This window comes from Hibiscus syriacus, unplaced genomic scaffold (assembly GCF_006381635.1).
Source record: "Hibiscus syriacus cultivar Baekdansim isolate YM2019G1 unplaced genomic scaffold, ASM638163v2 tig00117047_pilon, whole genome shotgun sequence".
Classification (NCBI taxonomy): Eukaryota; Viridiplantae; Streptophyta; class Magnoliopsida; order Malvales; family Malvaceae; genus Hibiscus; species Hibiscus syriacus.
Window position 1 is genome coordinate 43938 of NW_024063537.1, and position 126235 is coordinate 170172.

At 34.1% G+C, this 126235-nt stretch overlaps 10 protein-coding genes, 1 non-coding gene and 9 pseudogenes across 14 annotated transcripts; 13 read left to right on the forward strand and 7 right to left on the reverse strand.

Moving 5' to 3' along the window:
• Positions 1–4514: 4514 nt before the first annotated feature.
• On the forward strand, positions 4515–5634 carry LOC120197228 (F-box/kelch-repeat protein At2g44130-like). The gene has a single exon (XM_039198828.1). It carries the CDS (start codon positions 4575–4577, stop codon positions 5616–5618), a length of 1044 nt encoding a protein of 347 aa, XP_039054759.1. The 5' UTR covers positions 4515–4574; the 3' UTR covers positions 5619–5634.
• Positions 5635–7628: 1994 nt separating this feature from the next.
• Positions 7629–8365, forward strand: LOC120197140 (annotated as a pseudogene).
• Positions 8366–9598: 1233 nt separating this feature from the next.
• LOC120197227 lies at positions 9599–11878 on the forward strand (annotated as a pseudogene).
• A 1016-nt stretch (positions 11879–12894) lies between these two features.
• On the reverse strand, positions 12895–14702 carry LOC120197231 (ninja-family protein AFP3-like). Its single transcript, XM_039198830.1, has 2 exons — positions 14158–14702; positions 12895–13508 (listed from the first exon to the last, which is right to left on the reverse strand). Exons 1-2 carry the CDS (start codon positions 14624–14626, stop codon positions 13135–13137), a joined length of 843 nt encoding a protein of 280 aa, XP_039054761.1. The 5' UTR covers positions 14627–14702; the 3' UTR covers positions 12895–13134.
• Positions 14703–20346: 5644 nt separating this feature from the next.
• On the reverse strand, positions 20347–20418 carry TRNAT-CGU. Its single transcript has one exon. It is a non-coding gene; the product is annotated as a tRNA-Thr (tRNA).
• A 163-nt stretch (positions 20419–20581) lies between these two features.
• LOC120197237 (cell division control protein 48 homolog B-like) lies at positions 20582–24704 on the forward strand. Its single transcript, XM_039198834.1, has 12 exons — positions 20582–20782; positions 20875–20919; positions 21056–21111; positions 21243–21392; positions 21710–21817; positions 22290–22389; positions 22577–22861; positions 22927–23096; positions 23332–23460; positions 23798–23885; positions 23965–24042; positions 24210–24704. Exons 1-12 carry the CDS (start codon positions 20597–20599, stop codon positions 24660–24662), a joined length of 1848 nt encoding a protein of 615 aa, XP_039054765.1. The 5' UTR covers positions 20582–20596; the 3' UTR covers positions 24663–24704.
• Positions 24705–25747: 1043 nt separating this feature from the next.
• Positions 25748–27384, forward strand: LOC120197236 (annotated as a pseudogene).
• Positions 27385–29120: 1736 nt separating this feature from the next.
• On the forward strand, positions 29121–31117 carry LOC120197229. Its single transcript, XM_039198829.1, has 5 exons — positions 29121–29454; positions 29555–29625; positions 29814–29989; positions 30314–30422; positions 30551–31117. Exons 1-5 carry the CDS (start codon positions 29169–29171, stop codon positions 30845–30847), a joined length of 939 nt encoding a protein of 312 aa, XP_039054760.1. The 5' UTR covers positions 29121–29168; the 3' UTR covers positions 30848–31117.
• A 3379-nt stretch (positions 31118–34496) lies between these two features.
• Positions 34497–35773, reverse strand: LOC120197233 (annotated as a pseudogene).
• A 989-nt stretch (positions 35774–36762) lies between these two features.
• On the forward strand, positions 36763–39094 carry LOC120197232 (probable 6-phosphogluconolactonase 1). The gene is given in 5 exon segments (XM_039198831.1): positions 36763–36837; positions 37299–37465; positions 37468–37492; positions 37580–37715; positions 38420–39094. Coding segments are annotated over 4 exon segments (798 nt in total). The 5' UTR covers positions 36763–36837; positions 37299–37320; the 3' UTR covers positions 38912–39094.
• Positions 39095–39508: 414 nt separating this feature from the next.
• LOC120197234 (cytochrome b5-like) lies at positions 39509–41000 on the reverse strand. Its single transcript, XM_039198833.1, has 3 exons — positions 40809–41000; positions 39960–40026; positions 39509–39845 (listed from the first exon to the last, which is right to left on the reverse strand). The coding sequence occupies exons 1-3, from the start codon at positions 40893–40895 to the stop codon at positions 39592–39594; spliced, it is 408 nt and encodes a 135-aa protein (XP_039054764.1). The 5' UTR covers positions 40896–41000; the 3' UTR covers positions 39509–39591.
• LOC120197141 lies at positions 40964–63402 on the forward strand (annotated as a pseudogene).
• Positions 63403–64915: 1513 nt separating this feature from the next.
• LOC120197142 lies at positions 64916–75729 on the forward strand (annotated as a pseudogene).
• Positions 75730–77662: 1933 nt separating this feature from the next.
• On the forward strand, positions 77663–80537 carry LOC120197144 (annotated as a pseudogene).
• A 255-nt stretch (positions 80538–80792) lies between these two features.
• On the reverse strand, positions 80793–84376 carry LOC120197184 (squamosa promoter-binding-like protein 6). Of its 2 annotated transcripts, XM_039198784.1 has the most exons (6): positions 84313–84363; positions 83621–83631; positions 82955–83586; positions 82424–82560; positions 81212–81938; positions 80793–81126 (listed from the first exon to the last, which is right to left on the reverse strand). In XM_039198784.1, the coding sequence occupies exons 3-5, from the start codon at positions 83545–83547 to the stop codon at positions 81232–81234; spliced, it is 1437 nt and encodes a 478-aa protein (XP_039054715.1). In that variant the 5' UTR covers positions 83548–83586; positions 83621–83631; positions 84313–84363; the 3' UTR covers positions 80793–81126; positions 81212–81231. The 2 variants fall into 2 exon arrangements, with proteins under 2 accessions (XP_039054715.1, XP_039054716.1); XM_039198785.1 differs by lacking the exon at positions 83621–83631 and having other exon boundaries at positions 82955–83568; positions 84309–84376.
• A 14082-nt stretch (positions 84377–98458) lies between these two features.
• LOC120197185 (MADS-box protein 04g005320-like) lies at positions 98459–101486 on the forward strand. 2 transcript variants are annotated; one of them, XM_039198787.1, is made up of 9 exons: positions 98459–98504; positions 98650–98836; positions 100296–100374; positions 100559–100620; positions 100711–100810; positions 100894–100935; positions 101001–101042; positions 101123–101247; positions 101317–101486. In XM_039198787.1, the coding sequence occupies exons 2-9, from the start codon at positions 98652–98654 to the stop codon at positions 101402–101404; spliced, it is 723 nt and encodes a 240-aa protein (XP_039054718.1). In that variant the 5' UTR covers positions 98459–98504; positions 98650–98651; the 3' UTR covers positions 101405–101486. The 2 variants fall into 2 exon arrangements, with proteins under 2 accessions (XP_039054718.1, XP_039054717.1); XM_039198786.1 differs by lacking the exon at positions 98459–98504 and having other exon boundaries at positions 98540–98836.
• An 11132-nt stretch (positions 101487–112618) lies between these two features.
• LOC120197177 (agamous-like MADS-box protein AP1) lies at positions 112619–115408 on the forward strand. 2 transcript variants are annotated; one of them, XM_039198778.1, is made up of 8 exons: positions 112619–112926; positions 113780–113858; positions 114120–114184; positions 114330–114429; positions 114523–114564; positions 114735–114776; positions 114894–115010; positions 115093–115408. In XM_039198778.1, the coding sequence occupies exons 1-8, from the start codon at positions 112742–112744 to the stop codon at positions 115132–115134; spliced, it is 672 nt and encodes a 223-aa protein (XP_039054709.1). In that variant the 5' UTR covers positions 112619–112741; the 3' UTR covers positions 115135–115408. The 2 variants fall into 2 exon arrangements, with proteins under 2 accessions (XP_039054709.1, XP_039054708.1); XM_039198777.1 differs by having other exon boundaries at positions 112620–112926; positions 114894–115015.
• Positions 115409–115418: 10 nt separating this feature from the next.
• On the reverse strand, positions 115419–116604 carry LOC120197145 (E3 ubiquitin-protein ligase At3g02290-like). The gene is made up of 4 exons (XM_039198752.1): positions 116509–116604; positions 116048–116381; positions 115841–115950; positions 115419–115590 (listed from the first exon to the last, which is right to left on the reverse strand). The coding sequence occupies exons 1-4, from the start codon at positions 116602–116604 to the stop codon at positions 115564–115566; spliced, it is 567 nt and encodes a 188-aa protein (XP_039054683.1). The 3' UTR covers positions 115419–115563.
• Positions 116605–117240: 636 nt separating this feature from the next.
• LOC120197146 lies at positions 117241–120368 on the forward strand (annotated as a pseudogene).
• Positions 120369–120493: 125 nt separating this feature from the next.
• Positions 120494–123198, reverse strand: LOC120197176 (annotated as a pseudogene).
• Between the last annotated feature and the right edge of the window lie 3037 nt (positions 123199–126235).

Here is a 126235-nt window from a genome sequence, read left to right on the forward strand (position 1 = left end):
TGACTTCATTTTGGTGAAAATTTCATTTTTCTAAAACAACATTATTTTAACACCGTTAACCATTTAACGACAGAGTGACAAAAAATCAAATGTATTAAGTTCAGTGAAAAAATTGAACGGATTTAAAGTACACTAAGTGAAATATAAGAGAAAATAAAGTTAAGTGATAATTGTTGTAATTGACCCTACAATTTAAACCTTTTGAATACTAAAATAGAACAAGATTTAACGATTGAGGTACTAAAATCGAATGGATCAATGATGTTATGGACTAAAATCAAACGGATCGATAATGTTACGGACCATTCCTCATTCATTTTTAAATTGGTGACCAAAATCGGTCAGACCGAAAATAGAAGGGACTATATGCATAATTTACACTTAATTTAAAGGTAGAGATATCTAAAGTAATTTTACAAGTAAAATGAATCATTAGTATATTATAATAAAGGGTAAATTGTGCGTTTATTACATAAACTAACAATTTTAATCTGTTTTAGTACCTAAACTTTCAATTTTTTTTAAAATCATATCTAAAGTTTAGCTTTTGTTTCATTTTAATATCATTGTTCAGAATTTAACATTAAATTTTGAAAAAAATTAAAATTTTAGGTACTAAAACGAACCAAAATTAATAGTTTAAGTACTAAACATGTAAAAATTTTAACTATAGAGTACTAAAATGAAACAAACTAAATGCTATATATGATTTTGAAAAATATTTCTAGAAGATCATTATTGGTCCCTAGGTTTGAAAAGTAAACGGTCCAAAGCAAATTGGAGCTTTAGGGACCACTTTTTGCTTTTTCACCAAAGGACAAACTTGCAAACCTTACAAAATAAATATTAAAAAAATATTGACTAGATTGGGTCAAACATGAACTAAATGCAAACTATAGGTTATTATTATTATTATTTAAAAGATTAAAAATTGTATATTATTTATTATTATCGTTACAAAATAAAAATATACCATTTTATTTCAATTTAGATTTAAGGGTCACTTTTGTTATTGTAATAGTATATTCAATTTATCATTTTCGTCCTTATCATATTTTCATATCAATTTAATCCTCGAAGTTGCTCAATTGTATCATTCTATATCATACCTCTAACTAAAAACCCTAAATTATAAACTTTAAGTTAGGGTTTAGGATTTATGATTTAAAGGTTATGGGGTTATGGTTTGAGGTTTATAATTTGAGGTTTTAAGTTAGGGGTAGAGTATAGAATGATATAATTGAGCAACTTCGAATGTTAAATTAATGTGAAAATATAATAAAGACGAAAGTGATAAATTAAATCCACTACACGAGTAAAAATTACCCTTTTACCTTTGATTTATGATTCAAAATAATAATATAATTTTAATGCCCTAAATATGATTTTACCTCCACCCCTTATGATATTTACTAGTCATCCATCAAATAAGACTATCGATGTTTGTTAATATTTGTTATACACCAGCGGTGAAAAATAAAACATATTTAATCTCATAGACTGAGCGCATGCCATTGATTTATAAAATAATTCTCTTTGACCATTGGGTTTTTCTATTTATAAAAATAAATTTTAAAAGAATTTTGTTTATAAATAATTGTACAAGCTATCTGACCCGTTAACTCATTTCAATTTTTTTTTATAGGATAAACTACATGTCTAATATCTAAATTATCAGTTTTAGTATTTAAATTTTTAATTATTTTTAAAAGCATACCTATCGTTTAGTTTTTGTTTCATTTTAATATCTCGTCGATAAAAACTTAATGCGTTCAGTACCTCAGTGATCAGTTTTGGTCCGTTTTAATATCAAAACTTTCGATTTTTTTCAAAATTTAACGTTAAGTTTTGAACGAATACTAAAATGAAACAAAAACTAAATGTCGCACATAATTTTGAAAATTTTGAAAGTTTGGATACTAAAACAAATCGAAACTGATAAATTAGATATTAAACTTGTAGTAACTGATAAATTAGATATTAAACTTGTAGTTTATCCTATTTTATATTATCCACATATTTGATTTACTCGTAAATATATATTTTATATAATTTATTGGATTTCAAATTGGTACTTAAATTTGATATTTAGTTTAAATTGATACTTCCAGTTCAAAATCGAAGGGAAAAAAAGTTTATCATTTGAACTAACGAATTAAATTAAAATATTAATTTAAACTTTAACTCTTAAAATGTTCAACCATGTTAAACTTCGTGGTAAATTGTATAACATAATTAGGGATGACAACGGGCCGGGTTCGGGCCGGGTATTGGTCTCCCCGTCCCCGTTCCTATTTAAAAAATCCGTATCCGTCCCTGCTTAAAAAATCGCGGGGATTTAAACGGGGATCCCCATCTGGTAATCGGAGAAAATCGTAGGGAAATGGATATCCCCGTTTAGCATAAACGGTTATTTAAACGGATATCGGGTCGGATATATATTTAAATTAAATATATAAATATTATATATATATTTTTTAATTTAATTTAAATTAAATTTATTAATATTATATATATATAATAATTATTTTTAATATTTATCGGGTCGGGTATCGGGCCAAGTAATCGGGGCGGGGATTACCAAACTCGTCTCTGTCCCCGTTTAGCATAAACGGTTTTTCCGTCCCCGTTTATCATCCCCAAACCCGACCCGTTTAATTCGATTTTCGGTTTTCCTCGTCAGATTCGGGTTTTTTGTCATCCCTAAACATAATCAAAGTTCATACACTTGATTTGATAAAAAAGGGTAAATTATGTATTTTGTACCTAAACTATCGGTTTTGATCCGTTTTAGTACCTAAACTTTCATTTTTTTCAAAACCACACCTAAAGTTTGAATTTTATTTCATTTTAGTACACTTGCTCAAAATTTAATGTTAAGGTTTGAAAAGAATTTGAAAGTTTTGGTACTAAAACATACTAAAACTGATATTTTATGTATTAAATGCGTTAAGTTTTTAACAGTATGTTACTAAAATGAAACAAAAACAACATTAGGTATGGTTTTAAAAATTTTGAAAGTTAAGACACTAAAATTGATCATAATTGATAATTTAAGTACTAAATGCGTAGTTTACCCAAAAAATATTATATTGAATGGTGAAATTAAAATCAAGTACCCAAATGTATATTTTCCCAAATAATTTTCTTCTAGGATTCTAGAGAAGGGGGAAATAGTTGAAGATGTATTTGTCATAAGGTACTAACTATTTGACTTGAATACAGTTCCTATCTTCAATTTAGGAATTTAACTATAATATTTTTGTATGACAACGGTGAAATTTAATAATTAATGCTCAAATATTTATACAAATGTCGTGTTAAAATATAAAACTTTTAAATATAATTATTATCTTTTTTAACTATTAAATTTATTTGATCCGTGTTAAATCGTTATTAAATTATATTTAAATATTTTTTAAAAAAATTTAAACTTGATTCTATTAATTTTAGTCAATGTCATTTTATAATTATTGAACACATCATTACCTTATTCATATTTTCCACGTTAAAAATGTCAAAGAGAAGCAAATTGTCTATCGGGCATGTATTTGCCAATCCTATATATTCTAGAAAATTTCCATGTCGCGGCTAGCCCACCATATATTAATTTGGCTTAAATGCGTTATTGCCCCGTGCACTATATTATTTGTATCAAATTATTTTCTAAAGTATTTTTCGAGATGTTCTGATTTTTGAAATTTAAATCTTTGTTCCGTTTATCCTAAATCTTTAACTCCACTAAAAACAGAATTCGGTGATCAATCAGACCATGTCAAGTCATCCTTTAATTCTTATTTTCTTTATTGAAATTCGATAGTTTATTTTATTTTATTTTATTTTATTATTAAGGTGACGTGGTTTGTTTTGATTGACTTATGAATTTTTTTACGGTGTTAATGATTTGATACAAACGCGATAACAATTTAAAGTTAAGGGGTAAAACAAATCGAAAAATACTTTAGAGAATAATTCAATATAAATAGTATAGTTCAGGGGCAATGATGCATTTAATCCTATTAATTTTGTTATTTATAACATTTGTCTAAGGTAATTTTAAAAAAAAAAGAATAAAAATATAAGATTCAATGTTTGTCTAAAAATATTTCGTTGAAAAAGTGTTAAACGTTCTTAGCAATTGCAATGAATGACTAATGACTTTGTCTAAGACGATTCCATTTATATTATATTTATTAATAAATTCGTTTTGAATAAGGTCGGAGACACGTAAGCACGTAAGAGAGACGTTATCCAATTTACCGCCACGGTCTAAATCACGTTGACCAGATCATTCGGAAGCGGAAGCAGGTGATGGATATGACGAGCCTGAGCGATAATCAGCTGGCGCCACGTGTATGTTCTTGTGGATACTTATCCGCTCTATCGTAACCAGCAATCAAAAGACCAGATCAAGTTGTACAAAAATCCCATGCAACGTACACGTGTCATCAAGCAAGCGCAGTGGTGTTTGTCCGTTTTCCGACCGTCTGTTATAAATAAGATGTGGATGACAGTTTGGTTTCCAATGCTTCCATGGCCTTTGGGAGAGAACAAAGCTTCTAGAAACTTGAGAAATGCAAAGTTCAGATTTTTCAACCGAGTTGATTCCGGGTTTACCCGATGAACTCGGTGTTGAGTGCTTAACTCGGCTACCTCACACAGCTCATAGACTCGCCTCCCGAGTCTGTCACCGATGGAGGGATTTGCTCCAAAGCCAAGATTTTTACTATCACCGCAAAAAACTGGGGTACACCCAGAAAGTCGCTTGCTTGGTTCAAGCCATTAGCGGTGGAATCGTGAATGGACCTAAAATACCCGGTGAGTTACCGAGTTATGGGGTTGCCGTGTTTGAATCGATGAATAGGTGTTGGTACAAACTCCCCCCTGTTTCCAAATACCCGAACGGGTTGCCTCTGTTTTGTCAATTAGCAAGCTGTGAGGGGAAGCTCGTGGTGATGGGCGGATGGAACCCGGTGAGATACGACCCGGTTACTGACGTTTTTGTATACGATTTCACGGCTCAGAAATGGAGACAAGGGAAAGATATGCCGTCGAAAAGGTCGTTCTTTGCAATCGGAGCATGTTCCGGTCGAGTCTATATTGCGGGCGGGCACGACGAGAACAAGAACGCGTTGAGAACGGCGTGTGTTTACGATTTGAGAAACGACGAGTGGACTCAGCTGGGCGAGCTGAGTAGAGAGCGAGATGAGTGTGAAGGCGTAGTGATCGGGGAAGACGAGTTCTGGGTTGTGAGCGGGTACGGCACGGAGAGTCAGGGCCAGTTCTGCGGGAGTGCTGACGTTTACGGGTTCAAGTCGGGTCGATGGAGGGTGGCCGAAGGGGTTTGGGAACCGGGTCGGTGTCCGAGATCGAGTGTTGGGATTGGAGAAGACGGGAAATTGATAGACTGCTCGGGGCTGGACCCTGTAGTCCGGGTCGGAGCCCGCGGGATCACGCTTGGGGATGGGGTCTTGGTCACCGGGTCTGAGTATCAAGGTGGACCGCACGGGTTTTACATGGTGGAAATCAAAGGAGGGCAAACTGGTAAATTGGAGAAAATCAATGTGCCTGATGAGTTATCTGGGTTTGTCCAGTCAGGCTGTTGTGTGGAGATCTGATTGCACAAAAAAGAAAACCGTGGGACTAAATTTCATTTTTGTGTGCTTTCAATTTTGATGTAGATAAAGCACTCTTTTTCTCTCAGATAGTGTAAAATTTTGAATATGATGCATTAATATTATGATTATTACATATCTACGACATATTTAATTTGGTACCCTAAAAGTTGGGATAGTCATGTTGGGTCAGGAATATGATGCATTAAAATTTTAAGCTCCACAAATTTTTGAATTTGAATCAGAGGTGAATTCAATATTTTTTTAAGCTTATGAGATTTAGATCGTGTTCGAGTCAAATTTAATATTTTTAAGCTCACAAAATATCAGTTAAATCAAGCTTAGTTTTAAAGCTTTTAACTGAATTAAGTTTAATAATATTCGAATTTGACTCAACTTATTTAAAGTCTTATTTTATATACTTATACATAGTCTAATAAATGGAATGATAGATTACTAAATTATCATTTTTGATATATTTTAATATTTAATTTTTTTTTTCATTTTAGTAATTTATTGTTAAAAAATTAACGCATTTAATATTTAAATTATCGATTTTGATCTGTTTTAATATTTAAACTTTTAATATTTTTTTAAAAATTTAAGGTTAAATTTTAAATATAGGTATTAAAATAAAATAAAAATTAAATTTTAGGTATGATTTTAAAATAATTAAAAGTTTAAGTATTAAATTAGATTAAAATTGATAATTTAGGTATTAAATATGTTATTTTCCCTAAAAGAAATTATGAGTCCGCCATGTACTCAAGCGGGGAAATTTAAATTAAATAATTTGATTCCAATTGTATTTTTTTAATTAAAATATTGTAATTATTTATTCAACCAACAGATCAGGTATTTATTTAAGGCCGTCAAAAAATATTCTAGTTTCATAGAGTAAAATAAAAGCATATGTTTCCTGCAATTTTTAATTCAACTAACAATAACTTTAATGAAAGAGAAGGGTAAAATATACGTATAGTATTCTGATTATAAGATATTGTTTTATTAAGTCATTTAATTTTTAATATAAAATAGTTCTTTAACTATAGAGTGTTATTTTTTTTTAGTTTATCGACTATAAAAAGTTATAAAATGGTTACCGATTTTTCATTATGTTTCAAACTCGTCCTTTTATATTAAAAAATTGACGGTATTCTAAACTAAACATTAAGTTACTGATTGTGATATGATAAAATATGATCCTATAACTTCAAACGACTATCGCATCTCGGTCATCATGTTAACGTACAACTTAGACAATCACTAATTTTTTAATAAAAAATGACGGATTTGGAACATAATAAATAGCCGGGTGACCATTTTATAATTTTTGATGTTAAAAAAACTCGACAAAGCAATGCTCTATAATTGAAGAACTATTTTGTAACTTTTAATAGTAGAATGTTTCGAAAAAAAAGGGTATACTATGACCGGGACTATTCATGTACTTTATACCCTGCAGAGAATTACGTAGTGTGTCACACATCTTCCTCTGATTGTTGGTTAATGGCATCCTTAAAAATTGAATAAACCAGCTTTACCTGTCTGGTCTGTCATGTTTGAATTTGGAGTTGTACATAATTCAGACCGCCATCATCTATGGAAACGCTTCTTCATTTAAGGAATAACACATGGCCAAGCTGGATCCACCAATTTTTTATTCACATTCCATTACAATTTGCGTATGAACATGTTCTTTCCAATTATGGAACATGATATCGCCACAAACCAAAAGAATATCGGTTCATCAATGCATGTCCATATATATATATATATTTTGGTCAATACAATTTTAGGTTCGGAAAAGCTTCTCTATTCCGCTAAAGTTATAAAATAGTCTTTTGATTATGAGAAGTTATTTTAGTGAAACCATTAACTATTAAAAGTTATAGAATGATCATTCGACTATTTATTAGGTTTTAAACTCGTCATTTTTCCATTGAAAATTTGACCACAGACTGAACTATACTTTTTTTCTGATTCGATTTGGTTCTACTAACAGGAACAACCATGAATTACTTCTTAGATGATAAAATAAACAAAGCTGAGATCATTTTCCCTGGTGTTCGGAAAGAGCATGTTCATTGGATCTTTGCCGGGGTTTGCTTCTCCCTCTTCTCACCGGCATTCAACTTGGCGACAAACGATCAATGGCGCACTTTGAAAGATGGGGTTCCCAAGTTGGTTGTCTATACGGCATTCTTCTACTTCTCGGTCTCATGTTTCGTAATTGCTCTCATCCTAAACATCAGCTTTCTTTACCATCCAGCTCTTGGAGTCCCCAAATCGTCGTGTAAAGCCTATCTAAATGACTGGAATGGCCGATGGTGGGCTTTCTTGGCCGGGTTTCTGTGTGGGTTGGGGAATGGTCTCCAGTTCATGTGAGGACAAGCTGCAGGCTATGCAGCAGCAGATGCTGTTCAGGCACTTCCTCTTGTGAGCACATTTTTGGGAGTGGTTTTATTCGGAGAGTACCGAAGATCGTCACGAAGAACGTATACATTGCTGTTCTGGATGTTGTTCATGTTCGTTGCAGCTGTTGGAGTACTTATGGCATCATCTGGTCATAGGAAATGAAAATGCGGCTTTAGAAAACTACACACTTAGATTGAAGTAAAAAACATACTCCAGGGGGCTGCATTCATCGTCGACAACTTGATTTCCTAAACATGATGACTTGAACTCATATTTGTCTGTAATTTTACTCTTAACATTCCATCAATGGCCTGTGTTTTAACAATTCTAGTAAGATATGGACCGAATAGCTTTTTCATCCAATGATTCACTGTGCCAGTGTGCCTTCCACATGAATAAGTGTATTTACTGAAGAGGTGAAAAGTTTCTTTCGGACCCGAATAAGCTGTAATAATTTATTGTTGAAGATGTTAGTCGCCATGTCGACCAAACTAGCCGGTTTCTGTACGCTGTCTGGTCATTGTTGCCATTGTCTCTTATGTTCCTTCCTGCAAATATGTTTGAAACTGATACATACTCTGTACTCAAAGCTACCCTTTACATGATGTCTCTTGGCAATGTCGTCAGTCAAACATTCCCGAATCAGTTTCGAGGGAGCGTTGGGAGAGAGATCGATTCAGAAACCATGAACACAGACGCTAGGCTCTATGCACGATTCGGGAGAAGTCGAATATCGAGCAGAACTTGACCATTACTTGGGTAGAAAGTATTGTTCTAATGCATGTTGAAAACCCCTACACTGTAGTGTAAAGTGTAAACCAAAACAAAATGAAACTATAGATTAGCAAGGAGCACCGATACTGATGTCTTCGGATACAGGCACAGTCCTAACAGCCACACGCTCTAACCGACTGAACTATTCCAGCAAGCCGCATATAGTAACATATACAGAATTAACAATAGTTTTAGAATTTGCAGCTTTAAATTGAAATGTGGAGAAAAACAGTGTCTTCAATCCCCTATAGACGTATACGTTTCGGAAAGAACACTTTCATCGGACAGACCTTTAACTTTCTTCACCGGAGTTTTCTTCTCCCTCTCCTCACCAGCTTTCAACTTGGCAACGAACGATCAATGGTACTCTTTTAACCTCACAGTGTCGGTAGATGCATCGAAATAGAAACCAATATGCAGAACTTGGTGTACTGCATTGTCCCAACTACAGTATATGCTAGGATGCCATACTTTATGTGCAAAAATTTCATAATGCTTATCCATCCATGATCGACATTCCGAATGAAGATCGTTTTTCTACGTAAAATCGGCCATATACGACCTCAAGAAGTCCTGCGGTATGCAAAAAGGTTTCTGCCTGAAATGTTTCCACGGCAACGGTTGCTGAGCATCTCAAAAAGAAACGCTAGAAAGGAAGGCTTGAACCTCCGACCTTGTGGTTAACAGCCACACGCTCTAACCAAGCTATTCCAGCTTCGATGAACATGGTTGATTTAAAATTATAGTATTCGCATTGTTCTTAAATGTCAGTGTCATTACAATTCGCAGTTCATGTATCATCAACAAATGAACGAGAGCGACACACTCTTTGCAGTTTGTACGCTGAGATGTGGAGAAAAGCAATGTATTCAACCCCTTTCAGATCTTTCTCTTCGTCCTCCTCAGCTGAAACCCCCACCCTTTACTCTTTCCTTCAACCTTCAATTTTCGCCTTAAGACCAAACGAGCAATCAAAACGACCCCAGGACTCTACAAATTCTCTAACCAAAACCCTAATTCAAGACCAAAAAACCTCTCTAGAAACCACCCTTGAGAAATCCATCCTCACCCAAAACACCGAGGAAGCCTGGAAATCGTTTAAGACCCTCACTGCTTGCTGCAATTTTCCCAGTAAGCCCCTCACGAACTCCCTCATTACCCACTTATCTTCACTGAAAGACACCCAGAATCTGGAAAGGGCATTTGCCTCTGTGGTTTCGTGATCGAAACCGTGACTACCCTTTTGAGTTCCATGAGTGTTGCCAACACCCCCGCCCCTGCTTTTGCTCTTGTGAAATGCATTATCGAAGAACAGGTATTTTGTTCCTTTTGGCTTGTGGGGCTTATTGATGTTAGTAGGAAAAGTGGTAGTATTGTTGCTTTTTTAGGGTTTTTGAGGAATTTTGAAGGATTGCAATTGATGAAAGGTTGAATTGTTTGAAACCTGATTTGGCTGCTTGTAATGCTGCTCTAGAATGTTGCTGCTATGAACTCGAATAGGTTTCGGATGCTGAAAAAGTAGTGGCAACTATGTCTTTCTTAGGTGTTCGGCCAGATGAAACTAGTTTTGGTATCCTTATTTGTTTGCATTGAAAGAGCTTGAAATGAAGATAGATGAGCTAGAAAATCTGATGTCCGAAATCGGTTTTTCAGATAAACAAGTGCTTTACAATAGCTTGATTGGTGGGTATGTTAAGTCGGGCAGCATAGACTTAGTTTCAGCTACGATTTTGCGTTGTTTGAGGGAAGGTAATGGGAAAGATTTGAATTTCAACGATGAAACTTTTTGTCAAGTGGTTAAAGGGTATATTCAGACTGGAGTTATGAAGAGTTTAGCTAGTTTGATCATTGAAGCTCAAAAGTTGGAGTCTCCTCTGTTTGAGGTTGACAAGTCTATTGGATATGGCATCATTAGCGCTTGTATTAATCTCGGTTTATCTGACAAGGCACATAGCTTTGTCGGTGAAATGAATGCTCAGGGTGGTTCCGTGGGGCTTGGAGTGTTTGTGCCTATCTTAAAGGCTTATGGCAAGGATATTAGAACTGCCGAAGCAACTCAATTAGTTATGGATATTAGTACTTCAGGGCTTCAGTTGGACACGGGAATGTATGACATGCTAATAGAAGCATCGATGACGAGTCAGGATTTTCCATCTGCTTTTACATTGTTTAGGGATATGAGAGGCGCAAGAATAGACGACTTGAAAGGGAGTTATCTTACTATAATGACGGGTCTGATGGAGAATCAAAGACCCGAGTTGATGGCCGCTTTCCTAGATGTTGTTGAAGACCCTCGCATTGAAATAAAAACTCATGACTGGAACTCAATTATTCATGCTTTCTGTAAAGCCGGGGCGGTTGGAAGATGCTAGGAGGACTTTCAGAAGGATGACTTTCCTGCAGTTTGAGCCAAATGATCAAACATATTTGTCCCTGATTAATGGTTATGTGACCACGGAGAAATATTTCAGTGTTTTGATGCTATGGAACGAGATTAAATGGAAAATTTCGGGTGACAAAGGGAAAGGCATCAAGTTCGATCACAACTTGGTTAATGCGTTCTTATATGCTCTCGTTAAAGGAGGTTTCTCCTTATGCAGTGATGCAAGTCGTGGAGAGGTCTCAAGAGATGAAAATTTTCGTGGATAAATGGAGGTATAAGCAAGCATTCATGGAGAAGCATAAGAAGCTTAAAGTCTCACAGTTGAGGAGGAGCTTCAGGAAGATGAAGGCACTTATTGCTTTCAAGAACTGGGCTGGTTTGAATGCATGAATATCTGCAGTGCTTCTGAAACCGAGAGGAACAGCAAAGCTGACGGAATTCTACTTGTCTCAAGGCATCAATACCATGAACTTTGTGCTACCAAGTTCACTTGAAATACATAGATGTCCTGGAAACTTGACACTCACTTGAAATACGGAGATGTCGAGAAACTGGAAGCCTCATTTGAGAGGATACATTTCATGGTCTTCGATACATTTATTCTATACCATTAGTCATTAGGTGAATCAGTGAATTACATTTCCATCTTTTAGGATATGACAAACTGATTCTTTGCTCTATACTGCCAGAGAATGTAATCAGTTTCAAAATGCAATGAAAAAGTAAAATTTATTTCCCCCGTATTTTGCTAGATAGATAAAACGTAATTCTCAACCGGCAACAGCATTTGCACTGTTTCTTCCATTGAATACCAGTCCAATTGCAGACCCTCTCATGTCAACTTGTTCTTCAATGTAGAATTCCAGAAGCTTTAGCTTGGATTGAACAAGCCCGTTCACTCTAACAGGTTCCAATGTCCTGCTCAGTTTCTCTTCGACATATTCCGTGTTTGATCAAAGTGAGGATTTGTGTGATACCGGATCCGGTTATCGTGTTTGTATTCTTGCAAAGGGGTGAATGGAATAGGGTTGCCTCAAAATGCACCCACATCCACCTGCTGTGTTCATGAGTCATTGATGGGAATAGACTCGGGTTATTCTTTGGATCTTCCGAAACTCCAGTGCTCATCGTCCACAAAATGGAACTATGGAAGGACTAACTTTTCAATTTTTTTGAAGTGGAAGGATGAACTTGAGAACTAGACAAGTAATGAATAAATTGATAAAAGATGGAGGGAAACTCATATATAGCGAAATTAGTTACAATCTACACGATGAATGCACGAATGCACCTCGAAGGTGCTACACCGGGATGTCAAACCGAGCAACATATAGTTGGGCAATGACTAATGCTTACCTGTCCGACTTTGGATTATCAAGGCTTTTGGGCACCTCCGAAACCCATGCAATGACCGGAGTAGCTGGCATGATCGGATATGTTGCATCCAAGTAAGCTATGGCCTGCCGTGCATCCAGCTCATCAGAGAAGGCTGATGCATACAGCTATGGCATTGTGTTTCGATCCTTTATTCTCCTCGCATGCAAAGGGTTTCGATATCGTCTCATAGGCCTGCATGCTCTGCAATGGGGTCATCATGATCATTTTGTAGAACAGCTGCCCTTGGTCGTCATATGTACAGTCAATAGTCTCACATACAAACCAACTATGAGTCGAGTTGGCCAAAGGGTGAAACGAATCCAACCCGGCAAGATAATATAGTTTCTAGGTGCATGACTTGATCCGGAAGGAACAGCTCAAGTGTACAAATCATAGCAAACGTGGCATTTGTAATGTTTACTGAGGCAGGTTTACTACTGCAATATCTTTTCCTTATTTGCAATAAATATATTTTTTTTTCTAGGAAGCCAGAGAATCCGAAGAGGGGTAGTAAAAAATCGATCCTACGAAACATCGGCAAGAATAAATCAACTATTGCAGACATTACTAAAGGGGAGCAAAGGAAGGGTTTATAACTATATGCCTAAGAGGGTGATCCACATCGCCACCACCCGCATGCTTGACAAACTCTGCCGGAGACAGAAAACTGCCGTGGCATACACACATTATCCTCACTTCCTCTCCCTTTCCATACTTGTATAAAATACCATCTACTCTTTTCCCATTAGGACCTTCTCCCTTTGTGAAAACACAAGGCATATCTTCCGTCGTGTTCCCTCGTTCTTTACCCTTATTTTCAATCGTCTTGTGTAGAGTTTCGCCCGTCTCTGTCCCTGTAGAACCGGTAGCCTCTCGATTGTCAGGATCTTGCGAGGATAAGAAACTGCCGGAGCTTCTTGCTTCACCACTACTTCTAGCTCCTGCAATGAATGTGATCACAGAAAACAATAAAACCAGCTAAGTAATCAGTATATTGATCATAGAATCTCAAACACCAATGTCCAATGTACCGAAAGGTTAGGCGGCTAGCTACGAGAAATCGGAGCAGTCGAAACAAGTTCAGCATGTTAAAAACCTTCCACATTTTATCACCAAACGTCAACTAAAACAGCTCAAGTGACATTCATGGTATTCAAAACCATGCAATCACTCTCAATGAATTCACCAGCAAATCAAAAGAGCATCGAAAGCAACACCGAGCAAGGACGCTTACAACCGTAAACACACTCCTATTGAATAATCAAGGATGATTGTTCTCCTCATAACATCGATTAAACCTTAATCTAGTACACTAATCAGTAATCTCTCTTCTAATGATGATTCACAGTGTGTTTAACCAGCAACCGGTAATTTGTGCCGTGCACCAAGAATGCATACAATACAATAGCTTAAAATAAAGTTGAATCTTAAGCAACATTCCTCATAACAATGATATGGATTAGCTACAAGTTTAGCAGATATTTAGGAACATCAAACAAGTTCAGTGACAATTAGAAACAACATAAAATCAAAAGAAAATCAAAACAAAGAAACTTGCAATCCCCCCATAGACAACACTGCAGAAAGTACCTTGAAGTGCTTTACTTTCCTCTCTTGAACTCATTTGCTTCTCACATCTTCTCCTCTTAGCTGCCATCCTTCTAAGGGTCTGCAACTCTTTCCTCTTTCTCCACTCTTCTTCTGTCTCCGTCGGCAAAGAAGAGGCTCTGGCGAGAGTTGGGCGAGGAACAGACGGCGGCGTTGTATTGGCACCATCGATTTCTCTGAAAATGGGTATCGAACCAGCAATGGAAGATGACCTTTTCAACTTGTTTGCATGCTTATCGACCCCAAATCTACCTCCCAATGATAACCCGAGATTCAGCTCCACTTGCTCTTCTGCTTCGTCTTCACTTCTCGTTGTAGCTTGGGTTTCCCTTGGGATGAATCTTTGTAATAGATTTCTGGGGTAATTCTCCGTTTGCAAAGAAAGATTACCCATTGCTTTGCTGCTGCTGCTGATACTACCACTTGTGTTTTCACTCGCTTGTGACCCCATTTTTTGACGGAAACATTAAATAGAAAATAGAAAACCCAACGGAAAAAAGACTTTTCCCCCTTCTCTTCCTTGTTGAAAATAAAGCTATTGTCTTTGGCTATGAAACATAAGCAAAAAACCAGTTCTTGATCTGAGTTAGCCTTAACCATGTATATGAACAAAGGTCAAATTCTGGTTTTGGTCCCTATACTATATTCAAAAGTTTGAATTGAATCTATTTAACTCATGTTAAAAACGATAATTATACTAAACCTTAATTACTTTACTAGAGTTAAATTATGTTAAATACTATACTAACTCATAATCAATTTTTTTTATTAATATGGGTAAATACAAGATGTATTTAGGGATGGTAATTTTACTCACATCCAATAGGTTCCGACTAATCGGGTCGAATTTTTTTATAAAAAAATCCTGTTCGAGTTGGTCGGGTCAGATATTTTAAGGGGTGAAGTCGGTTTGGGTCAAGTTCGGGTGGAGGGTTAAAAAACTTCGACACGTGGATAATAATGTAATTTCTTAAAAATTATTATTATTTTAATTATATCCTTAATTTATATCGGATCGGGTAGGATCGAATTCATGTAGAGTAGATATATTTTTTTGGATCAAGTCAAGTCAGATGTAGGGTATAAATGTTTTTGGTCAGGTTCAGATGGAGGGTGCATATTTTCGGACCTGGTCGACCAAAAACCTGACGGTAAATCGATCCGTTGTCATCCCTAGTAACATATGTTCAAAAATAACCTTTCAACATTTAACGTCTCACACCCTTGGCTTCTATGATGCTCGAACCCGTGTCCTCAAGAAATACAACACTTCCTTTACCACAGAGGCCACTTAGTCCGTGTCTAACTCATAATCAATTGGTCTAGTGAGATGAGACATTAATTTCATTATATAATATTAGGAGTTTGAATTTTTACATTTGCAAATGGAGTAAATTGAATTAAGATGACTGGGCAGATATAAGTGATTAATTAAAATATATATATATATATATATATATATATATATATATATAATGACTATAACCCCTAATTTGACCAAATTCAAAAATGTAATAATAAAAGGACAAAACCCCTAATTTGACCAAATTCAAAAATGTAATAATAAAAGGACAAAACCCCTAATTTGACCTACAAAGAGAGCATAAACTTAGTTATCATTCACATCAAATAGTTTGATTTATTAAATGGGGGAAAAGGGAAATAAGTATTTTATTAAAGAAAATACCCCTTGGGAAATGACAAGCGAAATAGAAAAGCTTTTCTGTGAAGGGACAGTTGGCGCTAACACGTGGTGCACTATATTGGGAGAATTGCCTTTTTAATCCCTTTTTTATTATTTTATTTTGGGTAAAGCCGGCACGGGCTGGTTTAGGTGTTTGACAAATTGCCACGTGGGTTCTCGTTTGTATTAAGTAAACGAGGCAAATAAATAACCAAAAGGACGTGGTCCCCGCCAATGGTATTGTTGCTGTTATGGCTCTTAAGAAATTTTCACATTTATAATCAAGTCCCCAGTTGGGGTTGCCCCACTACCATTATCCTAAGGATAATTTTTGGCACATAAAGCCACGTGTAAGAGCTTTAATATGCATTTGTTATTTTGTTTTATAAAAATAATTTGGGTAAACTATGAACTATCATTTTTTTATCTATTTTAGTACATAAGCTTTCAATTTTTTCAAAATCATACCTAAATTTTAGTTTTTGATTCCTTTTAGTACCTATTCGTTAAAAAATTAATGCATTTAGTACCTAAACTATTAGTCTTGGTCTATTTTAGTACCTAAATTTTTAATTTTTTTCAAAACTAAATGTTAAATTTTGAACGGATTACAAAAATAAAACAAAAACTAAAGTTAGGTATGTTTTTGAACAAAAATGATAATTTACGTGTTAAAAATTTATGTATTAAAACGGATCAAAATTGATAGTTTAAGTGCTAAACGAATAATTTACCCAAATTGAGGATAATTTTTATAGTTTTAAAAAATATTAAATAATAATTTAAATCTTTATTAGCATAAATATTAATCAAATAAAAATTTTATTTATCTTAATAGATATTTAAACAATTAATGAATTATTATATTCTTTAATGTTTAATCATAATTCCATCATTGAACAAATGGATGCAAATGAATGTTATGGGAATCATGCGTTACGTAGAGACCTCTTTAAATAATGGATAAATTACATGTTTAGTATTTAAAGTATCAGTTTTGGCTCATTTTAGTAACTAAACTTTCAACTTTTTTGAAAACCTAACGGATGGGCCCGTTGGCCATCGCAGTCGTCGACCGATGAAGCTCAAACTTTCCATCTCATACTTTTTCGACCATTTGAACATGATTATAGCCTCTGTTTCATCGGAAACCCTCAATCTCCCAAAATCAACGACGGACTATTCGATTTCTTCATCCTTCAATCTCCATCGTCAACCTTTCGACGAGCCTGAAACTGGACTATGTTGGTCGAATCGTCATTCTCTTACGGTTCACCATTCGGATTAGTCGTCCGTCCACCGGAGCTATGCCCTATCATCATGTCCTTTCAGTTTTAAACTGTAAAGTAGTAATATTTAGTTTGTTTTAATACTTAGACTTTTATTTTTTTTTTCAAAATCATACATAATATTTAGTTTTTTGTTTCATTTTAGTACTCCGTCGTTGAAAACTTAACGGATGGGCCCGATGGCCATCGTATCCGTCGGCCGATGAAGCTCAAACTTTTCATCCCGTACCTTTTTGACTCCCTAAACGTGATTTCAGCCTCCATTTCACCATAAAATACCTTAATCTCCCCAATCAACGATGGACTATTTGACTTCTTCATCCTCCGATCTCTATCGTCAACCGTCTGATAAACTTGAAACCATACTATGTTGGTCGACTCGTCATTCTCTTGTGGTCCACCATTCAGATTGATCGTCTGTCCATCGGAGTTATGCTCTGTTAGCCTGTCCTTTAAGTTTTTAACAACGGAATACTATAATGGAATAAAAACTAAACATTAAGCATGATTTTGAGGAAAAAATAAAAGTTTAAATATTAAAAATAGACCGAAATAGATATTTTATGTACTAAACACGTTATTTACCCTTAAATAAAACAATGAACATTCGAGAACAATGTGCTATTTTCCTTACTCGAAACGTGGCAAGCCAAATACATATATCCCGATCTCCTATAGGCAAATGCTTCATATATTCGTGCAACAGGGCAAATACTTAAATAGGGTTAAAATTAAAAAAAAAATACATCGATGAGCCGTTGTTAAATTAAAAAACTCAATTTATTTTCTAATTTAAGCTTGAAAATCAATGGATTTTAGGAATTTAGGAACAACTTTTAAGGGCAAGAAGTATAGATCTAGAATAATATATAAATATGTTAAAAATTGGTAGGAGGACACGTCAGTCAGTAGACAAAGTGTTGGAAAGATTCTCCGACATAAAGAATAATAAGAATTCCCTTTTAGATTTTAAGGTCTCATCCGGAATGTAAGATTACCAGTGGGAATAAAAGATTACCAGGGAATAGGATTACTGAGAATGTTGTATTTTGTGTTTGGTTGGTTTAACATGAATGTAAGATTACGGTGTTTGGTTAAAGGAATAAAATATTATTGGAATGTATATTTGATCAAATTGTCCTTATTATATATTTGTATAATATTACAAATTGTAAAATATTTATATATTTTCTTTAAAAAATTAAATTCATAATATTTATATAATTTTTTTTTACAAAATTAAAAATATAAAAAAGTTTAATGAAAGGGTAAAAAAATTTTAATCCCTGAACTTCATATAAAATTTTAATTATAGATTTTTTTTGTAAATATGAAATAATTTAAGGATAAATTTGTAATTTAACCTTCGTAAAATTTTTATTATTCAATTACATGGATATTTTTGAAAAAAAATAAATATTTAAGGGCGTTTTAGTCTAAAACGCCGGTAATGTTACAATACCTAAGGGAAGGGAGGTAATGATATTCCCGATAATATACCCCAAAAATCTACTATTAGTAATAAAATATTACCGGTAATGAGATTCCCGACCAACCAAACATGAAAATGTGAGATTCCAATCCCATGAAAATCCTACAATACTTGAACCAAACACCCCCTTAAATAAACCTATTTATACTCCACATTTTCACGTGGAATGTTTATGTGGGTTATAAAAAGTAAAAACATGCATGGGAGATCCAAAATGGGATAACGAATTCACGTCACCTCGTCTGTCATGTTTTTAACGATCGATACTAAAATGAGATAAAAATTAAATTTTAGATATGAATTTTAAAAAAAATTAAAAGTTCAAGAATTAAAACATACCAAATTTCAAAGTTTAGGTACTAAATGCATAGTTTACCTTCTATTATATTGTTTTGGCGATGTCAGGTCCAAAGTTTTTAATTATGCATTAATAAATTATGACAAAACCCGAGTTCGAGTCTTTGTATATACAGAAAATTTTTGTTGAGAGACTCATTCATTAAAGTTAGATGTGTAACTCTGGTTGATTCTAATTAGTCAAGATAAAACATTAAGAACCGATAAGCCAAAAAAAATGTATATGTAGTACTTCAATATATTATTGTCAAACTTGATACAAGTTTGGTCGTTCGTTTTGTCAACAACCCTTATGCAAGTGAACATTCAATTAATACATGTTCAATTAAGAGTGGCCACCCAAAAGAATTTAAAAATTTATAGTTTAGACCTTTAAAGTTTTAAAACTTTTAATTTGGCCCCTCTAAAATTTTTAAAAATTCAAATTAAACTTTAAAATTTGTTAATATTCTTAAATAAAATCCTCTCCCATAATTTAAAATTTTTCTTATTAAGCCTTTCAAAATTTCTTCAAAAATTTTAGTTAGACCCTAATATTTTGGAAAAATGTAAACTAAACCCTTCAAAAAATTTAAAAATTTTAATTTAAACTTCTAATTTTTTTAAAGTTTTAAGTTGGCTCCCCTAAACTTTATCACCTAGTTTCGCCACCGATTAAGAATAATATATGTTAAAAGAATAATGTGTTATAGACATCAAAAGCTAGAGGTTAGAATTTTAAAAATGAATGTATATTTTTTTTCTTTCAAAAATGTGTTAGATACTTAATTATACAAAATATAAATTTAAATATCTGATTGGATAAACAAACTAAACTAGGTATTAATTTCACCAATAAACAAATTAAATATCTAATTGTAAAAGGAAAAAGTACCACATTGCATATAAATACAAAAGTTAAGTAAAAAAATTATAGGCACAATGCTAAAAATAGCCCCACCATGGTCATTTTGGCCTCTATTCTTTTTTTGAGCATTTTGACCCCTATAAATGAAAAATATTAGTTAACGCATGATTAACACTCAATAGGAACATTTTTTAACCTAAAATGAAAAGTTGAGGGCTAAAATGCCTTAAAAAAAGAATAAGGGACAAAGTAATTATTATGTCAAATATTAAGGGTATTTTTTCCTTAAAATGAAATGTTGGGGCCAAAATGCTCCAAAAAAATAGAATAGGAGGCAAAATAACGATTTTGGTAAACACCGGGGTTATTTTTGGCAGTATGCCAAAATCATATTTAACAACTTGTTATGTTTTGTCCAAACAATAAAAATAAAGGCCCAAACATTTAGTAAAGGGGCCGGTAAGAGAATGGCAGTAAAAAGAAAGATAAGTTATATGGGCCTAGCCCCCGGCGAGGATCGAACTCGCGACCTTTCGCTTACGAAGCGAACGCACTACCACTATGCTACGGAGGCAGTTGCTGATCATATTCGTTAAGAACAAAGTTTTATAAAAAACTATGAATCCAATCAAATTAATACTAATACTCCAAACCTAACAGTTATTTATTTCCCAAGGAAACCTCAAAACTCCCCCCGCCAACTTTGTCTTCTCCTCCTTTCGTTCTTCAAAGTTGTTGCCTACAGCGCTTCAATGGCTACTATTAGTAGCAGCAATAGCAACGGCAGTGTATGTAACGGTGAGACCAGTAGCGTAAGCAAGGAGCGGTGGAAAGCTGAAGAAGCTATTGGCGGGAACGCCAAGGCTATTCGAGCCTTGAGAGAACTTATTGTTTACCCTCTTCTTTACTCTCGTGAAGCGAAGAAACTTGGCCTCAAAGTATCAAGCTTTTATCTTTGTTAAACTTTTTTTTTTTAAATCGTGAGATTTAGGTTTGGTTTTGAGTTATTGGTTTCTGGGTTTTCTTTCAGTGGCCTCGTGGTTTGCTCCTGTATGGTCCCCCAGGCACGGGGAAGGTAACTAAGTGCCTTATCATATATATTTCTTTCTCTATTCTTCATATTTGTAATCATTTTTTTTTAAATTTGAATACTCATACATTGATGCTTGTGTTTATCTTTGGAAGTAATTTGGATTTATTTGCAATGGTAGACAAGCCTGGTACGTGCAATTGCTCGAGAATCCGGTGCCCATTTAATTGTTCTCAGGTACTGCAGTATCTGCATTTACTATCTTTTTATGATATAGAATTGCATACTTGTGTATGTGTTTGAATAGAATTTTTTTGGTTGCCAGTTTTGAGTTTCGGTTTGTTCTATGATTTTTTTTTGTCTTGCAGTCCACATTCTGTTCACAGAGCACATGCCGGAGAAAGTGAGAAAATTTTGCGGGAAACATTTTCAGATGCTTCTTCGCATGCAAGTTCAGGCAAACCATCAGTTATTTTCATTGACGAAATAGATGCTCTCTGCCCTCGACGTGATTCAAGGTATCGTAAAAAATCAGAGCTAGAATGAATGATTTCTTTTGGTAATCGTATTCAAATGTATGATAGACGGTCGCTTGTACTTGGATATTGTGTGAAGCAGAATAGTTCGATTTCCTTTATCTACATCGTCTTATACGTTGCACCGATGGTTCTCTTGGAAAAAAAATTGTATTCTGATAATAATTGTAAAAATTGATGCATAATTGTGTTTGTCAGGATATATAGTTTATCTATGCATTGCATTTTGCATGTAACCAAATGAAACTTTTCTGAAGGACTCTTCAAGTATCATGGAACTAACTACGCCTCGAATGCAGACGTGAGCAGGATGTTCGTGTAGTTTCTCAGCTCTTTACACTGATGGACTCCAATACGCCCTCACCAAGTTCTGTACCACAAGTTGTGGTGGTTGCATCAACTAATAGGCTGGTTCTCTAACTAAGTTACAAGGCTCCGTTCTATTTGTATGTGTTATGGTCAACCTTGTTTATGATTCACGTGTCATTCACGTGTAAAGCTTATGGGGATTTTTTTATAATGATTCACGTGTCATTCAGATTTCTTGTCTTCTTTTGCTTATATCAATGTATTATGCTTGCCGCTCTCCATTTTCCACTTCTTTGGGTAAGCATTTCTCCAAGTGGCTTATTAAGTATTCTCATCCTTCATTTGTTGTGAACTTTAATGCTATATTTATAAATTTAATGCATCAGGTTTATAAATTTTGTAGTCAGTTATTTCCTTTTCTTAATTCCTGATTTTGCTAAAAGAACCAGTCTATAATGTCTTAACTGATGGTCTGGTGATTAAGTCACAGAAAGCTAGCTGCAGTTGGTCTTAACTTTTTAGGTTGAACTCTCTAAGAGTTATTGCTGATCGGTATTTTTGTGCATCAAGAGTGGATGCAATCGACCCAGCTCTAAGAAGGTCAGGGCGTTTTGATGATGAAGTTGAAGTTACCACACCTAATGAAGAAGAAAGGTTTCAAATTCTCAAGGTAAGGCTGGTTCCCTCGCATTTATTGTGTTCCATGTAAGTGTTGCTTTGCTTACTTTAATCAGTCAGACGCTTTAAATGTATGAAAATTTGTAAGCATGAGTTGTCACCGTACTAATTGCTTGATTAGGAATGGCATCCCGTTTCAGAACACTTACAGTCTTAAACCTTTGTACTCATTTTTTCAGCTTTATACGAAGAAGGTTCCTTTGGATCCCAGTGTTGGCTTACAAGCTGTAGCTGCATCCTGCAATGGTTATGTTGGAGCTGATTTGGAACTTTTATGTCGTGAGGCAATCATGTCCGCAGTTAAAAGGTCTACAGATGCAGGTGAAAATCTAGGTACAGGTAGCTTAACAGTGGAAGACTGGAAGCATGCTAAGTCTGTCGTTGGTCCAAGCATAACAAGAGGTGTAACAGTGGATATTCCGTCCGTGTCTTGGGATGATATTGGAGGACTCAGAGATTTGAAGGTGAGCATTTCATGTTTGTTTTATCTTGGGAATCTTGGATTTCATTTTACTTAATTCGTGAACAGAAAAAGCTCCAGCAAGCTGTCGAGTGGCCAATAAAACATTCAGCTGCATTTTCAAGGCTTGGGATATCACCTATGCGTGGAGTTCTTCTGCATGGACCTCCTGGATGCTCAAAAACGACTCTTGCTAAAGCTGCCGCTCATGCTGCCCAAGCTTCTTTTTTCTCTTTGAGGTTAGATTATCTTTGTCATATGACATTCTGTAATCCATAAAACATGCATGGAAGGCCTTGAGATTTTGTCAGTGGTTAATTAAGCTTCTTCAAATAGTCTTGTTCTAGTCTGTAGTGTTAGGTTTTAATATGTTAGATATGTTTGCATTTTGCATTTTAGCCTTTCTGCTTCAATCTTGTGCCTGTTTATAGACTTTACAGTTTGCTACTGGTCTATTCATAATTTATGAATCAGTGGTGCAGAGCTATACTCGATGTATGTTGGAGAGGGTGAATCTTTGTTGCGAAATACATTTCTTAGAGCGCGTCTGGCAGCCCCAAGCATAATTTTCTTTGATGAAGCTGATGTTGTTGCTGCTAAACGGTTAGTATGTTGGATTTTACTCAATGGAGTTTTGTACCGACTTGGAAAGACAAAGGCTCTTGCTGTAAAATCTAGATTTTATCGTATTCGTATTCTAGTTTTTTGTGTGCGGAAACTTCCGCAAAAGTGTCAAATTATGTTTTTCATGTGCTACTTTGGTTATGACGGCTACTGACGTGATTCTTTTATTCAGTAATGTACTTTGTATGCTACTGAACGTATCAAGTGAACTTGAGATTACATTCAAGCATGGTGTCTAGAATTCTTCTTATCATTTTGCTTTAAAAGGTTCTTGTACTTCAAACCAATTTCTTATGTCTTCTCCCTTAAACGGCAGCAGTGGGAGTTCGAAGAACAGTAGCGTTGTCGGAGAGAGGTTTCTATCCACTTTACTGACTGAAATGGATGGTTTAGAAGAGGCAAACGTAAGTGGCAGTCCAGTAAACTTTATTTTCTGTTTGTTGGATGTGTTCTTTGTGCGGTTTTGAGTCGAATCTTTTTCAGGGTATTCTCGTTTTAGCTGCTACAAATCGACCTCATGCAATTGATCCTGCGCTCATGCGACCTGGAAGATTTGATTTGGTAAAGAACCCTATTATATCAATTGTCTTACTTTTTACGCCACTGTTTTTCGATCCTCGCTAACCATTGGAATATCGGGCTAGATATTCCGAAGGTTCTAGTTATGTGTCAGGCATTAGAAAACACCTAAGCTCACTTTCTAATATCTATAATCACGAACAATGTAGGTGCTCTATGTACCACCACCCGATTTGGAAGCTCGGTACGAGATCCTCAGCGTACATACACGCAACATGAAAATCGGGGATGACGTTGATCTGAGAATAATAGCAGAAGATACAGAGCTGTTCACTGGAGCCGAATTGGAGTGTTTGTGTCGGGAAGCCGCAATAGTAGCTCTGAGGGAAAACATATCTGCTACCACAGTCGGCAATCAGCATTTCGAAGCAGCGAAGTCCCTAAGACCAGCATTAACAAGAGATGAAATTGAATCTTATTCATCATTTCTGAAGAACCAAGGCTTAATGTCATCCCCTGCCGCTGTCGGACGAAAAAGTAGAAGTTCACCGAGCCGGACATTTCCGATTAAAATCGGTGTTCTGGGTGTCATGTTACTAGTTACTGGCAGATATCTATTCGTGCAAAATGAGCAAACTCCATATGAAGCAGTGGTTACATAAAATCAATGCTGATGACATATATTTATATAACTAGTTTGTACTGTTTTAGTAACATATTTTTATTCATGAAAACTTTTTATTAAAATGTTTTGAACTTAAAAAGATCAATTTAAAATATAAAGTAAAGTTCTGGGGTGCATAGCGCAATTAACCTTAAAGAAAGTAGTGGAAACGAATTAGCCAAACTTGCAGTGAACTGATAACATTTCATTTAAAAATTTAAAATTAGGGTAAAATTACTTGAACAACAATCTAACCATGGGGTTGGTATCAGTATGACCACCATTTTTAAAATTTCATTAATACGACCACTTAATTATTTAATTAACTTCAATATAATCACTTGTTGTTAATATTTAACAAAAGTATTGACATGCCAATAAATAAAATTGATATAATTATACATTTGATTCTCAACAATTACATATTCTATCAATTTAGTCTTTGTTTTAATTTAATTCAAAAAATCAATAATCCAAAGTTTCATGTGTCAATCTATTGAAATGCGTCATCATCAATTTAAAGAAAAAATCAAATAAGAAGAGACATTTGCTATCCAGGGCATTAAACCAAGGACTTCAAGCGTGGGTGGGCATGCCTCTGCCAGACTAACCCAACATTTGACTTTATATTGTATAATATTTTATTTATTTGTTTTAATCATGACATAAAAATCATTAAAACAAATCTAATAATAAATTAGATTTCATATATACATACATATATATATATATAATCAGTTAACACATGACATATCTTGGTTGGATGGATAATTTTTTGAATTAAATTAAAATTAAGACTAAATTGATAGAATTTGTAATTATTGATGATCAAATATATAATTAAATCAATTTTATTAATTGTCACATCAACACTTGATTCAAATATTAACGGCAAGTGGTTATATTGAAGTCAATTAAATAGTTAAGTGGTCATATTGGTGAAATTTTAAAAATAGTGGTTATATTGACAGTAATCCCGTAGTTAGATGATCATTCAAGTAGTTTACCCTTAATATTATTAGTTTATTAGTATTATTTTTTTGGAAAAACTATATTTTCAGTCCTTAGATATAAAAACGCTCGCATCTCGTTGTCCTTCTTCAGTAAGCTGTTGCTGTCACTCTCGGCTGTTGTTTCCACTCTCTTTTCTCCAGATCTGATCTCCAAAGGCATTTTCAGGTAATTTCAAAACCCTAGCCCAAGATCTCTTCTTATTCTCCTTCGCGTTTGTAAGGTTTAGTTTTGTACTCAGTGAGTTCAACCATCAATTTCTTGATATGATTTGATGTTTTTCGCTTTTGCTGTTCAGTTTTACGTCTCGTTGATTTGTTTGAATTTTGTTGTTTTGGCTGTGCAATAGAAAGTTAAGAGGTTCTGGATTGTGACGTTTGCTTTCTTCTGATTTGTTTAACTGCGTCGATGCTGCTGCAAGCATATTACTGGATCTTTTTTTAGGAGCTGAAGTACTGGAAATTCTGTGAAAATATAAGTTACTTGCCTTTACTTTATCTTTAGAGAGTAATTATATGATAAATTTCATACGATAATGAAATGTGGAATAAAAAGAGGTGTCTTGTTTTGATTTGAGTAAGGAATTTATGATAATCTTTTTGTTTGTTCGATGCACAATCGGAACACGCCTAGATGTTTAGGATTTTTAACTTTCGTGCTGTGATTTGTTGAAGGACTTTTCAAATTAGCTGCGACATATGATTCAATTGTGCTTCGTGCATCGAATTGGCTCGGTTTCGAGTGTAGTGTGTTAAACTCGAAATCGAAGTTGTAATGGAACAAATGTTTACAGGATCTCACAATGTGTAGTGGTGTTATCCTTAATGGCTGAGCATTGGGGAATTTCTTTGAGTGTAGCTGTATAATATCAATTGATTTATATTCATACCATCTTCATCTGCTCCAATGGCTTATGTCTCCCTACCTTTTGTCTAACTTAGTGGTCTTTAGACTCTTTACTTTGTGCTGTTTGTCTCCTCCCTGTATGTCCTAGTAAGTTAGAAAAGATGGGTCGTGGAGTTAGCAGTGGTGGTGGGCAGAGTTCATTGGGCTATCTGTTTGGGAGTGGAGAAGCTCCGAAACCAGCTACAAACAACTCCCGAGCCGCTCCGGCCGAAGCACCGGCCGTCCCCAAACCTGCCTCTGCTCCTGAATCAGTAGATGTCACCAAGCAGGTTCCTGCTGGTATTAATAACAGTTCGTCCACAAACAATTACATGCGTTCTGACGGTCAGAACACTGGCAATTTCGTTACGGTATATATCCCCTAGGCCCTAATTATGATTGCTTTACAAGTCCTTTAAGATTTTAAGCATACGGAACGGTTATTTGTCATCGAGATCCTATGCTAATACGTGTTTTTCATGGATGCAGGATCGACCTTCCACCAAGGTTCATTCTGCCCCGGAGGTGGATCTTCTCTGGACTACCTTTTCGGTGGGGTCCAAGGAGGTAGTAAATGAGATTGTGCATTGATAATGATTAATATCTTTGATAATGTGAGTACTGTTTGTTGATTTTTGGGGTGAAGCAGTAAATTGTTGTGGATGATGATGGTGCAGTTTTCGTATAATGTTCCAACATAAATGCGATGAAAACATGCCTTTGTTGTTTTGTTGATTCAATCAATGAGTTCCTCTAGTTTAGATGCACAAAACATCTCATTTGCAGAGCACCCTTAGTTTATGAAAAAACATTGCTATATTTCCTATATTATTATGCGTAGTTATGTCGATTTTCCTTCCTATATAAAAATGAATTTGACACTAGAGTAGGGTTATGAGTTATGTAGAAGTCGATTTGAATCATTGTGTATGCAGAAAATATATGTTGAAAGACTCATCCATCAAAATTAAATGTGCGACGTGGGTCGGTCTAAATTAGTTAAAGTAAAACATTAGAAACGAGAACGTAACAAAAACAATTACTTCGTACAACCTCTTTTTTATCACTAAATAAAAGTACATATTTAGAGAAAATTTTAAATTGACAAAAATACTTTTCATGATTTATTATAAATTAATCTGTTTAAACATTAATATTTTAATATATTATTAATTATTATATAATAAAAAATTAAGGGTAAAGTACACAAATGGTCTCTAATTATAGAATGTTATTTAATTAAGTCTCTTGATTATTAAAAGTTATAAAATGGTCTTCTGACTATTGGACGTTACTTTTTCAAGTCCCTTGAGTTTGTTTTTTGATTTAGATGGTCACATTGAGAGAAAAAATAATACGAAACCACATTTTTTTCTTCAAAAGTACATAGACCTCTTTGTCATTTTTAAATTAAGATTTTATCAATTTTAAAAAAAAAAATTAAGTCTTTTATTTCTTTATTTCATCTTTCGTTTTAAATGTATTTTTGTCAAATTTGAACAACGTGCTCTTAAATCAGTATTTAATATAAATACTGATGTAGCTTCAGTTCTTTTTGAAAAAAAAATCCTGATTGAAACAACAAATTAGCTGTAAGATTCGATTGAAATGCTTCAAACTAATGGATTGATTTATAATTTTATACCATATTTCAGACCTGTATAGTGAAATTAACCCTTTTTGTTCTCCATAAATTAATATACAGATGTATACGTTTTAGGGCCTATCATGTGCAGTTAATAGCGTGTTGGACACCGAGTCTGCTTATAAAACAATTGGGCTTTAACGTGTAAAAGCCCAAAATCAACAGTTCAGTACATACCCCAATTTTGTATTGGATAAACTACACATTTAGTTTTCGTTTCATTTTAGTATCTCTGTTTAGTACCTAAACTATTAGTTTTGGTCCACTTTAGTACTTAAACTTTCATTTTTTTTTTCAAAACTGAATATTAAATTTTGAACGGGTACTAAAATAAAACAAAAACTAATCTTTAGGTGTGATTTTGAAAAATTTAAAGTTTAGGTATTAAAATAAACCAAAACTAATAGTTTAGATATTAAACATATAATTTACCCTTTAATATTTTACACATAGTTTAGTACACACAACTATTCAAATTGGAAACCTCTAGGTAGAGTTATACTATTTTTATTATTGAAGTTACTTAAGGTGTTTTACTATATTAAATTAAAGGGTAAGTACATAGATGATCATTCGATTATAGGACACTGTTTTGTTAAGTCATTCGACCATTAAAAGTTACAAAATGATCTCCAAACTATTGGATGTTGCTTTGTCGAGTCTCTTAATTATTAAATGTTACAAAATAGTCATTTGACTATTAATTATGTTTTAAATTCGTCTTTTTCTGTTAAAAAATAACTACAACCTAATCTAAATGTTGATATATTTTCTAAAATATGATAATCGTTAATTTTATATTTTATATTTCAAATAACAAATTTACATTCAGTTCAGACTTCAGACCGTTAATTTTTTTTATTAGAGAGTCGAGTTATTAGTGGAGCCAATAATAGCTGGTGAAGGTCGGTTTATGCAGTAAGAAGCAGCCGAAGAGGGAGACGGCAAAAGTAAATCAGAACAATGACCAATGGCGGAATTATATTCCGGTCTCTGTTACGAAGCTCTCGAAGGCCTCCTTTGGTCTTCGTTGCTTCATCTTCCTCTACTGCCAGACTCTCTCCTTTACCTCTCCCCACTTCCCTTAATCCTTCTTCTCGTTTTGCTGTTGCTTCTTCTCTTGGACTGAACCCCATTTTCTCTTTCGCTTCTTCTTTCACTCGCCGTCTGTTACACGGCACGACCTCCGTCCATAATAAAAACGATCACCGGGAAGAAGAAGAAGAAGAAGAAGAGGACCCGGATTTTTGTATGTTTATTTAGTGTTGTTTCTTCTGTGCATTCCAAGTGTTCGATAAAAGTCCCGTGTCAGTAACAGGTTATTTTTTTCAATTTCTTGGAGTTTGCAGATGAAACAGATAAAGATGATGGAGAAAACACAGATGGGTGGGAAGAAGAGGATGATGACGTCGAGCCCAAGGTATACATCATTTCTAGTTTCTTAGTTTCATGAGCAGAAATCACATTGCTGTGAGAATCACGGGACCATTGCAATGCTTTGTTTTTAATTAACTACTCGAATTCCTCTAGTAGTTTCTTAGTTTTTTTGTTTGAAGCTATACAGGGTACCTTGCTTTTGGTAACGAGTTGTTTTTCTTATTAATGTAGCTTGGTGATGGAGGGGATGGTGGTGGAGTTGTATTGCAAGGTGTTCCTTGGGGTGAATCTGTTTTGTCTATTGCCCATGATGTACTAAAGCTGTTTAGCGATGACTTCAAACTTTATGCTTTCAAGACTTCACCTCGTGGATACATTTATGTCAGGCTTGACAAATTGTCACATGAGTGAGTATTCTTCCTTAGCATCTTTAGTGAATGATTTTAAGAATTTAAAATTATATATATATATATATATATATATATATATATGTATGTATGTATATATATGTATGTATGTATACATTTGAGTTGTTTTTAGTTGGAACAGTTCTGTGAGAATTGGTGTCCCATGTTAACCATTTGCTGGATTTCAGTAATTATGATTTATTTTTTTGTGCTTGATGGATAATATTTCGATGTGTATGTGTGACCATAATATATGTAACTTGGCACATGGAAGTTGAATCACTAGGGTTTATGATGTTAAAAGACAAATATTTCTTTCATCAGATATGGTTGTCCCAGCATGGAGGAACTGCAGAGCTATAGTCAAGAATATAAGAAAAGATTAGATGAAGCTGGAGAGCGAAGAGAAATACCAGATGATTTGGGTCTTGAGGTAATAAGTGGCTAGTTCTTACGTGCCGAGTCTCGGATACGGCTTCTACTATCTGTGCATGAATTCGCCTTGGTTAAGTAGGATTATATTTATCATCTAAAATGGATGTTTGGACTTTGGTCTTGCAGGTATCATCTCCTGGTGCAGAGAGACTACTTAAGGTACCGGATGATTTAGACCGGTTCAAACACATGACAATGAGAGTTTGTTATATCGAAGACGCGGAGTTTAATCATACAGAAAAGAGCGGGGTCTTCTTACTAGATTCGATCGAGCAAGAGGTCTGTGTATGGAAGCTGGCAGATGTGAAGGAGAACCGGGACCCCGACAGCAAGGGTAGACCATTAAGCCGGAAACAGAGGGATTGGAGATTAAGACTGCCTTTCGACAAGCATAAGATGACAATGATGTACCTCAAACAGTGAACAAAAAAGGGACTGAAACTCAGAAGGTATGAACACTTTCTTTGTACTATGGGCATGAACTAATGTTGTTTCGGTTTTCGGTTTTCTTCGGGTTCAACATAGGTTTAGAGATATGGATCCTATAAGAATCTTTCAGCAATCGAAAAACTTAGGGGGAAACCGAACACATTCATGTCCGACTTATTTTTGTATCGTGTTCGAGTAAACCGTCTAGATATGAATATTGAAAAGGATTACATATCTAATTAAAATAGTTGTAAAAAGTAGTAGGGAAAGGATTACATGTCCAACTTAGAACCCTGCACGCCATGAATTCTTTGCATTTTCCAGCCGTAATTTTTCTTAGACTTCTATTTTGTTGGTTTCTAATTCATTTTTTTAAAACTATTATATATATTGGATTATTATTTGATAATCCACGACGTATATGAAGTCTCAAAGTCAAAGTTAATTTGCACAAGAAAATCGCCAAAACTAACCATGAATTGAACTTAGACAACTTAAATATTTATTTTTATTTTTTATTATTTTTTGAAGCATAAATTATGCAAATATTCCCCTATGTTTTTGGTATGAGTGACTTTGGTCATCAATTTTAAAATTAAGGGTTAGTCCATAACATTATCGATTTTAGTACCTTAGTCGTTAACTCCTGTTTGATTTTAGTCCTTCAACCATGTTAGGGACTTAAACAAAAGGGGTTAACGAAAATTAATGGTTGAGGAACTAAAATCGAACGGATCGATAACGTTAGAAACTATTTCCCTTTAATTTTTAAATTGGTGACCAAAGTCGGTCAGACCCTAAATATAAAGACTATCCACATAATTTACCTTTTTTTTGAAATGTTTACGGACTAAAATAATACAATTATCTCTTTTCGGTCAATATATTTAAATTGCAAAAAATAAGAAAAATATTGAAAGGGAAAATGAATGTCGATATGGTTGAAAAGGATATTGCACCAAATTAGCTTTGGTAAGTGCACTTCATTGAACAAAATAATTAAACAAAGGGTGAGGGAATGTAATATATTAAATTTTATTAAATGTTTTTGCTTTAGCAAGCATCAGTTATTTTGCATGTATAATAAGTCTGGTTTATTCCAATATTTTCTTTAAATTGATACAATAATTTAGCAATAAATGGATTTAGTAATTATCAAATATAATCTGGAGAGCAATGTTGGGGTGTTGGGAAGCACCAAAATCTTCATACACAGAAAACTTAACATATTTTATAATATTAAATTCACACACACACATATATATATATATATATATATATATGAAAGGGTAAAGAAGCTAGTTTTATAGATTTTTTTTTACCATAGTTGACCGTTACAGTACTAATGTATCAGTTCACGGTACTAACGTAATAGTCTATCTATCATGTTTGAATTCAGGGGCATAATTAGAAATTTATTATAGTGGAGTTAAAATATTTTTTATTTTTCATAAATAAAAAATTATTTAATTTATGGGGTTCGGTGATTTTTTTATTTTCTAAAAGTTATATATATATATATATATATTTAATATTAATTAATACTTTAAAAAATAATTAGCGGGGTCAAGCTTAGCCCTCGTTATGTTCCGCCCATGTTACCGATTTAATCAATCTGTAATGTCATCCGCTACGTTGATCTGTCACTTTAGATTTTCATTTTAGTCTTATGAACTGTCATGTCAATACCATAAAGGTCAACCATAAAATTATGTTGATCATATGATTATATTAAGTTAGAACGTCACATTGAGAGAGAAAATAATACAATGATTACATTAATTTTTTTTTAAATGCAGAGACCTTCAGGGTGTGTTTGGTTCACGGAATGTAAGATTACCAGTGGGAATAAAAGATTACCAGGGAATAGGATTACTGGGAATGTTACATTACTGTGTTTGGTTGGTTTGGCAGGAATGTAAGATTACAGTGTTTGGTTGGAGGAATAAAAGATTACTGGAATGTATATTTTACCAAATTGTCCTTGTTTTATATTTGTTTTTTAACAAGTGAAATTCTAAATATTTAAATAAAAATTATTTATATAAAAATTCTATTTGTTGATAATATATTACTTGAGTATTTAAATATATCATGTATTATTTTAATTTTAATTAATATTAATTTTTACATAATTTATGTAAAAATATATTAAAATTTTACATCAACATTTAACTAAATGTTTACATTGTGGAAATTCTTCATAGATATTCATAATAATAAAAAGATGTAAATTATTTTTGTTATCTAATATATAATATTTATTATATCTTCTATATACAATAATTTATTTATTTATCTTTTATATTTATACTTAATTATGCATACTTTATCATTATTATTTATCTCATTAATTTATATTACAAAAACATAATTCAAATAAGTAAGAAAATATAACACTAAAAATCATATTATCTATAATTTTTATATTTCACCGTCATTCATCATTATATTTGTTAATATTTTAATAAAATGTTGTTGTCTTCTCATTGTGCTTTAAAATTCATTATTTTTTTTGCAATGCTTAAATAAAATAAAACATTGCTTTTTCTGCTGTCTCAATGGATCATGTGTAAATCTTGCATACAAAACAAATATGGCTTAGAGCTATAGAAGTTTTCTTCATCTCAGGAAACGAAACAGTGATCCACCGAGAAATCCCACGAACTGATGTACGACGACGGTGGAATCATGTTGGGGTCAATAGAACGTCTCAACGCTTGAAGAGCTCTGGTGTCCGACCTCAACCTTATCAAATGAACAAGTGCGAACACTGAAGCTAAAACCATTGCAACGACAACGGAATTCGAAGAAGAGGATGAGATCGAATCCGTTTCTTTGAAGATTTTATTTGATGGTAACGTAAGTTAGGGGGCATAAGGTATAAACAGTTACATTTAGATGGTATAATTTACACGATGATAATAAAGTAAAGACGCTGAACATCAAGTAGAAAGATAGTGAACTGGTTTCTTTATCTAAGGCACAAAATTTGATCTTTACTCCTTTCAACCTACTTTCTATCAACAAAAATATTATACAAAAATTTTGTAATTTGGTGAAACAAGCATGGAGCTGTCACTAGATTTGTCCATGGTTCAAATTATTTATTTAATTTTTTTTAATTCTTTTTTGTTGTCTTCAGGTTCCAAGTCTTCTTCCCGACTAAACCGGACCGACTCACGTCGCACATCTAATTTTGGTATATGAGTCACTCAACGGGAATTTACATGTAAATCCAATAGTAAAAGAGAATATTATTCTCCTTAATGGGATTGAAACACAACTATAACTTTCATTAATATGTTGAGTAACATCAGTAGTATAAAAGACTATTATTCTTCCTAAAAGATTCGGGTTCCAAACAATTTCTGTAAAACGTATATATATATTAATAGGCTAAAAAGATTTTGAACAAATAGTATCTTATTCACCTCAAAAACAACTCTTCTAGAATTGATCAAGCCAAATCTATATGAAATTGCAGTATGATTTCCCATGAACTTGAAGATCATATATGTATGTTCATGTTCGAAAGCGCATCGAAAACTTGTTCCTATAAAGAAAACGAAGGCAACATAATCGGAAAGCAAGACGAGATGCTATGCGTACATATGAAACTATATAGTTTGATCACATCACATACAACCTCATCCTAGATCAGGGACCATGAAGTACTCGTCGTCATCGTCTGGGATCTCGATTCTAGGCTTCTTAAGAGGCATGGGTAGGTCGGTATGTGCTAAAGCCTCCTGAGGCAATTGATCACCGAAAAGACCAATGTCTGCCAGCCATTCAAGCTCTCCAAGCTCAAACTGCTCTTTCTGCAACAAAACAAGGAACAAAAAAATTATTGGAAGACGAATAAAATTCAATCGAACTCGAATCGTAGTGTTGGATTAATAATAGTTTCTCACCTTGTTTAGAGATTGAATGTCCGAGAGTTCTAACAGATCATCAACAGCCCATTGGGAAGCAAAGCTTGAGTGCTGATGTTGCGGCGTTTTCATTGAAGTCTGAGGTGCACTCTTGTTGGGTGGCTCCAACACATTGTTTTCAGTCTTTTTATTGCAACTCGAACTCAAGGCGACTCAGATTTCGGTGGCGAGGAACCTTTGGTGGTTCGCGGCAAGGCTACCGACAGGATGGATCTGTTCGTCGCAATCACGGTAGAAAAGGGCTCTATCTTCAACACAAAAGATGAAAACTGCTTTGTCCTGTATGACATATATGCACAAGATTCACAGTCTATGTTAGAACATTCAAACTCAGCATGTATTAAGAGGATTCAAATCCATAGTACGACGTGATTAATTTCTTATACTATTACTATGTTCGGATTTCGTAACGCTAGTGATAAATAAGATTACAAAAAATTCATGAAATAAACCAGAAAAAGCGAAATTCTGAACCTGGCAAATATCACAAGGAGGAAGCTTGTTGGAAAGGCACTGAAGGAGAAGCCTTTGGTGCTTGCTTGCAAGCTTGTTAGCTGCATGAACTTCAATGTCACATTTAGCACAAAGTGCAGCCTCATCTGCACAACATATCACTGTTGCTTGTGCTCTTTCACAAACATCACACTAGATTTTCATTTTCTTTTTCTTTCACTAAAGCTTGGATCTTTTGATTGAAATCACTCTTCCAGACCAAATATTTCCCCTTGTTTCAGAAATTCAAGAGGAACCCATTGTTCAAAACCTTGAGACAATGATGAAAAACTGGACCCCAAGAAGTAAAAAGGTTCTCTCTTTTTTTCCTGAGAAACAAACACCCAAGTAATAGAACAGAGGATATTCAGAAAATCAAGAGAAACCTACAGTTTACAAACTTGTGAAAACGATAAAAACTGAAGCAAGAAGTGAACAAGATCTGGGTATACCTTAAACAAGTTTCCTTTCTCGTTCTTTCCTGAGAAAAGAGGGGAGGAAAAGAAAAGAAAAAAATCTGGGGAAAATATGGGATTTAAGAGAAGATAAGAGAGAGAGCTTGGAATCGTGGAAGATACAAGAATGGAAGAATTAACGGTGGAAAATCAAAGAGATTGGATTGGAGATAAGATTGTGAAATCAAAATCAAGAACAAAGAACGCTTGGGAGAAGAAGCGGAGGTAAACGGGAAAAGAGGGTATTTTAGCCCATAGAACAGGGAATAAAAGAATACCTAAGAAAAGCATGGGAATAACATTCCTGATAAACGGATAATTTTTTTTACTGTTTGGAATATATTATTCCTTCCTAGTGGGAATATTTCCCATCCAAACATGGGATTTTGAATCTAGAAAAAAAAATACCCACCAGGAATCTTACATTCCATGATCCAATCACCCCCTCAAAGTAAAATAAATAATAATAAAAAAATTATTTTATTCTTACAAGACAAAAAGTCCCACGGGTACATTTGTCAGCATCTGAGTTGGACAAGTGTTCGGTTAGATCTTTGGGGCTCTGTTGTTTTTCTTTTCCAAAAACGGGGTCCAAAATTAATAAAAAATTTAATTAATTTAATATCAGTTTGTTAACATTAACTAAAACCCAGGCGTCAATTAATGTGATAATGACAGAGTATTTAGGAAACATAGATCTTCTCTGCTTCATCTCCTTCACACAGATAGAAAATAAGGATAAACTAAGAGATATAGATAAAGAAAACAAATTTAAATTCTGGGTTTGTTTATTTTTGAGGAAATTGCTTTTTAATTGAGAGAGAGAGAGAGAGAGAAAGAAAGAAACAATTTATTAGTATTTTGTGTATGTGTGTGTGTTTTCCTTGAATATCATTGGTTGCACACGTGGAAACCCAGAAGGTAAATTCTCAGCTTCTTCTCTGTAACAGCTTTTTATTTATATATATGTTTTTTGTGTTATTATTATTATTATTATATAATTATTGTTTCATTTGTTGTTGATTACCCCTCTACCTTCTTCCTTCTTGCTTCTCTGCAACCACCCTTCCTTTCTTCCCTTTCTAGCTTGTTCTTCTTTGTAAGCATTTCCCTTTCTTAAATTTTCAGCCTTTTTTATCATTTTTTTCCTTTTTATATCTTAGTATAACTGATTTTACTATGAAATTCATCTGCTTGGGAGTTGGGACACATCAAATCAGCTAAAGTTTTGGTTTTTGCTCGATCTCTGATTGTGATGATCATTTCTTCAATTTCTAGTTCTTAAACTCCATGCATAGAGTGATTTGCTTTTGGCTGTGTATCACTTTGTTGTTTTTGGGTTATGTTTAATGAATCTTAAACTGTGTTATTGGGTTTTCCTTTTTTACTTTTGAATCATAGATTCTGTTGACTGTTTACCATGATCTGATAATGACTTTGAGCTACGAGCCTACGAGGATTAATGGCTACATTTTCTCTTCATTGTTCATTAATTTGTGTGTTCTTGGCCCTATTATGTGCTTAATTGTGACTTTTGGTACCCTTTTTTTTTCATGTTAGAGTTGGTAAAATTGTCAAAAGCATGGCAATATCTGGGGTTAAAAATAATAGAGGAGAACTGAGGATTCTTGAGAATTTGGATGAGCTAAGGACTGATTTGGCTGACTATATTGCCGAGCTGTCAGAGGCTGCAGTGAAAGAGAGGGGTGTCTTTGCTATTGCATTGTCTGGGGTTCTCTCATCGGCTTAATGGGGTATTGATCCATTACTTTTCGATGTTTTGTTTTTGTGATTTTTGGTGTCTTTAAACTTTTCTTTTTGTTTGGTGTGTGTTGATGCAGTAAACTCTGTGAAGCTCCTTATAACAAGACTGTAGACTGGGGTAAATGGTATATATTTTGGGCGGATGAACGCGTCGTTGTGAAAAGCCACTCAGATAGCAATTATAAGCTTGCAAAGGATGGCCTTCTTTCCAAGGTTTGCATATGGTTTCGTAGTTCTTTCTTTTCGAGAACCAAATGAAGGGAACTTTTGACAAGAATATGATGCTTGTTGTGATGCTGGTAAATTTGGTGTTTTTCTGTTCCTGGATTTCCCTGGTTAGATAATGCACAAGGATGGATTTGTTCCTTCATTATTCAGTGACTTGATCGGTTCGAACTTCGGATCTTGAATTATTAGCCTGTGCTAGAAGTTTTTAAGATCGAATTCCTCATCTATGATGTTGTGTGCCTTGTTCATAACAAGCTTGTGTTAACTGGTATATTAGTTGATATTTCACTAGCTGATAATTCAGTAGTGGGTTCGAGGTTTCCTTATTTTCAGTGATTCCGATGTTTGCTTGTTGAATTCTTCACTGTGTTGTGGTTATCAAGTATGATCTATGTTCTTTTGAATCGGATATGATAAAAGTTCGAGTACCACTTTTAAGTGATGAAAATCACAATTGTATTGAATCGCTGCTTAAAACATTTGTGTCGAAGATGAGACCGTTTTCTGCTATTGCTTAGAGGGGCTTCCTTCCACGTTTTCCGTTGTGGTATCACCATTTTACACTTCTATGATTCAGCAAGCTTTCATCAATGGATAGGTTGATTGAAGAATTATGCTTCCGTTTGTTTTGTTAAGTTTATGCCACATTACGTATGCGCACGTGTGCTTATGCCTTATATTTGCCGCAGGTGCCGATTGTTCCCAGCCATGTTCATTCTATCAATGATTCGGTTTCAGCAGAGGAAGCTGCTGATGAATACACATTCGTTATTCGGCAGCTCGTTAAAACGAGGATGGTCAGTGTTTCCGACATTAGCGACTGCCCCAAGTTTGACCTTATCCTTCTTGGCATGGGCCCTGATGGTCACGTTGCCTCTCTGTTTCCTAATCATGCAGCGCTCGATGAGAAGGACGAATGGGTAACGTTCATCACCGATTCCCCCAAACCACCTCCCGAGAGGATGACATTCACTTTGCCTGTCATCAATTCAGCATCCAACGTTGCAATCGTCGTGACAGGTGAGAGCAAAGCAGAGGCTGTGCACTTGGCAATCGATAACATCGGACCCGACAACCCATCGGTGCCTGCACGGTTAGTCCAACCAACGAAAGGGAAGTTGGTATGGTTTTTGGACAAACCAGCTGCATCGAAACTGGACAGTCTCCGATTTTCCGAGTAGGGTCGAGTTTGTTTCGTGGCGAAAGTGTATGTTTGTACGTAGTGTAGGGTTTTCAAACCCGTCAACCGGTCGTCCTCGATTACTTCCTACTATTTATTCCCTTCTGTTCTGTTATATGTTCATTTTGTTTTCTTTTTCATCTCTTTTCTTTCTGAGATGAAAATAAAAAGTTGGGGTATTAGTGCAAAAGCATTTTCATATGTTGCGTAACCAAGGGTTAATTATGCTTCCAGTCCCCATAATTTTGGAACAGGGACAGAGCATAATTTGATCTAAAGTAGGGTTTGAAAGGTTCATGATTTACAATGCTTTAAGATATGATTAAAAAACTTGCCATTGACATCATCTGGATAGCTTCAAGCATTCAACTAATAATTGCATGGATGATGATTGAGATTAAAATACTTAAAAACCTAATCTGCATCTTGACATCAGTTTAAAATTAAGAGGTTAGCTTCTTTACCTACTCCTAATCATCCATCATTAAATAATGGAAAGTACTAAACATATCTCGATCATTATTCGTATTAAATACTCGTGTTCGACACATTTTCCGGCATTAAAAATCGAAACTTCAAAAATAAAAGGATAACAATGGGTAAAATGTTCTTGATCAATCATCTAATTATTCAAAATTTGGTTCAGTAGACAATAGGGGGGGGGTTAAACATCGTACTGGTTTACTTCTTATACATGTATAAGAACCCAACCACCACGGAGATGCCAACAATCGCGACCGGGATAGTCCAATACTGCTTGGTCAAGTCCATGAGCTTCTGAGAGTACCCGGTGGTTTCCTTATTGGTGGAAATTTTGAGTTCTGGACTGACTGGGGAGGAGGACGTGTCGAGTTCACCGATGCAAAAGCTCTGCATGAGCTCCTTTGCGCTTTCGCTGTGCCCAGCATCTTCAAAATCATCCGTTGCGTCTTTCCCTTCAAGGAATTCATTGGAAGCATGTCATTTAGGGGATTGATTTTATAATCTAAACACTCTCAGCTCCCTAAGTAGGATAAGAAAAAGACCGGTCGCATGACGGGTATTATTACCTGTTGCTACGAGCACTACATCATCACCTCCTGGATGCTCGTCCAAATAAGAAGTAACATCATATACCTGTAAAGGAGAAAGACACTTCGTTTTGTATCGTGAGACAAATTAAGGGAATTGAGTTCGTCTCACTCGCACAAGACATTTCGAACAACATTTCCAGGTGATCCAAAGGAAAATAGACTGCAATTTAACATGACTACAACTGAATTGATCCAAACTGTTGGAATCATTGCAAATTCATAGTAATGAATGCATATAGCACAAGATGACAAGTTGCATCCTGCATTTCCTAGCTGTTAAAACTAGTAAATCAACCCCTTGAAGCTAGTTGAACATTGATCAATCAAGAGTTCAAGACTCCGGTTTCATTAAGGTCGAGCTAGCTTCTTTAGGCACTATGAGCACAAGAATACCACACGATTCGACGACTCGATCGAAACGGGAGGCAAAAGAGGGAAACAAAGGCTTCACCTTTGTTCACCATCAATAAGAACCCATGGATGACACAAGACAAGGTTTATCACAGATTGAGCATATTGAATAAATAATGTTCATCCAAGACATGATAAATGCACAAGATGTTCAGTTTCTGGGAAAATACAAATACCAAATCCAACAACCACAATCATCACCTTCAAGCAAAAAACCATCAACGTGATCAAATTCCAAAACTTGGGTCTTGCAAGTTTTATCTAAAAAAGGCCTAAACTTTGCACACAGTGATACCCCCCAACTTGAAATTACCATTCGAGATCAGCCATGAAATTACGAACAGAACAGATCAAATTGTAAAAACTTTAAGACCCAAAGAAAAATCATCAGAAAAAAAAGGGGGGCCGGAAAACCTTGTCATCAATAACTACCCAGCAATCGTCTTTGGTATTGTGCTGGGAAGCTTCTTGCATGGTATAAAGCTTTGTAAGGGTGGGCATGGATTTGACTGTTTTTTGCTTCTCAGATTCCTTTGGCGCCAGTCTCGGACCGGAAAAAGCTTATTTCAATGACGAATTGGAAGGAAGAGCAGAGCCATCAGGCCATGGATGAAGAAGGCTGGGTTCCACCACCACCAACCCCTCTTCAAACTGCCGCCTGCGAGGTGACCCGTCGCCTGCGAGGTGACCCGTCGTGTAATAAACCCAATGGGCCTTCACAATTTGGTCCAATTTCTTTAAATCGGACAAACCGAGTATTTTTTTCTTCGTTTTCTTCTCGGTTTTAAAGCTTCGCACTTGAAGATACTAATATTTTATTATTATTATTATTATTATTATTATTATCATTATCATTATTATTATTATTATTGTTATTATTATTATTATTATTATTATTATTAAATATATTAAATACATATATAAATAAATATTACAAGCCCGAATGGAAGCCCAATTACAAACAGTGGCCCAGACCCAAAATCCTACAGTAAACCCTAAACCCAATTTAGGATTTGTATCATCCTCAGCCGCCATCTTCAATTCCAGTCGTTGGATCTGGTTTGATCCAACGGTCCACCATCTGCCAGAGGAAACCCTAGGGTATCTATACCCTAGGGACACGTCCCAGCGCCGCCGTTGTTGGTTCCAGAAGCCTTCACCGCCACACCCACTCCAGCCGCACACGTCTTGCCCAAAATGGTGAGTCACCACTGGAAGTCCGGTGACTCACCGAAGAACTTCTTTCGTACCGGTCTGAGACGAACACCGGTGGTGGCTATAAAAGCCACCACCCATCTGCGAAAGAAAAAAAAAACAGAGACAGAGAACGGAGAAGAAAAAGACAGAGAAAGAAAAAAAAACAAACTAGTACCAACGATCTCAGCAGCAAAGAACCAGAAGAAAAAAAGAGAGAAAAAGGAAGAAGAGACTTACCGAGGAAGCCTCGACCACCGGATCTCGTCAGAACCTTCGAAACATCGAAGGTATTTTTGTAAGATTCGCTCCGATTAGGAGCTTTTTAAAGGAAGAGAACACCGGGACCGTCCTTAGGACGGTCCGATCTATCTATTAGTATAAAAATAATTTTTTCCGGCCACCGGATGCGGTGGCCGGCGGTGATATTCACGGCGGCCCACGGTGGCCGACCGGTAACCGGTTTCCCTCCGATGAGGGAAGCTAGAGAGAAGGCAGAGAGTTTAAAACTCTCTCAGTGAAGAGAGAGAGAAGAAAATGGAAAATGAAGGTTGGCCCTTCGGGCCAGCCGGTTTTGGACTCTTATAGTCCTTCCCGAACGACGTCGTTTCGGGAAGGACTATGCACGTAATTATGAAATAGTTAAACCCCGTCCGCAGTCCTTCGTATTTGTAAATTTTACATTTTGGTCACTAAACTGAATTTATAATAATTTTAATTCAGTCTTTGAATTTTAATTTTATTCATTTTAGTCCTTTTTATTAAAATAATATATTTAGGATAAATGACAAATTTAATCCCTTAATTTTAATAAATAAATTTTTTTATCCCTAGTTCATATTTTTAATTAATTTTATTATAAAATTTGAATTTTAGATAATTTCATTTTGGTCACTAAATTATTAAATTAGAAAATAAAATATTTAATCCCTATAATTTTAATTAGATTTAGTTTTATTTTTATTATAATTTAGTTATTTATATGTTTTCATTTTACTGCCTAAAATATATTGTTTTAGTGATATTTTTATTTTTATATTGTATAAATATTTTATATATTCATAAATATACTTATAATAAATAGTAATTTTAATATTTATTTTTTAACATCGAAGAAAAGGACAGTCTTAATACAACTGGATGTCCTATTCTGGTATTTTAAAATTAAACAATATTATTTAAATTAATATTTATCAATATCAAAGAAAAGAGCTGTCTTAAGGCACCTAGAAGTTCTTTTCTGATATTTTTAAATAAATAAATATTTTAAATAAATATAATTTTGAAAATAATAGGATTATAAATTAAATATATTTTTGAATTTTTAAATTTTAATAATAAGAGACAATTTATAATTAAAAAGTACCAATTTTGGGCGTTGTAGGGGTGCTAATCCTTCCCTAAACGTAATCGACCACGAATCCCTTTTTATTATTAAAAAGAACGAATTTTTGGTTATAAACGCAGATCAGTTAATTTTTTTTTAATTGATGTTTTCTTAAAACTCTTTTAAAAGATATTTTTTAGGTATTCGACCTACCTGACCCAAAAGGCCGATGGCGACTCCCAAATTATTTTCAAAACCATTTATTCACATCACTTTTCCCGCCAAACATAATATTTCGTGCCCGGACGAAAGCCGGTTACGACAGCTTGGCGACTCCGCTGGGGACCGAACCCAGAATCTCTGGTTAAACTTTTAAAAATTAATTATAAATTGTCTCTATTAGTTAAAAATTAAAAATTCATATATTTAATTTTTAATTCTTTCTTTTCAAATTTTTTATTTATTATTTTTATAATATTTATATGTTTTATTTTCTTTGCAAGTATTTTATTTCATTATTTATTTTTCTAAAGTTTGAACATTTCTCCTCACACACAACACTTGCATTGCATAACATAAAGCTCTATAATTGAGTTCGTCCCTTTTAAGTGGGAGTGAAAGCAACGTCTTCGTGAGAATTTATTCTCCGTGTCAGACCTAGCAAGTAACTTTCGGGATTCATATGCTCTATGTCTTCGTGAGAATTTATTCTCCGTGTCAGGCATAGAGAAATGTATCCCCTCGAATTGAACTCGATCCACTTTAGTCTGTAATGGACTAGGATTGAGGGTTAGCAGCCTAAGGGGGCACTAACATGGACAATTCGAGTACCTTTACTCCTAGATCTGAAACCCTGCATATAAAAAACCTTAGAAACTCTTCCAATCCGAAGTCATGCCGAAATTTTGTCCAAAATAGGTATACACACAGGAGAAATGAATTCTGTCTTTCCTGTTAATTTATTTATTGTTTAAGTTACATGTTTATTTAAATTATTTAAATTCAGAAAAGCATGTTTAAATAAAGAATATTTATGTAAATGTTATTATTCTTTAAACTAACTTATTTTCTTTTTGTGTGTTCATTATTTTTCTGTTTGCATTGCATCATACAGGATAAAAGACATTGATCCTTGTGTTAATTGTCGCATTGGAAAGCCTTCATCTATGGATAAAAAGTGTTCAAATCAAGTAATTCTAAACTCAGAAGTAAGACAGTGGGCTGAGGATTTACAAAGACAAGAAGGAGACAGTCTGCAGGATGATTATGTATCTGACTTGGCCATTTATGCTTCAGTTTCACTAAAAAGAAATGATATGCAGGATTTGCGAAGCATTTGGGAAAGTTGGGATTCAAACAAAAAATTGCAGTTTTATCAGACTTACGGAGACATCCCATATTTGCTCTATGTTGAAGTTGATGATGAATTACTCAGAGCCCTAATTCAATTCTGGAATCCAGGGTACAATTGCTTCACTCTCAATAAGGAAGACTTGGTCCCTACTATTGAAGAATACACAACTTTGCTACATATTGAAGGGGCTTTGGAGAATCGAATCTATTCAAAGTCAATTAAAACTCAACCCTTTCGAGTTAAATTAGCAAAAATTGCCGGGGTACGAGAAGAATGGGTAGCATCCCGTACGAAACAAAAAGGCGAAAGCGAAGGCATTGCTTGGACCAACATCAGAGAACTTATTCAGAGCCATCCAGATATTAAAGTACGATTCGATCTATTTGCTCTGGGTATATATGGTATGGTCATCTTCCCAAAAGTTTTGGGATATATTGAAGCTGCAGTGGTAGATTTGTTTGAACAGCTACCGAAGAAGATTAATCCTGTTTCTGCCATCCTAGCAGAGACCTTCAGATCGTTAAATGCTTGCAGAAGGTTAGGAGGTGGACGATTCTCAGGGTGTACCCAGTTGTTATATGTTTGGATCCGTAGTCATTTCTGGAGGACGGAAAAGGTTTCATACCGACGCTTCAATACGGATTACTCACCATTAAAAGAATTTCTAGAGCAGGAATGGCCTAAAGAAATTAAGAAAGATATGTGGATTAATGCCTTTCGAAATCTGCAAAGCAATGACGTTGTTTGGCGAGCCCCGTGGCAAATACAAAGGGAATTCTTTTACAGGTGTGGTGATTACAACTGGATAATGCTGCTCGGATTATGGGGAGGAATTGGATATGCACCACTGCTGGTTATAAGACAGTATGAAGGTCGTCAATTTGTACCTGTCACTGCTGGACTACAGTCATCTGAGTTCGCATTTCACAGCAAAAATTATAAAAGAAATATCATGGAAGCCGTTACAGCTTGGAAAACAACTTTTGTATCGAGCTAAAGCAGCAAAAGAAATGCTAACTCCTGATTATGAAGATTGGAGATCTGTCATAAAAAACGAAAATATTCCTCTACCAGATCAAAATGAGGATATCTCTATGGAAGATCGCATTAAGGTGGTTCCATCAGAGATTGAAATCTTGAGAGCTGAGTTTGAAGCAGAAAGAGATGGCTGGTCGAAAGAGTTAGAGCAAATGAGACAAGATAAAGCTATGTTGGGGGTTGACATTGACTTTCATTCATCACAATGTGCAATGTTGAGAAAAGATAAAGAAAAAGGTGAGGATGAGTACAGAGCCTTACAGAAAAATTACCAGGAGTTATATAAATCCCGAAAAGCATCAGGACCCAGCCAATCGACGATACAGATAACCAGAGAATTGAACATTGAGAAAAGACGAGTTGAAGATCTGAAAGGAAAGAATAGCCGTCTACTCAAAAGCCTGGAAAAAGGAAAGCAAAAAATGGAAGATTTCGAGGTCGACAGAAGAGAACGAATTATAAAACACAAGGCTGAACACCGCGAGATCATGAATGAAATGCAAAGAGAAAGGGATCGAGCCAAAGATTTAGAAGAGATGAAGAATGACATCTTTGATAAATTTGAAGGCGAGAAAAATATCATGTTCAAGGGATTTGAATCTGAAATGAACCAGTTGATTGCTGAACTTGAAGTCAGAGACCAAAAGATGGAAGAATCTAATGTTGAAAAAGAAAAATGGGAGCTGGAAAGAAAAAATTTCAACACCAGACTTGAGGTAGAGCAGGAAGTGGCTAGAAATTGGATGCGACGATGCAGAAACAAGGATGTTCAAATCCAGAAGCTTAATCAAAGAACGCAAGAAGCACAAACAAAACTTGAAGAGGATCTGGATCAGTCTAGAAACAAAAACTCAGAGTTTAATACTTACATTTTGCAACTTGAAGAATCATTGTTTCAAGAAAAGGTTCGTCTAGGACCTAATGATCTCAAGGAAAGTAATGAGGAAAATGCTTCACTGCGAAGACGCATTAGAGATCTTGAAAAAATTCTGCACAATTGCCAAGTCAGAATCACTGAGTTAGAGCAAACTCTTGAAGGAACGAATGAGCAATGGCAAAAGTCAACCGAGTTCTATGTCGAAAGAAGTGAAGAAAGAAGTAATATGGTGTTCGAGGCCATGGTTCAAATGAGCGAAGTTGCCAGATATGTTGGGGAACTAGCTGTTGAAGCCAAAATAATTGAGCATCAAGTGGATCCAGTTTCTAAGTATGGAAAGAAGGTTTCATGGTTAATGAAAGAAGTTATAGAGCTTAATAGGAAAGCTATGCCTTATCTGTAGTTATGAACTATTATAAAGAAACTTTTGTATGCCAATGAAAGTTGTTCTATGACAGTTAACTTTTTGGGATCAATGTTTTTTACATACATGCATTTTGCATACATTCATCATTCATTTCATAATTTTCGCTATGAATTATTTTATTTATTAAGTTAAAATTCATTAATTAAAATTTGAAAAAATAATATTAAAAGATTTTTCAATCGCAGTTACTCTGGCCAAAAGAGAAATACTACATCACTACGGTACTAGACAAGCTACTAGGAGAATTATGGAGGATAAAATACAGCGTATTGAGGAACAACATCATAAAGAACAAGAAGAAATGAGAATGAAGTTGGAAAAAATTGAAGCCAGTATTGCAAATTCACAAGACAGTATGATGAAGAAAATAGAGGATATGTTTAAAAGGCAGGCTATTATTGGAAAAATGCCTGAAAATCCTGTATCTTTTGATCAAGAATCTATGTATCCTCCAGGATTTCCACCAGAACCAATTTATCATTCTGGTACTACCCCTATACAAATCAATGCTCGTACATCTGCATTACAAGAAGTCAAACCACATGAAGATCAACAAGTGAATCCTGCATCTTCAAGCAAAAATCCGCTTATATCAGATGTGAAAATAGGGGATCTTAATACTGATCATTTGATCCCAGATTTAAATAAGCTGAATGAGAAACAAAAAGTAAATGAAGAACTGACCAGACAGATCAAGAGCTTAGAAGAACGAATGAAATCCGTGGAAATAACTGAATCGTTCTATGGGTTTGATGCTAGTGAGTTGAGTTTGGTTCCAGACTTAATCCTTCCCATCAAGTTCAAAGCTCCCGAATTTGATAAATATGATGGTACTACATGCCCTTCATCCCACATTACTATGTTTGTCGAAGAATGGCAGGATATGTGAAAGACGAGAAGTTGTTAATTCACTGCTTTCAGGATAGTTTGACAGGACCGGCTTTAAAATGGTATACTCAATTGACCAAAGCCAACATTAGATCCTGGAAAGATTTGGCTAAAGCATTTTTAGAACAGTACCGCCATGTGACAGACATGGTCCCTGATAGATGGACTCTCCAAAACTTGGAGAAAAAGAATAATGAAACATTCAGACAGTATGCCCAGAGATGGCGTGACACTGCGGCCCAAGTTCAACCACCTTTGTCAGAAAAAGAGGCCACAGTAATGTTTGTCCATACATTGAAGGCTCCTTATTTAAACCATCTAATGGGGAATGCAACCAGAAATTTTGCAGATTTGGTCATTTCTGGAGAATTAATTGAAAATGTCTTGAAAAGTGGCAAGATTGAATCAAATGATGGGTCTAGTTCCAAAAGACCTACGTACCGGAAAAAGGAGAATGAAGTCAACAATGCAAATTCTTACAGCAAGGATTCATCGAAAAGTGTTACAATAACCCAGCCAAGGGTTAAGAAAGAGGAAACAAACACTAATCGAGCAGAGTCCAGAGGATCTCGAAAGGAAAATGAAAGGTTGTCTTTTACACCTTTACCGGTACCGTATGCAGAAATCTATGATTCGCTGTTAAAAGCAGATATTATACGGCCTTATCCCTTGGTTCCCATGCAACCACCATTCTCTCCTTGGTATGATACAAAGGCACACTGTGTTTACCATGAAGGAATTACAGGACATTCTATTGAAAACTGTCTAGCATTCAAAAGGGTGGTTCAAAATTTGATCAACACTGGGAAGTTGGAATTCAATACACCATACGCATCAAGTCATCCATTGCCAAATCATGGAGATAAAAACGTGAATGCAATTCAAGAAGAGAACAGAAAGAAAGCAAAGACTGACATTTCTGAAATTAAATCTCCGTTTGTTTGGATATTCCAACAACTTTCTTTAGCCGGTATAATTCCACAACAATTCAGGCCAAAGCAGAATGAAGGCAAGAATTATTGTGAATATCATCAGGAGAAAGGGCATAAAATTCAACTATGTCCTGAGTTTAGAAACTTGGTGCAAAAATTGATGAATAACAGAGAAATAGAATTCTTTGAAGAAGAACCCGGGAAAAAAGAAGATGATGTTTGCTCATCAGAAGATTCTAAACCAAATCAAAGAATAAATGATCCTGTGATCATTAATGTGAAATCATCCACGGTGATTCCTGCACCAATGAGGCCAAAAGTAGTTATTACCACTCCTCTACCATTTCCATACAAAGATACCCGCAGGGTACCTTGGAATTATACTACCAATGTTTCAATGGTAGGAGGATCTGATTCTCTAGATAAAACAGAAGAGAAAATACAGAGTTTGAGTACTACATTGACGTCTGAAGTAGTGAGCGAAGTCGGTTTCTTTACGAGAAGTGGGAGATGTTACTCTCCCGAAACATCCAATGCTTCAGAACAAGTGAAAGCAAAAGGAAAAGCCATGGCAATACCTCAGAAGGTATTTGAAGATGAATCCCTTCCAGCATTCAATGAGCCTGTGACAGAAAAACAAGCTCAAGAATTTTTGAAATTCTTAAAACATAGTGAGTATAGTGTGGTTGAACAACTACACAAACAACAAGCGAGAATTTCTATTCTTGATCTCTTGATGAATTCAGAAGCGCATAGAAATGCTTTGATGAAAATCCTCAATCAGACATTTATCCCCGAAGATATATCCCTCAATAAACTTGACAGAATTGTGGGACATATAGCCGCTGACAATTACATAACGTTCACAGATGATGAAATACCGGAAGGCGGAATGGGGTCAGTAAAAGCTTTGAACATCACGACACATTGTCATGGTCATGTGTTGCCAGGAGTATTGATTGACAATGGATCTGCTCTCAACTTGATGCCTCTAGTTACACTTCAAAGAATGCCTCTGGATCAATCACACATGAAGAGTTATCAGAATGTGGTACGAGCATTTGATGGTACTAAAAAAGAAGTGCTTGGGAAAATGGAAATACCGTTGTTAATCGGCCCAGTCGTGTATAATATTGACTTTGTGGTGATGGACATCCACCCCACATATAATTGTCTATTAGGGAGGCCATGGATTCATTCAGCAGGAGCCGTTCCTTCTTCATTACATCAGAAATTGAAATTTGTTGTTGATGGACAACTAATATGCGTCAGTGCTGAAGAAGAAATCATTGCGTCTGTAACAAGCGATGTTCCATATATCGACACCAATGATGATGCTCTTGAATGCTCTTTTCGAGCTCTTGAATTTGTAAATGCAACCTTTATTGCAGAAGGAAGCAAAATTCCATATCCCAGATTGTCTGATTGCACCAAGATGACGGTACAACAAACTTTAGGCATCGGAGCTAAAGCTGGGAGAGGTTTAGGAAAGAATCTTCAAGGGATTTCAGTTCCTATCAGTATAAAGATGAAAAAAGACCGTTTTGGGCTAGGGTTTAAGCCCAATCTTCAGCAAAGGAACAAAGAGATGAAAAGAAAATGTGAAGACAGAAAGGCAAAATTGAAAGGAGGAGAAATCCTTTGGAAACACATGTCTTTCCCACAGTTGAAGACCACATTCAGATCAGGGGGAACAATTAATGTGGAACAGCAGCTTGTTGAAGCCTTTAAAGAAGAAAAGTTGACGAAAGATCAAGACATAGTTGAAGAAGCTATGAATGGATTATTTGTCAACATGGTCACAAATGACAACAAGACTGGCAAGTACTTGAATAGGATTCGCCCATGCCTTCCTGGAGAAACACTCACCAATTGGACCATTGAAGATCTTCCTATAGTTTTTAATATTAATACAGAGTAATATTCAGAACTAATCTTTATGTTTAGCTCAAAAATATGAAAACTTGTTGTTATCTTGTAAAAGAAATTATGTTAAATATAAGAAATTTTCTTTAAAATTTTCAGATGGCAATCATTCTTTACATTTTCTTACATTTTTACATTTATTTATTTTCATAAATTTACTATATTCTTTCGTAAATATGTCCGATTTAAATTTGCAGGTGTCACAGTGTTAATAGCATGTTTATTCCTAGATTTAATCCAGTGATAAATTTAGAGCAGCCTATATGTCTGGAAGAAATCAATGGGTGTGAAGATGAACTGGAATGTGATGTTCCTACTGAACTATTAAGATTGGTAGAAAAAGAGGACAAACAAATTCTACCACACAAGGAAGAGGTAGAGACTGTGAATTTGGGAACAGATGAAGAAATAAAAGAGGTGAAAATTGGTACCACTCTGACAGTCCAGATAAAACAAGAATTGATAAATCTCATTCAAGAGTTCAAAGATATCTTTGCATGGTCTTATCAAGATATGCCCGGTTTGAGCACAGATATAGTGATACACAAGCTCCCAATCAATCCAGAATATAAACCAGTCCAACAAAAGCTCAGAAGAATGAGGCCAGAAATGTTGTTGCAAATCAAGGAAGAAGTGATGAAACAAATCAATGCAGGTTTCCTACAGGCATCTAAATACCCAGAATGGGTAGCTAACATTGTTCCCGTACCAAAGAAAAATGGGAAAGTTCGAATGTGTGTGGATTACAGAGATCTCAACAAAGCTAGTCCGAAAGATAGCTTTCCCTTACCCCACATAGACACATTGGTGGACAATACTGCAGGGCACGCATGGTTTTCATTTATGGATGGCTTTTCAGGATATAATCAGATAAAAATGAATCCTGAAGACATGGAAAAAACAACATTTATAACCATGTGGGGCACATTCTGTTATAAAGTGATGCCATTTGGATTGAAAAATGCAGGGGCAACATATCAAAGAGCCATGGTAACTTTGTTTCATGACATGATGCACAAAGAGATTGAAGTATACGTAGATGACATGATTGCCAAATCCCGAACTGAAGAAGAACATATTCAAAATTTGAGGAAACTTTTCCAAAGATTGAGGAAGTATCAATTAAAGCTCAACCCCGCTAAATGCACTTTTGGGGTAACTTCTGGGAAACTTTTGGGATTTGTGGTCAGCAAAAAAGGAATCGAGATTGATCCAGATAAAGTAAAAGCAATTCAAGATCTTCCACCACCCAATACAAAAAAAGAAGTTCGAGGCTTTTTGGGAAGATTAAATTATATATCTCGGTTCATTTCTCAATTAACTGACAAATGTGATCCAGTGTTCAAATTACTTCGAAAGAACAATCCTGAAGTTTGGAATGAAGAATGTCAAGAAACTTTGGATATTATTAAGAAATATTTATCCAATGCCCCAATTTTAGTATCACCAATGCCTGATAGACCATTAATTCTCTACTTGACGGTTTTCGAAAATTCGATGGGATGTGTACTAGGACAGCATGATGAATCAGGAAGGAAAGAAAAAGCTATTTATTATCTGAGCAAGAAATTTACTGATTGTGAAGTTCGATATCCACCAATACAAAAATTATGTTGTGCTTTGGTGTGGACTACTCGAAGACTCAGACAATATATGTTATACTATACTACTTGGTTGATATCCAAACTTGATCCTTTAAAGTTCTTAATGGAATCACCGGCTTTGACAGGCAGAATGGCTAGATGGCAGATGTTATTATCTGAGTTTGATATTGTATATGTCAACCAAAAAGCAATAAAAGGAAGTGTAATAGCTGATTTTCTGGCCAGTCGTGTATCAAATGAATATCAGCCTTTGAACTTCAATTTTCCCGATGAAGATTTGTTCTGCATATCCATGAATGAAGAAGTCAGAACAAGTGATGAATTTGCAACTTGGAAGCTTTACTTTGATGGAGCATCTAATGCTTTGGGACGAGGAATTGGGGCAGTGTTAATTTCTCCAGAAAATGTTTATTATCCCTTTACAAGTAGACTGGATTTCTTTTGCACCAATAACATGGCAGAATATGAAGCTTGTGTAATGGGATTGAAAGCAGCTATAGAAAGAAAAATCAAATGTCTCAAGATATATGGAGATTCATCGTTAGTGGTGTATCAATTGCGAGGAGAATGGGAAACAAAAGATCCCAAATTGTTGGAATATCGAAATTTTACACTCGAATTAGTGAAAGAATTCGAGAAAGTTACTTTCAATTATCTCCCTCGAGAAGGAAATCAAATGGCAGATGCTTTGGCTACATTAGCTGCTATGTTTCAAGCAACTAAGAAAGTTGATATGATGCCAATCAAAATGCAAGTGTATGAAATTCCTGCACATTGTTATAGTGTGGAAGAAGAGGTAGATGGTAAACCATGGTATCATGATATCCTGCAATATATCAAAAATCAAAGTTATCCACCAAATGCATCGGAAATTGATAAAAGAACCTTGAGAAGAATGGCTGCTGGATATTTTCTTGATGGAGAGATTATGTATAGAAGAAGCAATGATCAAATGCTATTGAGATGTTTAAATACCAGCGAAGCTCGAAACATCATTGAAGAAGTACATAGTGGAATATGTGGAACACATGCAAATGGTCTTTCAATGGCCAGAAAAATAATGAGATATGGATACTATTGGGCTACTATGTACACAGATTGCATTGATTATGCAAGGAAATGTCATAAATGCCAGATATATGCAGACAAGATTCATGTACCCCCATCCCCTTTACATGTAATGACAGCACCCTGGCCATTTTCTATGTGGGGAATAGATGTCATTGGAGCAATTACACCAAAAGCATCGAATGGACATTGTTTCATCCTTGTGGCAATTGATTATTTTACCAAATGGGTTGAAGCTGCTTCATACACTAATATTAAGAGGTCCACAGTCTGCAAATTCATAAAGAAGGAGATAGTTTGCCGGTATGGCCTACCAGAAAGGATCATTACAGATAATGCTCTGAACCTGAACAACAAAATGATGACCGAACTTTGTGCACAGTTTAAGATCAAACATGCAAATTCAGTGGAATATCGTCCAAAGATGAATGGGGCAGTTGAAGCAGCAAATAAGAACATCAAGAGAATCATTACAAAGACTACTGAAACTTACAAAGATTGACACGAGAAGTTACCTTTTGCTCTATATGCATACCGAACTACTGTTCGAACATCTACTGGGGCAACGCCTTTTTCTTTAGTCTACGGGATGGAAGCAGTTTTACCAATTGAAGTTGAGATTCCATCGCTTCGAATATTGAGAGAAACAAAATTGGATGAATCTGAATGGATCCAAGCTAGAGTTGATCAATTGAACCTTATTGAGGAGAAAAGATTGAAAGCTATTTGCCATGGACAAATGTATCAAAAACGGATGATGAAGTCTCATGATAAGAAAGTACATCCAAGAGAATTCCAAGAGGGTGATCTAGTACTAAAAAAGATCTTGCCTATACATAAAGATTTCCGTGGGAAATGGATGCCTAATTGGGAAGGGCCATACGTTGTGAAAAAGGCCTTTTCCGGAGGAGCGTTGATCTTGGCAGAAATGGATGGAAAAATTCTGAAAAATCCAATAAACTCAGATTCTGTCAAGAAATATTATGCTTGAAGAAAAAAAAAGGGAGAAAAGAAAAGAAAAAAAAAAAAAAAAAAAAAAAAAGAAAAAAGAAAAAAGGATTAAGGTGAAAACCCGCAAAGGGCATCTTATAACCAAAGGAAGGATTTGAGTTGAAAACCTGAAAAGGCGGCTCAAATGCAGGTTGATATTAGGCATCTGGCAATTGAACTTTCTTAAGATTTTGATAGTTTGGGAGAAACTTCACATCTACAAGCATTTTGACAGCGTTTGAGATCTTCCAGACAAAAGCTTACATCATTACTCTAAATTGTGTCAACTTGATTAATTTAGAAATACTTATGCTTATAATTTGTTGAGACATTTGAATTTTTATTCTTATGCTTGCCATAACTTTGAATACAATTATATCTATTTCAAGTTCAATTTATTTGAGATTCAATTTATTTTTGGAAATTCAATTTATTCTTTTCTATTGAATTAACATAATTTTGAAATAATTTAAAGATTTCTGAATATCACTTTATGTTAATACTTAAAAAAAAAAAACAAAAGACAAAGTAAGCAAATCATCACTAGCTTAAAGCCATGAACATCAAGATTGTTACAAGTGGTGCTACCGACAACAAGGTCGAATCCGCCAAATCTACTCATCAATTGCTCCAACTGATCATCATTCAGTTCTTGCACATCTGTTTTCAAAGATATACTAAGGCAATAGAAAGCAGCCTTTTGTAGCATTGATTCCGGCAAAAAGAAACAAGACATTGATATCACTGGGAAACATGTCTCTATACAGATCCTTGTGTATGTTTTTTTTTAAGGAAACCTAGAAACATTTCCACATCATCAGGTTCAAGTGGAGTAACTTTATTCCTTCCAACCCCTACTAGATTCCATTTTCAGCACTCATCAAGAACATACTTCTGAACACTCGAAGGAAGGCCATCATTTCTTTGTCAATGGAAAAGCATCAGCACATGGAGGAAGCAAAATAAGAGAAAATCTGTTCTTAATTGGCAGAATTATGAATATAGCCCTTTTCAGTGTAGTAGCATGGAAATACTTCGAATCTACAAATTCTGGCTCTACATCAAATAAGTATTGTGATATCCTATTCCAAACATTAACTGAAAGATGAATTTGCTCATAACATCTTCTGGAAGTGTTCTTTGAGTTATCTGATCTGGTCGGACAGAACCAATCATTGAATTTGGAAGATGAATGTGCTCATAGCATCTTCTGGAAGTGTTCTTTGAGTTATCTGACCTGGTTTAGCAGAACCAATCATTGAATTTGGAAGATGAATGTGCTAAATGCATCTTCTGGAAGTGTTCTTTGAGTTATCTGATCTGGTCGGACAGAACCAATCATTGAATTTGGAAGATGAATGTGCTCATAGCATCTTCTGGAAGTGTTCTTTGAGTTATCTGACCTGGTTTAGCAGAACCAATCATTGAATTTGGAAGATGAATGTGCTAATAGCATCTTCTGGAAGTGTTCTTTGAGTTATCTGATCTGGTTGGACAGAACCAATCATTGAATTTGGAAGATGAATGTGCTAATAGCATCTTCTGGAAGTGTTCTTTGAGTTATCTGACCTGGTTTAGCAGAACCAATCATTGAATTTGGAAGATGAATGTGCTAATAGCATCTTCTGGAAGTGTTCTTTGAGTTATCTGATCTGGTTGGACAGAACCAATCATTGAATTTGGAAGATGAATGTGCTCATAGCATCTTCTGGAAGTGTTCTTTGAGTTATCTGACCTGGTTTAGCAGAACCAATCATTGAATTTGGAAGATGAATGTGCTAATAGCATCTTCTGGAAGTGTTCTTTGAGTATCTGATCTGGTGGACAGAACCAATCATTGAATTTGGAAGATGAATGTGCTCATAGTATCTTCTGGAAGTGTTCTTTGAGTTATCTGATCTGGTTGGACAGAACAATCATTGAATTTGGAAGATGAATTTGTTAATAGCATCTTCTGGAAGTGTTCTTTGAGTTATCTGATCTGGTTGGATAGAATCAATCATTGAATTTGGAAGATGAATGTGCTAATAGCATCTTCTGGAATTTTTCTTTGAGTTATCTGATCTGTTTTGGTAAGAACTACAGAACCAATCATTAGAATTAAAAGATGAACTGCATGATATTCTTCATTAAGAAGTTTTTTTTCAAGCTTCTTTTGCTTATTCCTTTCCCAAAAATCATAGCACAAGTTTCGCCTTTGATTGTAACTGGGATCATCACATAATGGCTTCCCATCTTTTACCAGAAGAAAGCTATTTGAAGTTTCAGCTTCTGAGAATCACATTTTTGTCAAGTATAACAGTTTATCTCTTCATCAGAATCAGAAGTCAAGATTTCTCGGTATTAGAAGAACTATCAATATCTGTGAAATCATCTTGAAAGGTCACTTCATAATCAGATGAATTGTTATCAGAATCAACATGTTGCCTGAATGCGAGCTTTTCAAGAGCCTATACTATTGAGTTTTATTCTCAAGAGGTTTTGTGACATTATATCTACATCTACATTTGTCAAAGATGATAGATTCTTTGTTTTGAAGAAGAAAGATCTATAGGGTTTTTACAATTGAAGAAATACTCAATTCACCAATCTGAAATCAAATAACTTAACATTCATGCATCATATTTTAGGTGTTTACAAAAATAGGTGCATTTTCATTCATTTTTATTCTTGTTGAAATTTTAACAGGAATTTCAAAGATTTTAGCAAAGATTCAAATCTATCATTTGAAAGATTAACATTGCCAGGTAGAGTTCATAATGAGAAGAACTCATCTGAAGAAGGAAGAAGAAGTTCATAATGAGAAGAATTTGTTCAACCTTTTACCTGAATTCATCAAATTGATGGATTATCTTTTCCAGAGAAGGTTCATAATGAGAAGAAACTCATCTGAAGAAGGAAGAAGAAGTTCATAATGAGAAGAATTTGTTCAACCTTTTACCTGAATTCATCAAATTGATGGATTATCTTTTCCAGAGAAGGTTCATAATGAGAAGAACTCATCTGAAGAAGGAAGAAGAAGTTCATAATGAGAAGAATTTGTTCAACCTTTTACCTGAATTCATCAAATTGATGGATTATCTTTTCCAGAGAAGGTTCATAATGAGAAGAACTCATCTAAAGAAGGAAGAAGAAGTTCATAATGAGAAGAATTTGTTCAACCTTTTACCTGAATTCATCAAATTGATGGATTAACTTTTCCAGAGAAAGTTCATAATGAGAAGAACTCATCTGAAGAAGGAAGAAGAAGTTCATAATGAGAAGAATTTGTTCAACCTTTTACTTGAATCCATCATTTGATGGATCAACTTTTCCAGAGAAAGTTCATAATGAGAAGAACTCATCTGAAGAAGGAAGAAGAATTTGTTCAACTTTTTGCATAATTCTATCGCAGAAGGAGATAGATTAGCATCAGCCTTTCTAGAGAAAGTTCATAATGAGAAGAACTCATCAAGAGCTTATTCAACCTTTTGAATGACTCTATCACAGAAAGGAGGTCATCATCATCCCCAGCAGAAAGTTCATAATAAGAAGAACTTATCTGGAGAAAAAGAAGAATTTATTCGATATCTCCATTATGATCAAAGTAAAGTCAAATGGATAAAAAATTTTATTATCTTTTCATCTTTGCCCTATTCTTGTTAACACAAGAATGAGCAAAGAGGGGCAGCTGAAGATACTAATATTTTATTATTATTATTATTATTATCATTATCATTATTATTATTATTATTGTTATTATTATATATTATTATATTATTATTATTAAATATATTAAATACATATATAAATAAATATTACAAGCCCGAATGGAAGCCCAATTACAAACAGTGGCCCAGACCCAAAATCCTACAGTAAACCCTAAACCCAATTTAGGGTTTGTATCATCCTCAGCCGCCATCTTCAATTCCAGCCGTTGGATCTGGTTTGATCCAACGGTCCACCATCTGCCAGAGGAAACCCTAGGGTATCTATACCCTAGGGACACGTCCCAGCGCCGCCGTTGTTGGTTCCAGAAGCCTTCACCGCCACACCACTCCAGCGCACACGTCTTGCCCAAAATGGTGAGTCACCACTGGAAGTCCGGTGACTCACCGAAGAACTTCTTTCGGACCGGTCTGAGACGAACACCGGTGGTGGCTATAAAAGCCACCACCCATCTGCGAAAGAAAAAAAAACAGAGACAGAGAACGGAGAAGAAAAAGACAGAGAAAGAAAAAAAAAACAAACTAGTACCAACGATCTCAGCAGCAAAGAACCAGAAGAAAAAAAGAGAGAAAAAGGAAGAAGAGACTTACCGAGGAAGCCTCGACCACCGGATCTCGTCAGAACCTTCGAAACATCGAAGGTATTTTTGTAAGATTCGCTCCGATTAGGAGCTTTTTAAAGGAAGAGAACACCAGGACCGTCCTTAGGACGGTCCGATCTATCTATTAGTATAAAATAATTTTTTCCGGCACCGGATGCGGTGGCCGGCGGTGATATTCACGGCGGCCCACGGTGGCCGACCGGTAACCGGCTTCCTCCGATGAGGGAAGCTAGAGAGAAGGCAGAGAGTTTAAACTCTCTCAGTGAAGAGAGAGAGAAGAAAATGGAAAATGAAGGTTGGCCCTTCGGGCCAGCCGGTTTTGGACTCTTATAGTCCTTCCCGAACGATGTCGTTTCGGGAAGGACTATGCACGTAATTATGAAATAGTTAAACCCCGTCCGCAGTCCTTCGTATTTGTAAATTTTACATTTTGGTCACTAAACTGAATTTATAATAATTTTAATTCAGTCTTTGAATTTAATTTTATTCATTTTAGTCCTTTTTATTAAAATAATATATTTAGGATAAATGACAAATTTAATCCCTTAATTTAATAAATAAATTTTTTATCCCTAGTTCATATTTTTAATTAATTTTATTATAAAATTTGAATTTTAGATAATTTCATTTGGTCACTAAATTATTAAATTAGAAAATAAAATATTTAATCCCTATAATTTTAATTAGATTTAGTTTTATTTATTATAATTAGTTATTATATGTTTTCATTTTACTGCCTAAAATATATTGTTTTAGTGATATTTTATTTTATTATATTGTATAAATATTTTTATATATCATAAATATACTTATAATAAATAGTAATTTTAATATTTATTTTTTAACATCGAAGAAAATGACAGTCTTAATACAACTGGATGTCCTATTCTGGTATTTTAAAATTAAACAATATTATTTAAATTAATATTTATCAATATCAAAGAAAAGAGCTGTCTTAAGGCACCTAGAAGTTCTTTTCTGATATTTTTAAATAAATAAATATTTTAAATAAATATAATTTTGAAAATAATAGGATTATAAATTAAATATATTTTTGAATTTTTAAATTTTAATAATAAGAGACAATTTATAATTAAAAAGTACCAATTTTGGGCGTTGTAGGGGTGCTAATCCTTCCCTAAACGTAATCGACCACGAATCCCTTTTTATTATTAAAAAGAACAAATTTTTGGTTATAAACGCAGATCAGTTTAATTTTTTTTTAATTGATGTTTTCTTAAAACTCTTTTAAAAGATATTTTTTAGGTATTCGACCTACCTGACCCAAAAGGCCGATGGCGACTCCCAAATTATTTTCAAAACCATTTATTCACATCACTTTTCCCGCCAAACATAATATTTCGTGCCCGGACGAAAGCCGGTTACGACAGCACTGATTAATTTATATCGAACCACGTCGCATACCTAAATTTAGTGGGCGAGACTCTAAGCGGCAATTTTTTGAATACACAAGTATTCAAACTCTAGATTTGCTTAAACGATATTAAGTCTCGTTTGTTGAGTATTAACTTTATGGTAAACTACGCATTTAATATCTAAACTATCAATTTTGGTATGTTTTAGTACATAAACTTTCATTTTTTTAAACTTATACCTAACGTTTAGTTTTCGTTTCATTTTAGTACCTCGTCATTAAAAACTTAACGCATTTAGTACCTAAACTATCGATTTTTGTCCATTTTAATACTTAAACTTTCAATTTTTTTCAAAACTTAACATTATTTTTTTGAATGAAGATTCAAAACTTAACATCAAATTTTAAATGAGGGTTACTAAAATTAAACAAAAATTAAAATTTTAACTACAGTGTACTAAAATGGGGAAAAAACTAAATTCTAAGTATGATTTTAAAAAAATTAAAAGATTAAGTAATAAAATATATCAAAATTGATAATTTAGACGTTAAATGTGTAACTTACACTTAACTTTATTAGTATCCTTGCTATTATATTTTGATTTATGAAGGAAATTTATATAATTTAGACATGGTGTATTAGTAGGGATGGCAATGAATTAGGTTGAGTCAAGTTTTGATCGGTTTAACCTGATTCGATCAGAGAAATATATATTATTCGCTCAAAGTTCGATTTAGTTTGAGAAGTATAAACTCTTCATTTGACATTATCTGATGAGCATACTCTTTTTGTCTGAATTTGATCTAATTTAAATTTTTAAGCGTAAAATTCACGTCTGATTTGATCCGACTTGATATAAATATAAATATAAATACCCCAAGTCAGACCGGGTCGAAGTGTTTTACCATAAATACAATTGAAACAATGTGCAAAAGATAGTTCCCTGTCAAATATTTTGGCACCCATTTCTATGAACTCTTCTTTTGCCAGTTCATATATTCCTTCACCACATCTCAACAATGACCCAAGGTCATTAGGCACTTCAGATTTGCAGAAATTCAGTTTCAAAAACCAACAAACTGTCTTTCGTCACAATTCTAAGAGGTATCGGTCGATGGTTTACGAAAATCTGAACATATATTATCTTATTATCGTCTTTAAACATACAATCCTATTCGGTATGTAATGGAATAGGATAATGTATACCAAGTGATTGATATTTGGCATAAGATAGTGTCAAATGGCAACAGAGTTGTCCTCGGGCGTTGCTGTGAACTAGAGGTTACTTCTTTGACTATGTTTCTCTGGCAGAAGATCCTGCAATTAAGATTGTGGTGATTCTCTGGTTAAGATTACAATCCAGTCTTGTAAGTATAAACTGTTACATTTATTATATATGGTAATGATGTAGTAGGGAGGGGCTTATTAGGTATGTGCATGTTTGGTTGGCCTATTATAGCACTGGCCTTTTTGTCTCTTTCTTGGACCCAGATTTTGTTGTTATTGTCAATGCACATCCATTTGCAGCACTCCTTTATGTAACATTACTTAAATGCCTGGAGCAAGCCATACCATTTGCAGCATTCTCTTTCTCTCTGAGGTTCAGTTCTTTTCTTGGGAGCCTAAATGGCAGTCTTGGTGGTGGAAATAGTAGCTTGTTGCTTGCTCTGGGGTTCTGCATTTGCTTTGCCATGTTGAAATGGAATGAGATAAGTATAGAAGGGTGGCCCCAGGTACTATGGGTTGGCCTGTTTTGGGTCAGACCACTGAGTTTCATGAAAAAGCAAAGAGCAAAGTTTTTTTTTACTGAGTTGCATGGTTAATGGAGACAAAGTACGAAACATGTTACATTGTGTTTTTTTTTTGGAACAGGTATGGAAGTGTGTTCAAGACTCGCATATTGGGGTGTCCAACTGTTATTTCCATGGATCCTGAGCTCAATAGATACATCCTTATGAATGAAGGCAAAGGGCTGGTTCCCGGTTACCCTCAATCCATGCTTGATATACTAGGGAAATGCAACATAGCAGCCGTGCATGGCGCTGCTCACAAGCGTATCCGAGTCTCGTTGTTGTCTCTCATAGGCCCCCTTGTGATCAAAGTTGAACTCTTCCCAAAGATTGACAAGTTCACATGATCTTTCCTTGAGAATTGGGATGGGAAAACCATGATATCCATGAAACAACCAATGAGGTTTGTATCATGATGATCTTAACCTCTTCAACACTGCAAATATGCTTAATTTGGGTGAATCTCTTTTTCAGATGGCATTGTGGGTACCATTCAAGCAAATTGTTGAAAAGGAATCAACTGCATTCTATGAGATTTTCAAACCAGAGTTTGATAAGTTGTAGTAGGAACACTTTCACTGCCATTAAACATTCCAGGGACAAATTACCATCATGGATTCCAGGTATAATTTTCAAGACTTCAACTTCTCCATATGATTCTCAAAGAATTCGCCTGATGTTTCGGTTTTGATTCAATCAGGGGAGGAAAAGAACTGTGAAGATGGTGGAACAGATTATGGGACAAAGAAGAGCCTCTTCAACACCTTATGATGACATCCTTTGCCGCCTTCTTCGTAGCTAAGATTCGAAGTACATTCTCAGTGATGAAGAGATAATTGATCAGATAATCACTATACTATACTCCGGTTACGAGACCGTCTCGACCACTTCGATGATGGCCGTCAAGTATCTCCAAATCATCCTAAAGCTCTCGAAGAACTAAGGGTGAGTTACGATTTTTTTCGACTGCTCGAAATTTCAATATGTTTTCTTGATTATTTATGGTGTTTATGGATGATTATGGTATGACTTGCCTACGAAGAACATTTTGCTGTACTTGAAAAGAAGAAACCAGGCGAGGCAATCGATTGGAATGATTACAAGTCTATGAGATTCACTCGAGCCGCAAGCAGAAATTTGACACTTTGCACACCTGCTTTTCGTTGCACCATAGAACTAATCAAAGTCTATTAATTTCCATGCAGGTGATATTTGAAACCTCAAGGTTGGCTACAGTTGTTAATGGGGTACTGAGGAAGACAACAGAAGATACGGTGTTTCATCACTTTCGATCTAGTCCTGAATTTTAGAGTAAAAACTCGTCCCGATTCGACATGAATAATTTTTCATGAGTTGTTGCTTGACAGGGTTTACCATTCCCAAAGGATGGAGAATACATGTTTATACAAGGGAAATAAACTATGATCCATTCCTTTATCCAGAGCCTTTTACCTTCAATCCATGGAGATGGCTAGTGAGTACTATAAACTTTAATCTTTCCATTGCTCATTTTGATTAAATTATAGCTTCGGTCGAATTCAAGATTTAGTCCTTATACTTTTAATCAAGTATAATTTGATGCTTACTTTTGACTCATATAACTCAACTGAACTTGCAGGATAAGAGCTTGGAGTCACACAATTACTGCTTCAAATTTGGGGCGGCAGGCTATGCCCTGGAAAGGAATAGGCATTCTCCAAATTTCTATTTTCTCCACTATTTTGTTACCAGTTACAGGTTAGTCCACAATTGCATTTTCAAATTCATATTGATCATAGCTAAATTGGGGTCTATATGTTGTTTGAAATATGCAGGTGGGAGGAAGTTGGTGGAAATGAAATCCATCAATTCCCAAGACTTGAAGCACCAAAGGGACTTCATGTCAGCATATCAAACTACCATGAATGATCCAAAACCAAAGCTTCCTCATTTAGGGGCTAGTGTTTTTCATGTAACAAGACGATAACGAATTTCGACTTCGAATCTTAATGTCTATAATATTACAACAAATCTAGTGTTTAAATGTCAATTCTTTTATGTTATATTAATAGGCCCTTTTGTATTAAATCAAAGCAAAGGTCATAGTTCTTGCAGAAGTTACCTATGTAGTGAGGGATGGAGGTATTAAGAACATGAGAGAGGCTTGTACCTCCGAATTATGTATACTTTAACCCTGAATTCTAAATTTAAAATCTCGAATTTGGATAAGATCGTCGAGTTTTCGAAATATGGACTTAATTTCATGGGAAGGCATAGAGTTAAGTAAGATATTTTCCACTCATTTGCACTCTCGTCTCTCATCTTGTATACCCTACATATTATGTTATTCTGATTCGAGTGTAAGTGTGGGACACTGATATTTTATGAAAGGCTTTATACCAAAGTAAGTGTCCAAACTATACCTAAATTCTCGGATAGGTGTCTAAACTATTTTTTGACTCATCCAGATGCCTAACGTTACAAATGGTAGTGTTAATTTACCCATTGAGTGAACTATGTCACAATCTGGTGATTATATATATATATATATATTAAAGAAAAACATAAACATTTTGAAATAATCTCAAAACTTTAAAAACTTTCATTTTAACCCCTAAACCCACACCGACCGTCGACGGAGCTCCACCCGACCTCATCTCCCCTCGACGAGCAAAACTCCCATAAAATCATGACCGATCAACGGCGAATTAACCTCTTATAGCCCGCGAACTCTAAGATGAAAATCGTGATCCCACGTGATCTCGACGATAACTTTTGACTAGGAGGATGACATGAACTACAACGACGACGATGGTCGTGTCCGAAAAGGGCGACAGGGGATTAATGATAGGATTTGGGGATTTTATGTTTTTTATAATTTAAAAGAAATTAGATTTTTTATAAATATAATAATAATTAAAAAATAAATTTCAAAATCACAAGATTGTGACACATGTCACTTAACGGAAAAATTAACGCCGTTGACGACCTATTCACCTACAATGATAAAGTTTGTAATGTTAAGTATCTGGATGGGTCAAAAAATAGTTTAAACACCTATTCGAGAATTTAAATATAGTTTGAGCACTTTTTTTTCTATTAAGCCTTTATGAAAAGTGAAGAGTTCGAATAATATCACGTGAAAGGAAAAGCAAACATGTGGCATGTGAAGCAAAAACGTTTTAAGAAGTTGAGGGTTTAACATGTCACAATATGCATGTAATTGTCGTTATAACTGTTAAAGGGAGACTATGAACGTGGAAATTGCATGGATGCATCACCTTCTTCATACGGCTAATCAAAATCAAGAGGATCTAAGTGATAATTTCCCCTTCATTTTATCCTATATATAGGGACAAAAATAATCTCTTTTAGTCATTGAATAACTCCAAATCCCTTTTGTTCCTTTTAAACCTGTTTCCTCCGTGTCCGGTCCCCTTCCATGGCGGCTCTGTTGAAAGATGAGCTCGACATAGTAATCCCGACCATCAGAAACCTCGACTTCCTCAAAAGTGGGAACCTTTTTCGAGCAATACCATTTGATCATCGTCTAAGATGGTGACCCTTCGAGGAAAATCAAGGTGCCTCATGGCTTCGACTATGAACTCTACAACAGGAACGACATTAACAGAATCTTAGGTCCCAAGGCTTCCTGCATTTCCTTCAAGGACTCTGCTTGCAGATGCTTCGGCTACCTTGTTTCCAAGAAAAAGTACATCTTCACCATCGATGATGATTGCTTCGTACGTTCCTTTTTGTTATCTCTCTTTTCCTATCAAGAAAATTATATATTGAGGTAAAGTATATGTTTAATACTTAAACTATTAATTTTGGTCCGTTTAATATTTAAATTTTGTTTTTTTAAAAATATACCTAGAGTTTAGTTTTGTTTCATTTTAGTATAAGTGTTCAAAATTTAATGTTAAGTTTTGATTTTTTTTTAAAGTTTAGGTACTAAAATAGACCAAAACTGATAGTTTAAGTATTAAACATATTAAAATTTTAACGCTAGGGTATTAAAATAAAACAAAAACTAAAAGTTATGATGATTTTGAAAAAATTTGAAAGTTTAGGTACTAAAACGGATCAAAAAAATGATAGTTTAGATATTAAATGTGTAGTTTACCCTATATTTTTTGTGTTTTAAGGTAAATTACATGTTTAATACTTAAGCTACCAATTTTGATGCATTTTAGTACCTAAACTTTCAATTTTTTTCAAAACCATATCTAAACTTAGTTTTTGTTTATTTTAGTAATCCGTTCAAAAGTTAACGTTAAATTTTGAAAAATTAAAAGTTTAGGTACTACAATAGACCAAAATTGATAGTTTAGGTACTAAACGCTTTAAGTTTTAACGGCATTGTACTAAAATGAAATGAAAACTAAATATTAGATATGATTTAAATAAATGAAAGTTTATGTACTAAAACGTATTATAACTGATAGTTTATGTACTAAATACCTAATTTACCCTTTTTATTAAACTAAAGATGATAATAAAATACTATCATATCTAACAATAAACCCTTAATCACCCTTCCAATCGTTAGTGTTAAATATATGAACTTTAAAAACAACGAAAATTCCGTTAATCACCAATGTAATTTGATTCGTTATAATTTTTCTTTGTTTTTTAGATTGCCGAAGATCCGTCGGGGAAGGCGATCAAGCCTTGGTGCCGGCGACTCCACATTTCTTCAACAAGCTCTATGATCCGTACAGAGAAGGTGCTCCGACGGCTGTTTCCCATGGCTTGTGGCTCAACATCCGACTATGACGCCCCGACCCAGCTTGTCAAGCCTCTCGAGAAAAATACTAGGTATGTGAAATAATTTCGGATTTAAACAATTCATATCATGGATTTAATATAATGGATTTAAATTTTGATTGCGGTTACATTTTCAAATAATTTATATTATCGTGACTACGACATTAATAATATGCTATTATAATCATTATGGGTATCACGATAGTAAAATAACGATCTCGAATGATACCTTTACTACCATATAATATTTTTACTCAAATAATTTCAAGGTTGATTTATTTGAGATTCAATTATTTTAGGGTTAAGCACATAAATGATGCTCCGATTATAGGGTATTGCTTTATCAAGTCCCTCTACTAAAGTTACAAAATGATCTTCTGGCTTTAAATATTATTTGTTAAGTCTCTCGATTATTAAAAAATTACAAAATGGTAACTTCATATTCATTATGTTCTAAAGTCGTCATTTTCCGTTAAAACAATTATAGTGTTTAAGTTGGACGTTTATATGATGACTGAGAAATGATAGTATTTCAGATTTTGGTATCAAATTTTATCTTATCATTTTGTAACTTTTAATAATCGAGAGACTCAATAAAGCAACACTCTATAGTCAGAGAATCATTTTGTAATTTTTAAGTAGTCAAGTGAGTTAATAAAATAATACCTTATAGTTAAGGGACCATTATATAATTTCATATAACTATATCGATTGGGTTGGTTAAGTTGGTTTTAGGTTGGGATCAATCTATATATATATATGGATTAATACATAAGTTAGGATTATAATAGATCAAAGTCATTTTCGTGTTCATATTAAACTTGCTTCTTTTGTTAAGGTACGTTGATACAGTCATGACGTCCCAGAGGGAACTCTCTGCCAAGCGTGGTATGAATCTAGCCTTCGACCGCGAACTCATCGGACGGCGATGTACTTCGGACTCATAGGCGACGGGCACCCGATCTGCCGATACGACGACATGTGGGCTGGCTGGTGCATGAAGGTCATATGTGACAACTGTGTAACATCCGCAATACGGGTTAGTGACCAAATTGTAAAGTTCAGAATTTGAGACTAAAGTAGAAGAATGAAATAATTCAATGATTATTTGAATATAATGAAGGTTATTTGGTAATTATTAAAGGAAATTAAGGGTATTGGTCTTTTCCTTTAAAAGATATCTTCCCCTTTTATAAGAGTGAAAAACGTGGGAAATTTGAGAAACATCCAGAGTTCTCTTCTCCTTTCTTCTTCTTCATATGGGGAGAGAGCAAGGCAAAGGTAAGTTAATTTCAGTTGGTTAATTCTTGAGTTTTAAGCTTAGTTTTGATTCTTTGGGTATTAAATAAGCTTAAGGAAAGCTTATATGGGATTTAAACAATAAGATAAAGGAATTATGAAGGAATTTACAATATGAGTTTTAAGATGAAATTTTGATATGGTATGGTTGTTGAAGTTTTATGGATGAATTGACTTGTCATCAATCTAATTAAGAAGTATGAAGTGTTAGAATTGGAATTAGAACACATTGAAATTTGGTATGATTCTTGAATCTCATATGGAAGATGGATTTTGAGGTTTAAGATGAAATAAATGAATATAGATTGGTTTAAGTATGTGTACTAGAGTTAAGAATAAAAAGGGATGATATATGAAGTGTTTGAGAGGAAATGAAGTAATTTTCGGGTTGAAAATATGATTTCTGGGCAAGGGGAATCGGTACCATTCAAGGGGAACCGATACCCCTTCAAACGAACAACATTTCCAGAATGTCATGAGGAATCGATACCCCCCTAGGGAACCGATTCCCCCTAAAGGAAAAATGGGAATATTGGTTTAATAAGTTCGTTTAAGTTGCTAGTATCTAATTACAAGGTGTAGGTATCTAATGATTGCCTCAAAAGTACATTTATGTAGATTCTGTGCGTAAAAGCAGTTCCGGAATCATTGACAAGTAAGATCGATCAAGGGAAAGATAAGAGATTGGAATTGACTAGTGAGGCCAGTGAGTGCATATTCAATAGTATATGATGTGCGATGGGAATAAGACTTGCGATGAGTCTATTTCCTGAAGTGTACACATGAATTCATGATTAAAGGCATGAGTTGAATATGCATGTATGTAGCTTGATATGGATTGATCTGTTCTTTATGTGTTAGGTGATAAAGTATAAGTGATTACATAAGAAAGGTTATGAATTATATGAGATATAAAATATGTGATCCTAGTAAAATATATATTATTAAATGATAAGTGAAATAAGCTAGATAATATTGATCTATAGGATGATGTGAGAATAGTACACTAACTAGGAGATTGAACATAAATGATAATATGAACATATAAGATAAGCTAGATGGGAAAGATTCATGTTTAAATAAAATTATAACACAGGGGTGTATGATAGAAATTTATGAAGCTATATGAGAAGATTATAAGAGTTATATGAAATTGAATTAAGTAAACAGATTAGATATATATAAAGAAATAATAGAAGTGAGATGTTTATAAGTCTGACATAGATGAATATGAATAATTATAAGAGTGCTATATGATTTATATTAGGATAAATCTTGAGAATATATATATATATATAGATAGATATGAAATGAAATGAGTTATATGAATACATAATTATGTAATGAAATGGTGGATTACCTGAACATGTGAATATATATATATATGTCTAAGGGAAGGCATAAGATTAAATATAAGCAATGTGACTATAAGTATATGTGCTCTAAGTGATATGACTTATAGGTATTTATTATAATGTTACATGATATGTTATGTATGTTAAATGAATTATGTGATGGTATAAGAAATGATACGAAATATATATATGTGAAAACAAGTATATGTTATGAGATAGACCTATGACTATAAGCTACGTGAAAGTGTTCTAGGTGTTTCTATATGTTATATGAAGTATGATCTTATGTAACAAGATAGGATAAGTATGTTTACATGAATAAATGTGATTGGGTGAGAAATGATAGAAATATATGAAAACATGATATATGTGACATGTGAATTATATGGAAATGATCTACGTAAGTGAACTATATGACTATGTGATAATATGAAAGAAGCTATGTGATACGTGATGTGAAAGTGAATTACAAGTTTATGTAATATTTGGAATGAAATAAATGATAACGCCCATGTTATGTGTCATGAGAGCTAGGGGTATAGTTGACATGCAAGAGTCGAGGGTCTACGCGGTCCTTCGAGACATATGTAATTCTTTGGACATGTGTGAAGTCTTGAAAGACACATACTTGATCCCTAGTATTGTATATGATTATTAAGGAATAATATGTGGTCCTTATGGACATTATTATATGCATACGGTGCAATTTACGCGGTCCTTCGGGGACATATGTATATTCTTTGGAACATGTGTGAAGTCTTGAAAGACACATACTTGATCCTAGTATATGTATATGATTCTTAAGGAATAATATGTGGTCCTTATGGACATGTTATATGGCACTACGGTGCAATTCTACGGGCACTTCGGTGCAATTATACGAGCTGGGTGACAGCATTAGTGCACAACCTCTATAGACTCACATATCGATAGTTCTATATGTACATGGGCTAATCCAGAGATATGAACAAATATATGTTAGTGGTATGATAAATGTTATAGAAATGATATGATGTGTGTGTATAGTTTGATTGAAAAGGTTAACCATAAAAGTATGCGATTACATGATAAACTGTTAATGATGAATTATGGTATGTAGTATTTACTGCAATTAATCTGATAGGATTTTATATGATACGAAGAATGCATGGAATTGGTATAACATGATAGAACAGAACATGCATGTATTGATATATGTTATAAAGTGCATTATAAGTTGTTATGCCTCACTAAGTCTTCGACTTAGCGTGTGATTGTTTCACACGTAGGTTTCGAGAAGAGTAAAGAGTAATGCGGAGCAAGACAGGTCAGTTTTCCTTACCAAATGTCAGATTAGAAATATAGGTACTGTATATAGAGTGTAGTTGGCATGTAGTCTAAAGACATAAATGTATGAACTCTGATATATATTTTGTAAACATTTGAATAAGTTAAATGTTATCAAAGTTTTTAAATTACTCACTATTTTATACGAATAAATGTTGAAAAGTCAATGTGACACTTCGGACTCGTATCTGGGTCGGATACGGGTTGGGGGTGTTACATTTAATGGTATCAGAGCTATGGTTTAGCCAATTCTCGGCATAAACTGAAGTCCAAAGTGTCATAAAAGGTGTACATGCCAACATAGATTGAAAAAAAAAATTCTGATCTGATAGTGTAAGGAATATGTTGTTTGCTAATAGAATAAGAATAGTTTAATACAATAGAAATCCGATCGTGATAATTTTGAAGTAAGTGAAAGGTGATATTCTTGATTGTGATAGCTATTCACCTGCCCTGACAGGCAGGATGAAGAGCGGACACCTCAGAAATGCCTAGTAAGATCAAAAGTTGATTTCAGAAAGCTGAAATCATATCTGAATATGATAGAAAGTTTTCATCGTTTGGAATCGGAAAAAACGATATAGAGTAGTTTTGCTTATGTGGATAAGATAGAATATGGTGAACGGGGGTCACCATAAGAATGTTAAAAGATAATGACGTGATGATACGTATAGAAGAACTCAAGGATAAGTGCATCAGTGACAAGTGTATAGATGTATAAAGTCAGAGCTAATGAGTTTGAAACGAAGTGATAGTATGCGCATAACAATAGTATGTTTTGATAAGGGTTTGCAGTTAAAATGGAAAGAGTTAGCATTGGCTAACTAGAGTATGTGATAAAAATATACTGGAATTATAAGATTATAAGATATTGTCAGGATATGATAACCAGATCTGCAATGGATCTGGATATAGTTGCATATTGGATCATAGTAATGTGGTTAGTAAAGGAAAAGGAAGTAAGAATTTGTATATTTAAGTAAGCTGAGGATTGATAAGAAGTGTTTGAGAATGTGTATATCGATGATCAGATTATAGGACACCATGAAGTCAGAATGTTGAGTTTGAGCAAAAGAATTTCAGGATGTATGAGAATAGAGGTGAAATTGAAATTGAGTAAGTGAATGTTGAGATAATTAGATTGGAAAGGATGTATATGATTGGTATAATAGGGCTTGTGCCCTAGATTGAACAAAAAAATTATTATCTAGCTGTCAGAGAGTAAAGGTGCTAGAGTTATAAGATTGGAGGAAAGATAAAGTGGAGTTAATTGATTATGATGCGAATTTGAATATAGTTGTATATTCTGAGCAGATAGCTATGATGTAGAAACAGAGATAAGTATTTGCATGGAACCTTCAGGAAGGAAAATACAAGTATAAGAAATGATAAAATGAAGTTATGTATAAGAAATGGGTTATCAGAGTAATGAGGATGCAATGAAGATTGGTATATAAAGATGAGTATAAGTGATAAGACAAGATGTGAACATGAAAGGAAATGTATGATTTTATGTATAAGGAATAAGGAATAAAGAAATGAAAGGGATTGATTAAAGAATCAGATACGATAAATATGGGAGTACAGAGGACAATTTGATATAGAAATAAGACAAGTGTGCAAGGTGATGTGAAAATATTGTTTGACTCCTTAAAGTATATGTTTTAATCACATGAAGAAGATTAAAGTGTGTTTTGGTCAAATGATGACGAAATACAAGTTTGTATGGTTATAAGGTAATTAGAGAGTTATGAAGAAATAGATGGATTTTGATATAGAGATGAAGATATAAACGAAAAAGATAGTTGGAAAACTAAAGGATTGAAAAGTAAGTTTCTGATGATGACAAGAAAGAATAAGTCAGGGGAAGCAACATAAGAACATCAGAAGATATGTTCCTATTAAGATGTGCAGTGAAAATTTGAGGATGAATTTTCTTATAAGGGGGGAGATTTGTAACATCCGCAATACCGGGTTAGTGACCAAATTGTAAAGTTCAGAATTTGATGACTAAAGTAGAAGAATGAAATAATTCAATGATTATTTGAATATATAATGAAGGTTATTTGGTAATATTAAAGGAAATTAAGGGTATTATGGTCTTTTCCTTTAAAATATCTTCCCCCTTTTTAGAGTGAAAAACGTGGGAAATTTGAGAAACATCCAGAGTTCTCTTCTCCTTCTTATTTGTTCATACGTGGAGAGCAGGCAAAGGTAAGTTAATTTCAGTTGGTTAATTCTTGAGTTTAAGCTTAGTTTTGATTCTTGGGTATTAAATAAGCTTAAGGAAAGCTTATATGGGATTTAAACAATAAGATAAAAGAATTATGAAGGATTTGCAATATGAGTTTTAAGATGAAATTTTGATATGGTATGGTTGTTGAAGTTTTATGGATGAATTTGACTTGTCATCAATCTAATTAAGAAGTATGAAGTGTTAGAATTGGAATTAGAACACATTGAAAATTGGTATGATTCTTGAATCTCATATGGAAGATAGGATTTTGAGGTTTAAGATGAAATAAATGAATATAGATTGGTTTAAGTATGTGTACTAGAGTTAAGAATAAAAAAGGGATGATATATGAGTGTTTGAGAGGAAATGAAGTAATTTTCGGGTTGAAAATATGATTTCTGGGCAAGGGGAATCGGTACCCATTCAAGGGGAACCGATACCCCTTCAAACGAACAACATTTCCAGAATGTCATGAGGGAATCGATACCCCTTAGTAGGGAACCGATTCCCCCTAAAGGAAAAATGGGAATATTGGTTTAATAAGTTCGTTTAAGTTGCTAGTATCTAATTACAAGGTGTAGGTATCTAATGATTGCCTCAAAATGTACATTTATGTAGATTCTGCGCGTAAAGCAGTTCCGGAATCATTGACAAGTAAGATCGATCAAGGGAAAGATAAGATATTGGAATTTGACTAGTGAGGCCAGGTGAGTGCATATTCAATATATGATGTGCGATGGGAATAAGACTTGTGATGAGTCTATTTCCTGAAGTGTTACACATGAATTCATGATTAAAGGCATGAGTTGAATATGCATGTATGTATGCTTGATTATATGGATTGATCTGTTCTTTTATGTGTTAGGTGATAAAGTATAAGTGATTACATAGAAAGGTTATGAATTATATGAGATATAAAATATGTGATCCTAGTAAAATATAATATATTATTAAATGATAAGTGAAATAAGCTAGATAATATTGATCTATAGGTTGATGTGAGAATAGTACACTAACTACGAGATTTGAACATAAATGATAATATGAACATATAAGATAAGCTAGATGGGAAAGATTCATATGTTTAAATAAAATTATAACACAGGGGTTGTATGATAGAAATTTATGAAGCTATATGAGAAGATTATAAGAGTTATATGAAATTGAATTAAGTAAACAGATTAGATATATATATATAAAGAAATAATAGAAGTGAGATGTTTATAAGTCTGACATAGATGAATATGAAATGAATTATAAGAGTGCTATATGATTTATATTAGGATAAATCTTGAGAATATATATATATATATAGATAGATATGAAATGAAATGAGTTATATGAATACATAATTATGTGATGAAATGGTGGATTACCTGAACATGTGATATAATATATATGTCTAAGGGAAGGCATAAGATTAAGATATAAGCAATGTGACTATAAGTATATGTGCTAAGTGATATGACTTATAGGTATTTCTATTATAATGTTACATGATATGTTATGTATGTTAAATGAATTATGTGATGGTATAAGAAATGATACGAAATATATATATGTGAAAACAAGTATTGTTATGAGATAAGACCTATGACTATAAGTTACGTGAAGTGTTCTAGGTGTTTCTATATGTTATATGAAGTATGATCTTATGTGAACAAGATAGGATAAGTATGTTTACATGAATAAATGTGATTGGGTGAGAAATGATAGAAATTATATGAAAACATGATATATGACATGTGAATTATATGGAAATGATCTACGTGTAAGTGAACTATATGACTATGTGATAATATGAAAAGAAGCTATGTGATACGTGATATGTGAAAGTGAATTACAAGTTTATGTGAATATTGGAATGAAATAAATGATAACGCCCATGTTATGTGTCATGAGAGCTAGGGGTATAGTTGGCATGCCAAGAGTCGAGGGTCTACGCGGTCCTTCGGGACATATGTATATTCTTTGGAACATGTGTGAAGTCTTGAAAGACACATACTTGATCCCTAGTATATGTATATGATTCTTAAGGAATAATATGTGGTCCTTATGGACATTATTATATGGCACTACGGTGCAATTCTACGCGGTCCTTCGGGACATATGTATATTCTTTGGAACATGTGTGAAGTCTTGAAAGACACATACTTGATCCCTAGTATATGTATATGATTCTTAAGGAATAATATGTGGTCCTTATGGACATTGTTATATGGCACTACGGTGCAATTCTACGCGGCACTTCGGTGTAATTATACGAGCTGTGGTGACAGCATTAGTGCACAACCTCTATAGACTCACATATCGATAGTTCTCATATATGTACATGGGCTAATCCAGAGATATGAAAAATATATGTTAGTGGTATGATAAATGTTATAGAAATGATATGATGTTGTGTGTGTATAGTGTTTGATTGAAAAGGTTAACCATAAAAGTATGCGATTACATGATAAACTGTTAATGATGAATTATGTGTATGTATGTATTTACTGCAATTAATCTGATATGATTTTATATGATACGAAGAATGCATGGAATTGGTATAACATGATAGAACAGAACATGCATGTATTGATATATGTATAAAGTGCATTATAAGTTGTTATGCCTCACTAAGTCTTCGACTTAACGTGTTATTGTTTCACACGTAGGTTTCGAGAAGAGTAAAGTGTAATGCGGAGCAAGACAGGTCGTTTTTCCTTACCAAATGTCAGATCAGAAAAATATAGGTATGTATATAGAGTGTAGTTGGCATGTAGTCTAAAGACATAAATTGTATGAACTCTATATATTTTGTAAACGTTTTGAATAAGTAAATGTTATCAAAGTTTTTAAATTACTCACTATTTTATACGAATAAATGTTTGAAAGTCAATGTGACACTTCGGACTCGTATCCGGGTCGGATACGGGTTGGGGGTGTTACAACTTGGGACTGGGGGTGAAACTGGGCTGCCTACATTGGCACAGCAAAGCAAGCACCAATTGTGAACCTAAAAAGGGAGTACAATGGCATATTCTGGCAAGAAAAAGCAATCCCATTTTTCCAATCCATTGTGCTCCCAAAGGACTGCACCACTGTTCAAAATGTTACCTTGAACTTGCTGGTGAGGTGAAGTCCAAGCTCGGTGAACTGGACCCTTACTTCATTAAGCTCCGTGATGCCATGGCTACTTGGATTGAAGCTTGGGATGAACTAAATGGTTCTCCTGGAACAAAACCTGAAAAGGTTTTACCCAATGGCACCTCGAAGAAAGTTTAAAGTTCTATTTGAGTTTGTTTATTGGTTTTACATTTGATGCATTGGGTTGTTTTCTGATTTGCTTCAGCAGTTCATGTTTGATTCATGTGTTCAAAGCTTAATACATTTGGATTTGAGTTACAATAATTATTATAAGCGATTAATCCCTTTGGATTTGGACATATAGTCAGAATCTATATAGTTAGAAAATCTGAATATAAGAAAGAAGCCTCTTGAACTCAACCCAACCCGAAAATTATAAGTCCTTCATCTGATCTGACCCGACCTGAAAATTATAAGCTCTTCATCCGACTTGACTCGATCCAGAATAAATAAAGACTTAATTAAAAATAATAATAATATTTTTGAAGTAAATTGTATTATTATCTCCAGGTCGAGTTGGGTCAGATTTTTTTCACCTTCCACCCGAACTCGACCTGACCCAACTTCATCCCTTAAAAATCCGACTTCATCCAAACCCCATTTTTTTAAAAAAAAATTGACCCTATCAAATTGAGTCATATAGAAACCTCTCAGTTTCGGGTTAAATTGTCATTTCTAGTTGTGAACCAAAACGAATCAAATGCTTGTATCGAGAATTGGAGTTCAAAGGAGAGAGATCAAACAAACACCCAAGGAAGGCAGAAACCAGACATGAGTAAACAAAGAACAAATATAGTAAACCAAACCAGCATGTACTTGGCAGGCCATGGAGTGCTAAAAGCACAGCCTTCGCCCCTTGGGAATGTCGATTTATACCAACAAAGAAAGGCGGGGAAACCAAGTGTCAAGCCTAGCCTTTTGCCATGTATGGTAATGGAGGAATCGTCCCATCACAAAAGGACAAAGGAAACCCCACTTCTTCCCCTTCCCCCCCCCCCTTTTCAGCTGCTGCTGGTGGTGGTGCCGGTGCCTATGAACCGAATGCGTGTGCATGTGTGTGTGACATTGACATGTGATTGCAGCATCAATCTCTTTCGGATTTCCATTTTTAACATGGCACCAGCAGATGATGGAATGCATGGACAGGTACACCATATCAGTCTCTAATCCGAACTCTTTCCAGAAAACCATGGGGTCCAGGTTCATGCACCATTAATGCCTTCTTCCTCTAGTGAAAACATTTGAAGTGGAGATACTTGAATCCTCCATTGCCAAACCCAATGACTTGGTCCACAAGTTACCTTGCCTAAGTTAGGGTTTGCTCTTTAGATCAAAATCTCCTCCATTTTGATCATTCAAGTCAAATATAGACCAAAGTACTCTCAACACCCTCTTAAGAGACAAAGAAACTAAATCGATTACATTCGAAGATTAAAATCGAACATAGACCACTCAGATTATACTATACACAAATGAAGTCATAATTAAGTCACTTAACTATTAAAAGTTACAAAATTGTTACCCAACTATTCAATATGTTCCAAACTCGTCATTTTTCGTTAAAAATTGACGGTTGTTTAAGTTGGACGTCAACACGATGATTGATATATGATAGTCATTTGAGATTCTAGGATCAAATTTTATCATATCATAGTCAATAGGTTAACGTTTAACTCAAAATACTGTCTATTTTTAATGGAAAATGACGAGTTTGGAACATAATGAATAGTCGAGTGACCATTTTGTACCTTTTAATAGTCAAGAGACTCAACCAAAGCAACACTCTATAGTCCGATGATCATTTTGTAACTTTTAAAAGTCGATGGACTTAATAAAACAATATCGTATTGTCCATTTTCCTATCTTTTTAGAAAGTACGATACTAATTATTGAAGTTTAAACCGACTACTCAATGAACGAATACTTTATAAACTTCTCTTAAAAGAGTAGGAAGAAGCGCTAAGGCTAGCTATATGATAAAAAACCCTAACCTTAAATTTCTTCTAAAAAAACACCCACACCCTTGAGTAATTACCTCGCTAGCTATATATATATAGCATCAAAATCTCTTTTGTGTTTTCATAGTATGAACCTTGAAGAGAACGCTGAAATGGACTTGGTTCCACAACCTGAGCATCTCTGCTATGTCCGCTGCAATTTCTGCAACACTGTTCTTGCGGTACTAATTAGGGTTTCTTATGATGATGATGAATTCATTTTGGTTGTTTTTGAACTGTTTGATGTATATATATGTATGTATATATAGGTTGGGATCCCATGCAAGAGGTTGCTGGACACAGTGACTGTGAAATGCGGCCATTGCAGCAACCTCTCGTTTCTCAGCACAAGGCCTCCGTTGCAAGGTGAATGCCTCGATCCCCAAACCACCCTCACTCTCCAGGTACGTTTACAAGTGTAACTTTCATGAACTAATCGGATTAAAGTTCGGGTTTTCGATACGATTATCGATGTGATTAACTTGTTTGTACAAAATATGTTGAGCGAAAAGTAGAGTTTCGACGGTGATTTCATGAAGGGTACTCAGTATTCATCGTCATCGAGCGAGCCGTCGTCTCCCAAAGCACCATTTGTTGTAAAACGTACATAAACCTTAACTTATTACATACTCAGGCCTCAGCTATTCAAATACATGGTTTTTTTTATCAATCTTTGCAGCTCCGGAGAAGAAACACAGGCTCCCATCTGCTTACAATCGGTTTATGAAGTAAGCAACGCTCTATTCTTTGTGTATGTATATCTATATCTATATATAATCATGTTTTGCAAACTTTATATTGAAAGGGAGGAGATACAGCGCATTAAAGAAGCAGATCCTGAGATTCCACATAGAGAAGCTTCAGTGCAGCGGCTAAAAATGTATGAACAGATTCCCAGTAATTTCAATCATTTTCTTCGAGATAAACTTGATTTTGACGTAGGTTTTTGATTACTTCTGTTCTGTAACATGCAGTGGGCTATGCATATCCCAAATTCTCCTCAAGCAGCCGCATCAGTTTCTGAAAGCAGCAGCAATGTAAGGAAACAATATACACATACATACATATGTATATGCAAAATTGTTTTGATTTTGGGGGCAGCGATGACTGACAGATTGATGCTTTTAATTAGGGTTTCAATCAAATCTTCAAGGAATGAATAAGAAGAAGAAGAAGAGATGCTAGTGCAGAAAATTGCAAAGCTTGATATCTATCTATATATATATAGATATATATATATATATATATATATATATATATATATATATATTTAACGTAACTTTAATGTTTATCTCAAACTTTCTTAATTATCATCTTTTGTTTTAAGTATCTAATCATATGTTATATCTACCTTTTTTTGTTTTTCTTTTCCTTGCAATTCGATCGATCTCGTGCAAATGTTTTAAATACACGAATGACGAATACATAATCATCTTAATATTTTAAATAAATTAATCTACATCAAAACGTTACTTTGATGTGGTTTTATTTCAATTAATCTATTTAAAATATTAATCATCCTTTTATGATAGTAATTAACATACAAAACACTATGTCTATATGACAATGGTAGGATTCGAACTTGGCCTTACAAATCCAAATTTATGAATATCAACCACGTATATCAACACCCGTTGGCCTTAATATTATTAACACTATTATACTAGTTTTGAATAGTGTTATTGATTTGGACTTACTAAAAACATTATAAAAGTAAATATCAAATTATGACAAATAAAAGGGAATAAATCTAAATTTCAATGTAATACAGGGACTAAAACTATAATTAGATCCTTTTAAATATTTAAAACGAAAATTTTAGAATTTGAAAACCAAAACAAATTATTAACATAGCTTCGTTAAATAATTAACTTTCACAAGCATGCATTAATAAAGTTTAAGCACGCCCTCAAATTTAAAAAAAAAAATCAATTAAGTCACTTTATATTTTTACTAAATTAAAATTTCAAATCGAGAAACTAAATTAATTAAGTTCTTGAATCGACAAAGTAAATCAATTTAAATCTTTTACTAATTTTGATTATTAAATTATAATTATTTTTCTGAGATATTACTGTCAACTATACATATATTTTAAAAATATTTCTTTAGAGCAATAGAAAATATTGTTGAAATTCAAAAATAATTTTTAGAATGATTAAAAAAATTAATTTTTAAAGAATATCACTTCACAACAATCTTGGCTGGATGTATGCGGCCCTTAAGGGAGCATATACATACCCATTATTTTAGAAAAACTATTAAATTTAATTTAATTCATTAAGGAAAATGAAAATATAAAAAAAAAGTACATACCAATTTTATTTAATTGGAAGAGTATAAAAAATTTAAATCTCAATTTTTTTAATTTTTACGTCCGTCACTAACAACAATGATATCATATGTAACATCAATTGGTCACTAACAACAATGATATCATATGTAACATCAATTGGTCACTCTTAAACGTCTTTTAAACATGGGTGAGTCATGTCAAGTTATAGAAAATTATATACATGTATATGTATGCATATCTCATATCCCTATAATCACCATAGTTTAATGATATGACAACATTATCGTTAATTTTTCAATAACGATCGATTAAAATAAAATTAAAATATAACATTAGTGGTGATTTTGAAAAAAAAAATAGTTTAATGATCAAAACAGAACTAAAGTGATAATCGGATGACCAAATAACGTAATTTATCATTAATTTATTTGATATTTCCCCCTTGAGAGAGTGACTAAGCACCACTAATGTTATTTTTTTCTTAAATTCAAACATACATAATCCATTGTTGGGTTCAATGATTTACTGTTGGCCTTAAAAGAAAAGAGGTCTTCCAAGTGGGAAAGTAATCAAAAACCCAACTTGTAATTCTTAAATAAGATTCCCATCTGGGATTTTCATGTTTGCAGCATTGCATTCTCTGTAGCTTTTGAATTCTCCATCCACTTGCCAACATGGCACTCGGCTCGTATCGTATCTCGTCGTATTCGAATAAACTATCATATCTTTTAGTCCTAAAGTAACAACATGGTTCAAACACTAAATTAATATCAACCTGCAATAAAGCAGCATACAAAGATATGCATGCACCACACTGACAACCATATCTTCTTCCAATTGACATGAACCACTTGAACTTCTACACATTATATATATATATATATATATGACTTGCTAGTGCAAAATGATTCAAATTCCGAACTTTTTTTTTGCCGGGGAGACCTTTATTCCAACTTGACTCTTAGTTTGTCCCTTTGAACATTGCCCTTTCGGTGCAACCAAAGTGTTGGGATCACTAAACCAGCTCAAATGGTATCATATTTATCAAGTTTAAACCAGGTTAACTACATGGGATCAGTAGAGAAGCTAGAGTTATATAGTAAAAGAACAAAATACTAACGAACTTGCACCGATGTACGGTTACAATGCCCGGAGTTTAGCGTTGTTGTGAACTGACTGGGAACGGGATGTACCATGTCTAACAGCCTATTTATGAAATGCATTGCAACTTTTCCTGTAAACCTGCAAGAAGAATAGAACATTGTAGATGTATGGAGAACATTTGAAAGCGGGAAAAAAGGGTAGGAACCGGCGTTTGTGTGTGTACTTTTCTCCCTCTTGTACTAATTATGTGGTGAGGAAATAAAACAGGTCGTCGTTTTCCTGCTTTACTTGCATGGAGTTCCGTTGTTGCTCCACTCTTTGGAGATGTGTTGAAAGTTGAAGCAAATCGACAGTGGTTCCGTTTTCGGGAGAAAGACAATATGCAGTGCTCAAAAGATCCGAGTTTTGAACATGAACGTCGAAATTAGCAGTTTGAACAGCATGAGAGACTGCAACAGAGCCTGCATGGCTTACTCCCATGGGGTTCGTTTCACACGAATAAAAGATATTCGCTGCAGATTTCTCAGAGCTACGATGGGCATGGCCAGCTTGATCGGGCATAGTCATTTGAATTCCTGTCGCATGGCTCGACAAATCCTGGGATTGAGCTGACAGAAGAGAGAGAGCACAGTCTGAGCCTGAAACCCCAGAGAACTCTTTAACCGTTGATGCTGCACTAGGAGCATCAAAGGCTTCGGTTGCTGATGAAAATGTTCCAGAAACATGTTGTCTCCCACTGCCATGCATATGAAAGAAAGATGACGGTAGCAACTGCCCGTTTGCGATTGGTATTGCTAACTGGGAACTATGCATTGGATTCTCTTCACATTTAACCTGCTGACATTGATTAGTGTACACACGTCTTTCGGGATGAAGAAAGTCTACTTGAAATGTGTTTGGGATAACGAAAGGTGCTCGTTTCGATATGGACGTCCCCAGAAACTTGGTACCTGAGAGTCCACATAGGTTACCAATATGTTAAAAATTTGCAAAAAATAAATTCTATAGCAATCAAAGGAAGCAAAGCAAGCTAACACAATTTGGTTGCTACAACTCTGTATTTATATTTTTAACCTGCAAATCGAACTGAACCTATACCAAAAAGCATATATGAACTCATTAGACTTTCAATTGCATGTTTCCGAAGACAACAGTCTTTTTTTAGTTTACGATATTCCTGATCAAGCATGGAATTTCTTAGGCAAATTATTTCTGTATGCAGATATTAGTTTCCGAGGGCTTGCACAAAATGTTTGTATCGACTTAGCCCTAGCCTTATTTACTAGCATAAAGTAAGTTGCTATTTGTACCAACGCGACCGAGAGTATAGTCGGGGGTATAAATTACATGACTGGTTCTTCCTCGAGACAGGTTTGAGTTTATATCTTCAAATGTATGAGACTCAGGAGATGTAAAAAGAAGATATGGTTCGTACCTTGATATGAATGCAGCAACTTATGTGATTTTCCAGAGAAAGTATTGAAATGAAGCTTCCTTCTCCGCTCATTATGCCCTGCTAGACGTTTACGACAACTCCGCTTACCATCATCAAATTCAGCCAGTAAATGAAACCTGATGTAGCAACAAGAATTTTCGATTAGTACCACAAAAAACGTATCGAAATACAGGCTATGAATGTACGAAACAACTAACAATTATGTTGCATGTCCACCCTAATATTTGTCGAATTATCGCTAGAAAAGGACAATGAAGCGAAGACTTGGGGATCTTCCTCTAAATAGAAGAAGTCAGCCTGCAAGAAACAATCTATATGCAGGCTGGAATACATGACAATTATAAGGATAAGCACCTATATTATTCATTTGCATTTACAAAAACTTCTCTAAATCGATTTCAATCATTAAACGACGATCTTAAACTACAAACAAGCTAAGATGAACATTAAATTTCACATAGAGGCATAGCAAAATTGAAGGGAAAAAGATAGTTAAAAAAAGCAAGCAACCTGCTACACTGTTGACAAAATCTCTGTTCAATTCCATTAACAATGACTTTGGCAGTCTTGGAGTGAGCCTCACAAACTTTATGCCTCTTGTGGTAATCTTTTGAGGAGCTAAGATCCTTGTTGCAACCATAAACTTGACAACAAGGAGCCTGTGAAAGCGAGCTCGTCGTTCGAGCTTTCTTCGAAACGGTCGGGAATTTTCCATCATGTGCATCCTTATGATCACTCAATCTCCCTAGCTTCAAATCAACGAGTGAGGATTCTTGACTGTTCTTGGAACCAGATTCCTCTTCACCAAAATATGAGCTAGAGGAAACAATACAAGAAGGGGAAACTACACTTTTAGTGGTGGAATCATTACCAAACTCAGCTCCAAAAATCCCCATACTGGTGTTAACATTAAAGGGCTTCTTGTTCATATCAGCAACACCAAAATCCATGAAATCCATGCCCTCAACAACTTCAACATCAGTAGAAGAAGGCTTGAGGTCCCAACTCAGCATTGCTTTTCTGCTTCGGGAAAAAGCATCCAAATCCATTTCATCACTGAAAACAAGGCCTTTTCCTTCAGAACAATAGCTCCAAGACTCCATCAGTATGAACAATATAAATGCCTACACATAATTGGTAAAGAAGTTTAAAATCAGGTGCTAAGAAAAAAAAACAAAAGAGAGTGATAAAGATACACAGACCATTGATTTCAGTAGCGTGTTAGTTCAATTTTAACATTACATTACAAAAAAGGAAAGTTGGAGACATTCAATTGAGCATTTAACTAAAAAGGTGTACATTAAAGGAGATTCAAAAAGGGGAGAGAAAACCAAAGCAATGTTTGGTTGCAGAGAAAGTGAAAGAGAATTTTTTTAAAAGGAAAGAAAATGGAAACTCAACGAAAATGTTCCTGATAATTGAAATTGAGTAAAGCTGATGGATTGAGTTGCCCAGAAAAAAAGGTTGATTCTTTTATATCCAAAACCCATAGGACTAAAACTACTGAAAAAAGCATAATGATTTTAGCTGAAGCAGAAGAGATTAAGAGAACCCAAACCTCCAAATTCTTTCACATTTAGAATCCCAAGAAAACGGAGTTGCAAAAGCATAATCAAACACACAAAAAATGTAGAAAAAAAAGGATGAAAACAACCCGTTAACAGAGATTAACAGACAAAAAGAATTCGCATGCTGTGTTACGTTAGGTCCCTGTTAAGAAAACTGTAGTAGAACAATTAAGGATGTCGCAAGATTCCCAACTTTTCCTACAGTTTTCTAGGAAACCAAACAAAAAACACATCAAACAACAAGCATAACCCGAAATTTAAAAAAGGGTTATCAAGATTTTCCTTTCTTTGCTTACCACGGAGAAGAAAGCAAATGATAAACCAGAAGGAAGACGGGGAGAAAGTAAAGCTATAGTATTATTAGATAGTTTTGGTTTTTAAATCAAGGTACGTGGTGAGGACGAAGCAGATACACTGTGAGTCAGCATGATTTCCCAAAAGCATGACTTTTTTTATTATTAAAACCCACCTTCAAAATGTTATTTTTTCTATAAACACTCATTTCATATTAATTCTTAAAACAACATTAATATAACACTCACTTCAAAATATCTCAACAGAAGAATACGACGATAAAAAGACATTAGAGGTATTTATATTTTTATAAGAAAAAAATTAAACGTAATCTTTCAACGCAGAAAATAAATTTAATGTAGTTATTTGATTAATATTTTCCGTCATTGATCGTTATAGTACTGACGTGGCAGTCTAATTGTTATATTTGAGTTACCAATTTAACACGTCTGTTATATTATCTGCCACCCTAGACTGCACGTCAATATTATGAACTGTCAAGTCAGTACTGTGATAGTCAACGGCGAAAAATATTGGTCAAAAGGCTATATTTGGTTTATTTTCTGAGTTCAAAAGTCATATTGAAAGAAAAAAATAATACGATAGTCATTTTATTATTTTTAAAAATATAAAAAATTCTAATGCATTTTTATCTTAAAAGAAGCGTTCTCTTAAAATTTTGAGTTCGAACTGTCTGTAGAATATATATTATGGATATGGATGGTTTAAAAATATTATAAACATACCTTAAATTTGACAAAATATTATAAACATACCTTAAATTTGACAATGAAATCACAAAACCCAAAATCTAAATTTGATCTAATAATTGACATAAAGGGAATTGAAATTACTTGTCGGGTTAAACCCACAACCCGACTTCTTCAATGTCATTATGTCATTTGAGGTATATAAAATAGGGTCATAAGTCTTAAAAAGGTAAATGCAATGATATTATTGTGCAGTAGTTTGATGAATTTAGTGATTATTTTGTAATTTTTAAAAATATAATGACCAATAAGATCATTTGAACATAATTAAGTAACCTTTGAAGTAGTTTTCTCAGAAAATAATGACAGCTGTTTTTTTTCTAGTAACGACAAAGAAAAAGACACTGGAAAAACGAAACGCATTATTTATTTCTATGTTGGGATAAATCCAGTCCCTGCTTGACATTTGTACATCCTGGTGTATTTACACGCGTCCAACTTTTAAAAAAGTATGGTAAAATACATAAATGGTCACTCGACTATAGAGTGATACTTTATTAAATCATTTGACTATTAAAAGTTAAAAATGTCCTCTGATTATAAGATATTATTTTATTGAGTACTCCGACTATTAAAAGTTATAAAATAGTCATCTGACTATTCATTATGTTTCAAACTTGTCCTTTTCGTTCAAAATTTGATGGTATTTTAAGTTGGACGTTAACATATTGATTGAGATATGATAAAATCTGATCTCAGAATCTCAAGTAGCTATCATATCTCAGTCAACAGGTTAACGTCCAACTCAAACGACCATAATTTTTAAAGAAAAGGACGAGTTTGCAACACAACGAATAGTTGGGTGATCATTTTGTAACTTTTAATAGTCGGGGACTCAACAAAGCAATGTCTTATAGTCAGGGGATTATTTTGTAACTTTTAATAATCAAATAACTTAATAAACCAGTGCCCTATACTCAAGGGACCATTTGTGCATTTTACCCTAGAAAGTATTAGAAGACCGGGTTAATTTATCAAATGTCCCCATAATATTGTCTAAATTCTAATTTAGTCTCTAAACTCATACTAAGAGATAATTCAACGTCAGTTCAGATCTTTCATGGATCAAATTGTAAATATGTATATAGTTAACATATGGTCAATTTATATCTGGAATGTTAAAAGAAAATATAGAATATATTTAAAATATTAAAATAATTATCTGATTAAGCTGATGAAAGAATAATATTAATATAATTATCTGATTGATTAATTAAAATATTTTAATATTATAATTTAAAGATGTATGATGCAATTAACCCAAAAAAGAAAGAATAAATTACGCTTTTACTATTTAAACTATTAATTAGTCTATTTTATTACTTAAACTATTTTTTTTAAATCATACTTAAAGTTTAGTTTTTGTTTTATTTTAGTTTTTCGTTCAAAATTTAACATTAAGTTTTGAATTTTTTTTTTGAAAGTTTAGGTACTAGAATGCACCAAAACTGATAGTTTAGACACTAAACACATTAAAATTTTGACGATAGAATACTAAAATGAAACAAAAACTAAATATTTAATATAATTTGATAAAAATGAAAATTTAAGTACTCAAATAGACTAAAATTATTAATTTAAAGACTACATACGTAATTTATCCGAAAAACCAGAATATGGGCAAAAGGAGGGAGACACTGGAAACCTGACAACAACTTTTCCTTTTCCTTTATGAACCAATGTTGCATGAAATGGCAGCCAAAGGCATTCCTTTGAGTGAGAATTTTAAAAGGAACGATAACTTAATTTAAAGTTAAAAAATAATATAGAGAGATAATCGAAAATTTTATAAAAATATAATAATTTTTATTGGACGTAATTTAAAATGTTAACATTTTATTAATAATTTTCGGTTATACAATTTATTTGAAATATTTTCAATTTATAACAAAAAAAATGTTATATTCTTCTTAATATTTTTGGTTTAATAAAAAATATTAAAAAATTAACGTTTTTATTACGCTCAACTGAAAATATTATACTTTTTATAATATTATCAGTTATACTTATTTCATATAATTCTTTAACCTTAAATTAATTATCAACAACTACGTGTTTATACAACAGCTTGTCCATTGTGGAATAATTAACTGTGCACAGACCTTTCTTCATGGATAAGAACACAACTGCATTTCGTCCTCTAAAATCTGTATTATTGCTTTTGTTTAACCTAGAGGATCACAACATATCTTTTTGTGGATAACTACACAACTACTCCTCCGATTACAGGATATTACTTTATTAAGATTCTTAATTATTTAAAAGTTATAAAATGTCTTTGACTATAGAATATTATTTCGTTAAGTCTTTTGACTATTAAAATTTATAAAATGATTATTCTATTATTCATTTAATATAACTCGTCTTTTTTCGTTAAAATTTGATGGTTGTCTAAGCTGGACGTTAACATGATGACTGAGATATGATAGTCGTTCGAGTTTTTAGGATCATGTTTTATCATATCACAGTCAGTATGTTAACGTTTAGCTTAGAATACCATCAAATTTTTAACAGAGAATGATGAGGTTGGAACATAACGAATAATCGAGTGACTATTTTATATCTTTTAATAATTACGAGACTTAACAAAACAATACTCTATTATTAGAGTATTATTTTATAATTTTTAATCATATGATAACTTAATAAAACAATATCCTAATTATTATAAGGTAATTTATAAGGGAAATGCTCACGTGCTGCAACCTTAATATACATCTAAAAAAATGCACTACCGGTTTTGTTATTGTTTAAATAACAAAACCGATAAAAAAATAACCGGTTTTATTATTATTGGGCGTTCTAATCGGATTTTCAAAAAAAATGACCGGAAATATTATTAGGCTCTAAAAATAACCGAAAATATTAAAAAAATGATGTTTTAAGTAAAAATAATAATATTACCGATAATTTTTTTATTAATTTTATTATTTAAATAATATCAAAACCGATAACGACTTATTTTAACCTTATATTAAAGTGTTATAGTGTAGAACTTCCCAATTTATAAGATAAATCCAAAAGAAAGGAAAAGGGTTATATATATGAAGCACTCACAGGGAGGAAGGTGCATATATCCCCATCAGGCCATCACCCATCTAATCTCCTTGCCAAAGCCATTAATGTGAGTCAAAAGCTGTTCTTTGCTTTATGAAAGAAACAATCCACTCAACTTTGCATCTTATGACCATTTTCATATCGATCGGATCAGATAGATGATATATAATTTTTAAGTTAAAACGAGTTTAAATGTAGTATACATATTTTCAGATTTAATCGATTTGATTAAAAACACAATTCTATCCCAAGCCATTGCCATCTCTATATGTACCGTCCATCCATTCATACATCCATTCATACATACATGTATGTATGCGTATATTTCTTTGTAAATAAAAATGGAGAAAACTTTATATTATTAAAAACCTAATTAATCAATCAAAATTCAATATTTTGTTGAGTCCATCAAAATGCCCACTTTATATAGCCCACATTTTATATGTGGTCCATTCCTTGTGCAGTTGCAGTATTTGGCAGGGTTTCTATTAGCATGGCCGCCTCTATTCTATAACTAGCCATAAGTTTATGGCTATAAATCCATTGATTTTGAATGTATTTAAACATTAAATAATAAAGTATATCGATTAAAGTTAGAGTTAAATTAAATGAATAAGTACATAAATGGTCTCCTGACTATAGGGTACTATTTTATTAAGTTCATCGAATATTAAAAGTTACAAAATAGTCACCCAATTTTTCATCATGTTCTAAACTCGTATTTTTCTGTTAAAAAAATTAAGGACTAACCACATTTTTTTAATGAAAAAAATGAATTTGGAACACAATGAATAATTAAGTGACTATTTTATAACTTTTAATAGTTGAGAGACTTAATAAAATAACATTCTATAGTTGGATGAACTTAAAAAAGCAGTATCCTATAGTCGGAGTACCAATTTGTGCATTTTACCCTAAATTAAATTACATCGATCTAGCAGTGGGGTTGCAAAGAGCATAGAAATCAAGTTATTGTATGCTCTCCTGACTGTCTCTTGATATGCTCTGTATGTGAAAACTTCCTTGCATTGCTGGATTTGATCGTTCTTCTTTTCCGATACAGAAGAGACCGATGACTGTGGACACCGGGAACGTGCCGCGGTTAGGATTCGAACCCCGACTATACCGGAACGTTAGGTTGTTGAAAGAACCGAGTTGAGTACAGGTTATAACATCATGGTCATAATAAGCACTTGATGGCTGTCATGTTTACTAGGAAATGTGTCATTAGGCTTCTTATGCATGATGCCTGCTTATGTTGCTTAGGATGAACCTGCAACACAACTGTTGCTTCTCATCTGCAGGATAGTCCGGATCTTGTTCTACTACGCATAATTGGTCATCAAACTAACCATTTTCGTTAAGGTCCCCGCTGCCGTCTCGGAAATAAGGTCGAAAATCGACCTTATAGGTGATTTAAAGGCCCATTCTTCACGCTCTTTGTTGGATTTTTTGGCAACTCGAGTAATTTAAGAGTGAGTATTCGATCGAGTTAAGTAGTGCGACAAAAAATTCTAGTCGAATATAGGAGTATCATTTGATCATTTAAAGTTTATTTACTTTTAATAGGCTTTTTCACTAAAGGCTATCAATAGGGTTCACCATCTGTTTAGCTTTAGGCCTTTAGCTAGGGCAAAATCCATCCTTTGATTATGTTTTAAGGTCAACTCACCTTGTTCTTGTTTGATGCTAAACCATTAGTGTTAATTACATATAATCATCATTGAAGTACTTAATGAATATGTTATATATAATTGAGTCCTCTAATATTTACATTTATAGTTAAAGTCCTTAACTTTTTTAATTCAACATTTTATTTCTATAATTTAGTCCCATAATATAATCATTTTTTAAGATTTATTAATGTCATATTAAATTAATTATTCAAAATAATAAGATATACGTTCGTTCTATAATAATCTATTTTTTAGTTTTGCTCGTAACCCGAAAAATATCAGAGATGACTCTGGATATATGTACTCATGATGTTGTGACATGTTGGTTTGGTTTCTTCTTTTATGCACCATGCATTCCTATGGTCATGGTTTTTCTTCTTTGGTGTGTCATGTTCTTTCATGTTTTTTTTTGGGACCAATACATATCAATATTAAAAAAAAATAACAGTTACGTCCAAACAGAATTGGCAACCTTAGTGCTTATCCAACCTTTATCCATCAAAGGTCCTGGTCTTAGGGAGCAAAGGCCCAATGAAAGTCCCCACAAAGACCAAACATGGATATTGTGTCTTTTTCATAAGGGTAAATGACATATTTCACCACCAAACTTTCTTGTTAATCCTATCTTAGTTATTAAAGTTTATAAAGTTTTTAATCTACTCATTGGATATTTTATTCACTCTTATTTTGGTCATAAATAGAACGGTGATAGTCACGTGTGCTGATGCGAACTGATTTTTGTTGATATGGCATTTGCATGTCATTTTTCCTTCCCCTTTTTTCCCCTATTTTATCTTCTTCCTTCAAAGTTAAAAGTTTGATGCTTTCATATGTGTGACATTAAAATCATCGTTCTCCAACATCTGCTTTGACCACTCAAGATACCGAAGAACTTATCTCATCGTCTCCTACCATCATATCTGTTTAGATTTTTTAAAATCACTTTAAAACTCATGAAATTCAACTCAAATTCTAAAGCTCACAAAACCCTAAATCCTATTATGATATACAATATTCATCACCCGATCAGTGTGAAATTAAGATATACAGTTCACTTCCTTCTTTTCTACATCTCAATTGTTGTGATTTTCACACACAAAAAAGAAGAATTTTTTTAAAAATTATTTCATGATTTAAAAAACATCTAGTCATAACGTCGTTAAGTATTTAACGATGAGATAATTAAAATAGAAACAACTTAAAAGTTCATATTTGTTGGCCATCTATGACATTCAAGCAAAGATTGTACTTGTCATCTATGAATCAATTCGCTGGCCACCTGAAATTTTCAAATTACCTTATATTTTAGATTTTTTCTATATACTTTCTAATGAAAATTTATTTTCATCCCTCTGAAATTTTATAATTTAAAGTTCGTCTTCTAAAATTTTATAAATTCAAGTTTACCCTTAACATAAAATCATGCGTCTATCCCTATCCCTATCCCTGATGCAATGCCTCTCGTAGAGGCCATGAATTAGTTTTATTTAGCAATAATACACTAATGGATTAGATACTCTCAATATGGCATAGTAATAAGTTGCTAAGGGGACAGCTTTTTGAGAAAATAATAATAATGATCAAATAAGATAAGAAAGGGAGTTTTGGATATGTAGATTGCATGGAATTAGCCTTAAAGAAAGAGGAAAAATAAATAGAACGTGGAGACTTTAGGTACACATATAGTGTTTGTTTCATAGAATTAGCCGTTGTATTTTGTAGGTAATCTGTAAATTTCTATGAGATTTCATATCCCATCTTTCTTTTTGGGTCCTCTTTTTGACCATCTAAATCACTAACATGTATGTATTTGAAAAGTTGAACAAAGGTTAGGAAAAGACATTATTGCCCTTTAAGACCAACACCATTCAAGTGATATTATCCCCAATCAAAAACCTCGTTAAAAACCTTTCTAAACCTAGGTGGAAAAAAAGAGTACTCCACGGTCGGGGATAGAACAGACAACACGGTAAACTGCACAGCAAGCTGGTGACAAATGCAGGCTAAACAAAGCCTTTAAGGAACTAATGAATGGTGGAAATCCATGATCGTTGAAGAATCGATGCATAAGGGCTTCAAAGACATGACCTTTAACGTATAGAGGTACTTTGGGCATCCATGGTACTACCTAGATTCAAACCACTATACGCTAGATGTTTTAGGTTCAAATCACCCCATGCACAACTCTCATTAGTGACCATGATTTAGGCATTGGTTCCTTAGCGACATGGTTCACACTAAAGCCGAGTAAAGAAATCTAAAAAAACTGAAAAAAAATCGATTTAAATCATGATTTTCGGAACCGGACCGGTTAGCGAACCAGTCTTGTTACCGGTTCACTGGTTCAACCGGTCGAACCGGTCTGACCGGTCGGAAGAACCGGACGACGTCATAATTATTTAAAAAATTAAATAAAAATACCAAAAATATTTAATAAAAAATATTTTTTTATATCACAAGTCATATTCAAAGCAAGTCATAACATATATAAGTTAAAAACCATAAAATCAAGTGAAACAAAATAATTCAAATTAACTACAACATAATATTTAAGGTAAAACATATTAAATAATAAATATAATTATATAACTATAATTAAAAAATAAATTTGGGGTTAAAAAATTATAACAAAATGATATTGTTTGGTTTAATTTTTTTTAAAACAATCTCACATGGCTAAGAAACATAGAAGAGCATCCCAAAAATCTAAAGACTAAAATTATGAGAACAAAACAATCTCACATTGCTAAGAAACATAGAAGCGCATCACAACTAACTTCTATAAATAATAGAGGTAATTTGACATTCAAAATCATGGAGACTTTTTGTGAGCATTGAGTGAACTATTCTTTCACTTCAATCAAGCTCGAATTTTAGACTTCAATCGAGCTTCTAATTTTTTTTTTTAGTTCAAGCCTTTTTGAGTTCAAGTTTCAATATTATATTTCGAGTTTGAGTTGAACTTGATAATTTTTAGCTTGTGAGTTTGAGTTGAGTTGAGCTTACTTTTAAAGTTTTCAAGTTCGAGTCGAGCTCAGCAATAATCGAGTTCGACTTAGCTCGTTTAACAAACGACGTTGTTTGGTTTAATTTTTTTTTTAAAAAAAAACAAAAAATCCCGGTTTTTTCCGGTTTTCAGTCAGTCCGATTCGAACGGTTCAGCGGTTCTGGCCGGTTCACTAATAGCGGTTCAACCGGTTTAGATTGAACCGGACTAAGTAACGGTTCCCGGTTGAACCGGTTGAACCGGCCGGTCCGGTTTTCAAAACAGAGATTTAAACATTGGATTGTTTATAGTTCATAAGTTTAAAAATCACCTAGAACTCTACTAAAACCTAACTGTCTTTTAACAACTTCAAAAGGTGTCTCTTTGCTTTCTTCTGAATCGAGAGATAAAATCTTAAGCTCGTGTTGATTCTTTAACCATACAGGACAATACCTCCCTTATATCAATAAGATATATTTTAATAAAAAAAGAAGTTTCATAGTTTTATTTTTCTCTCTTTTGGCCATCTTTATGTGATTTTCCTTTAGGGGGTGTGAAGAAACAACAATTTACCTACGCAAAAGGGTTTCATTTATGAGAACTCCTTGTATTGCATGTGATGTGCTTTATGCTTTAGCTTTTTAAGGTAAAAAAGGGACCCCTTGACCATAAAAGCTCAAATGAATTGGTCCATACTCCATATTGCCACAAATTTGTGCCCTATACATATGTATGAAGTTTGATATAAATGCATAGGGTGATATTTGGGTTCTTAGTTTAGAAAATAGGCCACTCTATGTACCCTCGAATAGAGAAATTTAATTTATTAAATGTGATCATTATATTTTAAGCAAAAAAGGTCTTTGTATTTTTAAAAAAAAAAACTCAATGTGACAATCGTATTATTTTTTTCTCAATGTGACCCTCCAATTCAAAAAGCAAACTCGTTGTTTCTCTTTGAACAACGTTTTTTGTCGTTGACCGTTATAATACTGTGTTAGTTCATGGTGTTGATGTGGCGGTCCACGGTGTCGACGTGGCAGTCATATGTCAAGTTAGAGTTATCAATTTAGCCCATCTACCATGTTATCTGCAACGTTAATCTATCACCTTGGACTACCACGTCTGCACCTTAATGGTCAACGACGAAAAAACTTTGGTCAAAAGAATACATTAGGTTTATTTTCTAAGTCAGATGACTAAATTGAGAGAAAAAAATAATACGAGAGTTATAATAATGTGCTAGTTCATGGTGTTGATGTAGCGGTCCAAACCCACGACCAACCATAAACCCCTAACCAGCACATAGAAAAAAGCAAATTCATTGTATCTCTTTGACCAACGTTTTTCGTCGTTGACCGTTATAATACTGTGCTAGTTCATGGTGTTGATGTAGCGGTCCACGGTGTCGACGTGACAATCATCTGTCATGTTAGAGTTATCAATTTAGCCCATCTACCATGTTAATCTGTCACCCTGGACTATCACGTCAGCACCTTAATGGTCAACGACGAAAAAAGTCAAAAGAATACATTATGTTTATTTTCTAAGTCAGTGACTAAATTGAGAGAAAAAATAATACGAGAGTTATATTAGTTTTTTTCAAAAATAAGACATCCGATGTATTTTTGGCTGTATTTTATAAAAAAATAACAATTTATCAATTCGAATCCAATAATTAGAATATTTGAAAATCGAAAAGAAAGAAGGAAAAAGGTGTCATGAGCATAAGAAATATGAACCATAATTTTTAGTCTATGGTGATTTTAAGTTCACAGTTCCGTAGTTGTGCAGTCGACACGTGTTGATGTAGCAACAAGAATCCAGGTTGCTCAGACACAACTGTTTAAGACAGGTTGTAAACCCAAGAAGGAAAGAAGATGTTCCATCGAGTTTACTAACCAATCATAGCTCGACACGTTTCCTAATCCAAAATCACTGTCTCCTTGACTGTGATTGCATCTGCATGCTTTTTTTTCCTCAACAAAATAAAGAATAAAGAACAATCACAGTGTCACACAAACTAGTTGATGATAGACTTTTGCGAAAATAAAACATAAAGAAATAGAATTATGTTAATTTTGTTTCCCATCGATGTTCGGATTGGCTAAAATACATGCATTAACACAGGTTGGTTTAAGTGATAAATAATTTAATATCACTTGAATATATTTATAGTTCGAGTCTTTGTGAATACAGAAAATTCTTATTAGAAGACTCACTTATTAAAATCAGGTATACAATTCGGGTCGATCCGGATTAATCAAAGTGAAGTATTAGGAACCGGGAAGACAAAAAAAAAACATCTTGTGACTAACATTAGCACCTTTGCAACACAAAAGAAAAGGTTGATGGCATGCCATGAATATTGCTGTCTATTATGTATGCATGCCTTCCATGTCCATATCCTATCTCTTTTCATTGTCCAAAGTGCTTGTGCTTAGGGATTTGATCGATTCCCTAATTTATTATCCCTATACACGCATGCATATGCATGCATGTTTATATTGTTTTAGGATCGATAAGAAAATCATGTCCAAAAATTATTAAGGAGTCGGGATAAAAATATAAATTATTATCGGTTTAAATTTAAAAAATATTTGAAAGGTCTAAATCGAATTACTAATTTTTTATGAGGGTCCAGAATCACAATTTCATTATTATCCAAGGGCCCCTAAATCCTAAGGTTTGGAATATATATGGGCGGCGCGCAAGATAAAAGCATTCATGCATTGAATAATCCGTGGTCATTTTATTTATAGTAATTTTCAGCGTGTCAGTCATAGGATCATCATGGTTATTTGTAGACCGAAACATATCAAAGTCTTGTCTTTACGTTATAGTTGACTAAAAGCTTGTGTTTAAAGCATGCGAATTAGTCGGAAGCTCTAGTTAGAGAAATTTTCGGAGGTCATCTATGGAAATATAACAATATGATTTTTTAATCTAAATTTTATTTTAATTTTAAACTCACAACATATAAGTTTTGTTTGAATATAGATCGTTTCATTCTCTCGTACTAGTCTATCACTTTAAATTTTACCTAAAGCGCTTAATTCATAAAAACCCCAACCTTAAACTCAAAGTTCGTGAAACCACAAATCATTTCGATCTATAATATATAACATCCAATCAGCGTGGAATCAAGACATACAACTCGCTTCCTCGTTCTCCACCTCTCCACCGTTTAGATTTGGAAGAAGATTCTTCGTGATCGAAAAATCAAATAAAATTTGAAATTAGGAGCTTTTTCGCAAAAAATGAAGAAATTTTTAGGTCAATCCATAATTTTTAAAAGAAAATTGTCTAATTATAACACCATAAAGATCATTGTATAATAAATTGACCGTAATTCAAATGACAGTTAGGAGTGTTAGGTATGACTCATAAATATACCGGTAAAGAGGACAGAGGATGGAGCGGAGTGAGCGAACTTTTATAATAAATAAACCCTGATACATATTTACAAAAAATAACCTATGAGATATTGAATGAAAAACTAACGCCGCCTAAGGCACTGAGGATGTAAGCACATTGTTGAACCTCGTTAAAATTCTTGTGTTTTTTCTTTTTCTTTACCCGATTATTCAACAAGGAGTTAGGACAAACGATCATTAAAGATAATTAAAAAGATTCTAAATAGATATAATCATCTCAAATTATTAAAAAAATAATTAATCATGATCTAATGTTATTTTTTATTAGAATTGATATTTAATTTAAAAAAAACTAAATTCCTAAAATTAAAAATAAAACTAAATTCGAAATGTATAAAAAAATACAGGGATTTAAATCACATATTAACCAAAGGAAGTGAGTCTTATTTTTTATGGTTAGAAAACCATATGATATGAATTAATATAACAGATGAAACGTGGATCAGATACGATTATTTATACTAAGCATCCTTTGACTAACCAATGTTAGGATTTTGGGAACCAATTCCTGCCTACCTTTTAGAAACCTCATATTCTCCGAACCCGAAAAATCGACCATGTGGAATAATCACGTTACGTCCGTATTTGTTTTTCTTAACCTTATCGATATATTAAATAATCTTACTAAAATCAATCAATCGTATCGTTATCTGTGAGTTTTTTTCTTAAAAATTGAGTGTGATTTCAGATCGAATAAATTTTTCTAAAACTTAAATCAAATTAGATAACAAGTAAGAAATATTATACTTAGATCAAATTCAGATTAAAAAAAACTAGCTTGATTGAACCTATAATTATCCCTAATTTTAAATCTCCAAAGTTTTTGTTTGGACACGTTGAGCAACACTCAAAAAGTAAGGAACGTTTGAGGTTGCTGTTTAAGTCATGTTGTCAACTCAAACTAAATTAACCAAGAAAATTAAAGAAGAAGATAAAAAGCTAAGCTTGACCAACGAATCACAACTTGGTCAAGGTGGGCACCTGCCCACTCTGAAATTCGAATTTTCTTCGATTAATTACTTATTTTATTGATTGTGTTTACCATGAAATTTTTCGTGCCTACCTTGAAATATGTGTCTTTGATTAGTTATTTATTTTACTGACAGTGCCCACCCTAAAATCTTATTTGTATTTATCTCATTTAAAAACTTTATACTATTAACGTATGTACCCTCCTAAATAGATATTTTTGGATCTTTCACTGCAACGAATAGTCGGATGTTGGATGTCTCCCGAGTATATATATTCGATTTCTTTTCGAAGAAAAATAATATTGAGGGTACGTTTGGTTCACAGAATGTAAGATTACCAGTGGGAATGTAAGATTACCATAGAATAGGATTACTGGGAATGTTGTATTTTGTGCTTGGTTGGTTTAGCAGGAATGTAAGATTACCGTATTTGGTTAAAGGAATAAAAGATTATTGGAATGTATATTTGACCAAATTGTCCTTATTATATATTTATTTTTTTAACAAGTTAGAAAATATTTATATATTTTCTTTAAAAAATTTAAATTCATAAAATTTATATATATATTTTTACAAAATTTAAAAATATAAAAAAGTTTAATGAAAGAGTAAAATTTTATTTTAACCCCTGAACTTCATATAAAATTTTAATTATAGACTTTTTTTTGTAAATCTAAAATAGTTTAAGGATAAATTTGTAATTTAACATTTGTAGAATTTTTATTATTCAATGACAGAATAAGGATATTTTAAAGAAAAAAAATTTAAGGGCATTTTAGTCCAAAACGCCGGTAATCCAACAATACCTAAGAAAAGGGAGGCAATGACATTTCTAGTAATATACCAAAAAAATCCACTATTGGTAATGTAATATTACCGGGAATAACATTCCCGGCCAACCAAACGGGGTAATATGGATTTCATTTCCATGGGAATCTTACATTCTCCCAACCAAACACACCCTGAGAGAATTTTAATTTCGTTTAAAGAAATTAATTTGATTTAGATATAGTTAAAGAAAAAAGATATAGTGAAGTTATATATTACTATTGGATAACACCTTTCAAGTAATATATACAAATCACTAAATTTAGGGTTTAATTTGTTGTAATCATTGAATTATAAAAAATAATCATTTTTATCATCAGGTTGTAAGATTGTTAATGATGGCTACGGGCGTTCGTGAAAAACAATTATGAAGTATAAATATGTAGTTGACGATGGTAGGGATGTAGTTAAAGTCCATTGACGAAGATAAATACATTAAAACGCTACTGTCCCCCACCATTTTTCTCTTTCAGGTACGAAACAGTGAAAACCTAATAGCTATGGTGTATTAGACCTCCCTCTTACATTCTCATAAACAACAAAAAAGTGGTACACCTTGTTGCCCTAAAGAGAAGAGAATTTGGGTTTCTTTTTGGTTTACTAATAAAAATATTGCAGTAATGGGGAGAGGGAAAGTGGAGTTGAAGAGGATCGAGAACAAGATAAACCGACAAGTAACTTTTGCCAAGAGGAGGAATGGGTTGCTGAAAAAGGCTTACGAGCTCTCGATTCTCTGCGATGCCGAGGTTGCTCTCATCATCTTCTCCAATCGTGGCAAGCTCTATGAGTTTTGCAGCACTTCTAGGTATATATAATCTGGTTTTTCCTTGGAAAATCTCAATCTGGTTTATCTGCTTTTCTTTGCCTTTTGTCTATGTTTTCGTTTTCGTTTTCGTTTGTTGTTGCTGTTTGATTTTAAGTGATAGGTTTGAATCAGTTTAGTGTTTCATCATCATCTTCTTCTTCATGGATATGCTTCCTTTAATTAATCTGGGATAACTACAAAGCAGTATTTGATCTAAGATAATTTTCGATCATTTGACACTCATATACCTGCATTCATGACTTAAAAGAATAACAATAATTTTTTGATCATCGAGGTCCGTCGATTCGTGCTTCATGCATATGTTTATTTCATGGAATTAGTGCAGATTGTTTTCATAGGAAAGTTTGCCCTTTTAGCGTTTGAAGTTGTTGTTCTGGTTTGGGAGGGATGATTATGGGTGTTGGGAAATGTAAAATGGTGCTGTCGTCTTTGTATCAGTGAATTGGCCTGGTTACCTTAAAACGTTGTAATCCTATGCAGCTTTACCAAAAGACATTCAACACATGTACACATCGATATGGAACATGTTTAAGGACAATATCTTTTACTGTTCTTGACACGGTTACACGTATAATGCATTGTCTGGACAATATCTTTGACTGCTCTTCACACTTTTCCATGTATAATGCATTGTCCTCTTGTTGTTATGCCCTGTGTGTTCACAAATCTTTGTCTTGCAGTATCTATATTCTTCTCTGATGCATTAAATTTTTCTTTTGAAACTTGGTAGAGTTAATTATGAAATTTATGTCTCGAGTCGAGTGTTAAAGAGTTCAATATTCTTTAAATAAAATTTTAGACTCAAGTATTGACCCATTTTGTATCGTTGGAATAGAGAAAATAAGACGGTTGAGATTAATTGACTAATTCAGATCAGGTAACGTAGAAGTCTACTATGAGGATTATAATTCTAATCTAATTTACTTCATTTATAATACCAACATTTAAATCTCTAAACTTATTTATAGAATTTAACGTCTCATCCTCTTGAATCGACTTATAGTTGGTACTTTGACGGAGATTTTTATTAGAGTTAGATGAGTTTCTTCACTCTCTTCTCTATCTATAAACCCTACCTTAAATTTCAAAATCAAAGAGAGGAAATGAAGAATTTTATCAAGGATAAAGTAGCCAAAAGTTGCCCCAATAAAGGGTAGTATAAAAGTAAAAGATAAGAGACACAAAACACAAAAGCAAATTCTTACAAGACAAAGGAATATATCCATACTTTGTGCTTTTTGTCTCGAGTGATTAGCCAAGCATATAGTTTTGTAATAATCTAAAAGTTTGATGAAGCAAAGGTTCTTGAAACGTCGAGTTCTTGAGTTTCTAATATAATTTTTTAAGTTAACACCACCAACACAAAATACTGTGTCGGTCGGATTTGTCATATTATACTAATTAACCTCCTTTCTTTGAATGTTTTATGTGCAAGCAGCATGGCTAAGATACTTGAGAAGTACAACAGCTACACCTATGGAGCATTGGAACCTGGTCAATCAGAAATTGACTCTCAGGTGAATTTAATTAATCTCTTCTGTTTCAGCATTTTTTAACAATCTGACATTGAACACTCATCCCTGGTATTCTTGGTGCTCGAATTGAGACCTCTAAAAATAACAACTACTTTACTATTGAGGTCACTCGGTTCGTGCATCTCTAAAAAAATATCTAAAAGTGCTGATGCGTGTTGTCAAGCAGAGCAAGTACCAGGAGTATCTGAAGCTGAAAGCAAAGGTTGAGGCCCTTCAGCATTTACAGAGGTGAATTAAACCGTCTCTCTCGTTCATATTTGTTCATAAAATAAGTTGCTTGCTGTTCATGTGGGAAATATGTACTTTTGTGATGTGTAGACATTGTCATGGTGAGAATTTAGGTGACTTGGGCACCAAGGAACTGGAGCAGATTGAGCACCAGTTGGACTTCTCATTGAGGAAAATCAGGTCTAGAAAGGTAATCAAAATCAACTTTTTTCCATTCAATTAGATGATTTAGGTCACAAAACAGTATCTTAGTTTCCTCTTTCATGAATGCAGATGCAGACGATGATCGACCAACTTTCCGAACTGCAAACAAAGGTATGTTAATATATTTTACCGAATATAGGATCGAGCAAACCGCCATTGATATGTTCTTTATACAGGAAGAAGCCCTACTGGAAACCAACCGAAACTTGAGAAGGAAGGTAAAATAAAATCTTCAAAATCGTTAATATTTGACGTCTGATATCGACTGTAATCGATCTTAATAGCAATACTTTGGCAGCTGGAGGGAAGTAGTTCAGTGTTTCCATCGACGTGGGAAACCGGGGAGCAAAGCGTTCCATACAACCATCCGCAGCCAGTGCCGCCACCGCCGCAGTCGGATGGATTTTTCGAGCTGCAAATGGGGTATGTATTTTGATTTCTTTGCTGATTATGTCAATTATGTACTTATGAAATTTGTTTTGCTTGGTGCAGTTATAATCCTAGTACTATAACAGATGAGGATACTGCTACAGGCTCTGCAGTTGCACCCAGTGGGTTCATCCCTGGTTGGATGCTTTGATTGTTTGAGGTTTAATTAAATGGATTCTATATTTTCTCACATGAAGTGATTAGAAATCAAGAAACCGAGACTAGTTTCTGCAGATTCCATGTTTCAACCTATATTTTGTTGTATCTCTTTTGGCTGATGCATCATGCATGCATGCATGCATAGTTTGAAGTGTGGGGCGAAGCTCCAATAATGTAAAAATACCAAGTGTTTACTCTAACACACTCCCGTGCTTTGTTCGATAAAAGGTGAACAAAATTTGATTCGATTCGAAAAAAATAGATTTTTTCGACTCTACGTTGAAAACCGATAATGTAAAGGCTCATCATCTTCTACCCCATAATGTTTTCTGGTATATAATATGTCCAACTACAAGGTCACCAATGAACCACGATGTAGTCACTGAAAAAGTAGTGCAGTTTGTGGTTTAAGTGGAAGGTTCTTGTCATTTCAAACTTAAAGCAAAGATCTTCCATATCTGGTGTAGGGAGAGAATATCTGATGCAAAGGCGCAACTAAAGTGGAAATTTAGGATGAAATTAAACTTTTGTCACCTTCAATTTAGTACTTAAATTATCAGTTTTAGTGTAAATTGGTACCTAAACTTTTAATTTTTTAAAATCGTAAATAAATTTTAGTTTTTGTATCGTTTTAGTATCCTTTCAAAATTTAACGTTAGGTTTTGAAAAAAAAATGAAGTTTAGGTACTAAAACGGATCAAAACTGATAGTTTATGTACTAAACGCGTCAAGTTTTTAATGGAGGTACTGAAATGAAACGAAAACTAAACGTTAGACATGATTTTGAAAGAAAAAAAAGTTTAGGTACTAAAACGTGTCAAAACTGATAGTTTAGATACTAAATACGTAGTTCATCCTTAATTTTAAAATTAGATAAATTCTTATCTTATTTTTAATTGAAATAATTCTTAAATCCTTATAATTTTGTAATTTGTCTAATGAGATAAAATTTGTCATTTTAAAATTAACAACTAGAATCTGATCCCACTTTTCTACTCTTGTGGCCCTTGAACTTTCATCATGATTCCTTTTAATTGTCATCAATATTTATATATAAATGTGTTAGAGTTTGTAACATAAATTATAAGAGTCGTGTCTCATAAAATCTTAAGATTTATAGAATAATTTTTTAAATTATACTTAAATTCATAATGTTCCAAAATTTATATGGTGAGTAATTACTGGACAGACGGATATGAAATAAACGGATGCGAGGTGGTAGATGAGGGGTGGGTATGATCTCAAACCCATCACCTACCCACTACTCGCAACGGCTATGATCTTTACATTCATACCAGCTCACTACCCACGAAATTTATATCCATCACCGTCTCAATTAGAACGGATTCAATACGAAATCCATGAAATTATTCTCATCTACTATCCTACGAGACGGTTTAAGGTATTACAAAGTTTAAAATTTATTCGAAATTCTTATAACTAACGAACAACCTCATAAAAAACGAGAGTACAGTTCTTTTTTTTCTCTCCTTTTTTTATTTTGATTAAACGACGTTACATTTCATATTTTCCAAATGAACTTGCTTTCCCCCCCAAGGGTGAGAACATGAAGACCAAAAACAGTGAATATCATCGTGTTCTAGATAGGGATGGCAACTCAACTCGAATCCGACGGGTTCCGACTCGATCGGGTCAGATTTTTTTTAAAAAATTTCGGGTTCGGGTCGGGTTTAGGGTAAAAAAAATCCGACCCGACCCGACCCGAAAAATATATATAATTTTATCTTATATATTTAGGGATAATTACAATAATATCCCTCCATATATAATTTTTTTAATTAAGTCACTGTTTTCATTGAATTAATTTTTTTTTTTATTTCGGGTCGGGTCGGGTCGGGTCGGGTTTCTAAGTCATATATTCGGGTCGGGTCAGGTCGGGTGAAACATTAATTTTGTCGGGTCGGGTCAGGTCACGGGTGGAGAACCCTTTCTTCTCGGGTCGGGTCGGGTGGCCCAAAAACCCGACCTGACCCGACCCATTGCCATCCCTAGTTCCAGCTAAAGCCTAGCAATTGCTTTGTCCACTGCCACAGCCGCACGTGTGTGTAAAGTCACTGTGACAATGGAAATACACACGCATATATATATATATATATATATATATATAGGTCATGATCTGTTTCTACTATATAAAACTAATAAGTTTTACACAAATTTATAACCGCTAGATTCAAATAAATAAATGACTTTGATTTAAGTATAATTTATAACTCATAAATAAATACATTTTAACTCACAGTGAAATATTATCTCTTTTTATTTCAATCTCAAACCTTAAACCTTAAAATTTAAACCTTAAACTCAACTCATATATTTTAAACCCCAAATTCAAAACCTTAAACCCATATCATAAACCCTAAAATCTAACCCTAAAAAATATTATTTTATTTTGATCACCTTCTCATTTTCACTGTTAATTTTAGTTTTTAATTTTTTTCATCCAATAATTTTAAAAAGGCGTAAAACTAAGTGAATCCTTACCATATATATATATATATATATATATATTGTAATTGGCTTCGAATTTGAACCCACGAGGGTGAGACTCCATTGGTTTGGCTTTATAGGTTACCATTGTCGAGACATTCTTTTAAAATCTAAGGGTGCCGATTAAAAAAATCAGGATTTTGTAAAAATGTTTGCCCCAAATAATTCGGGACTCGAGTTTAAAATAATAATAAAATTGGTTTGTGGAGTCGCCGTTAATATTTGATTAGGGTGTTACTGGGCACTCAAAAAATATTTGTCGTTTTAATAAAAAATATTAATTTTAATTGAAACAACAATTTCACGGTTTGTGTTACAAAAAATTTAAGTTCGAGAGTCGGTTACACGTGGGGAAGGATTAGCACCCCACAACGTTCTAAATCGGTACCTAATTAATTAATTAGTTGTCTTTGCAATAAAACTTACAAATTTGAATTTAATTTAAGTTGAAATCCCTTTAAATAACCCTTTGAATTTTATGACGAAAAACTGTAATATTTAATTATTTCATATCGAGAAGAAAAGACATCTCATACCTTAAAACAATCAGTTCTTACTCCAATCGAAATGAATAAATATTACTATTTCATTCTAAAGTTCATTATTAATTCGAATGCACGAATGATGATAAAAATAAAGATTAAATACATATTATCAATTCTTTAAGAAAGAATAAGGATGTTCGATTATTTAAAGACGTCGATATCAGACCTTTTATAAGTTCTAACGATCATTTCTCGATAAATTTAAATAGATGAATATTTCTTTTTCTCTCGTTCCCAAATTTTACGCTAAGTCAGTTTTTAAGGTTTCACTTAATAAGATACACTTTCATTTTAAAATTATCGAAAGTGATTTTCTTATACGTTAAGACAATCACTTCACAATGACCTTAAAATGAAATGATATTACTCTTAATCCAATTATTTGGCCGAATGAAGTTATGCATATGAAGGTATCATACATTTTACATGCAAGAATGATGTCATGTGACCAACATGTATTAACACATATGGAAAAAAATAGCTACCACATAGAATAAGATATTTAAATACATTTAATAAAATAATATAAGCTTATACACACGTTATAAGATACGATATATGCACGATTCATATTTACAAAATAACATAAATAAACTATATGAAGTATATACATGTATTAGAAAGTGAAAACATAAATATAAAACTATGCATGCCACATACCTACATATAATACAATAAAATATATAATACATAACCATATATAACATCATGTAAATAATGTACCATTAAAATACAATATTACATGGGTATACCTATATGTGGTATAATATTTACGTACGTGTAATATAATTTATAAATATTATGAATATAAGGTAGCATGCATATACCTAATTGAAAAACATTGACCAAATAAAGACAATATACCTAAAGGCTAAATACACCAAGTTTAGTATTAAACCAAGGACAAGAATGAATGAAATTATACTGAACATATTTAAATCTAGAAACAAAACAAACGTGAACAACACTGCAATATCGGAGTAAATCGAACAAGAAATAAATAAGGAAGTTAAAGTATGAAAATTTTCAAATTACAAGGTCAAATCACAAACGAGCAAACACATTTAAGGACGAAAATTAAATGATTACGACATTCATGGCTCAAATTAATAAAGATAAAACTAAAATAGGGACCAATATGAGAGTATTTAGAATTACATGCTGAAAATTACAATAAGTAAAAGGCCAACAAGTCAAGGTGACTAAAATACAACACACAAAAAAGAAAAAGGAAAAATCAGAAACTAAAAAACTTCGAACAAGGACTAAATCTAAGAAAACTAAAGTAATAGGGGTTAAACACATAAATAATCCATAACAATTAAAGCAGTGACTAAAATGAAACACGCGTAAAATTTAAAGGCCAGATTAAAAGAAAACAAACTTTCAAATAGTGAATGAAACACAAAGCTTACAAAAGTAGAGGTCATTTTTACGTGATTAGCCCATGCGCGAATTCAGAAAATCCTAGCCCTCAAAACTACGTCGTTTTAGATAAACTATATAATCCCCTTTTAAACATTTCTTCCTCATTTTTCTCATTTTTTTCTCTCTCTCTCCCTATTCTTTATTCTCTTAGCAAAATCTGACGAGGGCTCTCACCGACTACCGTGACGGCCATTTTCGGCCACTGTGGGTCGTTGTCTTCCGATGAATTTTTGAGCCCTGATTACACTGATGGCTTCGTCTCGAGGCCTTGAGCACGAATATGGGCTCAATTTTCCCAAAAAACATCCCTAGCTCCGCAAATATGTCGAAAATCGGTTGACTTTCAATCTATCTAATCTCCTTATCCGACCGTCGGATCGCCTTGACTTCGGAGTATGTTACTCCCTTCTCTCATGCGCTCCTCCTCACCATCCCGATCCTTGATCGGACGCTCCGAACACCAGCGGAGAACTTCAACCAAAGGTAAGCACCCTTTCCATTCTTTTTTTCTTTTTCGATCTTTTTTCCTTCTGATTGTTTCTCTCGAATCCTCCTCAGATTTTTTTTTCGGTTTCTCCTTCTAAAAAACCTCCTCTCTTTTCTTATTTTCCTCTATTTTTTCCAAACCCGGTTTCAATTTTTTTTTCCGATCTCCTTATTTTTTTTTATTGTTTTGTAATTGAATGACCCTTATTCTTCCTCCGGATCTTACTTATATCTCTACCTTTTTGCTTGTTTGTTGAGATTTGATGAAGATATCTCTTAGGGAAATGATTTCCTTGTACCCACAGTAAACATTCCCGATTTTTCAGGATTTTTTGAATTTTTAATGGGCTTGGTTGGATCTTGAACTGATTTGCTTATATGTTTTGTATGAGATGATGATGTCGGCTGTCAGATTACGGGATTGGGTGACCGAAATAGTTGCAGTGGCACGAGTCTTCTCTTATTGGCGGCGGCGACAACGAGTGGTTGCTAGGGTTAGGCTAGGATTTCAAAAACCCTAAAGCATCTTAGGCCCAATGTTAACTTGTAAGGTCTGTAATAAAAAAATAAAAAAATAAAATAGCTAAATAATAATAATAAAAAAAAATGGTTTCGATCCGGATAAAACGGACGTCTACAACCATATTTCCACCTATGTGAAATTTGTGCACAGCAAAAGGAAGAATGCATATGCCACTAGGAAGAAGAAGAAAAAGAGAAGAAATTATTGTGATAAGATTTGACATCTTTTGGGAAGGGGCTGCCCTATTTTTCACTACATTTATGTCTACATAGAGAACCTGTTTTTGAAACAGTGTTTCTTTGTTTTTTGTTTTTGATTTTGTTTCTTCGGTGAGACATGTCACTTTCCTTTGTCATCCATTTTCAACATGAATAAGTTCATATCGAGAACAAATAATACTACTAATGTGTCTTTATTTGGTAAGAAGGGAGAGAAATTTGAAGAAATATGAAAAAAGGGTTTCAAGGAAAATAATTCAAACCCTTGGTAAGATATTATATTTTTAAATCAGTTTGAATTATCGGAGTTAGGGGTGAGCGTTCGATCGAGTCGAATTAAAAAATTTCAAGTTATTCGAATTGAGGAGTTCTATTTTACAACTCAAAGTTGACTTTAAATTTTAAATATTTCAAATAATTAGATTTTATAAAAATATATATTTGAAAACTACTTGCTTGAAGGTTTTTAAAATATACTTTTATCAATAATAAATTTTAAATAATAATTAATAAAAGTTTTAAAAAATTGACAAAAAAAAATCAATACTAGACATATTTTATGAGACAGAAAGAGTACTAAATTATAATTATGATATCTATTATGAACGCGATTATGGATATTATAGATGTTACGTGCTGTATAATTGTTATATATTCTCCTTGGGTCATACTAGGCTACACCTTCGCCGCTACTTCTTTGGACTTCCACATTTTCTCGAGTTCCTTGAATCCTCCAAAATTTCATGTTTTTCTTCGGTTATAACCCTTGATATAATTATTGATAGATCCACGTGATTTACTGACAGTCGAGTCTATTCATCCTGTCAACCTACAAGTAGTGATTATGAACTTGGTTTAACATCGACACTACAAGCCATTATAATCTTCAACCAAGACCAAAAAGATGTCTTCTTCTTCTCAAATACTTTTTAGTACACTTCAAATATAATTTAATCAAACGACATGAATCGTTTATAACCCCATCGCCTTCTATCGAATATCAATTGCAAACTTAATAATTATAACTCACGTCCAAATAAAAAAGAATAAATCGCTTATAACCATCACAAATAAAATGATTCCATCAACAATAATAAGCAATGTATCGAGTTCGAGTCCTTGTGCATGTAGAAAATTTCCGTTGGGAGATTCACTCACCAAAATTAGGTTTATGACGCGGATCGGTCTAGATTGATCAGAATGAAACTTTAAAATCGTAAGGACAACAAAAAAAAATTATCGTGGACATGTTTTATAAAAGAGAAAATCGCCTCAGTGACCAAAAAAAAGTTATAATATACGATTTTAACCAACTTTTTTTGGATTTGCGAAAATGACCAACAAAATCGCAACGCGAAATAAAAATCGCAACGCGATTTAGAAAATCGCAACGTTGAAAAGAAAATCGCAACGGTCAAAAGAAAATCGCAACGCGATATTCCAAGAATCGCAATGCGATTAAGAGAATCGCAACGCGATCTTCCAAGAATCGCAACGCGATTAAGAAAATCGCAACGCGATTCCAAGAATCGCAACGCGATTCAGAAAATCGCAACGCGATTAAGAAAATCGCAACGCGATTAAGAAAATCGCAACGCGATTCCAAGAATCGCAACGCGATTCAGAAAATCGCAACGCGATTAAGAAAATCGCAACGCGATTCCAAGAATCGCAACGCGATTAAGAAAATCGCAACGCGATTCCAAGAATCGCAACGCGATTCCAAGAATCGCAACGCGATTAAGAAAATCGCAACGCGATTCCAAGAATCGCAACGCGATTCCAAGAATCGCAACGCGATTAAGAAAATCGCAATGCGATTAAGAAAATGAGTAAATTCTTTCAAAAGCTATTGTATTTGTTTCTTTCTTAAGAATTTTCTCTAAAAAGATAGTATCCGCACGTATTACCACGACCACGACCACGACCACGACCACGACCACGACCACGACCACGACCACGACCCGAGACGAGACGAGACGGCGGCGGCGGCGCGCGAGAGTCCCCCTTGTTCTCTTTCACTCAACAAGGAAATGGGAAATCCAAGCCTTAAATACACTTCCCAATAGTGTTTCCAATACTATGTGGGATTGAGCATTACTCAACACTTCAAAGAAAATATAGCAATTTTTGTAGTATTTTCCCGCTTAATCCATATCTAAAAATATTAAAACATTTTATCAAGAGAATTAAAAGAGTTGTAGATATCTACATTTCAATTCAAACTTATACATATAGTTTTAATATGATAAAATGTTTTAATATTTTTAAATATGGATTAAGCGGGAAACATGCTACAAAAATTGCTATATTTTCTTTGAAGTGTTGAGTAATGCTCAATCCCACATAGTATTGGAAACACTATTGGGAAGAGTATTTAAGGCTTGGATTTCCCATTTCCTTGTTGAGTGAAAGAGAACAAGGGGGACTCTCGCGCGCCGCCGCCGCCGTCTCGTCTCGTCTCGGGTCGTGGTCGTGGTCGTGGTCGTGGTCGTGGTCGTGGTAATACGTGTCTTCGACACGTCCGCGCGGATACTATCTTTTTAGAGAAAATTCTTAAGAAAGAAACAAATACAATAGCTTTTGAAAGAATTTACTCATTTTCTTAATCGCGTTGCGATTTTCTGAATCGCGTTGCGATTCTTGGAATCGCGTTGCGATTTTCTGAATCGCGTTGCGATTCTTGGAAGATCGCGTTGCGATTCTCTTAATCGCATTGCGATTCTTGGAATATCGCGTTGCGATTTTCTTTTGACCGTTGCGATTTTCTTTTCAACGTTGCGATTTTCTAAATCGCGTTGCGATTTTTATTTCGCGTTGCGATTTTGTTGGTCATTTTCGCAAATCCAAAAAAAGTTGGTTAAAATCGTATATTATAACTTTTTTTTGGTCACTGAGGCGATTTTCTCTTTATAAAATCCATTTTCAAATAAAAATAAAAATTCGACCTAATTAATAATGAATAAATAGACTTTGCACAAAAAGAGCTGACAATGTTTATCCTCATGCAAGAGGTTGTGTGTACATTATTTTTCAAAGAAAGAATGGTCCTCGTGTTGTGGAAATTACATCGTTCAAGTCCTTATATTATTTTCCATTAACCTTTGTCTTGCATTGCTATTCTTGTAAATGTGGACAAAACTGGAAAATTAATTTCAACCGACCCCCTGACCCTTTGTCCCTTTTACATTTTCATCCTTTCCACCTATAATATGTGCCGTTAATTGCACTACTATTTTGATTATTAAATATTTTTAATTGAATTTAAATTAAATATTTTTAATGCAAATTATAAATTTCATCGTTTAACTTTTTTTTACTTATGTTTTGATTATTAATATTTTTAAAAATAATTTATTCAATAAACTTTTAATTTACTCTATTATGACGAAAGAGTGACATGACAATCATATATACAAATATAGGTTGATTTTAGTTGACATGACATTCACGTCATTTTTTTCTTTCTTTCTTTCCTTTCGATTTTATCTTCTTCCTTTATTATCTCACGCCGACACTTCAATTATCATTCGCTAATCATTCAAGGTATCATCTCATCGTCTCTTATTAGTCTATCAATTTGGATTTTACGTAAATCGTTTTAAAATTCATGAAATTCAACTCCGAAACTTCAAACTCATGAAATTGTAAAATATTATGATCTATAATAACTATCATCCGAGTAATATGGAATCAACTCGGTTCATCCTTCTCCATCGTTAAGATTTGAAAGAAGATGCTTCAGCATAAAGAAATCAAAGGAAATTTAAAAGTAAGAAATTTTTCATAAAAAATAAAAAATTTTAGGGTCACTTCAAAATTTATAAAATAAAGTTATCCAATCATAAATCCGTTAAGTATTTGATGACAACATGACCAATAAAGAAACAAATTAAAAGATTAATGAGTAAAATATTTTTTTTAAAATTCAATGATCAAAATAAGCATAAGAAGAAAATTAAGTAATAAAATTTTAATTATTCTCAAATATAAATATAAGTTTTTAATTTAAAATATCATTTTTAATTTCATTATATATTTTTAATTGAATTATGATATTTCCTATTCTATCAAAGGTACCACTCTCATTAAATATATTAATTAACGAGCACTAGCTTTTACATAGAAGAAATGTACCTCCCTGAAGAAAGGTACCACAATTGCAGGAATTTAATTTTAGGCAAAGTGTGAAGAGATTAAATTACAAGTTTAGAGTTTTATTAAATTAAAAGATAAATTACGCATTTAGTACTTAAATTATTAATTTTGGTCAGTTTTAGTATCTAACCTTCCAATTTTTTCAGAATTATATCTGAAGTTTAGTTTTTGTTTCATTTTAGAATTCATCGTTAAAAACTATAGTTTTTATTTCATTTTTGTTAAAAAACGAAAATTTAGATACCAAAACAGATCAAAACTGATAATTAATATACTAAATATGAAGTTTATCCTACGTTAAATTATTAAAAAAACATTATACTAGATGTTTTCGTTCTCTCCTCTTCCTTCTTCTTCTTTTTTTTTTACAATTTGTATCAATTTTATTGATCAATCCAACTTTTTTTTTAATTTTATTTAACCGGCTACATCACCAGTTTTGATGATGATTGCTGCTCGCCGATTATATTTTTTCTTTTTTTCTTTTTTAGTTTTTAATAAAAATAGTTATGTGTTTGTAACATGTTCACTACGTTTATGGCACATTTATCTATGCTTTTGTGACACGTTTTTTTCTGTCTTTTGGTAGCTTATGATTTTTTACTATTTTTTCATTCATCTTTTTTCACAGGGTTGGATTTGACATCGCCACGACTGATCAAGATAGAACTTATTAGTTGTCTTGTTTATTTTCCCTGCTTTGGACCCTTGAGTTGATTTGGATACATTTTTTACGCTCGTGGATAGTTTTCTCACGTCGCTTGACTCTGATTTGTGATTTGTTGGTGATATTTCATTAGTTTCATCACCTTTTGTGGTTTATTTATCGATGCATTTAGATTTGTTCGTATCTTTATTTTATTCAAGCATTGATTAGATTTCTTAACATTTTTTTATGATCCTTGTGTGATCTAGACGACTAATTTTTATGTTAATAATTATAGAAAAATATCCTTAATATAATTTAGTTTACGTTTATGATTATGCTCATAAATTTTTATTATAATTTTAAATATTTTATATTTTTATTAAAACTAGCGTATTTTTTTTATAGAAAGAAGAATCCATTATGACATAGTAATCACATATATTAATATAATATCTTTGTTTTCAAGAGGGAAAGATCTACGCCGTCAGCTGGCAAGTGTGTGACAGCGAAGGGTTTCCGTACAGATATCTGACGGCATCTATAGGGCTATGATCCAGCACGAGACAGAAACGACTGAACTGTTATGTTCCAACCAATCAGAATCCGACAGCACATCCTTAAGAAACCACTCTGGTTTTTAATCCTCTTTCTCCTAAAACCACTTCCACTTTCAGGGTTTTGTTTCTTTTCTTTTCTTTCTGATTTGTCTCTTAGTTTTCCGATTCTATATATCTGTGCATGCTTGCAAACAACAACAGGAAGAAAATAGAATCAGTTTCCTTCATCTTCTTCGTTTTCTGGGTTTTTTTTTGTCATGGGGAGGGGTAGGGTTCAGTTGAAGAGGATCGAGAACAAAATCAACAGGCAAGTCACCTTCTCCAAGAGGAGAGCTGGGTTGTTGAAGAAAGCTCATGAGATCTCCATTTTGTGCGATGCCGAGGTCGCTCTGATCGTCTTCTCCCACAAAGGGAAGCTCTTTGAATACTCCAGTGATTCCAGGTAAACTTTGTCACCTGCTGGAAGTTCTTCAGCAGTTTTCCTGAAAAAGTTTTAGCAGGTGAAATTAAGGGGAATATTAATGAGTTTCAGGCGAAAAGGAGACCTTGAAAACGTGAATATAACTATATCAGTAATGGAATTTACAAGCGTTTCGGGGATGTTGAAGTAGCAAAAGAATGGAAACCTTTGGGGTGAGGTAAAAGAAAGTTATTGACCATTGGAAGAAGAAGAAGAAATAATATATTATATATATATATATATGTACCGATGGTCAAATTATAACTTTCTAGATTAGGATAAATATACAAAGCTTCTGTCGTATGCACAGAACTCCATCTTTTGGCATCTGAGAAGTAAAAAATCATGGTGAGAAACATGTTTTTCGTCTAAAGATAGAAACAAGATAGACCATAACAACATGGTTATATGAAAATTCATATACATATATATTTGGCAATTTATTTTCCTTTTTGAAGAAAAGGTTTTCCTTTGTTCTTAAATTAGGGATTTTTGTTAAAAAAGAGAGGGTAGTAGGGTTAGGGCACCAAGAGGGCTTGAAATTCCAATATTCCTTCATGGATAAGTGTTGCTTCATATAACCCTAAAAGAAGTTAATGAATTGGTTTCTAAAATTTATATATTTAAGACTTGAATCACCCTAATATGACATTGAAAGATTCTTCAAATACATGTAAACTTAAGGGAAAAATCTAAATATACACGTGAAAAGGATATGGAAATTTCTTTAAAAAGAAAGAAAGAAAGGATTATTGTGTTTATGCATGCTTTACTTGGGAAAGCAAATCTTGTCCATGTGAGACTGATAGTATATTTTCCTCATCTTCTGCAACAGCATGGAGAAGATCCTTGAACGTTATGAAAGGTATTCGTATGCAGAGAGACAGCTTGTTGCATCTGAGTCTGACTCTCAGGTACAAAATACGTCTTTTCACGCCGTTGATGTTTCGCCAGTTTTCCATGATGAGTACCATCTTAATCTATATTGTATTAGTGTTTGCAAATGGCATTTTGACAGCAAAAAAAGGGTCTGATTTGAAGTTTACGTTTTTTTCTCTCTAGATTTTTAATGGTTACAGCTGTCGTTTCATTACAGAATCTTAGTTTTTGCCTTTAGGTACAATAATTTTGGACTGAAAAAAATTGTGTTGGAATTTGAAACCTGTTTGTGACAGGGCAACTGGTCCATGGATTACAATAGGCTTAAGGCTAAGGTTGAGCTCTTGCAGAGAAATCACAGGTACTAACTAGCATAAGTTCATGTGCTCATTTCTGAATGTGTCAAGCATCATTAGTTCATGCGATCATATCCCGAATATGTGTCGAATACGAATATTAAAAATCGAAACTTTCGAATCTTACATAGGGCTTTATTTGTTCTCCAGGCATTACATGGGAGAAGAATTGGACTTACTGAGTCTCAAGGAGCTGCAGAATTTGGAGCAGCAGCTTGATACTGCTCTTAAGCTTATTCGTTCGAAAAAAGCATGCTTTTTCCTCCGTTATAGTCTTTACCATTAGAACATGTTTTCTTGTTGTTTTAGTGATGAATTTTGTGGCCTTTCTGTTTTTCTGCAGAACCAGCTCATGTATGAGTCAATCTCTGACCTTCAGAGAAAGGTAAGGACATTATCACACTAACACATAGAACATATATGGTGCATTATATGAACTCGAATCTTATATATCTTACTGGTGTAAGAATTCTAGTGGTAACAAGTAATAGAGAACGAAGCTAATCGATTTCGGTTTTTGTAATGTCATCTCTATTTGTGGTGCCTATATGACAGGAGAAGGCAATACAGGAGCAAAACACCATGCTAGCAAAGCAGGTGACTAGCAAAACACCATATGGTTTTAGTCGTTGAATCAATTGTAAGAGTTTCGATGTACGAAATGTAAATACGAGGTTTAAATCTTGACGTTTGTGATCTCCTTTGTATGTGTAGATTAAGGAGAGGGAGAAGACAGTCGCGCAGCAGCAGCAACAGTCACAGTGGGGGCAGCAAGACCATGGCCTCAACTCATCATCCTTTCTGCTGCCACAGCCTCCGCCCTGCCTAAATGTCGGGTAAAACCTAAAACGTAGTCCAAAGAAGGCAATCCGAAACATTTTCGTGTCTATAATGAAAGATTTGATTGACGCAGCGGCGCATACCAGGAAGAAGCAACAGAAATGAGGAGGAATGAACTTGATCTTACTGTGGAACCTATTTATTCATGCCATCTGGGATGCTTTGCTGCTTGAAAATCGATACGGTTTCATCAATGCTTTCGGTTTATGTTAAGATGAACATAGATCCATGCAAAGCATGAGAAAGAAGACTCATGCCTTCTATGTCTGCATTAACTTAACATACATGTCTATCTATATATCTACGTGGACGATACGTGTATATCTGGATTTTGTATTTCTCTCGTTAGTAATTATCAGTAGCTGCTTATCACAAGGCAATTTGCATCAGGAAAAAAGATACATTGTTTAATGCCATTGTATGAATGGAAATGTACTAACCTGTAATACATGCTTATCAAAAACTCATTCAAATGTGCCCTTAAAACTAATTAAAAAAAAATCATGTTAATCTTCGGTGTGTGCGTGTCTCCGGTCATCTGATTTCAAGCTGCTTCATCAAACATCATCTTCTGCAGATTCAATCAATAATCAGTCATATGTTGTAGGAAAATGTCGAATGAATCAAACTAAGCATGCTACACAAAGTATGACACTATAATTGTTCATCTATATGGTATGAAGAGCTAACAGTTCTGGTTCAGTGTTCGATTCTCGACATTCGAAGAATAACATGTTGGGTAATGGTTGATAGAACTTAAAACAGATGTTAAATATTAAGGATTATGGAACAATTGCAGAAGCTTGTAAGAAACACATTACCTTTCCACAAATTGGACAGTTTTCTGACCTCTCCATCCACTCGTATATGCAACCGAGGTGGTAGCTGTGGGAACATTGAAGAACTATTTGTGGATTTTCAGGTTCGTACTCTGCGACGATAAATCGATAGGCGAAATCAGTTGAATTAAGACAATGTACATCTAAAATAAACTGATTAAGGAATCAACAATCCAAAAGGTGATTTACCTTCAAGACATGTGGGACAGACATCCTCATCCTCTGATGATCCATAGGCACAAGCAACTTCAGCTTCAGGTTTCTCGTTCGAGAATTCCGATAGGCACTCTACCACCGATCTTCCTTTGCATCGAAGTCCACTTGACTCGTCTCCGTTACTATCATTCTCCCGTGTTTTAATCGGTCGATGATCCTTGTCGGTATCTTCATTGAAACGCAAGACACTTGGAGCCAATGTGACAATATCGCCGGACTGTATATCATTGGATGCAGCATTGAGGGCTGAGGCTTGAGAATTCGAAGCCGGGGCATCAGATTGCATATCGCTGATTACTCCGGTGAACTGCATAACGACGAGTACATAGAATCAAAAATCACCTCAAAATTGCTGGTTTGTTCATGTCCGAAACTAACAACAAAATCTCTGTCTCAAACCTAGCTTAAAGAGACACGATAATTCGACATGATACCTTGTCCCATAGGGCATGGATGGAGTTGTGGGTATGATAAAGGGGACCGTCTTCTTCATGTTCGCTGGTGTGGAAAGTAGAACAACAAGCTCCCATGATTCAGGCCTGAAATCATAACAAGACATGAAACAAAACCCAAGTCGATCATCTTCATTAATAAACGAAAAATCGAAGGAAACTTAACTGCAAAAACATAGAAAAATCATTACCTTGACGACTGGGAATTGCTGATGTTTTAAAAGCGGAGAGCTTGATAAGAACCCAAGGATTTAGTTCACTCAAATTCAAAGAACAAACAAAGATTGAATTTAATGATAGGATTTGATGGAATATAAATATATTGTAAAGTTGAGAGATTTTCGGTTTGAAATCTATACCTAGAAATAAACTGCGTAGGACTCTAATTCCGATTTCGTGCCGCCCACGAAGCTTCTTTATATGCATAAAAGAAACTAAATTGGAAACCCCTTTATGTATATTTTAAAAATTAATTATACAGAAAATAATATTATTAGTAATTTTTATAAGGCAAGGTCTCTGTATTCTTAAGAAGAAAAAGTTAACGCAGTATTCGTATTATTTTTAATATAATCATTTGATTAACGTTTTTCGTCGTTTGATCGTTATGATATTGATGTGACAGTTAATCTGTCAGGTTAGGGTTACCAATTTAGTTCATTTATCATGTTATTAGTCATGTTTTCAACCATCATAGACTGTCATATCAATATCATGGACCGTCACGTTGACACCGTAAATTGTCACGTCAATATTGTAATGGGCAACGGCGAAAAACGTTAGTCAAAGGATACATTAGACTTAATTTTCTGAGTAGGAGGGCACGTGAGAGAGAAAATAATATAATGTACACATTGGTTTTTTCTAAAGTACAAGAACATCTTATACCTTTTTTACCTTTTTATAAAGATTTGATTAGAGATGGTAACGAATTGAGTTGGGTCGGATTCTTTATCAATTCGATCAACTTGAAAAATATATACACTTAACATGTACTCGATCTGATTCAAAAAGTATATACTCTCCATCTGACCTGATCCTATCCGAAGAGCATATTTCTTCCGCCAGAAACTAATCCAACCCGAAATTCTACTTTCTCAAATGCCACAACAAATGCCAATGGAATCCGATATTTACTCTGTCGACGTCGAAGTCTCCGTCTCCACCGAAAATTCTTGAGCTTTGAAAATGCAGTTGCTAAATGATTTCCTTAAAATTTCAAGTCCTAGAAGACAGTATGAGAGTATAAACAAATCCTTGACAACGTTGCCAAAGGTAGCTCTTATATCGAACCTATGTACGACACTTTCTTCTGTCCATTAACTAAGCAGATTATGGATGATGCAGTTACCATTGAGAGTGGAGTGACCTACGAGCGGAATGCGATATCGGAGTGGTTTGAAACTTTCAGTCATCTAGAGGATATAACATGTCCAACCACAGGGATGAAGCTCACAAGCAGGGTTTTAAGCACCAATGTTGCTTTAAAGACCACGATAGAGCAATGGAAGGATCGGAACGACGTTGCGAGGATCAAGGTTGCTCGCGCAGCATTATCTTTGGCTAGTTCGGATAGTATGATACTAGAGGCAATACGGGACCTGCAACATATATGCAAAAGGAAACAGTACAGTAAGGTGCAAGTACTTAGTGCTGGAATACTGCCATTGCTTAATAAGTTACTTGGATACAAAGATAGAGATGTCAGATGTGAAGCTCTGGACCTATTACGACAATTGGCCGAGGACGATGACAAAGGAAAGGTTTTCTTTCTTACGAACACGAAAAGAACATAAAGCGGGAGAAATTTTACTATGGCTTAACTACTGCAACATTTTCTTGATGTTTTGTTCAGGAAATGATCGCTGATACAATGGATATGTCAACACTAGTTGAGTTGTTATCAAGTAGCCACCAGCCAGTTCTTTATGCATTATTGCTCTTCTTACTTGAGCTTTCAAGATGTTGAGCTTTAACCGAAAATATCGGGTCGGCAACCGGAGCGATTTTGATTATGATCAGAATCAAGTACAACCACTAGGTTGATTCCTTTGCTTCCCAAACAGCAGATGAAATTTTAAAGAATCTGGAGCGAGTTCGAGATAACATAAAGCCGTAAGTGGATGGCCGAGTACGGTTTCTATGAACCTCTTCTGAATCATCTAACAGAAGGTAATCTAACTTCATGATTGACATTCTTCCAAATGATGAATTTAAGAGAAATACGCTGATATGTGTAAATATGCAGGTTCCAAGGAGGTGAAGATGGAAATGGCAAGCTACTTAGTGGAAGTCATTCTTGGTAATGACAGCAAAACCTATGTGGCTGAGAGGACTGCTCCTTAAAACGGTGCAAAGTGGAAACTCCATTGTCAGAGAAGCTGCATTCAAAGCTTTGGCACAAATTTCGTCTCACCATTTGAATGGAACGATACTTGTCGTAGCCGGTATCGTCCAGATTATGGTTGAAGAGATGTTCACTCGTAGGATATACGATGATGGATGAACCCATGAACTCAAAGAAAGAAGCTGCAGCTATACTTGCTAACATTCTGGAGTCGGGGTCGAGCATGACAGCATCCAAGTAAATCCCCAAGGACACAAGATAAGTTCGGATTATGTCATCTATAGCATTATCAGCATGCTTAAGAACTCAAAAGCTCATGAGCTCAACATCAAACTCATCAGAATTCTCTTATCCCTGACAAAGTCATCCAAGTCGATGGCAACGGCTTTCTCGGCTTTGAACGAGCCTGAAGCAAGCTACACCCTCATCGAATTCATCAACTACCCACACGAACAACTCGGGGTTGCAGCAATCAAGCTACTCATTACCCTTTCACCGCACATAGGTAACACACTAGCAGATAGACTCTGCAAAACCAGGGGCTGCCTGAGAGTTTGATCTACAGCCCTGCGGAATCGAACCACATTACCGAGAAGAAGGCAGTTTCAGCAAAATTCGTGGCAAAACTCCCCCAGCAGAATCTAACACTCAACCTTGCTCTTCTGCACAAGAATGTTGTGCCTATAATCCTTCAGAAAATCGATTTAACCCAAAGAAGTGGAATAAGAACTAGCAGGCATGCAACCGTTTACGTAGAGGGCCTAGTTGGGATTCTTGTTAGATTCACAACTACACTATATGAACCACAGATATTGTCTCTGGAAAAAGCTCATAGACTCACATCGGGTTCACCGAACTGCTCACGAGGACATCTAGTGATGAAGTTCAAAGATTATCAGCAATCGGACTGGAGAATCTCTCATTAGAGTCCATAAATCTATCAAAGCTACCGACAATGAAGAAAACCAAGTCTACGAGATTGTTCCACCTTCCGAAACTTCGATCTTCCAGTTCAACAAAAAGGATAGGGATACCATTAATATGTCCAGTTCATAGAGGCGTTTGTTCTTCAGAAACCACATTTTGTTTGATTGATGCAAAGGCCGTCGAAAGGCTGTTGGCATGCCTGGATCATGAGAATGGTGAGGTAGTTGAAGCTTCAATGGGAGCTATATCTACTTTGTTGGACGTGAATGTCGAGGTCGACAAGAGTGTTAGCCTGTTGAATGAATTGAATACCATTCAACATATCTTGAATGCAGTGACAGAGCACAAAGAAGATGGCCTGTGTTAAAAATATTTTTGGATGATTGAGAAATTCCTAGTGAAAGGTGGAAATAAGTCGGCTTCGGACATCATACAGGACAGGTCGCTGCCTGCTTCGTTGGATAGTGCTTTTCACCATGGGAACGGCAGTATGAGGCAGATCGCCGAGAGCATTTTACGACGTTTAAACAGGATGCCGAGCAGCTCAACTAGCTATCATTCCATGTAAAAAAGAAGAAAAATTCACTTGGTCGTGTCAATGAACCTGGGGTGTTAAGAGGAAATTGAGGAACATTATATGGCATTGAAATATAATTAAAAAATATTGCAACTTACATCTCACTGTTGTCTGTAATTTACAGCAAGACACCATCAATTATTACAAGATAAAACATAACTCCTACATCACACACAAAAAAATCATATCATCAATCTATACAAACATTTAACGAAGCAAGATGCACTTGCTTTGATCGAACATGACTGATATTCCCGACTATAAAGCCCGGCCAATAGCATCTTCAGTTATTCAACAAGTACAGGGGAGGAAAATGGCGACATCATATTCAGATTGCATGTCCTTGGCTACCTTCAAGAATGAGATATAAATATGAGCTTGTCCAGAATGGAGCTGTAAACCCTTTAAGATCAAAGTTCTACTTTCGCATGGCCTGATGGTTGAGACCCTGCAAAAGAAATAGATAAATTAAAGCAAGGGTCGAAGAATATTCAACCTATGACACGAGCTTCAAAGTGTGTTAAGTAAAGAGAGCAATATACCATTTACTCCTTGTCCATCGGAAGGAGCACGGGCTCCGTAGTTCATTTGGACGACATTGTGGAGCTCATCCTCCCATGCATTTGATAGCTAGAATCAAAATGTATCGACAAGAAAGTAAATTTATAATCCTCATACATTTATGAAGTTAAGAAGACAACATTCTATGTCATTCGCATAGAACACTAAAGCATATATAAAGGGTGAACTATAAGAAAAATGAAGTAAAACCTGATTAGGTTCCTTGAATCCTCCTGCCATTGGCATGGAGTAGGAACCAAGCGTTCTACGCATAAAATCAGCATTATTCCCCATGACAGGAAGGCCACCCGGAACATGTCCAGGCTGAGACGGATGTAAAGGAGTATAACACGTAGACAAGTCCGGAGAGAACCTCAGAGTTGATGGACCAGCCCGTGACTGATTTATCTGTATTTTAATGGATTAGAAGAGATACATATAGGCATGAGTAATTGCTAAGTCTACACAAATCAGCTTACATCTTTCGCAAGAAGCCCTTCTATATTACAATCAAGCCGTGGGTTCACCGTCGCAAGTTTCATTGATAGAAACTAATAAAAAGAAGAAAGTAGAGTGACACATTAGAGCTCGTGAAAGATAGCATATGGTTATATATATACAGTAATCACAGGTAGCCGTTGAGAATTCGGCTCCAATACCTCAACTTGCCGCTGAAGTGACTGCACATAGTTAATGATTTCATCTAGCATCACTGCCTTGCCTGTGACCTGCAAGAACCGATAAAGCCTAACAAACTGTACTAAACTAGTTGTTTCGACATTGACTTGTATCCGTTAAGCTACACCATCCAAGAAAGCATACCTTACTGCAACCGGGTACAAGGTCCTGCAGAAATTTCATCCTTTCACTGATCTTTTCTCTTCTTACCTGAAGTTATAACCGATTAGCTCCGATTAGATGATCTCAATAATACTAAACTTTAGTAAGTGTTCCAATGTAAACTTTTTACCCTTTCTGCAAGACTGTGGCTGTTTGTTGCCTGGCCTCTTCGAGCTCTGACATGGATGTATTCTTCTTTTGGTGGATCAAAAGCTTGAGACCCTTGTTTTCCCTGTTTTGTTGTAGCCTTATTCATCACTGTAGATTGGTTCTGGTCTCCTTTCTGTTTATTTTCAGCACCATCCTTTGCAGCCTCGACAGGTGATTGGCTTCCCTTAGCTTGATCAGTCTCAACATCCTATCGTAAACTTAACAGTCAAAACTGAGTATAAATGAAAAGCAAATAGTGAATTAGGGAAAGAATCGATCAACATTGTTTTACCTGAATGCACCTTTTTCTTTTCTTAGAACTAACACCTTTAGCTGACGGTTCACAGCCTGTACTATGCAGTGCAGATGGCTCATCTTGACCACCAACACCGTCACTAGACTCGGACTCATTAGACTCATTACCCGAGACACCATTTCCTTGTCTTGTTTCTTCATTAGACCGCAGGAGACTTTCACTTCTCCTTTCATTCTCGAGCGGACTTTCTTGAGTGGTCCTACTTTCAGCTTTCAAACAAGCATCTCCACAAGTTTCAGTGGCAATCAACTTACTTTTCTGAGATTCCACACCAGATACTGATTTCAACCCTCCCATTGCAAAAACATTTTGCGGTCCTTGCATCAGGCCCACACCCTATTATACACAGCCATAGATTCGGGAATACCTAAAGGGTTCACCATATCACTAAAATTCCCCCCATTAAAGCTAGAGAACTTGGCGGCACGCTCAATGAAAGCCAAGTCAGCCGGCAACTGAGATAGGCTCTGAGGTAGAATCCCAGTCACATTCGGTAAAACATACCCCCTTTCAACATTGAACTTGCTGCATTCCATCCCATATCAAATGGTCTACTGATACTACTACTCATAGAGGCTGGACCACCGTTTGTAATTCCCGTCGCATTTGAAGAGCTCGGACCATTTTGTACATTAATATCACAAAACCCCAAGCTTTGTGAATCAGAAGGGTGCTCCCAAAGGTTAGAACAAAACGAATCTACCATCGAAGCCGAACAAGATGAAGAACCGATAACCAAGCGATTATCACTAGGAACTAAACTCATGGGAGTACTTGTGAGATTGCCACCACCAAACTGCCAAGCCGATGACATACCGGATCCCTGGTAGTTCATGCCATTTTCATTTCTCTTTTCTAGCTCGAATTTATCCTTTTCGCCAACATCCATCCCTCTTCGACACGAATCACAGATTTCAGTCAAGGCCTTTATCCACAGTTATGTTTGAACACCTAGGCAATAGTCCAAAGTCAGGCTGATGAGCAGAAACTAAAGCCTCGGAAATTTGACCACTACCTAAAAGTACCCTAATTGCAACCAAGTCTAAGTTCATCAACCAAAGATCAAAGACCAGAAAAGAGACAGGTACAAAGAACAACAACAACAAAAACCACATCACAGGGGCAAATTGTCTATATTTTTTAAATATTTTAGTACACAATAACTTCACCAGCAAGCTTCAAACTAAGTTCACAAGGGGTCAACAAAGCTTAGGATACAAGAAAACCCCACTTCTGAAACTCAATTAGTGAACCCCCCCCCCCCCAAAAAAAAACATAGCTGAAAAAATTGGAAGCACACAAACTTGCACAAATGAAAAGGATTGAACAGAACAGGAAAAGCTGTAAGGAAAATTGGAAGTCCACAAACAAGCAGTCAATTTAATCCAAAAAGAAAAAGAAGAACGGCATTGGTTTCAGCACAATTAATAAAGTTATCCTTCTTATTTAAAACCCTAGTCAGAACGTATCAGAGAAACCCAGGAAAAAGAGAGAGAGAGAGAGAGAGAGATACCCATTTTCAGAGAGTTTTATTACTTTAGAGTGAGAGGAAATCAATGGGGATTTGTCTATTTTGTAGAAGGCAGGGTGAAAGAGGAGAGCAATGGCAAATGTGCTGCATTTATACCCACGCTTGCATCAAAAAGAGAGCTCTTTGATCATTAACCACCGCCACTGCTACTGTTAAAATATTGCAAAACACCCCCTTCTCTTCACTCCTCTCTTCCTTCAAAGCTCAAAAAGATAAAAAACTTTAAATCACTTTGGGTAAAGCTTGTTTCCAGTGTTTTTAATCTGTGTATTTAGGTTATAATTAGACCCATTTGATCTAGCAACTGACACTTCCAACTCCCATTAAATGATATTTTTCCCCTTTCATCTTATTGCATTTGTCCTCTTGATTAAAAAAATGAACCTTGGGAAGAGAGCTTCAAGATCTTTAATGGAGGTTTGTTTGGTCAAGAAGGTAAAATCTAGCTCATTTCATACTGTTACTTATGGCGAACCAGTCAAATTGGAGCTCGATTCGATTCAAAAATTTTAAAATCATGAATTGAAGTTAAAAATAAAAAAAATCTTAAACTTTAAACTTAAACTCAAACTTGAATATTAAATACATAAAAACTTAATATTACATTAAAAAAATTAACTCTTAAATGTCATATTATTAATAATTTATTTTTAAAAAATAAAATCTTAATATATTATATTTTCAAATTTATCACAAGTGTTTTGATTCGAGTTTTAAATAACTTATTTCAGCTTGTTAAGAATTCAAATCGAGCTTAAAATCGAATTAAATTCATTCGAGTCAAATATTTATTAAATTTTAATTAAATCAATCTCGAATAACTAACCATCTATCTCGTTATAAAATTATTTTGTTCTCCCTCTTCTCCTTCTACAGCAGTCACCTGTTTCAGTGACTCTTCACCTAAACAAGGTAGCATTATACATTGTATCAGACATTTTTTAGGACTTTGTACTAAAATATTTATGGACTGTCTATTTATCTCTTTCTGCCATGCCATTATTAGTTGGCCTTGGGACTTTCAAGTCTCAAAGACCTAAGCTTTATAATAATGGAATCTCTCACACACTAAAACATTATCATTTACTTAACCCTAAGCATTATTAAAATGCCCATGTTAGAGGTTAAAATGATTTGTACTGATTGGGTTGGCCTCACTACGTAAATTGGGTCAGTAACAATTGTTTTTTTTACTATTTTATAAAATTAAAAAAAATCAAATTTAGTTAAATAGTTCACTTTTTATTTCATGAATTTCATTAAATCTAGGTTTGATGTTCTGGTATGAATCAATTTACTTTAGTAGTTAAAGAAGTTGTTGTTCTTATACTGTCAAGGGTTCTAGCATCAATGATTGCGGCAAGGTGATTCGTTCATTGTCAAATGATTAAGAGTATTTTAAAAATAAATACTTTTTGTAACCACCTTAGCTTAATAAAAAAATATTTATTTTTCTGACAATTTTTTAAGTATTTCTATCCATATTCTAAAATTTATTTTTCTTATTGTACTAATTATATTTATATTTTGGGTAAATTACGTGTTTAATATCTAAACTATCAGTTTTTGGTCCGTTTTAGTACATAAACTTTTAATTTTTTTCAAATCATACCTTAAGTTTAGTTTTTGTTTCATTTTAGTACATCTGTTCAAAATGTAACATTAAGTTTTAAAAATTTTGGAAGTTTAGGTACTAAAACGGACTAAAACTGATAGTTTATGTACTAAACGTGTTAAGTTTTTAACAGTGAGGTACTAAAATGAAACAAAAACTAAACATTAGGTATGATTTTAAAAATAATAAAAGTTTATATACTAAAACGGGCTAAAACTAATAATTTAAGTAATAAATACATAATTTACCCTTATATTTTTTTCTCACATTAAATTTGGAACAATAAAATAAAGGTATCTAGAAGAGTTTTCCCCTCAATAATCACCTTTTTAAGAAGTAATGTCCAATATGAGTCCATTTTAAAGTTAATGTGTAAATATCTAATTTGAACAAAATACTTAAAAGTAACAAAAGATCATAGTTTATGGGTTATTTTAATTAAGCTTAATAAAAATAAGGGTAAAATATGCGTTTATTACCTAAACTATCTGTTTTGGTCCGTTTTTAGTTCCTAAACTTTCAATTTTTTAAAACTATACATAACGTTTAGTTTTTATTTCATTTTAGTAACTTCTCGTTAAAAACTTAACGACATTGCATTTTTTTTGGTAAATTAGATCATTCATCACTCAACTATCTTCTCACTCTTATTTTGCTATTAAAATTTTAAAAAAATCCAATTTAACTATTTAACTTTCAAATTGCTCATATTTTAATCACTCTAAATTATTTTATTAATATTTTTGTGACATGATATTCTGTATTATCATTTTATTAATATATAATTAAAAATAAAAAATTAAAAGTTAGAGCGATTAAATTAGGATAAATTTGAAAGTTAAGTA

Excerpts from the sequence above, each read along its gene's own strand:
- LOC120197228 (XM_039198828.1), top strand. The coding sequence starts at position 4,575 with ATGCAAAGTTCAGATTTTTCAACCGAGTTGATTCCGGGTTTACCCGAT.
- LOC120197231 (XM_039198830.1), bottom strand. The coding sequence starts at position 14,626 with ATGGGGTCACAAGCGAGTGAAAACACAAGTGGTAGTATCAGCAGCAGC. Across the intron at positions 13,509-14,157 it reads GGAAAGTAAAGCACTTCAAG|GAGCTAGAAGTAGTGGTGAA; the intron begins GTACTTTCTGCA and ends CATTCATTGCAG.
- LOC120197237 (XM_039198834.1), top strand. The coding sequence starts at position 20,597 with ATGGCTACTATTAGTAGCAGCAATAGCAACGGCAGTGTATGTAACGGT. Across the intron at positions 20,783-20,874 it reads CGAAGAAACTTGGCCTCAAA|TGGCCTCGTGGTTTGCTCCT; the intron begins GTATCAAGCTTT and ends GTTTTCTTTCAG. Across the intron at positions 21,393-21,709 it reads TGCCCTCGACGTGATTCAAG|ACGTGAGCAGGATGTTCGTG; the intron begins GTATCGTAAAAA and ends CCTCGAATGCAG.
- LOC120197229 (XM_039198829.1), top strand. The coding sequence starts at position 29,169 with ATGACCAATGGCGGAATTATATTCCGGTCTCTGTTACGAAGCTCTCGA. Across the intron at positions 29,626-29,813 it reads ATGATGACGTCGAGCCCAAG|CTTGGTGATGGAGGGGATGG; the intron begins GTATACATCATT and ends TTATTAATGTAG. Across the intron at positions 29,990-30,313 it reads CTTGACAAATTGTCACATGA|ATATGGTTGTCCCAGCATGG; the intron begins GTGAGTATTCTT and ends TTCTTTCATCAG.
- LOC120197234 (XM_039198833.1), bottom strand. The coding sequence starts at position 40,895 with ATGCCCACCCTTACAAAGCTTTATACCATGCAAGAAGCTTCCCAGCAC. Across the intron at positions 40,027-40,808 it reads GGGTAGTTATTGATGACAAG|GTATATGATGTTACTTCTTA; the intron begins GTTTTCCGGCCC and ends TCTCCTTTACAG. Across the intron at positions 39,846-39,959 it reads TGTAGTGCTCGTAGCAACAG|GGAAAGACGCAACGGATGAT; the intron begins GTAATAATACCC and ends AATTCCTTGAAG.
- LOC120197184 (XM_039198785.1), bottom strand. The coding sequence starts at position 83,547 with ATGGAGTCTTGGAGCTATTGTTCTGAAGGAAAAGGCCTTGTTTTCAGT. Across the intron at positions 82,561-82,954 it reads TTTTGTCAACAGTGTAGCAG|GTTTCATTTACTGGCTGAAT; the intron begins GTTGCTTGCTTT and ends TTGCTACATCAG. Across the intron at positions 81,939-82,423 it reads GTTGCTGCATTCATATCAAG|GTACCAAGTTTCTGGGGACG; the intron begins GTACGAACCATA and ends GTGGACTCTCAG.
- LOC120197185 (XM_039198787.1), top strand. The coding sequence starts at position 98,652 with ATGGGGAGAGGGAAAGTGGAGTTGAAGAGGATCGAGAACAAGATAAAC. Across the intron at positions 100,811-100,893 it reads GGAAAATCAGGTCTAGAAAG|ATGCAGACGATGATCGACCA; the intron begins GTAATCAAAATC and ends TCATGAATGCAG. Across the intron at positions 101,248-101,316 it reads TTTTTCGAGCTGCAAATGGG|TTATAATCCTAGTACTATAA; the intron begins GTATGTATTTTG and ends TGCTTGGTGCAG.
- LOC120197177 (XM_039198777.1), top strand. The coding sequence starts at position 112,742 with ATGGGGAGGGGTAGGGTTCAGTTGAAGAGGATCGAGAACAAAATCAAC. Across the intron at positions 112,927-113,779 it reads GAATACTCCAGTGATTCCAG|CATGGAGAAGATCCTTGAAC; the intron begins GTAAACTTTGTC and ends CTTCTGCAACAG. Across the intron at positions 115,016-115,092 it reads CCGCCCTGCCTAAATGTCGG|CGGCGCATACCAGGAAGAAG; the intron begins GTAAAACCTAAA and ends TGATTGACGCAG.
- LOC120197145 (XM_039198752.1), bottom strand. The coding sequence starts at position 116,604 with ATGGGAGCTTGTTGTTCTACTTTCCACACCAGCGAACATGAAGAAGAC. Across the intron at positions 116,382-116,508 it reads TCCATGCCCTATGGGACAAG|TTCACCGGAGTAATCAGCGA; the intron begins GTATCATGTCGA and ends GTCGTTATGCAG. Across the intron at positions 115,951-116,047 it reads CTGTCCCACATGTCTTGAAG|AGTACGAACCTGAAAATCCA; the intron begins GTAAATCACCTT and ends TTATCGTCGCAG.